The sequence below is a fragment of the Bacillus rossius genome, assembly GCF_032445375.1.
Source record: "Bacillus rossius redtenbacheri isolate Brsri chromosome 4 unlocalized genomic scaffold, Brsri_v3 Brsri_v3_scf4_2, whole genome shotgun sequence".
NCBI lineage: Eukaryota > Metazoa > Arthropoda > Insecta > Phasmatodea > Bacillidae > Bacillus > Bacillus rossius.
Window position 1 is genome coordinate 25,822,019 of NW_026962011.1, and position 144,179 is coordinate 25,966,197.

Consider the following 144,179-nt stretch of genomic DNA (forward strand, 5'->3'; position numbering starts at 1 on the left):
ATTTGTTTTTGTATTTGTTTGATTTAGGTACACATCTACAAAGAATCTATCTTCCTCTCTCTTATTCTCTATCCTTCTGTCTGTCTATGTATGTATATATCTATATCTCTCTATCTTTCGATATCTTTATATATACTTGTCTTCATCTCTCTCTATCTATATCTATATCTCCCTCTATCTCTCTATCTCTCTCCTTTACATTCCTTTATATAAATGTATGTCTCTAAAGTCTCTATATGTCACTCTAAAAATGAAAATATTAAAATTATATGTGTTTACCTCTCTATATATAATCTACCTTTTTTTTACATGTCACAGTTGTGGCATAGTTATATAAAAAAACGAGCGTATTCGAATGCAACGTTGTGTCAAAATTTCAAAGGTGAATAAATTTTGGAGAATTGAATTTTGAACGAACGAACATGTACATTTTTATTTGTACGGATGGAGCTAACCTAACCAAACTGACCATTCTCACGGAATCAACAGATTTGTAATACATGCACCTAACCTCAAGACTCGTTAAAATGGTAAACGTTTGGTAAAAACTATTTTTTTTTCTTCAGAATTACCAATACTTTAACCAGTGACCATAAAATTTAAAAAAAAAAAAAATAAAAAAAAAATACGGTGCATAACGGCGTGGATGGAATTTGGAATTGGAATCCTCGACGTGTTGATTTTAGGAAGGGAAGAGAAGGAAAAAAGAAGGAGAGGAGAGAGATGAAACAGGAGACGCACGGACATGGCCTCACACTTCACTCTTGACCCGCCGCGAGGCATCACCGCCTGGTCTCACCTCCATCTCGACAAGACGTGGAGGGCCCTCCGCCCTCCTGATCACGCACACGGCGCGCGGAACCGCAGGGAAAACAAGCGCGATTTGAAAACTACCTCAAGTCGTCCGAGCGGAGTCGTGCGTTGACGTCCACAAAAAAAAAGTAGATTTGTTTCTGGTTTAAGTTTTTTGACGTGACAACGTCTAATAAATAGATGAACGCCGGCTGCACGCACGAAAAAGGATGACTCATTGTCCCGTTACGCTTTGTCCCGTTACGCTCATTGTACGATTGCGCCGCATCTATCTCTCTTCCACTCGATTGGAACAACCATCGATTTGACTTTTTCGAGGCACATTAAACTTGAAACACTCCCATTCGTTTCCTACTTTTCCTATCATCGTCCTACCCTTAACAGAGTAACACCGATTGGAAGAAGTTAAATAGCAAACATGTATAAGAGATATAGTTAAAATAATCTCTTAGTTAAAGCAATAAACATATTTGAATTAATGAGTGCAAGTAAAAGTAAATTTATCAATTAAATTGTAGATTTCATTTCACTCCTTGTTTGTATCCATACATAATAGTGATAATTCAATAAAAATGATTCAATTTTATTCATAAAAGTGTGCAATCATTTAATAAATGTTTTGTTATGACGTTGTCAGGTCCAACTATCGTCCATAAACCGACTTTACAGACAACCAATTTTTTAAACTGTGTTTTCATAACAGTGAATGTGGATAAAATGCGAGTTTTCAGAGTCATTTTTAGGCATGGAACGACCGATACAGATTTTTGAAAGCACTTAAGGCACTTGCATTAAAACTCAATCTTTATTTCTCCACCGTAAAATGTTACTGTCACTCTCTCTCGAATTTCATAGTTTTCTGTGCACGACGAGAAGACTGCGCGCCATTTAAGAGGAGACACCGCGCTAGAAGCACCAGCGAGCGTCGCGCATATCATCCCGCCTCACCAACACATATAGGCCTACATCCCCAGACGCTTACTAGGCACCAGTGCCAAAAAATAAATACTTATATTTTCTAACGCTTTGCCTTACTAACTCGGTGGAGTCTAAGAAACTGTAATACGTTTTTATATTTCTATATTTTTGTAAAAAAAAATAACATTAGTTAGTGCAAAAATAAAAGCGTTTACTAATTTAATATTCCATCGTTTCATTCGATAGTATTCAAGAATGTTAAGATACACGTAGTTATTTCAATGGAAAAATTGTCTGGTCGTTGTCATCCACCCGAGTTCGTCTGTGCTATAATATTGTTCTTTTTGACTGATTCCTTCCACAGAATTCCCCATCTGTGTTTGTATTTAACATCGGCTGATTTAGCTTGTTTTCTGTCTATTTGTGTATTCATTCTTCGGCATTTCTCTTTGTTATACAGTGTAAAAGAGCAATGGCGTATGTCGAAATTAAAGTTTTTAGTCAATTTAGAGTATATTTTTACCTCAGATAGTTTCTAATACCAAAGAAATTAGTTAATGAACTTTTATTTGCTTTTTTCGGTAGTTTTTTATCTTGCTGTCAAATTGAACACAGATTTACAATTTATCTCGTCCCTTTAAATTTATCTTGTTCGGAGTTTTTGACATAGCCTACTTTAAATTAAGTAATTTCTTGCTGCTGACTTAATAGCTAAAACATTTACCAAAGCGGGGCCGTTATTAATGATCTTTATCGCGGCAGTTTGAACCTCCAAATAAATCTTGCAGGCTTGTTGGTTCGGTTCAATTTTATATTCATTTTTCTTAACTAACTAAAAAACTAAGAGTACTTGTAGGAGGGGTCCGGTTTAGGAAGGAACCTAGGTGCGTCTCAGTTCGAAGCCTATATGCCTAGTCATTCTGTAATGAGCCACGCAGGTAGATTGTCGCATACATCTGTGCTTTTTTCGGGGATTGGCCAGCCATGGCAGCGATTTGCGCTATGATAACTCCTTAACACTAATAAATTATACTAATACTAACTCCTAATACCTTAAAACTATGCTAAGTAAGGCCCAGGTAAAACCTGTACAGACACAGATAAAAACCCTGGGCACAGACATGCGGGGTGCTGTGGGCATTCATTAATAGTGTAAGAGATTACAGGATACAGAGGATGGATGAATCGATGGACAAAGTAGAAAATAGTCCGCCATTAAGGGGACTGGGAACTTGGACGCTAAGAACGCTTTCATATTTTGTATCCCTTTCTGGATTTACGACCAGGGGCGCTCGCATCCCTGGCGGTGAGTGGCTGCACTGACCACTCACTCCGCCGCCAGTCAGATCCTAGAACTAGATACGTGATGAACTAATTTCTTTGATATGGACAGCTTACAGCTGAGGCGTTTGTGTACATTGGTTAAAAAATAAACTAAAACTAAATTTTTTATAATGTTTGTTGTTGTAAGTTTAATAATTTTTCCTTTAAGGTTATTACTTTGTAACTACGGCTTAGATACTGACATGCACTACTACAATTGCTACTATAGTGATAAAAGTTATATAGAAGTCGGCATATATAAGTCACAGGCGAATGGGGAAACAAGGGTCCATATTTAATTTGTAAGTGTTTTTATGTGTAATCCAAAATCCCATGTCTTTCAGAAACACAACCGGCACTGGAGGTGAGGCCTGCCAGGCGGGCTGTGCCCATCGGACATAAGGAGTCAGCCCTGACACAACAGGCAGAGAACCCCCGGGGGACGACCATAAACTTGCGTGCTTTCGAACCTTTTTCAATTAGCAAATTTGATAATTCAAAGGTGCTTGCAGCTCTCGGAAATGAACAAGTCATCATCAAGGTTTTCTCACCAGTCAGCTACGGCCGAGCGGTCTGCTCTGGGTGGCACCGGAGGTGCATTCGCTGGAGCGAATCCCAACTCGGTCCGCGGAACCAGCAAAACCCCCGGCCGGCGCCACCCAGTCCCCACCCAGTCCCCACCCAGTCCCCACCCAGTCCCCACCCAGTCACCGCCCAGTCACCCAGGCACGGGCGCGCTGGGTCCGCGGAACGAGCAATTTGTCCAGTTAGGACGCGAGCGACCGCGAATTGCTCGCCGCCTCAAGCGCCGGCGGCCGGCCGAGAGATTCCTGAAAAAAGCTATGAATCACGCTCCTGAAAAAAGCTATGATTCACGCTCTTGGAAAAAGTGATGAATCACGCTCCTGGAAAAAGCGACGAATCACGCTCCTGGAAAAAGTGATGAATCACACTCCTGAAAAAAAGCTATGTATCACATTCCTGGAAAAAAAGGCAACGATTCGCGCTCCTGGGGAAAGCGATTATTCACGCTCCTGAAAAAAAAACGAAGATTCACACTCCTGGAGAAAAAAATCAGTTTTTCTCACTGGTGTAGAGCGGCGATGGCCAACTTCACTCTTTTCGTCGGCAAGATATAATTTTTTGAAACCAACCCAAGGGCCTGACACATATGAATCAATATTCAATTTATGACAAAAAAATTTTTAATTTACTATTTTTCTGTATGATATCCAATAAACACAGTACGTGACATTTGGAAAAAAAAAATGTTAATAGTATTTAGAGAAAAATTTTGTCCGTGGAGTCTACGAGCGACAGAAGTGAAGCATCTTGCTTATTAGGTATAGATAGAGATATATCATTTTTATTTTTTTCACTGAACAAGAGATAATAATTGAGAACAGTAAGGATGCATTTATGATCCGAGATTAAAACAACCCCTTTTCTCTTCCTGGACTCTAGCATCGTTAACTAGCACTTTTTGGCACTTTATTTTGGCGGTTTATTCTCACGTTGCCTTTGATAATACCTCTTATCTGTTTCTAGGCATGATGTTAGAAACGATCTCTTGCTGAATAAAATGAAAGCACAGAATAAAACACTCCGATCGAACATAAATTACACTTATGAAGTCTATCTCATAGTCTATAAGTTATTTTGACATTGAAAATCAGTTTTCACATATCTAAAATAAATTGCGCTTATAAAGATAAACTCTTAAGTCTATAGTCTCTTTTTACTTTTTCAATTACACTATTTACATAAAAATGAATGATACTTACAAAGTTTACTGTACAAATCAGTAACTCTTTTCCTCACGAATAAATAAAATGTAGATACTTTAAATTAAAATAAAAAATAAATATGGTAGCGTCAATCGTCAGCCGTTAAGAAAACTGAGGAGTATATAAACACAAGCAGCGTTACCATAATTCCGTAGCATCACTGCTGCGTTACTTCTACCTCTCCCCTGCCGTCTGCTCTTCCGGCCGTTACCACTAGCATATACATAGCATGCTATGCAACGTACCAATCCCCAAACCCCCTTTTACCGTCTTCCCACTAGACCGCTAGCACATGCGTTGGAGTGGCGTCGCCGCTGACGCACTCTCCTCCTCTACCGGTTCCCCCACCACTTACCTAACTATTCCACTAGTGCGATTGGATTTTCGTAATACTCGAAAAATTGTAGTCCCCTAAGCAAAGAAGTTTCACTTTAGAAAATGAAAAAGAAAAAAAAACTTCAAATACATATTGGCATGAATCAATATAAAATTTACGCAAATAATGTTACTTTTTTCAATGTGTCTGTGAGAATATTATGATTTCCGAAAAGTGTCTGCTGTAAACAATTAAGGCTATACACGATAATTCCTGATAATATTGATTCGTGCGGGCCGCTAGTTGCTTATCATTGGCGTAGATGATTTCATGGTGCAGAAACATTTCACGTTGTTAAAACCTTTAACCTTAAGACAAATTGTCCCCGAATCAATATTTTATTTTTAAAACTTGTTACCAAAATACTACTTCTTTTTACCTGTGAAAAAATTAAGGGCAAAACTTATATTAAACTAATGGCTTATCCAGAAAAGCATGTATTTTTGTTCCATGAATTAGGTTGAAGATCTAATTCAAGCTTATACTTATTCTGTATAGCGTAGATGTGTTAGAAAATTTACAATACTTTACTTGTTCATTACAATAAATTATTCCGTCAACTGATATTTTAAAGAGTACACTTGTAAAACGTTAAAACATGTGAGATAGCTTTGAGATAGACAAGAGTTTCGTCACGTGAGGATAGTAAAAGTACTTAAAATTAAACAATGCTAACAAATCCATGCATGAAACGGGTCTCGGTACCATACGACCAATGGATTATTTACAGTTTTTGTTGGTTTCATAATCAATTTCTATTCGTCCTAAATATTGTTGGGCAGCTTTTATTGTGAGTTGTAGCTGTCACAAAGGGAAAGACAACTCAAGAGAAAATAAAGATTAACTCTCATATTAATGTAAAAAAGAATAAATTGTAATTTTGTTTTGAAACGAATTTTTGTAACAGTTTGACACGAGTAACTAAAAAAAAATGAACTTATTCGTAATATTTTCAATGAAAACATTTTTAAAAATAAATTACGATACAAAAATAAAGCCCAATTTTTAAAACAATGTGCAGGAACTAAAAAAAAATTAGATACAATAAACATGTCTTTTAAGTATTATAAAAAACTAGCCGTGTGCCCGAAGAAGTATTTAATCCTCATTTTTGATGAATTACCAAAAACGCTAATACAGCTGACTTGTATTTATAAACGGAAGCCTTAAAACTAATTTACATAATTATATATTCTAAAATTACAAACTTCCATACAAACTTCCATCCCCTATTTAACCCCCATAGGAAATGAATTGTCAAAAAATCCTTTCTTCGTGCTCACTAACGCTATATAACGAATACTATACCAAAATTCATTAATCTAGACCCGCTGGTTTAAGCTGCGCATTTTCTGTCAGTTTTAAAGTTTTGCTAAGCAGATATGATTGTGATTACGATGTTTACGTATTGAAATTATTTCTCACAGCTCATCCATCGGAAGGTTGGTATATTTCACAATTTCTGTTCCTCCACTCGTCACCAGAAACAATTGATGTGTCCCTCTAATAAAATTTAAATAATGAATGATCAGTGATTAAAAACAAAAAAGCAGTGTTTCAAGTGGGCGCTGCGAGTCAACGAGTCACGGCGACGTCCCTCCCAGCTCGAGCAGTCGGCAATTAAGGGTGTCGACGATAGCGCGCGTCGAAAAGCGTCTGTTAATTAAAGGCTTGACCGCTCACGCCCCCCCCCCCCCCCCCCACTTCAGCTAGCACCACTTCCCCCCTTCTCCCCTTCTCCAATAAGCCACGACTCTCCCCAGCCAAAGCCAACCTAACGCTTGTCCTCTTCAGAGGCGCTCTTGCGGAATAATTTATTTTTTTTTTCGCGCAGTTCACGTGACAGCCCCGCCCCTTTTTATGCAACGGTCGAAAAGGGTTTTTGGGCTTTGGAGGGGATGAGGGCGGGTGTTTGACCTTTACAAAATCATGTGACCCTCTCCCCAAATCTCTCTCTCCTCCTGCCCGCTAAGCCATGCGCCGGTCCCCCCCCCCCCCCCCCGCCATATTTTTTTTCTAGTCTTTTTATTTTCGGGCCGGGCGCGGTGCTCGGTAGACCGGCAAATCGCCGTAGGAGGACCGATTAACGCGCAGGACCTGTCGCTTGTGACGAGGACCTTCAGCACGGCCAAAAAAAAAAGGGGGGGGTTTAAATCCCACGGGCCATAAGACCTCTTCCCAGTGCCAATAAATTAAGGTCCGTGTCACACTACGTGTTTCTACCGCTGCGTCTTAAAACTTGTACAGCGTTTTTTTTTTCTTCTTTCGGCGAAATGTCCTTTAGACCGCTTTTCTTGGCGTACGCAAAGCAGGCCTCTCAAGAACTCCCAAACGAAATTTTCATTTCCCGTTACATAAATTACTATTTACTACACGTTAATTGAAAATCAAACTAAGGATGTATCAAGAAGAAATCACCGGTTAGAAACTGGGAACCACGCGATGGGAGAAATGTAACACGCTGTTTGAATTGGCAGTCGCCGCGTCAGAAGCAGTGCTCTACGGCGACTACACCTAGTTTAGCCGAAGTGAACGAAGGCTGACAAGAGAGCAGACTGACACCCAGTTCAGAGTGAACTCGTGTACTGGAGTGGACCCGAAGTTCAATCAACAGGAACCGAAGATGGAACGAGTGAAATCGTTCCTATAGAGGATTAAAGTCGTGGAGATAAAAATTAATGGGATGATTGTGCGTTATATTTGCCATGTTAATAATTGAAGTAAACATGAGAACGATCTCCAACCATCCCTCCACAAAATTAAAATCTCCTTTTTGTTTGAATTAATCTTAGCGCTATATCCTTAGAGAATAGTTGTTAACATCTTTGTTTAACAATAGTCTACTAACTTCATGATTGTCATGTCTACGATTCGTCTTAGCGAGTTTGTTTCAAACTATTTAACTATTTTTTACAGTTAATTTTGTTAACCATTTGCTGACCAGAGTGACCATGGAAACAGACACACACTCCATAGACTCTACCACACACACTCCATAGACTCTACCACACACACTCCATAGGCTCTACCACACACACTCCATAGACTCTACCACACACACTCCATAGACTCTACCACACACACTCCATAGACTCTACCACACACACTCCATAGACTCTACCTCCGCGGTTTAATAAAAATCTTCGTCAGACTCGAGTGTATAATATCGGCCAATAAAGAATGCATATTGCTTAGTTAAATCTACTGGTATGCACCTGTACCACAGAACGACTGATTCATAGTTTCATTAAAATTTAAATTTTTTTCTAAAAAAAAAAATGCGCAACACAAACAAAATTTATTCTCGCAAAAATATTAAGGTTATTTTTACATCAAAATTATTTACGCGTTTCATTATCATGAACTGCAACACTGCAAGTAGTTGAATCTAGAAAAACAAAACTGAATTCATTCCTTTTTCAGTTTCATGCAGGCTGTATTGAGCACTTAATCCCGCTTTTTTTGTACAGAACTAGATTATATACCTTTATTTTTGTTTTTCTACAGTCCGAAAATGTATATAACAAAATGGAAATCATGAATTTACACAGTAATCCAGTTTAAAAGTTCACTCTTGATGTGGTAAAAAGTCAACGTTTCTTTAATATGAATATTCATATTCCATACGTCATTTTTTCACACTGCGAAATACTCAGTTAAAATAAATTGTATCGTAAAAGATTTAAGGAATAATATTTTATATCGTTTACTGATATACATAAAACAATGATTGTAAAACTTTTAACTACACAAATCAATGCGGGTTGTATCCATAAGCAAAGGTGAAAGATTCAAAGAGTCCCATTGTAGCTACTCCCAGACAGGAATTCAGCTTTCGATTACATGAAGAACAGGGGCCCGCGGAGAATTTCCAACATAAATTGTGATAACCAGAAACCAAATATTATCTGAACTGCTTATCTCCATTCAAGCAGGTTAGTCCTGCAACTCTTTTTCATTCTTATTCACGTAGTTTAAATCTTGTGTTTTGAAAGTATTTCTAAAAAATGTTCAAATTTGTTATCTAACGTCTGAGATAAAAACTCATCTAGAAAGTGAACTATCGCACCCGTAACGCGCAATCACGTGGTGAAAAAAAAAATTACATATAACTTACGGTGGGATTTTAATGAAAAAAACTCTTTTAGAATTTGTTTTTAATGTGAACTTTGTTTGAAAATCTGCTTAGCAGGCTAAATATTATGAAATCACAAATTCGAAACATACTGTATGTGAAGGAAAATCACCCAGCAATAAAAAAAAATTCCGATAAGCATTTCATACTATTATAGCGTATTATAGAGATACGCATATAAAATAAAACATATTTGAACGCTTTTACAAATAAATGAACGTTAAACATTTTAGTGTTACCCAATGGCTGTCTGATGCCAGCCATGATTTTTACTGTCAGCAGTATATGTTTCCCGGCAGGGAAATTAGCTAACTAATGTCAGTGACATCGACATATTATCTCTCTCAAGCAGAAAAACATATACATGGTATAATTATATTAGAATGTTTGACCCACGGGGTAGGTTTAGAGAGAGATATAGCACCGGAAGAGTGCTATCTTGATTTCAATAGCTGAGTTCAACAGTAACCATTTTATATCGTTTAGTATGTATTAAAAATTATGCATTATTTAAGAATAGCATACAATTTAATTAAATACCTTAAGATTATAATTTCTGTATGCTAAAAATTCTTCTTTATGTGATTTTTCTGGAGTTTTGTATTTAATCCTTCTTTTTCTACGACCACATCTGCTGTCAATAAACCCTTTTTTATGTGTTTGAAATTTTATTTGTGTGTGATTTCTGTCTTTTTCTCTCTGTCTCTGCATCTTTTTAAAAAAATATCATAGTATATAAATTTTTGAACTCAATATGACGTCTTTCATACAACATTGTTTTTTTAAGCCTATTATTGCTCAGTACTGGATATGAAGTCAACTAGCGCTGTGCACACACCCTCAAGACTTGCAAATGAACCAGCTGCACAGGGGAATGATTTTCCCACAAGACCCCGTTGTTAATTAATTATACTTGCGCTGCCTCGGGACGATTCAAATTAACCAATCCGCAACTCGGAAGTACGCCACGTTTGGAGCAGAATCGGAACGTGATGCCAGGTTCATGAATCGGAACTCCACTCTCCGATTCAGAACAATACTTTGAAGTACAGCAATGTTCCGTGCATCTGCAGCTATTAGGCATAGTAACATTGCCGCAAGTTCTAGCGTCATCAACCAGAGATTTTTGAAGAAAAAAATAAACATATGGTAATTTTTTTTTTGAAATGAATGATTCTTCTAGGCACTTCAATACAATAACCTATATTTAGAAGTCACTGCTGAATTACAACTGAATAAATATTACACTTTGAAATTTTAAATTTAATGTTATCATTAATATTTTTTTCTAATCTTTTCTTAGGTAAATATTACTGTAACGTTGAAAAAAAATAAAAAGATAAAGTTTCTAAAAAAATTAAATAACATAACTGAAATGAATAAAAATTGGTTGTCTGTAAAGTCGGGTTACGGACGATAGTTTAACGTGACAACGTCATAATAAAACATTGATGAAATGATTGCACACTTTTATGAATAAAATTGAATCATATTTATTGAATTATCAGTATTTTGTATGGATACAAAGAAGGAGTGAAATGAAATCTACAATTTAATTGATAAATTTACTTATATTTGCACTCATTAATTCAAATATGTTTATTACTTTAACAAAGAGATTATTTTAACTATAACATTTATACATGTTTGCTATTTAACTTCTTCCAATCTGTGTTATTCTGTTAAGGATAGGACGATGATAGGAAAAGTAGGAAACGAATGGGAGTGTTTCAAGTTTAAATTGCCTCGAAAAAGTCAAATCGATGGTTGTTCCAATCGAATGGAAGAGAGATAGATGCTGCGCAAGCGTACAATGAGCCTAACGGGACAATGTGCGTAACGGGACAATGAGTCATCCTTTTTCGTGCGTGCAGCCGGCGTCCATCGATTTATTAGACGTTGTCACGTCAAAAAAATCTTAAAAATTTTTACGATACAAACACACCAAGTGAAATTATTTCTAACTGTAACCCAACTGGTTTCAGAGTATTATGTGCGATTTGAAAAATTAAATTAATTGTAGTAATCAATATAGCTTCATTTTTGACGTGACAAAGTCTAATAAATCGATGAACGCCGGCTGCACGCACAAAAAAATGTCCCGTAACACACATTGTCCCACTACGATGTGTACCGTTACGCTCATTGTACGCTTGCGCTGCATCTCTCTTCCACTCGATTGGAACAACCATCGATTTGACTTTTCAATCATGTTTTCGTCGTTTGAATTATTAATATTGTGTAATTTAACGATCGTCCAACGATTTTCAGCACAATCGGTACGGTTTTTCAAAATAATGTTGAATTTTCAAATACGTTTTTGTACGAACAATGGTGTTTTCAAGTTACACATAATAATTCAAATTACACCCGGGATCTTTTGCACAATGTTTTAAAAAATATTGTAACACATTATAAATAAGTTTGGTGTATTTGGGATGCGTATTTGTTATAAAATCGTATTATAAAAACGAAATAATATTATTCCCCTACAGTGCTGTAATCTACGGTGACGGACGCGAACCAAACGAATCGCGCGATCTAGCCACTTCCGCGCCAACCAGGCACTCGTTAATACATATTTTCCTTTGTTTATTGTTTATTATTAATGAATTATAAATAAAATTTCGTGCCCGGGGCCACAATTGCATATCATTTTGAGCACTGGAAGACATAAAAACGTAAAATATTCTCGACGAATTTTCATCTGTGGTTTTCTTTGCTTATTACAACAACAATTTCGGCAATAAAGGTTAATTATTATTCTGGCATTTTAAAAATCTGATTACTAGTATAATTTCAAGTAGTTATTCTTTATTTATTCAAATAAAAATTATTAAATTTTATTCATAAAAGTATGTTATCATTTCATCAATGTTTTTTAATGACGTTGTCACGTTGAACTATCGTCCGTAAACCGACTTTGCAGACAACCAATTTTTTTTTTTATTTGAGTGACGCAGTTGTTGGAATATTGCATGCCTTTCATCCCAGGAAAGCACGCGAGAGCCCAAACAATTCGCACGAGGTGACGTCGCGGGCACCGCGCCCCTGGCAAGCACGAGACCCCTTGCCGCGGAACTCTCGGGAGGGTTAAGGGCGGGGGGATGGGTTGGGGGGGGGGCGCGTTTTAATCCCAGCGTCGCGACGCCGCCCGTCCGCGATATTGGACGTATTTCACCCGCGCGTCGCGGCACTTTCTCCCTCGCCGTGCCGTGTCAGGAAGTTCATCACCCCACTACCCCCAACCATCCAACATCCCGGCAAACCAAACTTCTGCTTCTGATTATTTTTGCCTTCATGTCTCGTCGTCAGCACGGTCGGCACACTGTGAACAAAGCACATTCTTCGAAAAAAAAAAGGGGGGGGGGGGGGTTCGTTATATTGCTGCAAGCACGACAAAGCTAATTTTTTTTTTTTAAAACACACACCTCCTGAAAAAAATATCTCGTGGGGTTACTGGAAATAAAGTTGGTCCATAAAAGAATGTCCCAGCTATAAATTTTAATAGTATCAACTGTAAGCGTTGTAAGATTCTGGTTCAAGGACACATCAAGGAGTAACCCGAACAGTATGAGCATATGCGCGAGTGCTGATTCGTTTGTTTTCTCGCTTGTGGCGCCCCCTACGCAAAATGGCGATTAGTAGATGGTAAACCTGTGAACTTTATTTGGCAACAGGATGGAGCCCCTCCCCATTGGAATCTCTTTGTACGAGAGTGGTTGAACGTCTAAGTCCCTGACTGTTGATGGTTGAGACGACAGACCTCTTTATCGCTGGCATCCACCTTCACCTGACATAACGCCATGAGATTTTTTTACCTTTGGGGCTTTATAAAATATCGTGTCAACGTTCCCGCACGACCTAATGATCTGCCAGAGTTGAGACACAGAATTGAAGAGGCTATTGCTCCCATTACTCCGGACGTGTTAGCCAATGTTTGGGTAGAATTGGACTTCAGTTTGTATGTTTGCCGTATAACTAAAGGTGAACATATTGAAAATTTGTAAGATAAACTACGTTATTTTACCTTCAATTTGATGTATGATTTGTGGTAAACTGTCTAAATTAATCTTTTATAATATACCATTGTAACAAAGAAAGTCTTTAACGGACAACCTTTAGTTGGTGAGTCCAATTTTTATTTCTGAGATATATGTTTTTGTTTTGTAATAACCAAGACGAAGAGAATGGTTGCTGTGTCCAGAAGAAGTCAGGAAGTGTAAAGCAAATTTCTCATGGATGTTTCAGACATCAAAATAAACTGTTGGCAAGTACGACTTTTGCCTCATCGTTGAAGACAAAATACTACATCTACTTGAACTACTGTATATTACTAACTTTCTCCAGAACCCCACGAGTTGCGTTGAAAACTATTGAATCATTTGAACATGAAAATATTTTACCATCAAGTAGCTTGGCTTCTGGGTTGTAGCCGCGTCCAAGGCGAGTAAATCACCGACGTTTCGATTGACATTGCAGTCGCCATCATCAGGGACTAGTTACCCTGATGATGGCGACTCTACCCTGATTGGAACTCTACTATTATGATGGCGATTGCAAAGCCGACCGAAATGTCGGTGATATATTCGCCTTGCACGCGGATACAACCCAGAAGCCAAGCTACTTCAGACAATGGCCGCGAATGCCTGCGATCTTTTATTATTTTACTCTCAATAATTAATCCTTGCAACGATCCCAAAAAATGTGAACGGGAATCAACAATTATATTCATCTGATATTTTAAAAAATATATTTTCGTTACTCGTTTCAAAAAAATACTTTCGTTGTAATACGTTCTATGCTTTTCACAGGGGGGACGCGAACAAATACAACCACCACAGAGTAAGGAAGAACAAGGAAGAGACTAGCAATGGGATTGTGTAAGGAACGATACTAGAATAAGCCAGGAGTAGTCTCGCGGAGTAGCGAGAAAATAGAAATCATTATGTATGGTCCGGGACTCGAACCCAGTGACCTCCAGGATACAAGTCCCGTTCTTATGTAGTTGCGCCACATGGCGGTTGATATTCGCCACTGGAAATAAAAATTATATACCTTCCTTCGGAAAGGAATATTCGTGAGTTGCGGTGCTTCCACTACATAGCCTTATCCAGCTTAGCTCATTGTGCGCAGAAAACAATTTTCGTCCTTTGGAAATCAGTTGCCAAGACATAGTTCGTAATACTACAAGAAAGATAATGTAACACATAACAATAGTTATTTTTGCATGTATGACATACGTTTTCGCGTGATAATACTATTTCTTACGAAAATTAGCGCGTAATTTAATATTTTAATCGATTTTTCAACCACGTCAAAAAAGAAATGAATATATATACAACAATAAGACTTAATGTTGTTTAATTATGCTTATTAAATGTGCGGAGTTAGTACTGGGAAGCTATTCAGGGAACGGTTTACAAATAACTTTCACAATTGTGGAGGTACTGGGACAACACAAAGTATAAATGTCCGGGTAAGAATCCGAACCCAGTATTAATGCGAACACTATTTAGGTAGTGATAACAGTAGTTTTCAAGTAAACTTAAAAACATATAAATATACTGTAGTGTTTTACATCGATGTTTGTGTTTCCGTTTGCAAAACGAATTTCCAGTGTGAGAAGACATTTATTACGTTTCGATCCCTGGTCTAGAGTGTGGATCACGATAGATGAGAGGTTGAATTACTTTCATCCCACCGTGTGATACGTCACCAGGATTTCTCGCGAGCGAGAAGGAAGTGGAATAATAGCCATTATCCAATGGATTATCCGCGTGGTGCTGCTTCATTCTCGCATCATCACCTCGCTTCGCCTCTAATGACCGCGAAGCCCATTCGTTCATTCATTAATTCATTCATTCGTTTCACAATGAAAACACTAAGAGTACTGTTGTAGTTGCCACCCTTTGCGATAGGGATGGGATTTGGAGAGATTTTAGAAAGGAGCTACACGTATGAATTCTAGAATCAGTCGGCAGTTTCTACGACAGGTCACAAAAGATGTACTCCAAACAAGCGAAATATTCCCACGACATAATCTCAATCGAAGAAACTCTTAACTTACCAGCTAGACATAGAGATGTTCGTCGAGATCACACTAAGGCAAATTTCGCCGTCTCTTAATTAGTCCAAAAAACCCTGATCGAATAGAAGCAAGTCCAACATAGTTCAAGTATTCCATCAAATGGATCCACCAGTGCTGATATTCTAATCCTGAGCTATGGGGAAGTCTAGTACAAGTCGAACGAATAGTATATCCAAAGGACGAAATCGAATAAAGCAGTTTCAACAATAACAACAACAACAACAACAACAACAAAGTGATAAAGGTAAAATGAATCGACGATCCCAATACTGAGAAAAATCCAATCAAAAATGTCAAAATGTTTAAAAAAAAATCCAATGACGATACATATACATTGTATACATAATATTTGCTAGCAGTATTATCTTCCTACATTTATTAAATGAAGGTTGCAACGCTATTCTAGTACGTAAATATAACACGCCAATCAATATGAATTTTGGAGAGGGAACCTGTTTAATAGTAAGTTGATATTGACAAATTGGTTTACTTGTTGTAGAACTCTCAGGTAAGCAGTTTACGCAAAAATCTCACATAAGTATCAAACGTCAACTTTCAATTGCCTGTCAAGCACGCAACACGCAATATACCTGACACGTCAAGCTAACGTTGCACCAATGTAGACGATGGTACAATTAACATTCAACAATATGTACTTCTTTTCGTGGTAATAAGTTGAATTTACATTCCAACGCAAATTTTTCTGATGATTCAGATCCGTGCATACCTTTATGATTATGAAGATAACTGATTATTTTAGTTATAAAAGAGTTAAATTTTTATTATAATTTTAACTAAACAAAAGTTATAACTAATTCATTACTAAAATTTTTTTAATGAGCTCACTGTTGCGAGCTTTTAAAAAAAATTATTCTAAAGGCTATTTACTGAAGAAAAAAAAAAGTACGTATTAACCGATTAATGTTTTGAAACAATATATGAGCTAGAACGTTTCCAAAATTTCATCGAAAATGTTAAGTAATAATAAAAATGTGACTGGGTAAGTTACCAGAAATGTTCACATCGCAACATACAAACTTTCACAGTTATATATATGTAAATCAGAACGAAACGAGCGTACGTCACAATTGTGCAACAGATATGAGAGAAAAAAACAGCCTTGTTAATGATATTGTTTTCTGCATCAAACTCCATATACGTGTGGCGGTGATAAGACAATTATTATTAATAAATTTCAAATAGGGGACTTTTTACCAACTACCACAGGGACATAACCATGTAACTGGATTTACGTTTGTCTGGCTCAACCGTAGCTTTTTCATTAGAGTCTTGCACTTTTGTTAAGTGCTTTAGAAATTTTTTGAGAGTAACGATGTTATAGTTCGATGGGAAACGAACTTTCAAGACATAATCTACAAAAATAAATTTTGTTTAAGTTTGTTTCGCCCTGAGGTACAAATATTCATGAAAGAGTCTTCATTAGTGTTCCTTGCAATGTTGAATAACTTTTATTAACCACGATGTCGTCTTTGTGTACCACCATGCTGGTACAGCGTGTGTATTCATATTGCCTACTTAACTGCAATCCAATTTTGACGCATGAATCTTCATGAAAACGGCTAACGTAAGAGTGTTTGGACACGAGAATCTTTATTTTTTAAGGTTATGCACATGTTACTAATATTTCTACACTTAAAATTGATACAGCTTAGTTTTATAAAAATTACATGCGAAAATAGGTTCGATATCGAAGAAGAATGAAACTATCAATAATGTGTTCACTTGTGTAACATTACTGGATTACTTGCTTAGCTGCAATCTGTTTTCGATATTTCATTTTTTAAGTTGTTTCCAATTTTATTTTAAAATATTCATAACTCACTTTAGGTAAAAAAGATGTATACGCGTATTTCTTAAGGAATACAAGAACAATACAGGCTTTTAGAAAAGGCAACATACATGTATACTTGAGATAGGGAAATTACACGCATTCATTTAGTTGCAATCTAAAACGAAAACTTTAACACTCTCGCACTGTGCTAATGATTGAACCGCAGTTATATGGATACGCCCCTCTACGACCACGAACCGACGATGCTCAGCTAGGAGAGAAGTAAGCGAATCAGGTAGTGCCAATTAACAAGGATAAAAATGTTCTCGCTAGCACATAAAATAATGGGAAAGCAAACATGAATTAAGAACGCTTATGACATTGAATTTTACCCTGAGGCCAGACGAATCCACAAAACTTCCTGGTCTCTATGCATAATTCTATCAAGTTATACCTTAAAAATATGTACTAGAGTTAACTTTATGTTTGTCATTTGCACTGCCCACTGTTGTTTCCATAATGTTTCTACTTTAGTTTGCTTGAAGTTTAATTGCGTAAATGTTTTTAAGTTAAACGACCCTATGCCACCACCGTGATATAATAATTTTCTCGCCAGTTCGGGTGTGCTCGACATTTTGCAGATGGAAAATTCTAACCCACGCTGTGACTTAGCCTGTAACTTGGCGAACAAGAACGTGTCTCGCAGGGGCATATTTACGTCTCCTGTAATCACGCACGTTAGCTCTGCCTCAGGTGGCAACAAACGCGATGAAGTCTGCATAAACGTGCAAAAAAATGTGTTGGATGGACACAGTCGTGTAATCTCACACTCGTGTTCTGGCGATGTCAAAACTGCTGCAGATTGTTTTCTTTTCTTGCTGAGAGAAACTGGAGCAGTTGGCACGTGACTAACCTCATGAAGATATTTCGTTGGTGTATGGAGAGATTCACTTTCAGGGGTTGAAGTTGTTGAAACAAATGTGGAAGATCCTGATGGGGTTGTATTTGAGGCTCGAAATGTTGATGGAATGGCAACTGAAAGTGCTGTAGAATGATTTGTGAAAGCTGATGAAACATGGCTGCTAGAAGTAAATGGCGTGTTGATAGTTGTCAATGTGGAAACAGATGCATCAGATATTGCATAAAAGTGCTCTGTTACAATGTCGGGATTAAGGGGATGTATTCCTGTTGCTTTGAACCCCGAAACTGCATTACCATCTGATGATGCCTTCTCCCAGGCTTTGCCAATAATATATCCAGCCTGATATCTAGTGATATTTCTGTCCTTATGATGTTGCATCCACACTTTGGCCTCGTTGTTGTAATAGACCTTAAGCGAACCAAAAAATGAACGATCCAGTGGCTGGAGAGCCTGTGTTGTGTGACTAGGCAAACATACTATGATAACATCATTCTTGTCAGCCAGAATCAACATGTCGAATGCGTTGTAATGTGATGCATGGCCATCAAAAATCAAAACAGTCTTACCAGGAGGTTTCCGGGGTAGGAAATGCTCCTCAAAACATTTGAAAAAAAATTCTGTGGTTATGAACGATGACTTTGGGTTCATGTAAACATCTGATCCATGAGGGAGTCCATCTACGAATTATTTTTTCTTATTCACTCCTTTCATCAAAAGAACTGGTGGTAGAAATACTCCTTATGAATTGCAACATGCAATTACAGTTATGTTTTCGCCTCTCTCACGACAAGTCAAAATGTGGACATCCTTGGCACCTTTCATTGTCAAAACCTTCCCTGGTTTGTTTGTCAACTGGATACCACTTTCATCCATGTTGAAAATATTTTGAGGCTTATCCTTCAAATTTTGACTAACCATGACTTCTTTCCATAGAATATTAAGTCATATAAAAAAAGTGGCATCCCTCCCTAGGCGTGATTTTATATAGCCGATGTGGCATCTCTCCCCATGAAAAGCTGTGGCATCTCTCCCAAATTCTAAGGAAAGATGCCATACTACACCAAAGTGTGTTAACAGTGATGATATATCAAAATATACTACCATAGTATGTTCCAACAACGGAACAAACACATACAACTATAATATTGAGATATATTTTGATTTTTGTTTAATAAATGCAAAATAACAGATATAAAATATTTCAAAGCTAGAAACAATACTTATGAGTGAATAAACGCCAGCGCAGTTCTTACTCGTTCACACAAGCGCCTCTGCGAGAGGATTACTGTGCCATCTGTCGGAATACTATGGAAGCAATGACCGCACCATCTAGTAAGTGAACTGAGAACTACGCTGAGTGTGGCATCACTTCCGCTGTGGCGTCTATCCCGCATTTACCCTAATGTTGTAATAGAAGTATTGATATTTAATGTTGTAACCGAAATCTTGCAAATAATGGAGATACAAACGTTTCGTTCATCACCACCTTTCAGGCATTGTCACAAATTAAATTCATCCTTATGTGGCGAAAATGATAAAAGCGCTGCTCATAAATACTTGGCACACCAGCTTTGCAACAAGCATTGTAAATGCAAATATACGTAGCACGGTCAATGGATTACCGATGCAAGATCAGCCTGACAATTGCAGGCTTCCCTGTTTCGCCTGATGCCGGGCTCAGGGTGTCCACAAGGGAAAAATATTTCGTACCAACTTAGGCGAGAAAAAAGTACTAAATTATAATTTTTTATGGTTTTTAACAATTTAGGAAGTTATTATGACATTGCAATGCTCGAACTTAAATATCACACCACACGCACATACATTCCATAGTTTTTAAAAATAATAACGCTTAATAATAGAACATATTGGAGTTACTGTAATATTATTATATTAAATAAAAAAAAGTACTATTTAGATCTGAGCGTAAATGTACTAGACCACTAAAAAACACTTATAAAAGTACTAGATCTAGTACGAAAGTTTTAACTGTGGACACCCTAGCCGGACTCCCTGTTTTTTTCCCCGCTATGCGCCCGAGCTGCAGTGAGCGCCGAGGTGGGTGTACGAGGGTGGTTGGGGAGGTGCTAATTTTTGCTCGCGGCGTAAGTGGTCGTCATCAGCACATTAGCAGCGCCTCCCTGCGGCAGATAAGGGCGGCCTGCACTCCAGGGGCACGCCCAAGCCTGCGATAAGGCAGCGCTGGTCAAGGCCACCGCGGGGCGGCCGTCACGGGAGCCGGGCCGCGTTCCGTTACTCGCACGAAGCCACTCACTACCTGTCGTTCCGTAACCCCGCGTGCACGCGTGGAACGTCTGCCGTTCACTCGTCCGGCCGTTTTGCTGAAATTCACTCTAAAATACTTCAATACGTTATAATAATCTCGAAAGTTAACTGAATGTAAACATGATCAATTAGACGTGCACAGGCCCCGATTTTAGGCAGCTGGCGCTCTCGGCAGATTTTCCAGTTACCCCCCCCCCCCCTCTCCACCCCAAACTAAATAAAAATTTTACAAATACAATGTTATTTATTATAATTTTTAAAACAACACATTATGCAATCAAATACTAAGGTTTTTCCAAAGATATAGGCTGTTTGTCTGATTTATTATATAAATTTAATAAATGGTTGTTGCAATCAATTTATAATTTATTTTAAGGCATAATATTTTAAAGCGCACTGCAGTAGTTAGTATAAACTAAAATTACCTCTGGACATGTATTTTTGAAAATAAAATTCTTATCGTACGTCCCTTATACTCGTCGGTCCTATATTTTTCGGAGCTCAAATTTTCCCGCTCTTTAAAACCTGGTGCTCTGGGCAAATACCCGGTAAGCCAATTTGTATATCGGACCTGGATATAGGTACACCACAACTCACCAAGAAGACATCTGACTATTTATCATCTCGCTAACACTGAAAATATTTGGTCGCTCCCACCAAAATTCCACGCCTTATGACGTCATTATGCATAGTGTTATCCGAAAGAAGAATGCGTCACATTTGCATTGCTGTTCTTTATTTAGGTACGGAACTACAGGCTCTGTGCATATGGTTCCCTTGTGAAAATGGTGTCCACGACTTTGCTCGCGGGCAACTTATAATGAGATTTTGGTTCTCGTCAAGTATACTTGACAAGAGGACAACATTGCAAAATGACATAACTCATAATTTTAAAAAAAATTATTTGAAAACGTTATTTGAATGATTCTTTTGACGGTGAAAAATAAATTTACAATGACTTAATATTACATTTCCTAATGAGTGAAATTTCGAAAACAATTTTAAGCTATGTTTTCTGTTTTTAAATGCTTATTAAAACACAATATTCTAAATTCTTCCTAATAAGCATTTATGTAATTATATTTTGGTATAAACAATGTATTACTTTTTAACTCATTTGCATAAATACATATGAAAATATAAAACACTTATTGATAAATTTTTCTGTATATATTTCATTTGCAAATTTTTACTATCCGCATTTGTGTTCAAATAAAAAATAATAAAAAACATATTATGTATCTAATTAATACCAGTATTTGCACTCAGTTTTTAACCTAACGCTTATATTTTTATTATTTTCTAAAAAAAACTCATTCCCTTTCAACATTTTTGCGGTAGAATTAAAAAAAAATTTAAAAACAATCATAATAGGTTTTTACTGTTGTATGTTATCCAAAGTTAGTTTTGTACCACCTGCTCCGGTAGATTCTGTGATTTAAATTTTTTCTATAAAAAAAAACCTTTCCATGTTTAAACCATTTAGGCGTGGTATTTATGAACATTTAAAAAAAAAAAAGATTGGTAGCTTTTGTTTGTTTACAATAATAAATTCTTAAAAATATAAAATCCGCTTGATCAACTTAGTAGATATATATTTGCTTGGTAAAATCTTATTTAATTTTTTCCTGTACTTAAGGAGCGAGATTGCGTGATTATTTATAATATATCCTATGAAATATCTAGCAAAAGGCCTTACTAACAACAAAATATTTTAGTTGAAATCCATCCAGTAGTTTTCTTAAGGCCCTGTCACACTGTCAAATATATTGTATCCAATAAATTGGACAACAAAATTTGAAGGGTGATTTTGGATGAAATACGTCTTCAAATATATTGTATTCAATATTATTTGACGAGCAATGTAAAATATATTTGAAGTCATTTCACACTATCAATTTTCTTTGAGTGAGCTCGTTTTACCAAACATTCTGTAGAGAACTGTAAATGACAGAATTTAGAATCAAAAACAAATTTTGGGTCAAGGAACGCGGGCTTTTTTAAGTAGGTTATATTCCATTTTAGGTATATTGTGATCGTACACAGTTTAAAATTTACGTTTTCCAGGTGTTTGCAATGCCTGCATTAAGAGCATCAAAGTGTTTCAAAAGCTGTAGCTGTAATTGCAATTGTAACAAGTCTCAGTAAACTAGAAGAGAAATCTAAGAAAAGGAAACGCAGATGGTGGACGAGACAGTGGATACTTTCCCGGCAAACAAATGGTGTTTTACCCCTTTTTGTCATGAACTTCGATACGAAGAGGCCGATTCATTTCCGAACTATGTAATAATGGATTCTGAAAGTTTTGATCTTCTTCTTTCAATTGTGGAGTCTCGCATTGCAAAGAAGGATACTCATTTGTGCCAGTCTATACCAGCAAAGCAGAGGCTGGCAGTTACATTAAGATTTTTGGCGACAGGGGAATAATTTAAGTCCCTTATGTTCTCTACAAGTATTCCACACAACACCATCTCAAAATTTTTACCTGAAATTTGTAGTGCAATTTATAGTGCTCTTCAAAAACAATATTTAAAGGTATGTTTAGTAAGAATAAAACATATAATTAAATGTAAATCTGCAAGTAGGGATATCCCTTTTCATTCCCGCTTATTTTCTCACCCAACTAGCTGCTGTTGTATGGACACTTTCACTTGTATTTCATCAAAATTGTTCCTATACTTTAAAGTGAATGTGTTAATTTTTGCTGTGTTTAGAAATTGGCAATTTTGTTTTATTTTGAATTAAGTGAATTTACTGTTACAAACCTCAACCTGAGCCTTTAAGCTAACTTCACCTCAGTCACATTATCTCTTTAAAATAATTTTTTAACGAGATATTAGACCAGGTATGCTTGTTTCGTACAGCCTGGGAAGTATAGGCTTACTGACAAGGATCTGCTACACAAATATTTACATTCACGAAAAATGGTATTACTTTCAAAACTTAAATAATAATAATTGAACACGTAGGCAGAATTTTAATATTTCTAGGACTTTCTTGCAAATCACCAGAGCTACTTGCTTACTCAGAGATGCTGCTTTAACATAAGTCAGTACCATCTATTGTCAGGAAACTATGAGTCTATATTCCAGAAAATTCCAGACAATACTTACAGAGTAGCAGCTATTGTGAAATAAGGAGAACAATGAGTTAGAAGAAAGATTGATTGGGTAAGCCAAAATAATTTTAGTTACATTAAGTCTCTGAATTATTTTAAATTTTATTTTAGGTGTTATTAATTTGGATTTGTAGGTAAAAGTTCCGAAATGCATATCCTAGTTTTGATACCTCATTCCTGATGGCACATTTTGTACGCAATGCTTGCTGTTTTAATTTAGTGTATCAACAATACCTGAACATAAGCAAAACTGGTATAGCAATCAAATAATGATCGTAAGTTGAATAGAAGATGTTTTCTGGTTTAAGGACCATAATATTCCAAAACTACAGTACCTAACTTCTTTTAGTCAAATATATTAACCTGCACTTCCGTACATACAGATTCAATTGGAGGAAAATATACAATAACAATTACATATTCCAGCAGGAAATAAAATAGTATTAATTCAATTACTGCATTTATTTCCCATTCGCCATTGCTGATATTTAAACTATTACACTTCGGAAACGGAAACAAAAGCGGCCGCTTTATTTTAGATAACTCTGATTGGCTGATCCCATCCAACATCCAACATATTTTAGAACCAGTCCTATACGTAAAATATTTGAAGGAAACTCTAGACATCCAATCTCTCAAATAAACATGGCTGCGATAGTGACGTTTAACGTGACGTCACAACCCTCAAAGATATTGGATCCAACATATTGGAAGGTGTTGGAAGCTAAAATTTGACAGTGTGACAGGGCCTTTAGTGACACTAGGACAAACTGACAAAAAAAATTAACCATATTACATTTGAGTTCCAAATAATGTAAACAGCCGTTTACATTTAGGCTATAGGTTTTCTTTTAATAAATCTATATGAACATACTTGTTACGGTTAATATTTTTATTATTAGCATAAATATTAAATATGTATAAATATATTATTTCTTGAAAAATATGGTGGTTTTATCCGCGTTTATGCTGGTTTTGGAAATCCAATCCAGAAGAAGATGAACATAGCGTGACTAGCACAGACTAAGGGAAGTAAATAGTATTTGTTGGTTCCCCCGGGTCCAGGGTTTAAGGTGCGGTGTCAGTAGTGTAGGCCGCCATCTTTGATTTTAACTTCTGGGCGGTCATCTTGGATGAACTTGATATATGCCAAAAATGACTCAAAATTTGCCAAATATTGCCCAAAATTCTCAAAAATCCACCAAAATTTTCAGTTTTTGGGGGGGGGGGGGAAATCCGACAAATAAATCTCAAAAAAATTTAAAAAAAAAATTAAAATTTTCCTATTTTGAGGGAAAATTAGATGGCGGCTAATACGTCATAATCCAAGATAGCGGTCTCCAACAAACGAAAACAAGATGGTGGACGTGACGTCATACTGGCTGGCAATATATACCTTGGCATTATTTGCGGGAGGTCAGTCTGTCGGTGGCCTCCATAAAGGAAAGATTTCCCTACTTTTTTGTTTTGCTCTCACCAGGTTCGAACCGAGGACTTCAAATGTAAGTGCGTTCTTTAATTGATTTTTTTATTAAAAACGTATTTATATAATTTTTTATTAATTAAAATTTTTTTCCGATTTTCTATCATAAAAATAGATTTTCAAGAAGGCGGCCGTAACGGAAGTTGAAACGGTTGCATAACAATTCAAAAAGCGACCATGGCGTCCTAATTGTCAAGGTGATTACCTAAGAGTCTTATCGCGTCTTGCTCTTAGAACTCTTGAGCCTCTTTTAGGACATTTAGTTTTTCTAAGGCAAAAGTCTTTTGAGATTTTTCGAATTACATATTTTTTAATTTTTTTGCGGTTTTTTTTCAAATGTTTGGCAAATGTTCAGTCATTTTTGGCAAATCTTGAAGGTCAAGGATCAAAGGTCAAGGTCATCCAAGATGGACACCGTGTCGTCATAAGCAAAGATGACGGCCGACACCGATACCGCACCTTAAACCCTTAGTACCTGGTGAACTAACCTATACTAATGAGGTGATTGTGTGATTGTTTGTCTTCGTCACCTGCAAAGAGTTTACATGCAAAATATGAGTCCTGAATTCGGGCAGGGAATTTTTTTCACACGAGTTGAAAAAAAATAATCCCAATTCGGTTGTCTGAGTTGGAACTGGAACAATGTGAGTGAGTCTTTCAGTTCTCGCCAGCGATATGTAACATCTAACCTCGGTAACGAGCTAATTCATGTGTTCTCGTGTTGCAAATACACTTATAATACAAAATTTGGACGTGAAATTTAAACTTACAATTCTTTAAAATAATTCCGAACATAATAAATACATAGGTAAAATTGTGTTTTCAAACTACATTTATTGACGCGGTTCACAAAGTAGTTTCCGCAACTGCCACTAGAATTCGTTGCCGCACCAAATACGTCGACTATCGAATCATTCGATTTTGCGTAGCGAAAAATTTAAATTATTATAATGGAATGGCTCCGATAAAAGCGAGACCTAATTTAAAAAAAAAAGGAATTTTATTAAAAATACTGCACATCTTGTTTAAATTCATTAAACACTTAATGCTTTAAATATTCCGTTTGTAGATGTGAGTTTTTCCACAGATTGCAGAAATTACTCCTACCAAATGCTGCTGTAAATCGAGATGAAGGATGTTATCCATAAAATAAATGATGGTCACGGAACGGTAATGGATGCCGGACTGTGCGATGTGGAATAACTGTTGGGGCGTCGTGGCGCTGACGGGAGCTTAATCGGGATTGTCGCCTCGTCCCATCGAGCGGCTAATGATCTATTCCCGCCCGGCGGACTGCGAAGACAGGATTAGCAAGAGGTTTGCGACGGCGGAGGATTGGCAGGGGTGGGGGGGTTCGCGTAGGCAGGGGTGAGGCGAGGAGAGTCTATCCGGGGAACATGCCCCCCTTCTTAACCCCCATTCACTCCCACTCCTCGACGACCTGGTCGCATCATGCCCGATGGGCACTGTCATGTCCGCCAGACTATTCCGGGCATTCACCCGCGAGTGCTGTTGACACCCGCCTCCCCTCTGCAAGCATAGGAGTAGTCGGGGGGGGGGGGGGAGGTTCAATGAACATGCTGGTCATTACGCGGGTAGGCGAGGCTTTAAAGGGATGTTTTGGGCACGTGGTCGCAAAGCATAACCCACGTCTTAAAATTCGTTCGAGGTGTGAAACCTCATTACAGCCGAGGCCATGTCGTCATTGGAGAGTAACGAAAAGTGGCCTATCGATAAGCATGTAGGATGTAGATCTAAGCGTTGCAGAAATTTGTACTCAAAGGAGAGAGGGCATCGCTATTAGACGGCTCGTTTCTTCCAGTTGCATTTCCATGTAGCCGGGTGTGGCGAGACCCATTAGTTACGCATACGTCAATTTTACATTGCGCACATTATCCTGAAGCCCCTTAACATTGCTAGAAACTAAATTTTCAGGGTTATATATATATATGTATACATCCTGTAAAAGTACTTTGCCAGCAATAACACTAAAACCCACTCTAAACGAAAATTTACGTAAGATATTATAGCTGTTAACTCACTTACCGAATATACAGATGGCAGCAGCGCCGTTAGCAGGCTGACGTAGAACTACATTGAAAAAACGTTTGATTTCACCAAAAGTGTGTTGCTTGCGACAAAACTGACACATTTATGCATTTCAACACATGTACCTATATGCATATGCATATGTATACATATATATTAAATGCCCAAAATTCTGTTAATTAGTCACTGTACGAAACATATGAGATATAAAAAATTTTGCAAAAAATTGCAATATTAATACGTGTCTGCCCCTCCGGATAAGTTTAAGATATTATATTTGGCACTTCAGAAAGAGTGAGGATCAACGGAGTGGTTTCGCGAGACAAAGGGAAGGTGAGGTCGGCGCCGGTCAGTCCGGTGTTCGAACCAGAGTCCCACGGGACGAGAGTGTGGCGTCTTTCCTCTGCGCCATCTCTCTCCCGGTCTCGCGTCACTCTCAGTGGTACCTCCCGTCAGCTGACGCCACAGATGCCCATCGCAATCCAAGGCCACACAATCTTTTCATTTAAATAAAAAAAAATCGTTGGCTCTCGGAGCTCCGTCTCACAGGACATGAATATTTTATTATTTTTCGCATCAAAATTTGTCGCTAAATTATCAATAAACGTTATTTTCGTACTATGAAACTTTGCACGATGATTACTTTGGTGATATTAAACAACTAGGTATTTATGTATGTATGTATGTATGTATGTATGTATATATATATATATATAACCTGAAGAATACGTGGGTTCATTTCGTGATAGGCTTAAAATCGAAATCATTTTACCTCTGTAGAGTTTTTTCTATTGATCACTGTTTGTGGGAATGAATCTAGGCCAATGAGAAACCCTCAACCAAAAAAAAAAAAAAAGAGTCAGATCACGGACTACCAAGTTAAGACGTCTCTCAAATCTACTGCTGATGAACACCTGACATTTACGCAAGTATGTATGGGATTGTGAAGTCTATCCGCAAGGTACTTGAAACAGTGATATTTTCAGGTCTCTACTCATTGAATATCTGTAAAAAAAAAAAAAAAACATTATGACCGAACAAAAAACTCAGGAGATAGCCTTCAAATAATAGTTATAAGAAGAAAAGTAAACAACGAACTAGGAGATAACAGAGATAACATTGATGAAACATATTTACAAGTATCACAAACTATAAGGGTGGCAGTGAACTAGACAATGAATGCTTGGGTAGGTGAGAGAGGCTTAATGGAAACAGAAGGAATGAGTCCCCTTTTTCAAATGCTAGAGCGGAAGCTTATGGACACTGCACAGACACGAATTTTCGGTTGAAGACACAAAATTCTTCACCCACAGCCCTTTACATGGACAAATATAATGTGCGTTGGAGGTGAAATACGGCTACTAGTACAGCTCAGGATACTGTCATAAACTACAGATAATATTGTTTCTGTTACTGGAGTCTGATTACCTCTGCCGTGTAAACTATCACAGAGTTTTCTGCAACTATGCGTCTGCTCTTAATGTTTTTTTTTGTGGAACAGAAAAAAATGATGTATGTATCATTTATCGATACCTCCCATTAGTTCTTATGATTCTGATGGTATGTCCATTCACTTATAGTACCATGTAGTTTGACAAGTCGGCTGTTGTAAATCACATTGTTATTTTTGCGTATCATATGTTCCAGGATACTATTTTTATCCCTAAGCTTTTACCGGCTTTAGTTAAGGTTGTAAATTTTTGGGTGTAACTTTCCGTTTTCCTCCTTACAGAATAAAAGTTTTTGGAACATATTCTTCACAGCACGACAACATGAATCATTGGCCAACAAAAACATTCGAGCAGGCTTCGAGAGAAAAATCGCTCTGCAATTGGCTCATATTTTCCTTACTGAGTTCTCGGATCCAATCGCCGGAAACTTGCGCACTCTCTCCCGCTAGAGCTAGGCTGGATGTATTAAAGGCATCTTCTATTCTCTTACCTCCTCGCGCGAGAGTTTAATCATGTACAGCCATTATCTTTCAATCTACGGAATCTGCGAGGTGAAACGGTAAAGTTATACCATCGCGAACAGATTGTATTAGAATGTTCATTAAACCCGGCGCTTTTGTACCCGTTCACATAAACTACGGTCGATTGTGTAACCACTTTTTTATTTTGTTCCATTGAGGAGGTGCCGTCTAATATCAAGCGGTCCTGTTGGTTATGGTGCAGTTATATTTTTAAGATATTGATGATACAAAAATTTGAATAATTAGTTGTGTTTTATGTGTAAATACGTCACTACATATGGAATTACAATTGAAAATCATTACCGATTGATTACTGATCTTAATAATAAACAAAAATACGTAAAAGGATATATTTACTGGTGTTTTGAGTAAAGTACATAAACGGAATGGTGACCAAACGTCCCTAACGTGTTGGGAATACGTTTAAAGCCCAAAATTTCCCATTTCACAATAAGGTTTGATAGTATGCAGTTCTTTCATCTTATGTTGTGAAATTTGGTGACTAATTTTATAAATAAATGGCAAAAATTTTAATGGATTTAAGTTCGGAATCATCTTCAGGCAGTAACTAAATCCTGTGTTTTAAAATCTAAACAATATGATAACGCATTTAAAAGAAAGATTTAGTTATTAACTTGTAATAACAAATATTATAATTTAGCATAAATACACACCATCGAAGGTGCTGCCCATAAAGTATGTGTATCTATGCAAAGGAAAAAAAATTCACAAACTATTTATGACGTTAGGGAAATTAGTAATGAATTTATTGTATTGTATCCTTGTGCGTTTCCAGTGTGCGGATTCGCATAATCAACTCTTCAGTTCGTCGCTACCTGTACAATCACCACAAACAAACTGCTTCTGCTTACAACACGATTTTCCTGACTAAGAAAATACCTAACCGATAATTGCGGGGATACGAAATCCTGCTAAATCCTGACCTTCCCCTTACCTAATCCCCGCTATTTCCCTATCTCCTTCCTTCCAGAGTTCACTTTGGTGGTGTCAGAAACAAAGGTCATTCCCACCCAGTCTAAAGATGACACAATGACAATGAATAAGAGGAATTCATATTTTGGAGACACTTCCTCGTCTTTGCAGTGATCGTCATACAAATATTGACATACTAAACACAGTTTTGCCCAAGAACCAGGGAAAAAATATTCCAGCCAAGTGTAATACAGAAAAAAAAAGTATATTTTAAAATGTTTTTTTATTGAAATTATGAGCGGCCTATAGTAACACAGCTACTCACGACCTTTAAGCAAATCACACGTTGTTTGAACCTGAAAGCTCTTATTTTGATTTAGGAAAATATTAACTGCAAAGTCCAGTGTCAGGAGATGTGGCCATTTGACGGCTTACAAACAATGCATGGAGTGAGCCCGGAACTTACCACCCAGGAGTCACAAGTCAGGTATGCTGGCCCCTAGAACACCGAGGTCAGATCAGTAATTTACATGTAAAATTAAACAACCATAAACAATTTTTTTCCGTGTTAGAAAACATTACAGAACAAAGGATTTTTCAATAAATGCCATACTTTAAACAATAGATAAAAGTGCCGAAGCTCAAATTTAGCGACTATGGCTTGAGGCAAGTAAATTTTTTTATCGAAACAAAATATCGCGTGGTTCTAAGTAATCCATTTGGAGTTATAAAATCCGAAATTCAAATGTTTTGTTGAGGGTATAACCTGAGCTCGTTTCTGGTCCGAGATAGAGAGTTGTCATTGTTAAAGTTCCATCTGAAAGTTAGTAGATGTGTGAAGTAGACTCTCTACTGCGAGCCTGTTACTCGTGGTGGTGTTCCAGCCGACAGGTAATATGGCGTTAGAGGTTGTCCGGCCCGTCCGGAAGCCGTGTCCAGGCCCGGACGGGGCTCATAAGGCGCCCGTATTGTCCACACGAGGCAGGACGACTCTTCTTGGGTGACGCGCGCAGATGGCCTTCTGGCGAGGGCCATATTGTCTTCGCCGTCTTGCGCGGGATGTTCATCTAACCCCCCCCCCCCCCCCCAACCATCGGTTCATCGAGGCAGAGACCGAGAAGGCAGAGCAATCCACGACGGCAGAACAATTGTCGGCGGAGACCAGGAAGGGGCGAAACATAAAAAAAAAAAAAAAGGTTCCATCAGATGAAACAGAGACCAGACCTGTAGGATCTCCCGCCGTACACCGGCACGACTTTAATCAATTCGCGAGTGTTTTTCTCAGTTTCTTCCCACGAAAAGTCCTCTCTTGATCCAGTTTGTAATTTGATTTGGGGTGAAGTCCAATCCAAAACAAAAAAAAAGGGAAAACTTTCAAAGAGTGCTAAAGTAGCTAACTTAGGAATTTGGGAAGCAACTTTGGGAAGGTAGTGCGCCATACTATAAGGTAAAGTGCCCAAATCCCATCCCCGCTCCTAAATCCGTCCCCTACGCTATCTTACAAGGAAGGTGCTGCCACCTGTCCCAGAGGCTACGAAACACTTCGGAACGATCCAGTAGAGAGTCGACAACGAGAAAATCCGGACGTTCTGTTCGTCGCCGCCATATATTTGCATTATAACTTTGAGGCGAGACTTGAACATATTTGTATTTAACTTCACAACCATATTGTGATGCTTCCAGGTATGTTTTATCTTATTGTTTTGTTTATTGCATGTAAAATACAGTCTGAACTTTGTGTAGCAGCTTTCCGGTTACCGTTATTTAAAAAGGTGTGACAGGAATGGCGGCTGTGTTTATGTTTGCGATATTCCTAAATTCGCCCCCCGTGTAAATCCTAAATCCGTCCCGGGGACGGATTTAGGAACCCAACGACTCAGGGATCCTTAAATCCGTCCCTTACATCCATGTTAATTTTAAGTCTAATTTTGGTAGGTAGAAACCTTGCACACATACGTACCTATTTAAAATTGTTTAATAAACAACATTTAATAGCATTGCGCAAAATATCTTGAAGCTATATTTGTACACGCAATAGATTGAAACAGTTTGATCTATAAACGAATGTATTTTGTTTATACGGAAATAAAATTATGTTTTATAATAATATACATAATTAATGTCACACTGATATAAATAACTAGCTTCTAGTGCAATAAAATTAATCAACGATATTGAAATAATGTAATTAATGTTGTTATTGTTTCTGTAACTCCACAGATGGCTCCCCGAAAATCTTGGAACTCTGCTGCCATGGTGACAGCCATCATTGCTGTGAGAAACAAAGATATGGGGTATAAAGCGGCTGCCAAATTATTCAACGTTCCTAGGGCTACCCTGAAGGACTACGTGAAGTCTCCTCATACACCAGAAGAATGTGTAAGTACAAAATTTGGAAGAAAACCTGTTTTTTCTTCAGAGCATGAGAATAGTCTCGTGGAATACTGTCTGGACATGGACCACCATTACTATGGTCTTACTATCTCAGATTTGAGACGAATGACCTACCAGTTGGCTGTTAAGAACAACCTTCCAAATCCCTTTTCAAGGGAAACAAAGGCTGCTGGTAAAAAGTGGGTCCGACTATTTTTTAAGTGTCATCCTGAACTTACTCTGAGGAGGCCACAGAACCTCTCAATAGCTAGAGCCAAAGGTTTCACTAAAGATAACGTTCACAAGTTCTTTTCACTTCTGAAGGTCGAACTTGAAAGAATTAACTTTGATCCATCGAAAATCTTCAATGTGGACGAAACTGGGATCAGTGTGGTACAGCACAAGGCATCCAGAGTGGTTACCAGTAAGGGACAAAAACAAGTGCACAGACTGTCATCAGCAGAGCGTGGGGCAACAATTACAGTCATAACCTGTATGTCAGCTGCCGGCCACTACATCCCCCCTCTTCTAATATTTCCGCAGAAAAGGTGGCAGGTTGAACTGCTCGATGGTGCCCCTCCAGGCTTGATTGGTGGAACCTCAGAATCAGGTTGGGTTACTGGACCTTTGTTCCTGATGTGGTTTGAGCATTTCATATCCATAGTTAAGCCTACAAAAGAGGCGCCTAGAGTGCTCATACTGGATGGGCACTATTCCCACACCAGGAATGTTGAGGTCATAGACCGGGCAAGGGAAGTCGGGGTGTCAATTTTTTGCCTCCCACCCCACTCAACAGACAAAATGCAGCCGTTGGATGTGGCGTTCATGTTCCCACTGAAAACTCTGTACGCAAAGGCCATTGAACAATGGTTGGCTAATAACCCCAACAGAATTGTGAGGAAACTCCAAGTTTCCTCTTTGTTTTGTGAAGCCTATCTTCGAGCTGCTACACTCGAAACTGCGGCTAATGGGTTCCGAGCTACTGGAATTCATCCATTTAACCCTGATGTCTTTCAAGAGCATCATTTTGCTGCTAAAGCAATGGAGGTTGTGGAGGAATCAGTCAATGATGAAACTGAAATTGGGATTGCACCTACTGGTCCACCCCAAGTGATCAGGCCAAGAGACATCAGAGAGGTTCCCATCTGCCAGAGCTGGCACATCTTTCTTGGTTACAGGATCTCCCCACAAGACAGCACTAACAGCCTCCTTGGAGAAACGTAAGAACCGTGAAAAGCGTCAGACAAAAGGACCAGCACCACAAACCAAAAAAACAGCTCAACATGGGATCTACATGTCAGCCAGTGCCAGGAGCATCCTCTAAGCTTACAAAACCACGCAGGAAGCAAACAAGGCGATGTGATGTGAGTTCCAGTGACACCGAGGACGAAACACACGTTCCTCTTGTATCGACCGATGATGAAGACAGTTCTGATGAAGGTGATGTGTCATGCCCTATTTGTGGAAAAAACTTTTCGCAGGACAAGCGAGGAGAAAAATGGGTTAAGTGCACCAAATGCTTCCAATGGTGTCATGAAATGTGTTCTTCCTCCCCAGGAAACAAAAATTTTGTATGCGTTTTTTGTTTGGATGGATAATTTTACATGCCTAACTGTGTGCAAATAGGTATATTTACGTTTATTATGAAAAACTATTATTATTTCACAACATTTTGTATTGTTAATGTGTTAATATAAACATTTGTGGTTTCGGAAGTTATAAATGTAATTTTCCATAGTTAGCTACTGCAAATAAGACTTAAATCGAATATGGAATAAGGGGGACGGAATTAGAGCACCACTTTTGAAATCTCTACAAACACATTTTAATGATGTTTATTGTCTCTGTGTCGCAAAAGGTTCATTCCATGCAGTTACGATATCAGCATACATTGCCATTGAGTTGAGTTGTTTACAGGATTTTTTTCTATATTTTTATCCCTAACCACATCGTCACAATTACAAGTTTCCCTTAGGGGGACGATAAATGGGCACCTTACCTTAATACTAAATAACTGAATATGCTGGTCATTTTTATGCCCATTTCGGTATTCTTGCAAAACAATTTTTTGTACGAATTTTTGCCAACTTTTGGTAGTTAGCTCTCTACTTTAATATTAATAGTATATAAAATAAAAAATATATACCAGCCTAAAGACTCTCGGATTGATAACATTAACCAAAAATAAAAAAATATGTAGGATTTAAGACTAGATTAAAAAAATAATAAAACTAAATCAAATTAATTCTTGAAAATGAAATAAATAATATATTAAAGCAAAATAAACCAAAATAAATTAAAATGGTAATTAAATTTATAAACAAAACTTCAAATTCTATAGTTCTCAGCACACTTCAGCCCCAGAAATGCTTAAACCGGCCTAGAACCTTATGTGTGACCTATATAACTTGTACTTATTTGAATGTGTTATATTTTCAGTCGAAATTCATACTTCTCCTTTATTACTTCTTTCCATGCGTATTCTTAAAATTTTTAACAAGGTCGATACAAACATCGATTCGATGACTCTTTATTCTAAATCTGAATTAAAAAAACTTCTAACTTCCATCAAAAGTAACACGATTTTTACAATTTTACAGTCAAATTGCATGTAAGTATTTAAAGTTTTTCTCATATGTTTATATTAAGATCTGAAGACAACACAATTGTTCCTCTTTTTCTGAGCTGGTTTATAAAGACATAGGACATGAAGCCACTTTTTGATATCATGGAAATAAAAAAAAGCTTCCGAATGCCAAAGGAAGCCAACATGGAGGGAAATAAAAACCAAAGTTTAAAGTTTCTTAATTGAATAAATGTTTTATATTTTTATATTATTTTTTATTTTCTGATTTTTTTATCGTGTGATATTAATTTTTTAATTCTTAAATGCAGACATCATACAAAGGTGCATGTATTTTTTGCGAAAAAATCTAATCGCTCAATCGAATGCATTAAGGTGTGGCTGCGCTAGCGATTGATTCCTTGTAATTGGCTTCCGTCTGCAAGAGAAGTCATTGGCCTGTTTGGCCGGGACATTCAGGATGAGTTTGCTTCCGCACTGGAAGGCTGTGATTGGTTTTACTGATAGTAGTTACGTGCCTAAAAGAAACCCAGCCAATCACGAAACACACAGACGATGCTAAAACTGTTTTTTAACACATGGTTGGTCTGAAAATCTTTTCGCGAAAAATACATGGCCCTAATCATACATTATAATACATTTTCAATCATAGTTTGTTTTGATAATGTAATAAAAGTGTAGTAGTAGTAGTAGTAATATGTCCAGAAACAGGGTTCCAGGTGTTGAGCCGGTGGTGTCATTCAACATCTTGGATTGTGACGTCACGGCCGCCATCTTTGATAACCTAAATCTTACCCTTTGAACATGACCTCAAAGATTTGCCTAAATTTCCTCAAAATTTGCCAAAATTCGCCAAATCCGCCAAATCCGCCAAATTTCCAGTTTTTATAAAATATTTCGCCAAAAAATCTCCAAAAATAAAAACAAATTCCCTATTTGAAGGGAAAAATTCCTGTTTTTGACGGAAAATTTCCCGTTTTAATCCTCAAAAATACTAGTGTCTTGATAAGACCGCAAAGCTGTTTAAAATACGCATCTACAAGCCGCCCGCAGCCTCCGATGTCATGTCCTCGACAATTAGGACATCACGGCTGCCATTTTTATGCTAAAAAACTGGGTAAAATTTCAAAATTAATAAAATTTTAATTAATAAAATTTAAAAAAAAAAAACTTTCCACCATTTTGAAAATCGTCAGCCTCTAGGTTAATAAATACAGATTACAAGATGGTGGCTAAGATGGCTAACAATATGGCGTATGCCATGGAAATAAATAATTACTACTCTAGTGGGTAAAAATTAAACTAGCATGGTGGTAGCACACTCTAGCAGAAGAAAACAATATGTCTAATCCAAGATGGCGGCCCCCAGTAGACGAAAACGAGATGGCGGACGTGATGTAATACTGGCTGACGCAATATATACATTGGAGTTATTGGTGGGAGGTCAGTATGTCAGTGATCTTCGTGGGGGTATGATCCGTCGCCATTTTTTTTGCGCATACCATATTCGAACTGAAGGCTCCATGACATGTTTTTTAAATTATTATTTTTAATTAGTATTAAATTAATATTTTTTATAATTTTTGAAATAATAATTACGGATTTTAAAGATGGCGGAGGTGTTTCAAAATGGCGGTATTTTTTTAAATTTAATTAATTATAGTTATTTATTAATTTGAAATTATTCCAATATTTTCTAGCATAAAAAAAGGATTTTCCAGATGGCGGCTGTTACGAAAATTGTAACGGTTATGTAACAATTCAAAATGGCGGGCATGACATTCTAATGGTCGAGGTCAACAGCAAGGCGGCTTAGAGGGCTTAGAGGGCTTTAAGCCTCTTTGCGAACTTTTTAAGCTACCGGCATTATTGAGGACTAAACCGGGACATTTTCCCTCAAACAGGAGTTTTCCCCTCGAAATAGGGAAATTTTAATTTTTCCCATAATTAAAAATGTTTTGGTGTTTTTTTTTAATCGTGAAATTTTGGTGGATTTAGAGGATTTTGGCGGATTATAGCGGATTTTGGCGAATTATGGGAAAAATTTGAAAAATGTTTCCGATTTTTGGCATATTTTGAAGGTCAATATCCCAGGTCAAGGTCAAGGTGATCTTAGAACTGGCGGCAGTGTCGTCACAATCCATATGGCGACCGACCCCAACGACACCACACCTGGAACCCTGTTTCCGGACATAGATTTATATACTACTTATAGTCATTCCAAAAATTAATTTAATACTTAACGCTAATGACTTCACAGAAGAAACAGTTTTTAACAGAAAGTCACTTTTAACTTTATGAACTGACTTTAATTATATACTATACTTTCACGAAGACAAATTATGGAAATCAAAAATACTATAAATTATCGAAGAATAATTATGGATATCAAACTTACTATACTTTAACTAATTCAAATTATGGATATAAAATATACTTTAATTTAAGTAAAACAGATTATGGGAATGAAATATGCTCTACTTTATCGAAGACTAATTATGGAAATCAAAAAATGATGGTAATTTTTAAATTGCCTTAAAACTGTTGCATCCAAGACGACGTCTTTCTGTTTTTTTTTTTTTATGAACCTCGTTCTAAAGGAACGCCCCCGCCCCACTGAACGGGGCATTTAATTAAGGAGGCGGCGAGGACGATGTCCGGCCCCAGCCACGGGACTTTCTGCCTTGTGGGGGCGGCGGTGCGGCGGGGACGCTGATGTAATATAAACAGCAGGTGGGCGGATTCTAGGTCGGCCGTAAGTCATCCCAGGGCTTAATACCGCCGCACGCAGCGCGGCGCGTCTCTGGAAGACGTCACCCCCCCCCCCCTCGTCACACCTCTTCCTAACGAGGGTTGAAAGGGGCGCTCGGTGAAACATGGGCTAGGCATTTTACGTGTGCTTTCTCACAGAGATTTGTCCAGCCCGAAATAACACCCCCTTAAGCCACGGCTTATTCTGCCTCGTTAGGTCATTTGCATATCTCTCTACGTTCATTATTTACAGAAATTTCTGCGGTCTTTTCACTAAATAAGCACCATCTCCTATTTGTAAATTAAAAAAAAAAAAAGACACACAAATATTTTTTTTTTGTCGCCACGTTCAACGTGCTCACTCTCTGAAAGATAATTTTGGTTTGTGTTTCTACCGTTTTTCAAAATGTTTCTTCGTAAAAATCTGGAGTGCTCAAGAAAACACGTAAAATCCAGCATGAAGGGTGAGGACGAGATTTAAAAGTGGGTCCGTAAATTTACTTACAGCGTGCTTTTTTACTCCGTGAAACTGAAACTAAACTGAAAACATTTTTTTGTCTGGTTTCTGTTCCTTGCACTATTAATCAACAATATATTTAAAAATTATAAATTGCGTTTTATAAATAATTCTTCAAAAATCCAGGAGGATAACATAGAGCATTTATTGTATAATTTAGATCAATTCGATCACGATGGTTTCCGTTTGAATGAAAACGCGAGGATGAAAACTTTTCTTCACTGATAACCTTCACTAGTGAAGCGTGCGCAAGACACAAAAGTGAAGATGCGCCTATTCAGAGAGCTTATGTCGACCTTATGTAGGTTTTAACCGAACTTCACGTAGACATATGGGTCATAACAAGTTCAGACAGTCGTAAGAAGAATATAATTAATCTTCATTTAGTTATTACTTTTCCGACTTAAGCATGAATTTTGTAAGTTAAAATATATATAGTTTTCTATGTATGTGCACACGTTTGAGAAATCGCGTCCACTTAAACGAGTTAAAATGGCTATAGATTTACTTCCAGTTTAAATTTGTTTCGTGTTACCTGTCTTTGACACATAATCATGTAATTCCAAATAACAATTACTATTTACATGATTTCAAGTGATATAAATAGGGTCTTAAGTCTCGTGTCTATAAGAGGATTAAGAATTGTGATCCACCATCTTGAATTATAACGTTATGGTGACTATCGTTGATGACCTTGACATTTGACCTCGACGTTGGCCCCGGTTACCAATTGAATTACTTTACTTTGAACCCAGCCACTATTTTTAATACCGCCATATTGGATTATAACATCACGTTTGCCATTTTTTTTTGGAGAACTTTCCGCCTTCTGGATTTTGTCATCTTGGATTCTATAACCTTTCACCAATTTGTTTTCCCCCATCTTGGACTCTAGAACTTTCAGCAATTTTGAATAATGACATCACGTCCGCCATTTGGTTTTCTAGAACTTCCTGACATTTGGGATTTTACCAGTTTGAAATAAGGCGTCATTGAAAAGATTATCCATAATTCATATTTAATAAATCACCCAGTGAAGGAAAACATGGCGATGGGTCCTTTCTACATGCATAATGTGCCCCGCCACATAAATAAAGGAATAATTATAAAACCAATCAGTATTACATCACGACTGCCATCTTATACAACCTATTTTGTTTTAGATTGCTGGAGTTCGATGCGGCTATACTGGTTCAATATTTATCCGCTAGAGTGAAGTAGGTAGTACTTATTGCCAGATAGTCAGCTGTCTTAGCATCCGCCCTCTTGTCTGCCATTTTGGCTGCCATATTTAAAATCTGTAATTATTTAACTAAGAATTCTGTAGAAATTCCCAAAAATAATTTTAAAAATTAACTATTAATAAAAAAAATTTATTCGAATAGTTTTGCTCCTTTATCGATGCAAAAAAAGGTCAGTTTAGATTCTATTTTTTTGATTAAACATCACCTTGATTTACTCTTTATAATAAAAATTAAGTTAAATAAAATACACATATTATAAACTTAATTTATGTAGTAAATACTTAACTGATACAAGTTAAAACAAGCAAATTATTAAATACGTTAGTTGTTACCAGTTAGTTATTGTTGACATTTCTCCAGAGCAAAATTATTTATTTGAACGAATTTCAAAAGCGAAACAAAAAATAATGGTGCATTAAAAATAAATTAATTTAAGTATAATTGTTTTATAAGACACGGCAACATTAAAATACAGGTATATATTTTGTCGTGTGAGAAATAAAACAGTATTTGATCTTAAACTCTGTTAACATTGAAATATATAGTAATATTTAATTATTGTTTTGAATTTCATGGTGTTTCCTTTGGTCAATATTTTTTAAATCTTTTATTTCCCCGGATGTAATAAATAAGTAAATATTAGGCTCAATGCATAGAAGACATTCAGGATGAGATAATTCTCACTAGCTTTGCTTGACACATGTAGGCATGGTCTCTGCCTACGTTATAACAAACAGTAGATGAGGCAGTGGGCTCGTTTGCACAGCTTTTGACGAGTGTGCGTTGGCCGTTTGTTGACAGTTGCAAAGCGAACTCGTGTTTGCTCGCAACCATTGTTTTCTGACATACGCAGCAACCGTTAATACTCAACACCGCGATGTTAAGTCACTTATAATGGGTAATGGGTATCTTCTATTTGATACTGAAATGTTACTACGCCTTCGTATAGTACTAACATGCACATTTCACTGGCTTGTGGCCGGCAGGGCCACATTTTTACTTGTAATTTATTTTTGTTGCTGGTCTCTAGTTTTATATGGTTTTTATTTCACGTATTTTTACGCCTTTTTTAATTAATGTTAATTTATCTGTAAATTTTTTTTAAATTATATTTGTTTCTGTTAATTAGTAATACGCCGTTTGGTAGCTATCGATTATGAGTTTAAGAACATCGATTGTGTTTCACGTAAATACCACTTGGCGAGCGCCCGGCGGTTGGCTGATGACGTCAGACTTTCGGCTTGCCGGGAGTGAAAATCAGCTGGGGCCGCGTGGTGTGTGTGGCGAGCGACCGTCGAGGACAGAGCCATGTGACGGCGCGGACTGGTGTGCCGGACGGCAACGGGCGACGAAGAGTATGGGGATGGAGGCTCCACGCTGGGTGACAGGGCAATGGTTTGCCCTGTGATACTGAACTTATCAAGGTAAAGAGAGGCCGCAATTTTGATTTTTACCCTCGTGGTGCTGCACTGGTTTTTGGCAAACCTAGTGAACTGTGTATTTTCCCATACTAAATTTTATTTGGACGGAACTTTTATTAGCCTGTTTGGTGAGGAGGCCCATTCGTTTCACACGTTGTTCCAGTGTGGGATTTTTTAAAAAGGTCGCCCGTTTGCCTGTAGTTGTAATAAAAGTATAAGTTTGGAAGAAACGAACTTTTTGCAATTTGTTTTTGAGACTTTGTCTTCGGAATTTGCATACTTAAAGTTGGCTTTAGCTAATATAATCAGCTTGTGCGGTATTATTAAAAGTATGCGATCTGTATTGGACTACATGCGCAGCCTGATGTTGGTTGGTGCGGCCATTCTACGTTTTTATGAAATCATTGGCAAGTTAATAAAGAAGTAAGACTTTGTTTGAAGCAGATGATAAATACTTCTGTGGTAACATAGTTATGTTACGTGAAGAGTTTTTGCTACATTTCCCTTAAAAATAAGATAATTTTTTTTTGATCATCGTTCACGCCTTTGTGAATTCGTACCTATGGCCCGGCGTGGCATTAGACTCTGGAGTTGGTGAGGAAGGTCAGGAAGCCAGCGCACGCCTAGGATATTAACTTTGTTTTTTTTGGCAAGTCTTTAGCAACGAACATCAGAAGAAAGACTAAACTGTTGATTGAGAGTTTAAGAACTTTATTTAAATAAATTTTTTGTACTTCAGTTTTATTATTGTAGAATTTTTATATATTTGTATTGATTGTCTTGTTTGATTTTTGGTATTAGGGCAGTCAGTAAATTTTGATATTTTATAGTGGCCACGCCTCACGCCCTTATATATTTTTATACTTGTTGTTATCAGTATTTATATTTTTATGATGTTTTAAAGGTTATTGTTAGTATCGCAAATGGGGATAAGATGCTGCCATTATTAGCGTCAGCTTTTGTAACTAAGCTTGTATGGTTATGTATAGTAAATACTATTTTTGCAAATTTCTATTTTTTAATAACATACGTCCAAAGTCTTGCCTCTTGTTTGTTTAATGGTTACTCTGCTATTATATCCTTGGAAGTTTTTGGCCTGACCCCTGGGCAGTGTTGTGGGGAATTTATATTGTTTAGCTTTTTATGCCTGGTTTTAATATTTATTTTTTCCCTTCGCGCCCAGAGTGAGTCGGGGACGCAACCCCTCTTCCAATTAAGGAGGAAGACGGGTAACAGGCTTTACATTGGTTATCAATTAATGGCGTTATTGAGTGATATATATGATTTTAAAAAAATATGTTCTATTATTTGACATATCTTAATATAAGTATAGTTAAAAAGTGGAGATAAATACTTAGTTCGTGATTATTTATTTTTAAAAGAAATTGTTTTTTCCTGATGTAGAGAAAAGATTTCAGTTTTATAAACGTCGCCAACAATTTTTTTAGGGTAGTTTAATGTGTACGTCTGTACTGTGGTCGTCGTTGTGTCCAGAATATATGTTTGTTACATCGCTGTGTTCGCCTGTGTGTCTCTGTGTTGTCGTTGCATTGTTCTCATAATCGGTTTAGTTGTTTAGTTGTACAGTACACTCCCGATTATCCGCGAAATTAAGTGGCAGGGCCACCGCGGATAGTGAAAATCGCGGATGATCCGCAAAAGAGCCGAAAATGGAAAACAAGAAAGGAACCATAAATTTCAACTTAAAATTTTAAAATTTTATGTTCAGTAAAAGTTACAATTAACAGTAAAAAAATTTAAATTATGCTAAAATTTTAGTATTTTACTAAATAATTAAAAATACAATACATTTCAGTAATGTAAACATAAAAGTGCTCGGTACTTGCTTCGTAACAAGGATACAGTACTGTGCGTACTCAGAGACTTCGTTAGACACTGCTTGAGTTCCCAGAAGGCCTGTGGCGTTTTACTGTATGCTGCACACAATACACTCGTCAGTAGAGTTAAAATTTTCTCACTTGTAATAAAATACAGATTTACATATGAGCTGTATTTTTTCAGTAGCATGCGCGGATAATAGGGAGTTTACTGTACTTGGGTTCGTCTGTGTATCACTGAGTTTTCCAATAACGTTTTTAGTTGTTGTTTGCTGTTCTTGTTGCTACCGTCTCGTCGTTGTCAGGCCACTGTGTTCATCTGTGTTGTGATATTGTTCTGACTTTTTCCTTCCGCGGAATTTTCTGTGCTATCTATGTTTTAAACTTTTGACATCGGCTGATTTAGTCTCGTCTTTTTGTGTTCTTGCATATTCATAATTTCTTTGTCCGTTATTGAGGTTTTCTATGGCATAGTACTGTGTAACCAGCCATAGCGTAAAAAAATCGATCTTTCTAATGGAAAGAAACATTTAAAGAACGAAGTAAAATTTAATGTTAATGGATTTCTCATTAAATAGATTTAAACGTAAATTTCGTGCTGAATTTGCTGGAAATCTAAGCCATATCGAAGTTGGGTAGCCTCTGAGTTAGGTCATGAACAGCAGGCAAGAACTTACCTACCATTGTGTTACTCTACGCTCCTTCTTTTTCTTGGCATTACACTTCTTCTCAGCGATAATTGTTAAAGTTCTGGATGCACTACTAGCTAGGTATCCACATGGTGACGAATATAAAGGTTAGTATACGACATAACTCCTAGATCGCCCATGTGGTCCACGCAATTAAAATGATTATTTGCGTTTTAATAACTATGGGTGGTTAAATATATATATTCTCGGTGAAGTTTAATTTTTTTCCATTATTACGTGACATACAATTGTTAGAGCATAACTCATGAACGGCTGAAATATCATGTTAGGGGCTCCACATTCGTCTTTACTACTCATGGTTTTGTACAAATAAATGTCATCAGTACGAGTGATATCTTTGAAGTATTAATCACACGTGAGATATCCCGTTTCTAACCACCATTCTCCCCCCCTCCCCCCAATGGCAAGAAACAGGAGCCAGGTAGTACGTGCGAACTCCCCGTATGTACATCCAATACGCATAAATAACAGCAGGCGAAATCGTTGTAGTGGGAATGTCGTGGAGCGCATGCCATTTCTGAGCCTTGATTGCTATGCACCACGACAGAGCAGTCGTGGAACGTGACGTTAGTGTTGTTGACCCACCAGTTGTCATCATCAGTACAACAGCTGACAGGAGCTGACGCTGTCATCGCAGTAGCGGAGCACGTGATGCGACATAAAATATATTGCATTATTTTTAACATGTGGTTGTTACCTGCACGACCAAAATAATAAACGATTAAATATATAAAATATGTCTAAACATTTCATATGTGCCACACACAACCTATTAATTTTTTTTTAAAAATAGAACAGAAATTTCATGTTAAGTTACAGATTTTTATAACTTTGTAAATGGACGTGAAAACAACTGTATAACTACATAAATTGTGTGTGCAGTAACACTGGGTTCATATTCTTACCCGGGCATTTATGCTTTTATTGTCCCAGTACTTCTAAATTTTAAATATATTTGTAAACCGTTCCCTGAATAACTTCCATTATTAACTGCGTACTTTAGTAAGCATAATAAACCAACCAAAGTCCAATGATAAAATATTCAATTATATTTTACTTAGTTAAAAAAAATTTGCATTAGTAAAACATCAATTAAAGATAATAAATTATGCGCCGATTTCCGTAAGGAATACTCAGTATTAACTCGAAAAACAAATTTTATATATGCAAACATAACCATAGCCATGTGTTGTACCATGTTACAATATATTTTTGTAGGATTAGTAACTATTTCTTAGCAACTATTTTCCAAAAGAATCTTTTTTAAAAGTACATAATTTTCTTTTCCTTTTTACAACAGCCATCAATGTTTATATCTTTTTTTTTTTAATCGACATGTTCGAGTGAAATATTTGTTGTCCAAAATTACGTCTATTCGTTAAAGTTACTGTACGTGAACACGTATACATCTAGCTCACATAACCTCAAACGTTATACATATAAAAAAATTTCCAACGACCTGTCTAACCACGATTATTCAAAAATAAACATTTTCAAACGCATTTCAGAAACGTGCCGCAGCCGAGATGGAAATGAAAAAAAAAAAAAATATTACTCATAGAATTTTTGTCACGCTAACGCCGCAGATTTGTGGAACGTGAGTGGCTAGAGAATTGTTTTACTCAAGTCGCATCCGTAGTAACGCGATTGTTGATTGGATCAGGGCCAGTGGGAGGAGCGCAAGCATTGCATACCGAATCCCATCGATCGCAGGGACAGAAATATATCGTCGGTACGTGACGCCACGGGAAGAAAAGAGAGTACAATCATGTAAATTTTTCATTAAATTCCGATATTTGGTCGAGTTCGATGACGTCTCATCGGTGGTCGTGGCTTTGCGTGAGTACAAATGCCTTTATCGCACCGAACAAAGACGCTCTTCACCTGCGTTACTCTTCGCAAGCTTCTTAGTCCTCGAGGATTCGAACATTTACCTAATAAAAAAAAGTGGGTGCGTGTACTAATGTAGGGGCGTTTAAAGTTATACTTCCTTGGCGTGATAAAAAAAAAATTAAATTTTGCATGCAAATAATTAATGGAAATAAAATAATAAAAAGGACAGGAGTGATATAAAAAGGTTATAAAATCAAATTAAAAAAATTAAAATGAGTACTCAGTATTCAATGTTAATATAAATACTTGTATAAAATTATTTTTTATTTAGTAATATAATCGAGCTTAATTCTATTTAGTTACGTAATTCAATTAATCCGTTAAATCATTATTATTATTATTCAAATTTATTAATTGTAATAATACATTACATAAAATGTGAAAAATTATCATTTATAATGCAAATAAATTATACTTACGGGAACACGACCTCATATGTATAGGTAAATACATTTAAAGAAACCTAAAAATGTCTATATACACGTTTTCAATAATTTATTTTAACAAAAAATATTGTTTTTAATAAACGAACTAGTATTCAATATTAATCACTAAAGTTTATGATTTAAAAGCACATATGTAATTTTTATTTGTATCTAGCATTTTCTATCCTGTCAATTTTTGTTGCATGGTGCGCGCTCATGGTAAAAATTCGCTTTCATCATCGCTAAATAAGTAGTCTATAACTTCAAAACATTCTTGTTAAGAAAATTTGAAAGAGAATGTGTTTATGAGTTTGCAAGAAAAATATAATATATCTCTTTTTTAAAAAAGTGACGTAAGTCAACTGGAACACATTAATTTAATGGCATTTTAGTTTCTACAGGTAGATTAGGCCAAGTTCATTTGTATATTGAACGTGTTCTTCTGCAGTAAGGTTTGATTGTGTTAAAGTATCTCACAGAAAGTATTTCATATTTCAAAATAACATTTTCAAAACTGTGTTACCTCAATTTTACAATACATTTGCCAAGTCATAACTTGGAACAGGTTAAGTTTTCGATAACTTTTTCAATAAATTATCTGATTGTAATGTTTATATAACTGTAACATAACGTTTCTAATTTAAGATGTCGTGACGTTTGTGTAACAAAACTTAATCCTGAAATACGTTTGCTATTATAGAACTATAAGTGTAAGAAATCAAAATTTTCACCAGAATTTCATTACAGAAAATAATGTGAAAAATCGGCCTGTGACTAAAAATAAAATTATATTTCAAATATATGAACATAGGTCATACTTGAATAAATGTGATTCCTTTTGGCTCATTAATTTTTTTTTATAATTATACAGATTAAAATAAACATTGATACAAAGAAACTGTCATTAAAACTTGAATTTTTATTATAATTAGTTGTTCAATATTATTTTAAAATAAATGCAGTCTTTTTTTTGCAATATTCCTTTTTGTCTATGTGATTTACAAGTAAAACAAAATTTACTTTAAAAATGTTAGTACAATAATTTTTTATTTAACATTCTGTTTGGAATAAAAAAAATACTTTTCAAAATCTACGCTGATCGTTGGCTGCAAGTCAATAGTGATATGATTTTTTTTTAACTTTTGTTAAGTATAATACTTAAAAGTGCTACAATACTCTCCAGCTTGTCGGTTGTCAAAATATTGCATTTAATCTTCTAGTATTAAAATTTCTTAGTTTTGTTTTTAGAAAAACTCCCCTCAAATAAATAACGCTATATATATATATATATATATATATATATATATATATATATATATATATAAGAATCTTGATTTCCCATGTTACGTATTTTGTAACACGATTTTATTTCTTTAGGGACTAAAAGACCGTCAGGGTACGACAAAATAAATATTTTAGCTAAGCAAGTAACAAGTATATTCTATAGACACACCAGTATATATATATATATATATATATATATATATATATATATATACACACACACACACACACACACACCAGTCTACTCTGCAGTATCCCATTTGTACCATCAACTATTATACACACCAGCGTGTATAAATTACTATCTTGTGCCGAGCAATTTCTCCACTTCTTCCAATGTACTTTGGCAAACCCTTAACCTTTAACATTTCATTCATTCTTTTGTCGTCAACACGAACACTCTCCGGTGCGCCTGGAAAATTTACATGCCCCTCTTGTTATTTTCGAGGGCCTTGCCATTCAGCAAGAAGTCATTTTCTAATTTCCCTCCTTATTTCTGTCCCGTTTTTTTTCTCAACCCCCCCCCCCCCTCCCCAGATCCATCATTGCCTCGCTGTCCCACCGAACCTCACTCCCTTCGTCCCTATTTTCCACTTGGCAAAACCCTCTCTCTTTCCTCCTCGTCCCTTTACAACTCTCGCTTCCTTCCCCAACCCCCCTTCCCCCCTCACAAACCGCTTCACGGCAGCCAGTGTCTCCCGGTCTTTTAATGGCATTGTCTATATATAACAATGGTGTTATTCACAGCGATTTTATTTCATCTTAGCGGGAATGTGAGCGCTTCTTCCGAAAAGACTTGGCAAAAAAAAAAAACGAAGCGCAAAAAAATGCAGCCATTTATGAAAGATGGCTCGATATCTTTTCTATTATGTTTGTGTGTACAACCACCAGAGGGAAACTTTCTTACTCTCTAAAATATTATTTTTTCTTTCTTTTTCAACAGGCAGAAAATATCGAAGAACTCCGATGAACTCGACGAGTCGTAATAATGAGTATGTTACATGTAAACTCTTCTTTAACATAATTCCGTAGATTTTATTCTACGTTTTTAAAACGCGGAGGACTCTGGGGACGCATTTGAACGTTCTTTTTTCTTATTATTAATTTTCATGCCGTGGCACAGGCTGACTTGCAAGCGCGAATAGAAGAAAATATTTTCATTAAAAATCACAAAAACGAACTCTAAAGACATCCCTGTTAGTGAACCTGTGCGATATCACACAATGCTTCACGTCAGAAATTATTAATGTACGCGGTTCGTTTACAGAGGGCGTAATTGTCTCACAAGATTTCAGATAATTATAAATACTGGAAAACCTTTTGTTGTTTAGAATGTGTATTATGATAAGATATGTTAATCAAGTCGTCCATCATTCTACTTGTTAGTTGACCTTCTAACAAACAACGATATTTTCATCCATTATATATGTCTTTATGTACACATGCAAAAAAGTAGAAATAAACATGGGAAGAAATTCTCTTTGGTTTTTTTTATTCTAGACAAAAAGGGAAACTTTTAGATCCAAGTTTGTTTAGGGTTTCGAGATTGCTTCACACGATAAAAAAAAGATACCGTAAAATGATTGATGTATGTAGTTCATAAAAAATTTTATAAGCGTTCAAGTTAAAAAAAAATATTTTTTATGGCAGTTAAAGCCAAATTTTATATCCATGAAAAATTCGAATCAAATCCCTGGTATTTCAGCATAAAATATATTTAAAATTTTACAGATTTTATCCCTTGTTTATAGAGTTAAAAAAATATATAACTATTTTAACCACCATTTGTTTATATTATAAACAAAAAAGTACTTAAAAGCTTAATTTTGGTTTAAAACTTTTGTTGCAATATTTGAAGCCTATCATTCTTCAACGAATTCGTAAAATTTTCCTGGCAATGGTCTAAACTTTTGTTAGTTATATACAAGTAAAATAAGTTCATAAAGCTTCTTTAACTTTAAGTATATTTTAATAATTGCAAAACATGTAAATTTATATATTACAGATTTTTTTTCTCAGAAACATTGTATTGAATGTTCATTTCTGCCCCCTTGATGCGCTATAGCCATAGAATATCGTATGCATAGCGTGTTACCTACTTGCCAGGAAATTTTAAAAATTAAACTAACATCAGAATCAAAGTTCATATACAACAAAACAGATTATCTGATATTTTCCTAATGAAATTCGCTTTTAAATTTAATTTAACATGTTTGTAGATTATTATTAAATATCTGTTACATGTATACGTTATGGCCACCGCCTTTTTTCTAATAACAATATATTAACAGTTGTATAATTTCTGTTTTAATAATAATAAATCGTCATTTTGTTACTCAGTCTAGTCACTACAATAATTTTTACTATATTTTACAGGGAATAATAATTATTTAGTCTTATTTTCGTAATGTATCACTTGTCATTCGTGATTGGTATTATCTGGAAACACCGTATGTACTTAGCTGACATACTCATCCAGTCTTTTCGGTTTATGACCAAGTTGCTGACAAGACGCTAATTTCAATAAATAAATAAACAAACAATTCCATTATTTTATTTTCCAGTGCACCTCGAAATCTTTAGAGATGATAGACCTCTTTATAGATTTATTTTTGTAATAATACTGTTTTATCTTTAGCATCTAAAGTTGTAACTGGAATATGGTCTTTTCCTATTATTTTTTTTGTTACTTACACGCCATGACATGATATAATGAAGACCTTTCGTAAATAGTGATACACATCCAATTTTATTCATATTAACATGCAGAGTGTTTAATATGAATAAGTGGTGAGCATTCTTTGGTTGAAATACTTGAAATATTGAAGTCCATGGGTTCTTGAAAGATATTGACATATTTCTTTGACATTACTTATAAAAACATGAAAGTTTGGATAGCTTAAATTTTATTAACAAATGGAGTTTTACTTATATTTTAATAATGCCTACCAAATAACGGTTATGCTTAAGTTCGTGAGCTAACCACGTGGAGAGTAAACTCAAAGAACTAGTTAATTTTCAAGCTGTTTGTTAATTGGCTATTGGCTCCTGCGAAAGTTATGTTCTTGATTAGTTTACCAGGTATCACTGTGTGGTGAGTGAATCGTTGTTTGTTACTTGCAGTCGAAGTGACGTTTCCCGTAAACTGCAAGTTTACGGGACAAGCGTGCACTTGGCGAAGCCTTAACTGTCTTAAAATAATGGCCAACATGCAATCCCACAAATTTCCTCGTCCACAATATTACAAGTGAATTGTTGTGTTCAAGTTTGAAACATCGTCATTTCTCTTACCAGTATTTTTTTCTTTTGTAAATGGAACAGACATATTCATGAAAACTTTCAGAAATTTGTAAATTTGTACTTTTACATGAACTGTATCGCTACGAAATAGTTTTCGCAGTAATACTGGGTTCAGATTCTTTGTGTTGTCCCAAAATCTCCAAGAGTTATTTGATAACCGTTTCCTGAATAGCTTTTCAATATTAACTGCGCACATTAATAATCATAATAAAAGATATGGTCGAATATATTTTTAAAATATTTATTATCTTTTTCGTGGTTTAAACAAATTATGCTTTTATGAAACATCAATTTAAATATTAAATTATGCTCCGATTTTCGTAAGAAATACTCAGTATTATCTCAAAACAAGTATTTCATATTTACAAAAATAATCATATTGTGCATATGTATAATATATTTCTTGTAGTATTACGAACTATTTCTTGGCCACTGGTTTCCCAAAGAATATTTTGTAAAATGACAGAATATATTTACTCGACATAGGCATCAAGGCAATGTGCGTATGATAGTGCAGACCACTAACGATGTCTGCGCGGTATTCAAGGCCTGATATCGCACGGCTTATTATCTCGAAGGACTATCGTGAACATGTTTTTACGAGCATAGTTGGTCACATGGCCGAAGTCACATATTTTCTTAGCTCTCTGAACGTCTGAATTCAATGCAGTTACTGTCCGAAACTTTCGTTGCTTATACTTGTTGGCAGTATTAAAAAAAATTCTACTCTTTAATTTTAACCACTTTATTTAGTGCATTATGAAGCCTAAAGAAGTTTATTATTTGATGATGTTGTCATACATTTGTTGAGGTAAATAAATTTACATGTATCTTTATCCATTGCCATTGTTAACAGTGTTGTATTTGTTGAGAGTTTCACAAATTTTTGACTGTGTTTGCATGGTTTAATATGTATTCGTTGTCGACAGCACGGACATTATTGACTGTGTTGTCATTGTTTATAAATTGTTGACTGTGTTGTCATTGTTAACAGTTTTGCAAATTGATGTTACTGTTGGCATTGTTAAATGTGTATCCATTGTTGACAGTACTGCCATTACGAAAATTTCCTGGCCTTGTTCATAAACTTTTATTTATTACACACGAGTAAAAGGAATCTCTAAATGTAATTACGTTTATGAGATGTAAAACTTAAAATTATGTAATTGCGTAATTTTTTCAGGAACATAGTTTTAACTAGCCACTTTTCATTAAATTATTTTAAAAACACGCGTGCTTGTTACAAAAAATGTAAACAATTGCTAGACCTAGGTATTAAATGTAGGTACGCAGCAAGTAAGGCAGCGTGGTGGCTGATTAAGGAGGGATCAGGGAAGGAGATGGTGGCCTCAGTGCAAAGGGAAGAAAGGGGGACTGGCTGCTCTGACGTCCTATCTGAACCCTACTCCATCAGCCCTTAGCTGAAGTGGCTAAATGTTAAAGTCGTAATTATTTCCCTTTAAACAATATTAATTAATAATTATCTGCAGATGATATTTAGAAAAAAAACACCATGAAAGTAATTTGAAAGTGTAAGGAATTGTAAATTATATTTATGGTTGTAATTTTCCATTATGATTTTTAATAATCCGTAATTTTTCGTGACTGATGGCTTGGATATCCGCTTCTGCCCTTCACATTTGCTTCCTCCCCTCTATTTTTCCTTCTTTGTTTTTGTTGTTTTTACATTTGATTTTTATGTTTGCGGATGATCTTGGGCTCTGTATGTTGGCTGACGTTTGGAATACAACGCAAGCCACGTAATCTTCCACTTTAGGATTTTGAATTTTATAAAATCTTTCTCAAAGTTTTTTTATAATGAATTTAAGTTTTTTTTTTTATTGTGACTGATGATTGAGGCTATGCATTGATATGCCATTAGCAGAGACCTGCAAAATTCGCGGATTCATTTCGTGATATGCTACAATTCAAATAATTATACCTTAGCGCTGCTTCTGCAATTGGTTCACTGTTAATCTGGAGCAATGAGGGCCAATTAGAGACCCTCACTCAAAGAAGTGTCGAATCACAGACACTCAGTCGAGACGACTCACAAGTCATCAGCCAATGAACAGGTGGCATTTGCCCGAGTGTGTAGAGTGTAGTAGAGTCTATCCTGGAGGTCACTGAATCCGCGAATTTTGAAGGTCTCTAGCCATTACAAACTTAATTTTTTTTTTCCTTTTACGATACGTGTAAAACGTGATCGAGTGGTCGGCTCGTGCGGAGAAGACGAGAATCAAGGATCGCCTCGTGCGGGTGAGGGTACACACCGCGCGAATGCAACTGATCTGCATGCGTGCCGCTTCCGTCGGCCGGTGAGCACCGGGGAACGGGCCGAGGCGAGCGAGCAACTCGATAACGCGCTGTACCAGACAGCCGCCCCTAGGGCGGGGGAAGGGGTAGTGCCGACCACTGAGGGGCGGGGATCATGAAGGAAAGAGAGATGGACAGAGGAGGTAGAGACAGTGTGAGTAGCTGAGTAGCTGAACAAAACCTACGGCCCGTAGAGAGTAAAGACGAGATTTTATGGTTTTTATTTTTAGAAAAATTTAGTTTTTGAAGCAAAAGAGTTCGTTGTCAAGGAATTTTATTTTTATGTTGTCTAAATTCATAAAAAAATGTGTATCATTCAAAAAATATGAAATTAATTTTTTTCTTTAATATCTACTTGTTTGATTGAAATAGTCTCATTTTGTATTATGTTTTTGTTTACAAAAATTGTATTATCAAAATTCGCTACAAAATTATAGCATTTGGCTGAAATATAACACAAATGAGCTAAATATGATCAAGAACCTCTGGTGAGAAACCCTTCAATCAGTTACTTTGCTGTTTTCTTTGCAAGGAAAATAACAAAACCTAAACGAAAATATAGCAATGAAAATTGATTTAATATGTTTTTTTTTTTACTAGAGGTGCAATTTAAGTAACAGACATTGTTTCTCGTGTGAAATAAAAAAAAATATAATAAAAATGTGCAATTATGTTTGCATATGTATTCAGATAAACTGCAAGTAGGCCTAGATAAATATGTCCAACTAAAAAATTATTTAAATATAATTGCTTTCTGAATAAAATCTTTTCAATTGTACACTGAAAAATTATAAAATGAATAAATATAATTTAATTTTTTTCCAATTTCGATTTTAATGCTCTCTTGTTTTTCTAGGGTCCTTCCTGAAGTTCTTTTTACTATATATGTAAACATTTAAAAGATTGTTTATTACAACCAATTATTTTGTGTTTTGTATTAATTATACATTTGTTTCGCTTTATTTTTCTAACAGTAAGGCAATATTCATAAATGAATTTTTCGTTTGATGTAGCTAAGTGGTGCGTCACGATCAATAAATATCAGTTTCTATGTTCCACAGGAAAGTCAACACGACAAATAACGCTTGTTCTCACACTTAATGTTGGTTATTTCATTTAGTTGTAATAAGTATTAGTATATGAGTACCATTACTGCAAACTTATGTCGGGTAGCTATCTCGTATTTCATTTTTCTTTCCACACTGTGTCACTATTGTAATCTAATAGCTAATAATGTCACTGAAACATTCCCTACAATGATGAGTTGCGTGCCATAGTACAGCTTCAAAATTACGTCTAGGAAGTATCTGGTGGCAACACTTGAGACTACAGTAAAATAAATTTCAAGATAACTATCTTAATGAATTCGCAGGATAATTATTTATAAACAATAATGGCACCAAAAAAAAACAATATAACATGTTGAACCTAGCCTTCAACTTCTATATTCTATTATAAGAAATGTTTTCATTTAAATGCGTAACTGAAAGAATGCAATATGGGTCCAGGACCGAGAATGAACTGGGGGTACTATCATAACTAAGAAACACACAACTTAGAATCGCATAACTTAGAAACACACAACAGGAAATTTGATTAATTGGGCTGTTCTAAGTGGAGTGTTTCCAAGTTACGACAGATATAAGTTGTGTGTTTCTAAGGTATGATGTTTCTAATTTATGTGGTTCGGAGTTGTGTGTTTCGAAGTTAGCCTATGTGTTTCCAGGTTATAACAGTTCTAAATTGCGTGTTTCAAAGTTATGATAGTTCAAGTAATTATGTTTTTAAGTCATGAGGTTCGACGTTGTGTATTTCTGAATCAAGACACCTTTAAGTACTTTTTTTTCTTCATATAAATGCGTAATTGAAAGAATGCAATACGGAGGTTGGGAGCCGAAAATGAACTGAAGGTGCTGTAATAACTTATAAACACACAACTTAGAAACAAATAACATAGAAAAACACAATATTTTTTTAACTATGCCTATTCTAAGTTCTGTGGATTGAAGTTATTACAGTTCTAAGTTAGGAGTTTCTAAGTTAATGGGGGTTCAGCGTTGTGACAGTTCTAAGTTGTGTGTTTCTAGGTGACAGTTCTAAGTTGTGTGTTTCTAGGTGACAGTTCTGAGTTGTGTGTTTCTAGGTGACAGTTCTGAGTTGTGTGTTTCTAGGTGACAGTTCTAAGTTGTGTGTTTCTAGGTGCCAGTTCTAAGTTGTGTGTATCTAAGTTATGACCTTTCAAACTCACGACAGTTCTAAGGTATGTGGAATTGTTTCGATGATTGCGAGTTCTGACTTGTGAGTGGCGGGAGAGAACAGCGAGCCGGCCAGCAGTGGTCGAGGGGGGTGAAGGAGGGAGGGGTGCTGCGGCCCATCGCCACAGCCCAGGACGGGACGTGGAGCGATAACGAGCGAGGAGCACCGCTGGCGAGGTGTGTGCTATCGATTGGCTCTCGCCGCGGGGGTTGACAAGAGCTTCGCCGCGGGGGAAGTTTGTGCTGGCAGAGACAAGTGTTGAGGGGGGAGGTCATAAACACCTCCACCCCCTTCCGGCGCCCTGGGGGATAACAGCGTAGGGGAGAGGCGAGAACGCTGAACTGCCGATCACGCTCGATTCCGCCGCGTGGCCATGTCACGCCTAATTTTACTACGAAAAACACTGCGCAAATTGTTCTACCGCTAATCCATTTCTTCGCCACGTATCTGCCAAAAGGTATACATGTTTACTTTATGAACAGAAATAAGGCAGTAGCTCATAACTGAAATTTTCTGTTGACTAAGTCATGCGTAACGATCAATAAAATATCATTTTCTTACATTTAATACAGGGGTGAAGTACACAACGTAAACTTATATAGCAGCAAATTCGATTTATTTTTCAGTAAAATTTCTAACTAAAACGATGCGACATGGTTTTTAGGTAGGTGGAGTTGAGTCTGAATGTCAGTGCGCTCCTGCACCATCATCAGATCAAGAAACCGAGCACTTGTCGTTGTAACTACTTAAAGATCAACCATCAACCCCTTTCCCTCCTTCAATATCGGCATATACTAGACTTTTTAAGAACCTCGCCTACCCGGGCACACAAACGGTGTGCATAGCTTCAGAAGTATCCGGGGAATTTAAAATCTGCTCAAGACATCCGAGTGGTGTCTGTTTATGAAGAGCTTTCAAGAATACTCTGAGAGTGGATGAGTGTTGGTGTTTCCGTGTTTCGTTTTAAAACTTTGTTTTTTAGAATAGTGAAAATGGGTAACGTTTTTCAAAATAATTTTTAGGCATGAAAATGCTGGTAATGACTCTTGAAAGCACTCAAAGGACTGTCATTACACTTTTGTCTTCATTTCTCCGCCGTATAATGTTGCGTTGGCCACTCATGTCTCATAGTTTCCCTACGCACGACAGTTCAGAGCATTGTGCTTAGAGGCGATAACATGCGAGAAGCACCAGCGAGCGTTGCACTAATCAACCAGCCTCGCCAACGCAAATACACACCTGGCTAGGTGGGCCCCTTAAGGTGTTTGAAATGTTATGTACTACAAGTCTCGTCACTGTTAACATAATGTCCAGTGGTGATGGCGGGTCGATGGGACCCAAGGTTGGTTACGACCTCCAGTCATCACCCCGACGACGGGACACAGGCATAGACGAGATGATTGTACAATGGCTACTGTTGCCTTCCGCTGTATGGTTGCGAAGGCACAACAAAAGCTACCTAGTCATTAAAACCAGAAAACAAGCTTTCCATAAGGAAAAAAAATCCCCAACCCAGCAGGGAATTGAACGCTGGAGTATCGCCCTAACAAAATTTTCATACTTAGTCAAGGTTGCCTATAGTGCTTGTCAGTAATACGTCACAAATGCGACAGCTCTCAAAAGTAGTGCCCATTGTCAATGTATCTTTTTGCCGCTGTAGTTCTATCAGCAGTTTCTTTCTTTAATGTGATTTTGATTTTATCTTTAAAGTTTATAATTTTATTAAAAACCTTGATTTTTTGTTTTATATAGGTACAGCATATTCTTTTTGGCAGAATTGCTTTTTTGAACTTACGCCCTTTTAAATTTTTATATTATATTCTTTTTTTGTGGTCACTTAACATCTTGCTCCTAAAACTATTTGTAAATAGCCAAGATGCACTTAATATATATATATATATATATATATATATATATAAACCTGCTTCTTGGTCTATGTTAGCTGTAGTCAACTGGACTGGTCTCCAACCGGCTTCAATTTCTAGGAAAAATTGTTTTCACGTAGGAATAAAACATAAATATTTGTAGGTTTACCCATAGAGAACTCGTATTACGTGTACTTAAAAAGAAAAGTCTTTTTAATCCGGACTTTCGGACCATCTAGACCATATTAACGTGTGTCTATTGCAGTACCAAGGAAATTTTTTTTTCTGTACTTTTGCAAAAGATTCCTTTATAAAAGCAGTTGCCAAGAGATAGAGTGTTATATTCCTTTAAATATATTGTTTAACTTTGTATAACACATGACTATCTATGGTTAGTTTTGCATATTATAAATTAGTTTTACGAGCTAATACTGAGCATTACATACGAAAATGGGTGCTTTTCTGAATAATTTAATTGAAGTTTCATTTAAGCATAATTTTTTTAAACCATGCAAATTATAATCAAATATTCAAAAATTTTAATTTATTTTGTTGTATCGTGCTTATTATGTGTGCATTTAAAACTGGAAAGCTATTAAGGGAACGGTTTACAATTAAACTTTTAACTATTTGGAGATACTGCGTAAAACACAAAGCATAAATGTCCGGGTAAAAATCTGAACTCAGTATTACTGCGAACACTATTTTGTAGTGATACATTTGTTTTCATTTAAATGTACAAAATTAAAAACATCTGTAGTTTTACACAAATATTTCTGTTCCATAAAAAAAAAAACCTTTTGAAAATCAGACTGTCTTTAAATTTCATTTTTTTCTACAACTAACAACATTAAATATTCTGTATTATTAAGGTTTTTAACACCCATGAATGGCTAGATTTACTATTTGACAATAAAATAACATTTTACTTACGCTCCAAAACAAATGAAATAGTTTTGGATTCCGTCATCTTAAATTTTAAATTTTTTGTTACAGTGTTGATTTTTAAATTTTTATTCCAAATGAATTGCATCACAAAACACTAGATGTAATAAGGCGTATTATAGGCGTATTGAACTTACCCATTATTCTATGCGAGAATCTGCAAAAATTTCAAAACGGCACGTCTAAGAACGAACTCCAACAAGAATGCAAGTCTAAATATAATTTTCTGTCTAAACAAAACAAAAAATGGTTGATACGGAAAATGTACTGCATTCCGGCTAAATCTAGGAGATTGTGTTCTGTGAGGAGAGGCCAAACTGCCGTGGTGGTGCAGGGCTCGTTGAAGCCGGCGGACGGGCTTTGTTAATTTACTAGGAGGTTGTAAGGCCCCTAAGGCGCCCGTTGAAGAATGATGAATATAACAAATACTTTAATTTTATAAACATGATTTTTTTAAAAAAATTCAATTCCTTTTAATGCTGTACAAATGAAAATAATTTCTGATATTTATTTATGAAATTATAAAAAAATTGAAAATATATATATACTAGCTGTAGTACCCGGCTTTGCCCGGGCTGAAAACCGGGTAATATATTGTCCGCGAGTTACAGCAAAATGGATAGCGATATGTCCAGTGTGTTGGACATTAAGAAATGACACATAATTACTGTTTGTGTATCTGCGACCAATGATTTTCTGTTTACCCATGGCGATCGGTTGAAAGGTTTAGAAGTTGATGCGCTACAGCGCCATCTAGCGGCGAGTTACAAAAAAATGGATAGCATAAAAACCTTCTTCATGATAAAAACACTTCGATGTGCCAACTTTCATGGCGATCGGTCAAACGGTGTAAGAGTTTATCGACGTCATACATGCCAACATCCAATTATATATATTCTTATATTTCGAAATTTTGGGGCTTTCACTTTTGCGGAAAGTGGATGTTCAGGACCTCGAATGGTTTAGAACACTCCATCTCGAAATAAATTATATTTGAAATTCCTGAAATTTTCGAGATTTTGGGGCTTTGTCCCCAGAGGGGGAGGGGTGATTTTGAGGACCCTGAATGGCAGGGAAACACTAAAAATCGAAAGAGAATTATTTTTGAAATTTTCTAAATTTTGGGGCTTTGACCCCTGAGAAAGGGGGAGGGGGTGATGTTGAGGACCCCGAATGGCTAATAAACACTCCAAATCGAAAGAGAATAGGTTTTAGAAATTTGGGAAATTTTTTTATTATTGGGTCTTTGACTCCTTGTGGGGAGAGGGTAGTTTGAGGACCCCGAATGGCTCGGGAACACTCCAAATAGTAAAAAAGTATACTTAAATTTAAGAAATTTTTCAAATTTTTCGTAATTTTGGGGTTTTGCACTCCCCCCCTCCCTCAAAATTGGGTGGGAAGTCGACTTTGGGTAAAAGTTCCACCATGCCCCAGACACTTTAGTTCGTAATGACTTAATTTTAATACAATTTCCTCCAATTTTTCGAAATTTTGTGGCTTTCACTTTTGTGGACGGGGAGGGGGTGGAGGATCAGGACCTGGAATGTTTCGGAACACTCCATCTCGAAAGAAATTATATTTGAAATTCCTAAAATTATCGAAATTTTGGGGCTTTTTCCCAGAGGGGGGCGGGGGGTTCGAGGACCCTGAATGGCTCGAAAACACTTAAAATCGAAAGAGAAAGATTTTTAAAAATTTTTAAACTTTCCAAATTTAGGGGCTTTAACCACCTGGGGGGGGGGGGACCCCGAATGGCACGGAAACACTCCAAGTCGAAAGAGATATAAAGGAATTTAAGAATGTAGGCATTTACTATACTCCTATCTACCATAATAACAATATTGACAAATATAAAAACTTATTACCTACCTATGAATAATGATTTTTTTCTGCAATTTAAATTGTAATATACAAAAACGGAATTGAAAATTGAAACAAATATGGCGACACTACAAACTGTCAATATCTTAATATTTTTCTTACTCTCTACTTAGTTCCTTACAATAGAAAAACGTAACGTAATGGCTTGAAAGCTATTGCTCGGCAGGCATAGAGGAATGACACCAACAGTTTGTATATCTATGACACACATTACATAAAATTAAATATATTTTTTTAACCCGTTTAAAGATTATTTTTTTTAGACAAAAGATAGCCTATGTCCATCCCCAGGATATAATCTATCTCTTTGCCAAATTTCATTACGATCCGTTCAGCCGTTCAGCCGGGAAAAGGTAACAAACAGACAGACAGACAGAGTTACTTTGGCATTTATAATATTAGTATTGATATATATATATATATATATATATATATATATATATATATATATATATATATATATAGGTAACAAACAGACAGACAGACAGGGTTACTTTCGCATTTATAATATTAGTATTGATATATATATATATATATATATATATATCAATACTAATATTATAAATGCGAAAGTAACTCTGTCTGTCTGTCTGTTTGTTACCTTTTCCCGGCTGAACGGCTGAACGGATCGTAATGAAATTTGGCAAAGAGATAGATTATATCCTGGGGATGGACATAGGCTATCTTTTGTCTAAAAAAAATAATCTTTAAACGGGTTAAAAAAATATATTTAATTTTATGTAATGTGTGTCATAGATATACAAACTGTTGGTGTCATTCCTCTATGCCTGCCGAGCAATAGCTTTCAAGCCATTACGTTACGTTTTTCTATTGTAAGGAACTAAGTAGAGAGTAAGAAAAATATTAAGATATTGACAGTTTGTAGTGTCGCCATATTTGTTTCAATTTTCAATTCCGTTTTTGTATATTACAATTTAAATTGCAGAAAAAAATCATTATTCATAGGTAGGTAATAAGTTTTTATATTTGTCAATATTGTTATTATGGTAGATAGGAGTATAGTAAATGCCTACATTCTTAAATTCCTTTATATCTCTTTCGACTTGGAGTGTTTCCGTGCCATTCGGGGTCCCCCCCCCCCCCCCAGGTGGTTAAAGCCCCTAAATTTGGAAAGTTTAAAAATTTTTAAAAATCTTTCTCTTTCGATTTTAAGTGTTTTCGAGCCATTCAGGGTCCTCGAACCCCCCGCCCCCCTCTGGGAAAAAGCCCCAAAATTTCGATAATTTTAGGAATTTCAAATATAATTTCTTTCGAGATGGAGTGTTCCGAAACATTCCAGGTCCTGATCCTCCACCCCCTCCCCGTCCACAAAAGTGAAAGCCACAAAATTTCGAAAAATTGGAGGAAATTGTATTAAAATTAAGTCATTACGAACTAAAGTGTCTGGGGCATGGTGGAACTTTTACCCAAAGTCGACTTCCCACCCAATTTTGAGGGAGGGGGGGAGTGCAAAACCCCAAAATTACGAAAAATTTGAAAAATTTCTTAAATTTAAGTATACTTTTTTACTATTTGGAGTGTTCCCGAGCCATTCGGGGTCCTCAAACTACCCTCCCCCCACAAGGAGTCAAAGACCCAATAATAAAAAAATTTCCCAAATTTCTAAAACCTATTCTCTTTCGATTTGGAGTGTTTATTAGCCATTCGGGGTCCTCAACATCACCCCCTCCCCCTTTCTCAGGGGTCAAAGCCCCAAAATTTAGAAAATTTCAAAAATAATTCTCTTTCGATTTTTAGTGTTTCCCTGCCATTCAGGGTCCTCAAAATCACCCCTCCCCCTCTGGGGACAAAGCCCCAAAATCTCGAAAATTTCAGGAATTTCAAATATAATTTATTTCGAGATGGAGTGTTCTAAACCATTCGAGGTCCTGAACATCCACTTTCCGCAAAAGTGAAAGCCCCAAAATTTCGAAATATAAGAATATATATAATTGGATGTTGGCATGTATGACGTCGATAAACTCTTACACCGTTTGACCGATCGCCATGAAAGTTGGCACATCGAAGTGTTTTTATCATGAAGAAGGTTTTTATGCTATCCATTTTTTTGTAACTCGCCGCTAGATGGCGCTGTAGCGCATCAACTTCTAAACCTTTCAACCGATCGCCATGGGTAAACAGAAAATCATTGGTCGCAGATACACAAACAGTAATTATGTGTCATTTCTTAATGTCCAACACACTGGACATATCGCTATCCATTTTGCTGTAACTCGCGGACAATATATTACCCGGTTTTCAGCCCGGGCAAAGCCGGGTACTGCAGCTAGTATATATATATTTTCAATTTTTTTTATAATTTCATAAATAAATATCAGAAATTATTTTCATTTGTACAGTATTAAAAGGAATTGAATTTTTTTTAAAAAAATCATGTTTATAAAATTAAAGTATTTGTTTTATTCATCATTCTTCAACGGGCGCCTTAGGGGCCTTAAAACCTCCTAGTAAATTAACAAAGCCCGTCCGCCGGCTTCAACGAGCCCTGCACCACCACGGCAGTTTGGCCTCTCCTCACAGAACACAATCTCCTAGATTTAGCCGGAATGCAGTACATTTTCCGTATCAACCATTTTTTGTTTTGTTTAGACAGAAAATTATATTTAGACTTGCATTCTTGTTGGAGTTCGTTCTTAGACGTGCCGTTTTGAAATTTTTGCAGATTCTCGCATAGAATAATGGGTAAGTTCAATACGCCTATAATACGCCTTATTACATCTAGTGTTTTGTGATGCAATTCATTTGGAATAAAAATTTAAAAATCAACACTGTAACAAAAAATTTAAAATTTAAGATGACGGAATCCAAAACTATTTCATTTGTTTTGTAGCGTAAGTAAAATGTTATTTTATTGTCAAATAGTAAATCTAGCCATTCATGGGTGTTAAAAGCCTTAATAATACAGAATATTTAATGTTGTTAGTTGTAGAAAAAAATGAAATTTAAAGACAGTCTGATTTTCAAAAGGTTTTTTTTTATGGAACAGAAATATTTGTGTAAAACTACAGATGTTTTTAATTGTGTACATTTAAATGAAAACAAATGTATCACTACAAAATAGTGTTCGCAGTAATACTGAGTTCAGATTTTTACCCGGACATTTATGCTTTGTGTTTTACGCAGTATCTCCAAATAGTTAAAAGTTTAATTGTAAACCGTTCCCTTAATAGCTTTCCAGTTTTAAATGCACACATAATAAGCACGATACAACAAAATAAATTAAAATTTTTGAATATTTGATTATAATTTGCATGGTTTAAAAAAATTATGCTTAAATGAAACTTCAATTAAATTATTCAGAAAAGCACCCATTTTCGTATGTAATGCTCAGTATTAGCTCGTAAAACTAATTTATAATATGCAAAACTAACCATAGATAGTCATGTGTTATACAAAGTTAAACAATATATTTAAAGGAATATAACACTCTATCTCTTGGCAACTGCTTTTATAAAGGAATCTTTTGCAAAAGTACAGAAAAAAAAAATTCCTTGGTACTGCAATAGACACACGTTAATATGGTCTAGATGGTCCGAAAGTCCGGATTAAAAAGACTTTTCTTTTTAAGTACACGTAATACGAGTTCTCTATGGGTAAACCTACAAATATTTATGTTTTATTCCTACGTGAAAACAATTTTTCCTAGAAATTGAAGCCGGTTGGAGACCAGTCCAGTTGACTACAGCTAACATAGACCAAGAAGCAGGGTTTTTTTTTTTTTTACATTAAAACCCAACGACAGTGGGAAGCTGGTTTGCAAAGCAAAAATATAAAACTTTAGAAAATATCATCACGATGAAAATATCATTACGATGAAAATTAATTTTTGTTTTAATACTACTACGTAGATATAATTTTTTAACCAATGAACTGGTGTAGAATCAACCAAGTCCTTCCCGAATAAGCTTCGTGCGCGGACGAGCGGGGCGCGGGTTCGCGGGACTCCACTGTACCTCCCGTCCTCCTGCTACACCTGTTCCCCGGGGGCCGGAGACGAATCAAGACCTGGATGAACTACGTCACGTCGGCTCTGACGCACGGCCCGGGAACAGGAATAATGTGAGTCACGTGGGCCGGCGCCCAATCGGGGAGCAGATCGATGCCCGGTAGAAAGTGATCAACCTCGCGTCTGGCCTTCCTTTCAATCGGCCCTCTGCCGTGCCCGCGGTCTTCGCCGAGATAGCGACGTCGCCTCTCTGGAAGTTACGAAGATCGTTTGGAAAATAAACGTCACGTCCCTTTACAGAAAATAAAAATTGGTTGTCTGTAAAGTCGGTTTATGGACGATAGTTTAACGTGACAACGTCATAACAAAACATTGATGAAATGATTGCATACTTTTATGAATAAAATTGAATCATTTTTATTGAATTACTAGCTGACCCGGCAAACGTTGTTTTGCCATATAAATTATTTCTAGGGAATTTCTAGCTGCAGTTCCCGGAGTTGCCCGGGCTAAACACAGGGCGAAGGGTACCTTTTTCGAAATCAGATGTATTTAGTAAATTGTCTTCTTAATTTGAATGTCAAGTGTGCAAAATAATTTATATCACTTTCAGATCCCGACAGACGTTATTCTTCCAGTGTATAGTTATTTACCTGTATATATCTAAAAATTGGTGGTCTGTATGTAGTCTAGACTCTATAAAGCACTATAGAAAAAAGCTGAAAAATAAGAGATTACTAATATTGAAAAGATTCCATTATCTAGCTAATGCTCGGCATGCATTGCAATGCCTCATTCAGTTTTGTTTTGTAATATGTTTGAAGTAGTTAGACATATACAAATCATATATCCATCTCTCTAAACATATATTTATCTCTATCTACATATTTATATATCTATGTATCTCTCTATCACTATTTATCTCTTTATATCTACATATTTACATATATACCTCACACTATCTCTATCTCTTCTATATATAAATCTCTATATAGCTCTATACATCTATGTATCTCTTTATCTAACCCATTTCATTCTCTATACCTCGCTCTATCTCAACTTATCTCTGTCTCTCTCTCTATCTCACTATATATATCACTCTATCTCTGTCTCTCTTTTATATTTAAATAAATTGTCTCATGCGTGCGTACTTAAACAACAAAAACAGACGAAGTGCCGCTATATAATATGAAAAAAAAAATACATTTTTTGAAACGATTTGTGCTCCAACTATTGCAAAATAGTTATAGCATCTCAGAAACCTTCACGGGCATGCGCATAACAACAAACCAAAATTTCATAGCAATCGGATGCATAGTATAGGAATGCATACGGCACAAACAAACGAAAATTAAAGACATGACAAACGCATCAAACGATGATGCGTTTAAAATTCAAGGCAACTAACTCTATCTATTGACGAAGTTAAGAACTAAACTGTTATGAGCACCTTTATTTTGCTAGCCGCTGCGAGCTCCACTAAGCGGGCTGGTCTCACCAAGGAGAAAAATATGAATTTGCCAGACCTACTTATGTGTATGATTGTGTGGCAGACAGAGAAATGACACTCACTCACTATTTGTATATCTATGACCTATGATTTTTTCTGTTATAAAATGAAATTATCACTTTTTCACCCCTTTAGGGATGGAATTTCATATTAATATGTGGTCTATGTGTTAATCCAGGTAATGAGCTCGCTGTAGGCGGGGAAAGTTGATCAAGTGTTAATTGATCAGCTATCGAACGGGGTTGAAAAATATAAAATTCTATTAAAAATTAGGGGTTGGTGATAGAAGGGTGAAAATTTAGGGTTGTATGCATATTTTTATGCCACATTATAAAATAATAAAATAATAAAATTTTGTCCAAAAAATAAAAAAAAATTTAGGGGTGGACTACCCCTAACATTTAGGGGGATGAAAAATAGATGTTGGCCGATTCTCATAGATACCGGATAAGCACAAAAAATTTCATCAAAATCGGTCAAGCCGTTTCGGAGGAGTATGGCAACGAAAACTGTGACACGAGAATTTTATATATTAGATCACTATTTTGTATGGATACAAAGGAGTGAAATGAAATGTACAGTTTAATTAATAAATATACATTTATTTGCATTCATTATTCAAATATATTTATTACTTTTGAAATGTTACGTGCGTCGTATTTATTTTTGCAAGTACAAAAAAAAATTCGCACCTACCGGGATTCGAACCGACATCCTTACTGTTAAATGATAGCGCCGCTGATCGCTCACCCACGAGGCCATATTCAACAATTAATAGTTTCAGATGTTATATATACATTTATAAAAATTTCGTTCACGGTAGGGGAATAATATTATTTCGTTTTTATAACTCGATTTTATAACAAATACGCATCCCAAATACACCAAACATATTTATAATGTGTTACAATATTTTTTAAAACATTGTGCAAAAGATCCCGGTTGTAATTTGCATTATTATGTGTAAATGTAAAACACCATTGTTGGTTCAAAACGTATTTGAATATTCAACATTACTTTTAAATAACCGTACCGATTGTGCTGAAAATCGGTGGACAATCGTTAAATTACATAATATAAATAATTCAAACGATGAAAATATGATTGAAAAGTCAAATCGATGGTCGTTCCAATCGAGTGGAAGAGAGATGCCACGCATGCATAGGCCCTACAATGAGCATGAAGAGAGATGCCACGCATGCGTACAATGAGCAAATAGGACACATCCGTAGTGGGACATCCGTAGGGGGACACTTTTTCGTGCGTGCAGCCGGCGTTCATCGATTTATTAGACGTTGTCACGTCAAAATGTGTTCGTTACAAAAATATTGGTGATTTTCTTTCACTGAACTGCAAATTGGTGGGCAGTCGCCACGGGAAACAAACCGCAAGATAATTTCAACAATAAGCTAGACCGCAAATACACTTATTTTATGATGCAATTAATTATATTTTCAGACATTTATTATAAAATATGGTTCGAATATCAGACCTCGAGACGTCGAGAATTAAAAATTTTCTATCTGGTTTAAAATACCATTAAAAATTAAAATATGTACGATGTTTGTGAAATAGTCAAAACAAAGTAAAAATGTCCATCCACGCACTGACCGAGCACGAAATATTTACCAGGTATAAGTCTTACGTTAAGAATATTATATTCCAGTCAAGGTTAATATATTTAAACACTAAACGACACCTCAGGCACCTAATCCTGCTCTAGAAAATACATATTTTTACACTAAATAGTACCTTTATATTGATGTTATGATATGTATACAAACTCACTTCCTCCTGATATAACATTCTTAATAATAAAAGAAGCATATCTAAAATGATACCCTGTGTACACCACCATTACCTAAAGAAGCATAATTGAAACTGAAATTTAATAAATACCTTAAAATTATACTTCACGTGTGATTTCCTATCAATTCAAACGAGCGTAGTTTTACATTCCAAAAGTAATCCTGAACGTACACAATCTAAAAAATATTTATTTACCGGCTCAGTTGATGTGATGTAACCTCACATGACAAGTTTCGAAAAACACGCAAGCGATGGATACACCACTAACTGTTCGAACGCATAAGTAATTAATTCCATTCGGTTTTGCCTGCCACATCGCGGATGAAATCGCAACACGTTGTGACGACGACCAGCAGTGACAAATGACACGTGGTAGCATATCGGGGAATATGCTAAGTGGGAATTAGCGACATGAGTGAGACACGCCTGTCCTTTTAACAGGAAACTGGGCACGAAACGTGCTAAACTTCGGGACTTCCAGTTCGATTGGTCCTCGTTTCAATGACGTATACGTTGAGACAGGAAAAAAATTCTCTAGTTCAGTGACCTCTAGTAGAAATTCCCAACCTTCTTCATACTCGGGTAAAAGTAAAATGCTACCTGCTCATTGGCTGCTGACTTGTGAACTGTTTCCACTGGGTTACCTGTGATTTGTTACTTCTCTGGCTGAGAGTTTGTCTTTTAGCATTGCCTCATAGTCCTCCAGATTAGCTATGAGCCAATAGCACAAGCATGACAAAGGTATAGTTAATGGAATTTCAACGTATCTCGAAACGAATCAGCGAATTTTTCCGGTATTTACGTATAACTGATGAAAAACTGCACTGCATTCGTCTAGGTATATCTGACGTATATATATTTTCTCGAGCAACACAACCAATAGATAAGAGGCATATATGTGTTGTGTGTTAAAACACTTTAGATTCGTGATTGGTTGATTTTCTTGAAAGCTTAAAGGCTTAAAGGCGAGGAGGGAGAGCCATAGCATGGCTGGGACTGCGGTAAGGTGTTTGGGAGCAGGTTAAATTACTGGGAATACTTTAGGATTAACATTTGTTTTTAATACTGACGTGTTAAAGAGAAAAAGCATGACAGACTATGTTTGTTTTTACGTTTACAAGTTTCACTTCATTAATGACATAAATAGTTAGACAATTTTAATATTGACATTAATAAATGACAAAGAAAATACACGATGAATATTGAGGTGGACGAGCCATCTCTCAAGGCCAAGAAAAATGCAAGCGACACCTGCTTAACAGTGCGTGGACCCTAATCGGACCATCAAAAGGGACGTTATGTCCAGACAAGACAAACGCCTCAAATACGGAAAAGTTACATCGAATGAGACTTCAAAGACAAAAAAATACGCGAACAACAACATAATGTGCGCCAGGAAGTTACATACTATTACAAAATTACTGAAATTATTTTACGTGCTTTACGTACGTTTTACGTACGTCGACGCCTCAGGGGAGAACAATTACAACAAGTTAAGTTCATTAAGTAAATTCGGTTAAGCCAAACATAATTTTCTAGGTGGCGGCCGAAAGGGAATTTAAACAATACAACCTATTATTTTACGTTACATTAGGGCAAGGGCCACCACCTCACTCGCAAACAAGAATAACACTTACATTATTTCCCCCGAGGTCGCTCTCGCACGTCGTTACAATATAAAGTTTAACAGACTACATGCCACAACTGACAACGTAGCCACTCAAGCTAATGGACAAGCCCAGACGAGACGAGTGAATCAGGCTAACAAGAACGAATAACAACCTAACAGCGGCTTTTGTTAAATCTGTGCGGCACAGCGCGCATGCGCCAACCCCAGGAGGGGAGGCGAGGAGAAATCAAACACACACTAGGATTGTGAAGGAGGAGGGGGGAGGTGCGCCGACGCCCGCACAGACGCGCGAAGTTGGTGGTAGCGGACCCGACCGCTACATTCTTTCAGCTGCATCCCCCCTTGTTTGCACGCCATCCACATCCATTCTGTGCAGAAACAGACGCCAGATAAGGAAATGGATTTGCTTGCAGGCGGCGGCCAATCATAGCGGAGAAACTGCTGCGCTGGCGCGAGTATACCTTTGGACGTGAATACGTCTTTCAAATTGCTTCCATGGTGGGAGGCAATTGAAAAAACGAATGATAACAAAATAGGAGGCTACAGTTTGGTGTTGCAGCTACATATCTATAATCTCTATCCAAAATTTAATTACACCACTGGATAGCTAAAGGATCAACGAATTCGTTACGCTAAGTGAGGACTGAGACGCATCGCGCGCGTTGGAGGGGGAAGCTCCGCCATTTTGAAGTCATTTTGTTGCGTTTCTAGAGTTCCATTTAGTATAAATTTTGACTCGGAGAAGCTACGACGTTCGTTTTAGTTTCAATCGTCACCTCTCGTCAAAATATATCGATTACATATATAAAACATTAGTGTCAAATAGAGTAAATATATATGGTGTTAAAATAAAAAAAAATAAAAATACATAATGTCGGCCTAACGAGACTTCTTAGTGTTCAAACATGATTATAACCTAAATAAAATAGTCTATTTTATATTTTGTAGAGAAAATATTACCTGTTACGTACACGTATTCACGTACAATGCACGGCCGTGTCCATGACACAGCCACATCCCATTTGTTTACATTCTAGTGAGTTTTTTGGGTTATTTTCGCGTTTCATTTGTCACTGATGGTCGTCGCCATGATGTGTTGCGAATAAATCCACGATGTGCAGGCAAAGCCGAACGGAATTAATTACGGGTTTATGATGATGCCAACTACTGCTAGACGTTTACGGTTTAAGGCCGTTGACTGGTTGCCAAGAACTCCAGTAAAATATGAAAAATTGCCTATCTAAATGCACGGATGTATGAAAAGTAGCATCTTCTGAATTTTCAGGCGAATTTGGCCGTTCAATCCACCTTTGTCCCTCCAGGGTAATGACACACCTTGTCGACCCTCGTCAACACAGCTGGGTGCTTCACTAATGGGGATTATCGTAATCCCTTGTTTGAAAAGAGGAAAGGAAGCATCTCATGCTGCTTGTCCTGGGGCGAGTCGAGGTGTTATGGGGAGCTCAGGAAAAACAATTTGTGAATTCAATAATTTAATTCAATAAGTTATAGATATCAAAATGCTACACAGAATTTAAAAATAAATACTTTGATATTGGGAACTCTGCAAAGTGGTACATATAATTAAGTTTTCACAGTGCCATATGTGTTTATTTTCTCTTGCTTGTTTGATATACATCTCCGTTGAACATGCCTGTAAAAGGCGTCGTACACATTCTATGTGCGACATCATTTGAAACTAGAAGGTCTTTTCAAAATAACACCGAAAGTTCGCGCAGCGACATTTAGGCCCTACATAGTCTGCCTGCCGATGTTGCAGTAAAAGAAATCATAAATAGTATTGGAAGGCAACGCATACGTGTATTAATTTATGTAGGGCCTATATCTACGCGTATCTACAATTCACCTTCGATATTTCTAGAATTACTGAGTATGTCTCCGTGTATATCTCTGACAAAAACAAGTTATTGTTTGAACGCAGAATCAAGGCTTGATCCCTGTGCGTAGTCGGGAAGCTTTCAGTCACGTGGAGTACACATTTGTATTCTACTTATAAATGCATCACAGTTGCTTATAATAAAAGCGTCGTTTTTAAGGCACGCTAATTGAACTTTTTAATTAGCAGTTTTTTCGTTTATGCCAAACCAAAATAAAATTGCCTACATTAAAAGTTTATTAAATTAGTTGTGTTTTTCTTTCGGTAGCCATTCAATTTATATGCATAATGTAGTTGCCTCGAGTAAGATATACCTACGTTTTTTTGCTTTGTGGCATAATTAATTCCATATGTCTTACTAAGTTGTGTGATATCCACTTTATCAGTTTTTATGCCACGCAGGTGGTATGGATTTATCACCTAATTTCCTGTCTGGTTTTTTAGCATCGTTCGCATTTGACCAATCATACTGCAGTTCTCTATCTAAGGCGCTTCCGTGATCACTATAATACTGTACTTGTACTTTTAAAAAAATGCAATACATGTCAAATTTCCAGCGTCTGTGAGATTAAAAGTAATTAATGTGGCATTAAAGTATGTCAATACTAAATTACCACATATAATTATGTAATATTTGGTGTAATACACAACAAGAAATTATTGAAAAAAAATTTGAATTTTATTTGACTTTAATTGTAAATATGTCGCACGACTGTGGTATTACAGTTGTTTATAGGTGCCGCAATGTAACTTCAACGTTTTTGTTAGATCTACTTTGATGCGTATTTTGCATCTTCCGATTGAAAGCATTTTCTTGTGGTAGTCACATGGCATTTCCTGCATGGCAATACTATTGTTAACGTTTGGCGGAATTATACATCATTAGCCTGAAAAAATATCTAAACCAGAAGCAGATATACCACAAAGGCTGAAATTTCCACGTGGTATGTAAAGCGTGAGTGAATATTCCACCACTGGATTTTTATAAGTTATTACTGGTGAAATAATCGTTTGTGTTAATAAATATTCAAACACTTCCCCTATTTGTTTAGTCCGTAGGCTGACTTTGTAGAGGGAATGAGGATGACTTAGTAATCAAACAACAACCTGACATTAAACACTCCCACCACGCTCATGCATGTCGCACGAGAAACTCGAACCCATGACCCCACCCTCCGCAAGCTGGCGAGTCTTCTACAGCGAAACGTATTTCACCACTGTAATGATCCTTCTGACACTAGCAGAGATGACTAAAAGATCCTTAATTTTCTGTACCTGAACCAAACTCTACTTCGTACAAACTCCCACCAAACGTCAATTTAGATGAGCACGTACGTACTGTGCTGTAAATGTTATATTATTTACTATATTTTTTCATAACTGGTCATCCAGATATTTTTCGTAAGCCTAACTGTAAATAATAAGCGTGTGTAAGTGTCGTTTAAGAATAAAAGTAAAGATCAGTACTTAACTAGTCCCCAAATATATATACTTGAATAGTTGATGTCGTTTACGTTTTATTGCACATTATAGGCAATTAACTTCCGAAATTTCGATTTGAATTTGAAGTGAAGACATTGAACAATGAAGCCTTCCTTTAATCCACAGTCAAGTTAATGACAACGTAGTTGGTTTGGTTACATCTTGTTGTATATGTGTACTTGAACGTGGGGAAGGATACAAATGGGCAGAGACGCACTAACTTTCTTGAAGACTTACGACGAGCGAGCTACATATCAATATCCTACTATTAAAACGGCATTGTTCGTGTTATAATTTGCTATTTGAATTTGGAAAAACATTGTTTTCTAACTTTACGTGACAAATGAGACTTCTGTTAATCCAATAATGAGTGTATTAAATTAGTGAAAATACACTAATTAAGTGAGGATTTTTTTTGTCTCGTGAAAAACAGTTTTAAATATTTAATACAATAATTTATTCAGAAATGAGCTGACCTAAAATTTTATACGGACGGAATTGCGATTATGCAATAGCACGGTTAATTTTAAAAAAATAATAATAAATATGGGCAACTGTGTTATCATTGTATGGTTCAGGAGAGTAAAAAAAATAATTTGCAAGCTGAATAAAGTGTACAGTATACAGCATACATATAATCTTTGCAATATTATTTTAACCTTTTATCATGATTATAATTACACAAATATATAAATAAATATAATTATGTAATTCTATTAAATTTGCATTTATACTGATATTGTAGATACACACATTTATTATACGAGCATACTTCAAAACTGTTTCGAAGGTCATCATAATGAGCAAGAAATTTCTTCGCTAGTAAATTTCCCTTTCGGTGAAATTCTTATGCCTTCGAAACAAAATTAAATATGCCAACGAATTACAGAGTGTAATAAAGTAATTTTTAATAATTTTTTCATTAATTTTTCTGTTAAAAAAAATTACTGTTCATTCCTGCAAGAAACATAAATCCTTTCTCTTACCACAGGCATAATCTGAAACACTTGCACGACCTAAGACAAATCTTTGTACCTAGTAATCGTTATTCCGAAGTCGGCAAAGTCTGAAGAAATCTACTTATAATTTATAAAAGCAAATAAATTATTTTTTTTATATGTGATTTAGAAGTCATTACGTTATTGTGTAGTTATTATTAATTCAGCAACAAGCCACAAAAACATGTTGAAAATTGATTTTCACAAAATTTTTTTTTACAGAAGCTGATCAGAGAATGTGCGATGTAAAAAGGAGTGTGAGAGAGAAACACGCAGGCTTTTAAATTGCGTTATTAGTTACTTTATCGGTTGATAACCTTTTTTAGGCATTCAAAAACAAACATACCTACAATATCTACAATAGGCCTACATATCTGTACATAAAGTACACGCATATAAGCTACACATTACCTCCCAAATCACATCAATTACTTTTTGTTCTTGTTTTATGTTTGTCAAGCTGCAGTTTCTTCTTTGCATCTTGAATGTATGGCTTATCTTTAATGCTCAGCCCTCGAGCTCTCCGCGAATCTATTATTTCAGGCAGAAGACACTCCTTGTAAAATGTCTGAAGTTTTGGAAGCATTTTACTGAACCAAAATTCTCTACTTATTCTGACTTCGTCGATCAGTAAACCTGTAAAATAATCCATATTTTTAATATGAAGATGAATTGTGTTATGAGTGCAACTGAAACATACACGGGACTTGCAATTCATCAGAATAATGGCTGTTAATTGTGATTAACCAAAAGAATTCAAATATAATAATTTCATCTATATATTGGCCTACTATAAATTGGGTAAGCACTATTATTTTTAGATTAAGAAATATAAATTAAAGTTTAAGTGAGTTGTTTTATTATTTCTATGGCGTATGTCCAAAAGACTTCACTGAATCAAGATTTACCATTGCATCAAACATTCAAAGAACGTATTATTTGTATAGTTTAATAACTTTTGTCTGATTAGATATTCACTTATTTTAATAATAATAATGTTTGTGATTAGTTTCGTGAAGTAAATGCAACATTAATTCAAATATAACTCGCATATAAATTATATAACTAAAACTTGTTCTATGTCCTCACATATATATTATGCTAATGTATGTATATAATGTAGGCATGTGTGTATTCAGTAGCGTAAACTTATATTGCCGAAATAAAGAACGATGCGACGCACATATGGTCCCGGTCCTACATTTTACTGTACACTATAATTCTACACTCTTCGCAATGCTGCAAAATATTTACAGCAATGTAAGTTATCGTATATTAATATATATATTTATAATATACAGACAACTGGAGCAATGAAACATATACGTTTAATGTTTAATTCCGTATTGGTATACTTTTTTCCTCCTTTTTTTAAATATGAACGCAACTGAGCGTAATAAATAATTACGTAGTTTTCTGGCTGATTTACCAACAATACTTGCTTTGCGCAATTAAGGTGAAATCATTCAAACATTGCAAAATAGTTTTCTCACTGACCCTACAATAACAGTTATGTATATGTTGTCAGATAACACGCAGGCCCAATGTACTAACGGTTTGTAAGCAATTTTTTTATTTGTATGTATGCTCACTCGCCGAGATTGCACACGTAATCACACTTAATCTGCTAAATATAATAAATATTTCATTTCCAAATAAGTATACGAATTCGTTAGAGGTATTTTAATGAATACTACTTACTATATTTAAGTTTGGAAAAAATATCCTACTTTATCGGTCCCTAGTTAAAAGATATGACTATATAATTTGTTTTCAGATATTTAACATTTTGTTTACCATATATATTATTAATGATACATGTTTTCAATCCATTTTAAGTCCGCGATGTGTAAATAAAGCAGTTAACGAATGTTATGCTGAAGTTGTAATAACTTTGGCTATTCATTATAACTGGTTTATAATCAGTGTCACACAAATTGCACACATAGTAAATTACATAAATTTATTTGCATCGTCAGTAACATGGTAATATACACTTATAATTTGGTGGCCCACACTGAGGTGATATGGTATACCAGTTCGCGAAATCTGTTTTAGGGTCTAGGATTCAAACTGAGTCAAGTCAACTTGTCAAGAACGAAGGGGGGAAAATATACCAGAGTTTCGATGCTGTGGTGAGTCACGACCTACAAACTGTAAACAGCTCCAGGAAGGGATTAGTACCACCCCCCTTCCTCCAGGCACCAAGGCAGCTACCTGACAGCTTGCCTCCCTTCCTGCCCCTCACCAAGCTAGCCATCGCTCATCTGAGATATTTGCCCCTGCCAAATTATTTCAATACAACAAATATAATATTATAGCTTTCCTATTACAGATAGAGACATGCGGTCTGAAACTTTTTTGATTTAAATAATTTGCAGAATATGCCTTAATATTCATTTTATATATAAAACGGGCAGCCTGTTTAAAATAGAGTATTGAAAAATGAACAAGTCATTTAAAAACTATGTGAAAATGTTATTAAAAAATTGGGTATTAACGCAAGTGTATATCTGCATTATCTGCGTTTTGGTTTTTATTTCACCTTTTTATATTATTTAGTGCCTACATAAAATGTAATTTAGTTAACATTGATTTTCCTATACTGGCAAGATGCCAGCGCCCGACCATCCAACAGCCTTAAGTGGATAGTTGAAGAGATTTCCTAGCTAGTGTTGTGTTTGTGTATGTGAGACAGAAATTACACTGATGCAGTATCGCCTAAGCGGACTGAATGGAAAGGCATTGAGCAACTATTTAAAGCTTGGCTTCACCTGCTATCTCGATACAATGCTTCTTCAAGCTATTATTTATTATTTTATCTAATTTTGTTCTGACATATGTTCTACTACATAAACAATGCATGTTGTGTTCTGTAGCATATGTTGTCCTCACATAAATGCGATATGTAGTCAAGAATATAATTTGTCAGCAAAATTTTTGCCTGACTAATTACGTCGTATAATCACTCGCGTGCAGTTAATTTTCTATGTTTTCACAACTTTGTGACTCACAAAGAATTCCTCCTATAATTTCATCTCACTAATATTTATACATAAACAAAGCAAATAGCGAAAAAAAATTATTAAATGCAATCTTAAGTAAGAATTATCGATTAATGCTCCATTGCAATTTTTGATGTGTAACTTCTTAGCTGTCGGTATACGGCATTTGGTAGGATTAATTTCGTAAATGGAACGAAAATGTGTAACTACGGTGCTGCCAACCAAAGTTCACAAAGACAAAGGGAAACTTTATAGTATTAACTGTTTAATAAATTCTAACAAGATGGGTTGTGTTTTAATTTAAAAAAACTGTGTTAAAATCAGGTCCAAATCTAGGGTTTAGTATTTTCTTCAAGAGGGTTTTTTTTTTTCGTTTTATCGGAGCCGTTTTATCATAAAGTTCAAACTTTCAATCTGCAATTTAAATGATTCAGTAGCCGACGTAGCTGCTCCTGCAGTGAATTCTAGCGGCGTGTGTTGAAATACGTCAAGATATGTAGTTGAAAATACAATTTTCCTACATTATCGCATGATTTTAAAGAAATCTACCTTAAATTTCATGTCTGAGATTCTAATTATAAGTGTATTGGAACATTAGAACACATATAATTTTTTTCGTTAACGTGGTTAGTTGTTACACATCTGAGGCGAGTACTGAAATAATCGCTCACTTTTTTTTTTATTTATCATCTTGCGTGCTTTTCAAAAACAAAAACAAAAAAGAAGCAACTCAGATATCATAAGCAGAAATTTTTAAATCGATCCTGTCCTTCTTCTTCTGATGGTTTGCTCGCAGGTTAGAGTCTAGGTAGACGGGAAGGCACCAACCAAAGAGATCGTATATGCTTTCATGGCTAGAGCCGTTAGCTAACCTCTTATCTTTTGGTTTGAGGCCAAGTCTGTGAAAACGTTGATGCACCTGAACGTTTTTTTTTTCTTTTTAGAATGTTCTGCTGCAACCATCTGGTTGCTAACAGTCCTTGCAGATGCTGCAACCAGTATTGCCGAAACATCGAGCACATAATCGTTTTCACAGACGAGGCCTCAAGAAAAAATCTAAGATGCAGTTAAACAAATAGTTATTAGGGTCGTCATTGTTGCTTAGGACCCTCTTATCACTATTGATTTGTAGATTCTAAATATGAAACTGTGAAATGGAAATTATTGGTTACACTGAAGAATTTTGAGTCTTTTACCGGTAAAAAATGAGAATAAAAGGTCAAAGTCTCCGAAGTCAAAAATTGTGGTCTGTCATTGACCTGCGCCTCACACGTGCGCTCGAAGCATGCACTCGGAGCGCTGCAATAATACTACTATTGTGCACCTAATGCTAATAATTTCATTACGTAGCAATATTTGTGACAAATAATCGACTTCACTCGGCCACTATGAATACGTTTCTCAGTCTCCTATTTAAAATTAGCACGCAAGCAAAAGAGGTGGGTTAATTTTTTTTTATGTAATAATTTTACCTACATGACTAAGTAATTAAAGAGGCCAATTTTAGTCGGAAGTTTAAAGTGTTTTGTCAGGGTCAATTTTTTTAAATAGAAACCCTACCAATATTTTGTAGTGACAGGAAAATAATTTTGCAGTTTTCACATATTGGATTCTTAGTGACAGAATTATTCTGCTGTTACAAATTAATGGTTTTATTTAAATAAAAGACTTGTTTGCTGTCACCAGAAAATTTAGTGAAAAAATATTATGAAGCGGCAACTAAACGTTTTTTTTTCCTCACTGGGTATGTAAAATTAATACTGCATTATTTTATCTGGATAAATATATAATGTGGCAATTCTCATGGGTAAATTTTATTATATAAGTAATTATTTTTCTGAGGAAAAATGAGTGTGTAACTGAGAAATAATGATTAAAGAGAGATATGAAAAGGAAGAAACTGATTATATTTGTGCTGATGGACACATAAATACGCCTTACATATTGTCTGGGAGAAAAAAAAATTGTGAACATAATTTGTCTTCAAGCAACGGATTCCAGTTTTATTTTTTATCACGTAAAGAGATTTAAGTTTCGTGATGAGTTTCCTAAAACCCGTAAATTAGGTAGACCTTTCTGCACGTTGCGCTTCACTTACTACATGAAAAACTTTCGCAGCTATACGGAAAAAAATTAAAAAGTAATATTTGCTCTTGGAAACTTTCGCACCTTTCGCAGGTTACTGCCTACTTCTTCCAAATCATAAATATATGGATTTCAAAAACAAACTTCTATTTAACTATATCATTCTTTTCCAAACCAATTATTGTCCGATGACTTTTTTATTTTACCAAAATTACGTCGTTGAATTATTCAGTCAGAAAATGCTTTTCTAAAGAAGTTAAAATAAATAAGTGTGAAATGAATCAAAATTTTCAAATGTATTTTTTTTAATTTATAGGCAATCCTCATCCTTATATGAAGTATCTTACAATAGACAACATGCAGATGTGATGGATTCAACTGAAACAAATTTTTTTTTTCCTTTGGAACAAAATGTACGACGTTAGTTGCATTAAGACCATAATTAAAAGTTATTTATACTTGAAATTAATATTTGCGTGACAGAGAAAAGCTTTATCAGTTTACGCCATAACTCAGACAAAGTCAAGCTAGACGTTTATTTCGTAAGCATCGCTATTGTTAAGTGCCAGTTAAGAGCATAACTAAAGACAAACATGCATTTTAAAACAATGTGACTATAAATCGTACTAACCAAATCGTTGTTTTGTGAACGATGTGATTGAAATTAGGAAGCTAATTTTACTATGTGACGAGTTAAGTGAGCATTATCTTTCCTTAAAAAGGTTACTAATTTCTGTGAAGCTTAAGTTCGGTTTTCAATGTTTCAAACGACATGTTGCAATATTTCCTGCTAGTGGAATTCGGTAGTACCTACACGTGATCATAGATTTAGAAATTGCTTGCAGTTCTTTTTCAAACCATTACTATTCCTGGTCCTTTTAAAAAGAGTCGATGAATGATCGTGAATTAAAATAATGACGTCACACAGGCAAAAGGCCTGGGCAGTTTAAAAGCCGATTTATCATTTCATCATATAATTTTTTTCCAAACAAAAATTTTCAACAATTTATTTTTCAGAGAATTCCATTAATTAAATAATGTTTTGAAAACAGCCGTCAGAAAAAAAGACTTCTTTATTCGTGCAAATTCTTTGTAGGGCCATTGATTTGATCGAAGTTAAAATAATGCCTCAATTTGGTAATTTAGTAACCGCTTGAGGTTAGAAATTATTCTCGTCATTAGAAATAAATACTGGTTTGATAGTAGTAGAGTAAATTATATTTTCAATCAAAACTAATAAGTTATTCTTATTGGAGAAAGGTGTGCTATGTATCATTAAAAATACTGTGTGAAAGTTCTTCATTGTTTCGTAAAAACATAAAATGTCAGTCGGTACATAATTATTCCAAATGAGAGAGTGGCAATGTAAATTAACGCATAAATTTATTGTTTATAAAACAACATTACAGTGAGAAAAGGCATAACTTTCTTTATACTAAAAGAATCTTTCTATATAATTTTCTCGGAAGTAACTTAATTTTGGTTATTGTTTGCATTACATAGAAGCTCACAAATACTTATGGGAATTCTTTTCTACTTGCGAATCTAGTTTTGCGAACTTCTCACTGACGAAATTGGCTATTATTGATAATTAAAACCTTATATTATTCGTGGAACGTGTATTTGTCGTCACGATGATTATATATTTAAAGAACGTGCTTGCGTGGCACAAAGGGTCAAACTATGGCAGTAGAAACAGCTACAGAAGATATTGTACATACACTGCTTGCGACTAAGATTCTTAAACATCTTGCTGCTCAATGATCGAATGCAATACGCAATATCTTCATAGGTACAAAGAAATAATTAATTTAGATTCCGTTCAGGATTGAAAAGGTATTCAGGCAGATACTCAGCTCACATGAAATCTAACTACGACCAGAAAGGAGTTCTGTGACACGATCTTACAATATTGTTTATCCGCGTTGCTATTTAAAACAAGGGGCCGTGGTGATTGAGTGCTAGCCATCTTTGCGCCGTGGGATCCAAGCCATATTTCGGTGAGAGGAGTTATTGGTTCGAGTCCCCGGTAACTCATAGGAGTGAATTGGCATCGTCTGAGTCAGTAAAACTGTAGAAACGAACTGTTGACCTATCGATTCCAAGTCAGTTGGAGGAAAGATATATAGATTGTTGTAAAGAAATAATGGTCAACAAAGCCAAGCATTTTAACTTATCGAATATTAATCCTTCTTTGAAAACCACATTGTTCTACCACGTCTAAAAATAAAAGGGAACAAATAATATCACTCCTAAAAAATTATTTAAAATAAATAATTTTATGGCAGCACACAGTTCTAGATAAGCACATGCGCGAGTACAGCTTTGTCGTTTTCTCGCTTGCAGCGCCACCTACGCAAGATGAGCGCAAAGTGTTTTGTGTTATGCAATTTGCTAAGAGTGAGTCTGTAATTTTAGCCCTCCCCATTGGAATTTGTTTGTACGAGAGTGGTTGAACGTCGAAATCCGTGATCGTTGGACTGGTCAAGAAGATAGAGCTCTTTATTCGCTGGCCTCTGCGTTCACCTGACATAAAGCCACGTGAGTTGTTCCTTTGGGGTTTTATAAAATATCGTGTCTTTGCTCCGCCACTATACCTATTTTTTTTCCCCCAGAGTTTGAGACACAGAATTGAAGAAGCTAATTATTGCTTCCGTTACTCCGGACTTGTTATCCAAAGCGTGGGAAGAACTGGGCTTTAGGTTTGATGTGTGCACATATTGAAAAGTGCACATATAGAACATTTGTAAGGAAAACTAAGTTAGTTTAACTTCCATTTAAATAGTCCATATAAAACGGTTATAATGTACTATTGAAACTGGGACATTTTTCTTAAATTAAGACGGCCGTCAAACAGCGAAGAGACATCGCTGGAGCGAGTGTAACGTATTGCAGTCTAATGAGTGTTTAGCTGTCGTGCAGGAGTTGGATATCGACGGTGAAGGAGGGGGTGCAAAGAAGACCTTCTTTGCCTGCTTGCGCTTAGCAGTGGAGGGGAAAGCCAGTGGCCAACCGAACGAGTTCTCGACAGTCACGTGTGCCTGCACGATCGCCGTAGGTAATCGAGATTGACAGCCAGCGGTCTCGTTGCTGGTGGGGTGGGGGGTGGAAGGAGGGGAGAGAACACGATGACGTCTTTCCCCGCGGAGGCCCTCCCGTGCCCACGGCGGAAACTCGCCGTTCGCTCTCGCGGAAAATAATAATCGGAGTCTCCAACGTCTCTGGGGGCGGAAATAAATATTTATTTTCTCGCCGCGCCGCTCCCCCATCGATCCTGGCGAACGGAAACAGCGCGGCTGAAAATAATAAAACCTTTACGGGCGTCTTTACGCGAGCGTGCCTACGCACGAGGCCCGCGGCAGGTCGGCAGGATTATGCACGAGCTGTCGACCAATCAGTTTGCCTCCCACTGAAAGACGTCATGAAATTATTATGTAGTGAAGCTGTCTTTTTTTTTTTTTTTTCCTTGCGAGAGTATTCCTGAAAAAATAAACCGTTCTATAAATAGGTGGTTCTACGTCAGGAATAGATATAGACCCTATGTTAATTTTAAAAGACGTATTTTTTATAGAAACGTTTTTAATTGTAGATTCAAAAAAAAAAACTTTTGCTATTCAACTCCTGTCCAACTAATTAAATATTGTAGTTAAAAAAAGCAGTCGAACCATGTATATCTCTTTTCATATAACAAATACTAGTTCACTTTAAAGATTTAGGTCAAAATAACTTTTTTTTAATATTTATTTATGAACGATATTTTCCCTCTCCTGGTGTTTTCCTATCAGTTTGCGCAATATATCAGTTAGTTCGATATTTATATTCCAATAGTTTTTATTTTTATAGGCACAGAAATTTAGTGCTGTGCTTGAAAAATGTTTTCTTACATTTGCATGAGTACCTTTAAGTGAGAGGTGCGCAATTTTGTGATCCAACATGTCCTACTTTGAACCCCCAAAAAATGTGATGCTTTTTTTATCACTTAAAAGACCCCGTCCAAATAACGTTTAAATTACAAAATTAGAAGAAATGTGGCTTTCAATTTTTCAAAAAAGCATGTCTGCGCCAGTGGCATTTTTCTGTGTCGTCATAACTCTCCAACATTATTTGACCAATATTATTGGAAGGATTCGGAAGTGAAATTTCAATTGCGTGACAGGAATTTTATCGCTTGTGTTGACATTATGTTGCAAAGATACTACACGGGAGATATTTCAAGTCCGATGTGTAGGTACGGAGATAGTAGACTGGTAGTTTAGAGCCATCATGATCAAGCCCTGGTCATAACCCAGAACATGTGACCTTCAACCTTTCTGTGTACGTAACCGTGAAGAGAGGAAACCTAGCTTCACTCCTCCATGACTTAATGAGTTCTTTGGTTTCTACTCGAAAACTTTAAGGTGTTTTAAATCCACTGAATTTTCGCTCTTTTACTTGGTCATATAAAAAAAATATCAAAAGAACGGGACTTGGTTTTTGATGTTCTCGCGCGTCGAAAAAACAAACTTAATTCATCGCGCATGAACAGTGATAACGTGCGGGGGAAAAAAAACTGAATTCATTTTTACCGGCGCGGTCGGTAAAAACGCAAGTCGGGTTGTAAAAACCTCTGTTATTACCGCAGGACTAGGAGGGGGAAGGTTGTAGAGCTGGTCGGGACGTTCATATCTCTAACAACGGCGACACTTTTTTACTCGCCTGCGGCACTCGCGCGTTCGTCGCGCGGATAGAAAGTAATATAAACGGGAGAGGAGAGATGTTCCCCTATAGGCTTTCCTCGCGGTCCCGTTTTTCAACCCACGGTGGTTTTTTTTTTTTTTTTTTTTTTTTTTTTCGAGAATACGTCATGACGACCCCTTCCAGCGACACTAAAAGTGCAAATGGACTCGTACGCGACGTCGATAAAACCGGTATATGTCCCTTCCGCGCACCTCGTAAATGCCCCATCCGCATTGGTCCCAGAGCCGCATCATCGCGCGGTGATTCGTTACGTACCCGCGAGACACGCGTGCCGCTACGTTTTTTTTTTTTTCGAGGTCAACTGCGGGCTCGATCAATCGATTTTATTTCCCCCTCCAGCCTACAGGTTATAATCCCTCAACTACATGCGTGAAACTTGATGTAAGTTTTTGGACATACGCTATTGCTAAGCACTTTTTCTGTAGAAGAAAACTAAAAAATAAAATAAATAAATAAAAATACACAAAAGACAAAAAAAACACTTTTTTATTTTTTTTATTTTATTTTTTTAGTTTTCTTCTACAGAAAAGGTTCTTAGCAATGGCGTATCTATGTCCAAAAACTTACATCAAGTCATGCACTCCCATTGCACAAATCTTTCAAAGATAATAGGCTACAAGCCTGAAAACAAAACTGGAAGCTTAATGTTCACTAAGCCCAAGTCAAGGCCCGTCTAATATTGCAACGTCCTAAATCGTGTCCGACGTACACTGACCGCTGATTGGTCGGCGTGACCCTCTGACGCCATGGGTGGTGTAGGCAGTGGTCTAAATCTCCCTGGTCAAAATACATTGGTAAACATGAACTTTTTGTCGCGATCTGTGTTTTTTTGGTAGCATATAAGAAGAATAACACTCGTGATATTTGCTGTTTCCTGTTCCCGTTTCAAAAAAAAAAGGTAAACAGGAAAGAACTGATGGGTGTGGTAGGAAGCCCAGAAGACCGAGACAAAATATCGATCAGTTTGCGACTGGCGCTTCCCAAATGCCGAAAACATGAATTCATTTTTGCAGTGTGTTTGGAATTAATTTATTAAGATTTTTTTTATGCCTTACAGAATAAATATTACTTAACTCCCATACAATTCACAAGCTAAATGAATATCTAAAACTTAGCTGCGCACTCGTTTACAATGCATGAAAACAATAAAAAAAAACAATCGGAAAACAATCATTTTGATGCTATATATTTAATAATCTCTAGTGACTACTTTAGAAATCGGACATCCAAATTGTAGATATGGCAGTTTTCCGTGTGAAAATGTGACGTCATTCACATTAGGATAAGGACACGGACCGCTCACAGGTTTGGACTGTTGTATACGAGCCTTCAGACGCACGAATAACGAATAACCCGTGATCGTGCAACTTCGGATTTAGGTTAGGTTTGTCGCATACCTAAATAAAATTCTCGTTTAATTTTTCTCGACTAGGTGATACTAAGTTCAATAATTAAAGATAGAAGGTTAGCTTAGTTTCAAATAATCAAATTAGTAAAAATTATATTACATCTTGAAGAGAAACTTCTTTGGGCGCGATGAGAGTAAAATTTCAAGACCAAATTTAATGCAATGATTTCGTGAAACATTGTTTTGAAATGTTTCTGTCACGAAAAGGACAGAGAATAGGTACTTGGCCAAAGATATATAAAGAAAGCATAATGCTATATTCATTAATGGGTTCGTTTTGGCTCTCCTCTTTGTGGGATGATTTGGCCCCAGACAAAAAAAAAAGAACGGAGAAAAATAGATGAACGAAATAATAAGACAGAGAGTGCACGCATGCGCTTGTTTCAGAAAATAGATATACTTAGGTACCCTATACAGTCAGCTATGAGTGCCTTGAATTTTATATTTGCTACCAGCGTGCTCACCTTCCTCTTTGTTCAACCAGCAGCGTAGAGAGCGTTGTTGAGACAGTCCTAACATTTTTGTTATAAACAGCGCTACCTGTTATCAATTTCATATTTGTATTAGGGAATTGGCGTGTTCCACTGGCATATTTGGATGAATATATTACAAGTAGAGTTTTTCTTTATGGTGTTCGTATTTAAAATATATAATATAATTACTTAATATATATTTTAATATATATTATAAGTTTATAAATATAACTAATATAATCTAAAATATATTATGTATTATATTTATTGTTGATTTTATCATTATTTATTGATCAATAATTGATTATATCCGGAGCAGTTATATTGAAGTGAGTAATAATTTGGTTAAACAATGTTTATTAATTTATTTTTATTTTAATCAAATTAATAATTAATACAAACATCTTAATAAAAATAAAGTTAACATCTAAGCTCTCGGTATACGCCATTTAGTGGGAGTAATTTCGTGAATGGAACGGAAATGTGTAACCACAGTGCTGCCATCTGTGGCGGATAGCACGAACCAGAGTTCACGATGTCAAAGGGCAACTTTATAGCATTAACTATTTAATTAATTTTAACACGATTAGCAGTATCGTAATAAAATTATTAGTCGAAAATCAGGCGTAAAGCCGGGGTTTTGTATTTTTTAAAGTCTTTTTGGGGTTTATAAGAGCCGTTTCATAATATACTTAGTTTAAAATTTTGGTCTGCAAATCGAATGACTCGATCGTCGAATTAACTGCTTTGGTAGCGAATCCTGCGGCGGGTGCGGAAACTACGTGTGATTTGCGTCATTAAACGTAGTTGAAAATGCAATTTGCGAACATCCATCACACTCGAACTTGTTTTAAAATAATTTTTCGATAAATTCCGTGTCCGAGATAAGTGTAGGTATTTGCGACGTGTGCACACGTGAATTGTTATCGTTGCGAATGTTTGTTGTCACTCACCTCTGGCCAGCGTTGAAAGACTGTAATGCAGTATGAGCTCCGGGCCACTCGGCTAGAGACGCCTTCGTGAGGGAATTATTTAGTGCGGTGACAGGTCTCTGTGGTACGGACCCGTTCTGCATTAAAATGAAAAAATATATATATACGCGAAGATCAACTCAGCTAATGTTACAAAGAGATTATTTTAGAAGGATTCGTAATCCTAAGTGAAAAATGCGAAAAATGCCTGCCCCTACTCTTGGTGCATCCACACGGCATTCAACAATGAATATATGTATAATCGGAACTGTCTATTTCAGATGTAGAGAAACGACCTGAACTCTATAATTGTGCAATAGAAAGTTAAAGTGAAATAAATTTGAAAACTAAGTTGTGGGTAGATGTATGTAAAAAAAAAGTGTTATCACCAACTAAGATGACCTGTGTGTAGAAGAGAAGAAAGAGAAGGGCAGAAAGTTTTTTTTTATCAAAAGTCACTGACTTACCAGTTCATGCACCCATTGCTGTCCTTTTGTTTGTTTTTTCTTTTCTTTTGGCTCATGCGTTCCAAAAGAGGAGCACAGGAAGGCGTGCTAACTCTACGAAATCCATCTTAATGCTGCGACAAAAGTGACGCTCGTGTGCAAATCAAGCGACTGTCGCCTGAAGCCGCGACTTTCCGTCGCTCAGTCGCTGCGACTAAAAGTCGCCCTTGTGAAAGTACCCTTACAGCCCGACATGCCTCATACACAGAAGCGTCAGGAATGTGATTCCAACAGTCCATGTTTTTATGCCGGTTTTCACACGTACGTCATTAATACAAATTTTGACACATGTGATTCATGTATTTAATAACATAAATATAGTAAAGATCGCAGGCTTTCGCGCCCATTGTCTGGAGTTGCTTGGTTTCTGGGTTGTAGCGACGTCATAACAAAACCTCATAGCTAAATAGACAAGAAGAATCTTGAGGTTATCCTTTGACGCACAGTGTAATCTAGCAATGGCGTGTGTCCATGAAATGTTTTAAATCAATCTTCCACTTTACAAGAATAATTTTTAAATAAATTGTCTTCACTATTAAAATAATTTTCTAAAATTAACAGTTTTTTTTTTAAATTTTCAACATGTTTTAAAAATAAAAATTTATTTATATAAGTAATATCAGTATTTCAATTCTGTTCTAACCAAAACTCCAGCCGGAGCACACATCTGAACAAGCGCAACAGCATCAGAGAGAGAGAACATGCCACTGAATGCAAGCAATAAATAAAAAAAATGGGAAGTTCAGTAACATTCAAGTCCAAGCACGTTTGTTCCACCCGGTTTTATTTCCCGTAATCTGGCTAAACGTTTTCCATCGTCGTTATTCTCGCGTGGGGAAAAAAAAAAAAAAAAAAAAAAAAGAGGTTCAATGGGTGTCTTCGACATAGAAATAAAAAATAAAATAAAACATGTAGTGATATTTATCTTCCCGAGACCAGTATTTCACGGTCGTTAACTTCCTCTCCCGCGATCCCCTGACCCGTTCAGATTTTTTTTTTAAAGTAAATAAACAGGAGTGGCAACTGTGAACGAGGCCCGAAAGTAATTTCCCGAAAGCGCCAGCCGCGTGCGATCAGCGCCGCGGTGGTTAACTGCCCCGCGAGGATGTGATCGTGACGCACGAGGGGGTCAGAGTTGGACCTTTGAATATATATATACTGTATAGAAGTCGCGAGTGGATAGGATTTACTCTACGTCTTTCAGAAGCGTATGATGAGCAGCTTGGGAACTTCGCCGCTGCAGTGCGCTGCCGTAACGCCCTGTATCGTCTTTGGTTGTTATTTACACGTTAGAGCGCAGCACTGTCGCCCGCTGTCATTCCCCCGCACCCCCCCATCCATCATTCACTGAAGCTCAAGGGTCGTTCAACGGGAGGGTGGGGAAGGGGTGTTTGAAGAGTTCGACACTTGTCCGCTAGGGACCGCCACAAGTCGCTGCCCCAGAGATGGTGGCGATTGCGGCGGTGAATTAACCAACTACCTCTAAACCGTATTAGAAATTTTAACCTGGGCTGGCGACTTCTATACAGTATATATATTCAAAGGTCGGACTAACAACCGCCCACCCACCCCCCCGCCACAACTCTCCGGCCGATGGAACCACGCACGCCTCGCACCCCCATCGACTCTCGCGCCGCCTGGAGGGACCCGGGGCGCACCGCGACAGTGACTTACTTGATCGTGCAGCCGTCGATGTCACCGCGTCTCCGGTCCGCCGCCGGCGCATCGATCCAGCGGCGGCGGGGCCGGAGGTAACGATCCGACACCAATAACAGGGCTGTTTGCTGGCACGCGCCGCCTGCGCCGGAAAACACCAACCCTTATTGAGCTCGTAAAATTTATATATATATATATAATCTTCTGCTGCTGCTGCCTCAAAAAAAAAAAACATACATATTGACACAGCAAAAGTTCGATGTCACCGCAAAAAAAATAGTTTGTGAGGTGTACATGTACGAAATAATTGCGTGACGGTCACGCTTTTTTTTTTTTGTTCAATGTGACGTGTTGTGTGGAACAAAGAGTTATGTGATAAACCACTCTGCGGAAATCATGTTGAAGTTGTTTCGTCCTATTTATTTTAATTTTATTTTATTCACTTCAGTGGATCAGGAGACTTAAGTCAACACACACAAACACACACATACATATATATATATATTTATATTTATATTTACGTGCGTGTGTAGGAGTGTTTGTGTGTTTGTGGTGTCTGACTATATGTATTAAAATTTAATACTTAATGTTATTTCTTAAATATATGCGTCGAAATTGCTAAAAGTGGAGTGGAGAACTATTCGTTATATTCACAACGAGCTGTAACGAAATTAATAACATTTGTAATTTGACCTAACTATAAACTTTGTAACACATTATAAAAATATTTATTAATTTATTAAGTAACATATTTTTTTCTGTTTACGTGACACTTATATTACACTTAGTAACAGTTCTAGCGCCTGCTGTAGTTTTTTTTTTTTTATACATTTTTGATGATGTCGGTTTCAAATATTTAGGACATATTTTCTTCCACCTTATTTCTTGTTATGTTTTAATTGCTTAATTTTTCACCACGCACGGAGATTTTTAAAGTCTCACGTCAATATAACTTTTGATACTCAACGAAAGCATTATACAACAACATGGAAGTACATCGCAAGCAGTAGACTTCTAAAAAATGTTCTTCAAAGCACCACGTTACTCCAGGAACTTTGACCAGAGTGACGTGTTCTTGCAGTGTGATAGGCCTACACAGCAGCCAATCGGAGACCACGAGCATTTTTGAATCTTAGTTAGCACAATACAAGTACAGCGAATACATTTGTAAACAAACGGCCACCATATTTGTATGTGTAGTACAGTAATTCCCCCACCCTTTTTACGCTATTTCATTGGCGACGAAAAAATAGAAGTCGATAAACGTTGTGCCAATATAGGTAAATTGCGGCGGGAAATCATTGGAAATCTGCAGAGAATTTTAAACAGGTACAATCAATTCGTTCACTTATTCAAAACAACATTCGATCGAATGGTATCTGATGAGTACAAAATAGTTTTTCAAGGTGAAGAAAACGAGCGTTGAGTCAACTCCCATTAATTGCCGTTGTAATTGTGGACAGTGAGTACACGTTCTGACGATGCGCTTCAATATCCGTTAATTTTTATACAAGGAGAAGACGGATATCATTTCAATTTGAATCATATAAAACCAAATAAAGGTGTAAAAATAAATAAAAAGATCACTTGAAAATAATTTTATGCATATCGCATAATGGTCAGAGACAACGATGAATACAATCATATTACTTAGCAATGGTGTATGTCCAAAAACTTACATCAAGTCATGCACTCCCATTGCACAAATATTTTAAAGATAACATATTACTAATTCCTGTAAATTATGTCAACAGTATTTAGTTGATAGGTACTCAAAAATAGAGGCAGAACTAATTATGTTCTTACGACAGAAGCAAACTAAATTGCGGACAGAAGAGTATATCCATTTGAAAGAGGCATTCATGAATGACGGTAACGTGAATAACATTGGAAGACTGGTAATTTTACCATCAACTTACATTGGAAGTACCCAAGACACATGCACGAGTACACACAAGATGCTATGACCTATGTAAGAAATTATGCGGTCGTCCTGATTTATTCCTATCATTTACTTGCAATTCGTCATGGACGGAGATCAAAGAAAATGTGATGTATGATCAAGTTCCCATGGACCGCCAATGACATAATAGCTCGAGCTCTTCAACAGAAATAAATGAAATTCATGATTGTCATCGAAAAGTATCACATTTTTGTAACCGTAAGATGCTGGGTGTACTCAATTGAATTGCAGAATCGGGGATTATCTTATTCACACAATTTAATTTGGTCACATGAAAATTTACAAATAAAATTGATCAAATAATTCGAGCTGAATTCCTGAATCCGGAAGGGGATCCAGAATAGATATAATTGTAAAAAACATAATTCATGGTCCATGTGGAATATTAAATATGAATTCACCATGCACGAATGAAGGCATGAAACACAGACAGGAGAAGATGGATATCCTATGCACACAAGGCGATCCCTGGAAAATGGTGGTTTCATTTCCAAAATATGAGTGCGAGGTAATTTTATAGAAGTAGATAATTAATGTGTGGTGTCATACAATCCACTTCTCACAAGAAAAAATTTAAGCACATATAAATGTGGAGTACTGCAAATCAGTGAAATCAATTAAATATGTGTGCAAATGTGTTAACAATCGCAGTGATGTGGCTGTGTTCGCAATAACCAGAGAAAATAGAGAACAACATTTGAAAGAAGAAATACTCCAGTATCAAATAGTAACGAAGCAGCTTGGCGAATATTCGGTTTCCCAATACACGATCGAGATCCAGCAGTTGTCCATTTCGGCAGTGCATTTAGGAAATGGACAGCGAGTATATTTTTACAAGAGAAACTGCAAAAAGAGCGGCCAGTGAACCACCTGTAAAAAGGACATTAAACAGGAATTTTAGAACTTGTAAAAAGCGGTCCATTGGTATGCGTCGATGTACCATCGTATCACGCCTGGAATGCAACAAGACGAATCTTTCAAACGAGGAAAAAACAAGGAACTCCAGTTCAAGTTCAAGAAGGAATCTTTAAAACGGATTTAATATCACTTTTTTTTTATTAGTCAGTCTTGTTTTTCCTGCAACTGACAAATGAAATGAAAAAGGATATGTCCATGATTTCCTCGACCTTACCACCGCGACCTCATTGCATCAAAGTTTCATATGTATATTTTAATTTTTTTTTTTGTGTTCCCGAGAAAACGCGAAACGGACATCTGAACGAAATCTGTTTTGGTTTCCGGGGATCGGAAAAGGCCCGCGCCCACCAAACGTGTCCCGGGTTGTCTGCCGGGATCTCTCGGGGGTCGCGCGCGGCACCCTGGGGCGAGGATTGCGCGGTTCTTCGGAAACATCCGCGGCTTCGCTGAAGCGGCGAGCCGCCAGGGACCGCCGCAGTCGCTCCCAGAGAGTTCCTTTCTGTCGGCGGGAAGAAGGAGGTGTGTGTGGGTGGCTGGGTCGAAGGAGCCAGGACCTCTGTGATCCTTCTCCGTCCAACCCCGCGCCACACGCGAAGCTCAGCATTCTCGCTCTCTCTCTCTTCCCCCTTCCCTCCTACCCAGAGCATTTGGAAACCCACCGGTCGCATCTTCTTTCGTCTCTTCACGAACCCACCAGTCGCGACCAGGGAAGGCGGAGCAGAACCTGCACAGAAAAGAAGAAAAAGTCTGTTCTTTTTTTTTTTTTACAAAGATTCCTTTTTTTGGAAACAGAAATTGTTTGTTAATACTACAAGAAAGATATTGTTATACTTTGTACAACCATATTACTATGGTTATCTTTGCATTTATGAAACACGGTTGTTTCTTTTCGTGACAATAGTGAGTATTTCTTACGAAATTAGCAAAATTGTTGCATAGTTTTATATTTTAATTTATGTTTCATTTGAGCACGATATTTTTTTTTAAACCATGTATATCCAATGTTTTATAATGCTTATTAATGTGCGCAGTTAATACTGGAAAGCCATTCAGGGAATTGTTTACAAATAACTTTTAAGTACTGGAAGTACTGGGACAAAGCAAAGCATAAATTTCAGGGTAACAATCCAAACCCAGTATTACTGCGAACACTATTTTGTAGTGCTACAGTTTTTTTTAATGTAAATGTACAAATTTCCAAATATCCGTAGGTTACAAGAATATTGCTGTTTCATTTACAAAAACAAATTTATATTTTAGGGTGCGCTACATCTAACTTAGTTATATACTAGTGGTCAAAGTAATCTCAGCTCACGATCAAACAATGGTCTTAGCCAAAGATTTGGCATAATTACAATGCAGGGGCTGCTGGCCAATCAGAGGCCTCTTCTCATCTGGCCCCAACCAATCACAGAGGCCCAGCTCCGACTGACCAAACCAACAAGCCAACCAGGACGAGTACACGTCACAGAGCCTAAAAATTTTCAGCCTAAAATTAGGCTGGATGTATTTTAGGCTGAGTGACTGTAGGCTGAGTGACTATAGGCTATGTTACTTTAGGCTGGATGTATTTTAGGCTGAATGACTTTAGGCTGTACGACTTTAGGCTGAGTGACTTTAGGCTGAACGATTTTAGGCTGTGTGACTGTAGGCTGAGTTATTTTAGGCTGAATGACTTTAGGCTGTACGACTTTAGGCTGAGTGACTTTAGGCTGAGCGACTTTATGCTGAATGACTTTAGGCAGAACGAAATTCTGATCTTGGCTGTTAATTTATGTGAGCGGTTGTATTTTTAGGCTGAACGATTTTAGGCTGAATAAATTTAGGCTGAGTGACGGTTCTGATACGCAATGGCATAAAAGTTTAAGTTTTGTGCGCTTCGCATCTCATGTAGTAACATATTTTATTCCTAGGTGGCAGCACTGATACGATATATCGTAGAGGACGGTAGTGTCAGATTTCACCTGAAGATGGTGCCATGAGCACTACATTTTCGACCTTTTCATTCAGCGGCAATAACAGCTAAAGCCACAGAAATTAAACTTAAATGTATAATGAATTGGCAAGGCGAACACAACAAATAAGCTGCAAATACTAAAAAGAATAATAGTAGTAATACGTTGAGAATTGCCATAGCGTTATGAAAATGTAATAATAATATACAAAACATTTCACTTAATTGGTAGAGGTCGATTCTAAATGAATGTGTGCATTAATTACAAAAATAATCTATAACCTATTTTTAATAAATAAAAAAAAACATTTTGGCAGGTCAGTTATTTGTAGACTCAGTGCTATTTTGTGCCAAAAAATTAAAACCATACTGAACGGCTTGAAATTGTGTTAACCGACACATTTAGAATAAATTGTGGACGTTATATCCACCACGCTACCATTTGACACTGGCGTCCTTTTCTTTCTTAATATGTTTTGTATGTGTACCTATAATTCAAAGTTTTGTAATTATTCTATCACATGTTTAACAACAATTTTTCTTGAAGAATTGCACTAATAAGTTTTAGGGTTCGCATTGGTATATTGTAGGAAGATGTAACTTTCTTGCGACGCGATATGTGTGTCATATTACAATAATATTAAATTCTTTTGAATAATTGTGAAGTGTGTGCATTTTGCATGGTTTTTTGCAGTTCAAGTTCAACAATGTCAGAAAATTTGTTATCTGTGAGATTTTTTGAGTACACGTCACTGAGCGTCAGCCTAAGAACTACAACTTAAGACGGTACAATAATCACTGCAATACGAAATAATTAGCAACTAGACACATTTAATAATAAATTTAATAAGTCTTGTGGCAAGAAAATTCAATAACAATGTTCTTGTCACCATATCACATAATGTGAAAATAAAATAATGAAAGACTTTACGTCCAAGGAATGAACATTGGCTATCATAAACCACACATATAACAGACACAATTACCATTAAAATTGCATAGCTTTGTAGAGCTTTACAATAAATTCTTCACTAGGACTTTTACTTTTGTGAATAGTACTTGAATTATTCCCTGGGTAAATCAGTAAATAGATCAACTGAAATTCATTTCTCGGTACCTCTGGGCTAGTACATTTTAAGATATATTCGATTATACGTCAAGCACGAATTCAAGAATACCATTAACGTTTGAACGATAACGTGAATTAAACTCACATATTTTAGTACAAAATACACATCCGAAAAGTATGGGTCGACAATTTGACTAAACGAATTTTTCATGACTCCCTCGTAGGCTTCTCTTGTGGTGACGCTTGACATCGTGCACTAAAGAAACTATTTAAAACTGAATTTTAAACCAATTAACACTGTACTTTTACCTCAAACTGTAGAAAACTTGTTTACTGCCAAAACTATGCTGATAATAGAAGATTAAGGGCCGAATTTATAAACGACATTCGAATGACTGCCGGCAAGCCGCCGGCTGTCACCCACCCAGTGGCTTACCGGCGGCAATCCACCCTTTCCTAGTTATAAACATCTGCCATTTGACCGCCCGGAGAATGAGAGTTGGATGGCTCTTCACCTTGAAATGTGGCAACGTTGCTGTGATTTTTATGTTTGAAATACTTCCGAACCACACTTTTTCGATATTTTGGAAAACGCCTTCGAAAATCATTTGCATTTAGCTTGTTATTGTTTTTGACTGTGAGCTAGGTGGCTCGAAAGTCGGAAAATAGTTTTAAGGTTATAAAATGTAAATACTAGAGTATGTGTTAAACATACTGTCATTTTGAAGAAATAATGCTATTTACTTGAATATAAATAAGCGCGACGTGACGGAATACAAGAAACTTGAGGCAATTTGAATTAAAAAATTTAAACATGTAAAAAGGTTAGGGTGCATTAGGATTTGTCATATTTCTACAAATTGCTTTCGTCCTATTATATATGTCCTAAAAAAATTTAATTCAACAACACATATACAATAAAATTGTAGTTTGGATATTAAAATATTATGGTACACAGTCAAATGACTTACTCAACTCACGCATATTTGCTTGGATAAAGTTGTTAGTGTTAAATGAATTTAAAACCATGTTGGCTAGAGATCTAACAGCAGTTGTAACTTTACCTGTTCTAAAACAAAATTGATTTTCTGATCTTTAAGATGGGGAGGGAAAATCAAAAAACTACTACCCTGCGTTTTTTTTTCCAGCAAAAACCAAGCATAGTGGCAATGTCAGTTCAGAGTGTATCAGAAAATATGATCCATAGGCCACTCACAGTACAAAGCTCTGTTAACTCTGAACGTGCCATTAGCACAAACAACTACACAACTTAGGTCAACTACTCCATAAAGAATTGTAGTTCAACTTATGGTTGCATGTTGGAAATCTTGCACAGTAGACCTAAAATTAAAACAAAAAAAACGTGCTTTCTATCATCTGTAGCACCAAAACTAAGCAATAATGTCAGTAGGTAGTGTACATAATAACCTAGTTACAGTAACGGGGTAGGATGGTTTAGGAGAGGATTGGATCCTCCCAATAAAGTGTGATTCATTAACCTTTCCTAATAATTCTTCTTGTACCATTTTTGTTTTGTCCTACTGAGCGAAAGTGGCATTTGGAAAATGATGGTTTTTATATTAGTCATGTATTTAATCACATGGTTGTTGTTTTCGAGTTTTGCAAACACTACTGATTTGCAAAACACCACCAAGAAAACATCACATCCATTGTACAATTACTTGCTCGTTACCACAATTATATTAATCGCAGTTTGACTGTCTCCAAGTTGGGTTAGCCACTCTATAATTGTACTCTGTAATTAAATCATCTGATCATGTGTTATACCTATCATATATGTATAACTTCTATGACTAGTCTGTATATAATTACTATTATTTCATGAATAAATTTTAGTTGCTATAGGTAATAGGACAACTATTATTATTATTTTTGTACGGGCGCCACACTTTAATATTACTATATTACTCATAAATATTTCCACTGCTATAAGTGGTTTTTCAATTGCGGCTTATTCCCAATGTTACCCATTTCAAATATTAATAAAACTGAAAATTATCACTTTTATTTATTAAAATTATGAATAAGTGTAAACACAATAACATTAAAGCTTAGTTTGACACACATAAGGTGATTAACACTGGGAAACAAGGTTGCTTACACATAACTCATATAAAATAAAATATAAGTTATCTACATAGTTATGTTGGGCACAACCGAAAGCAAAAGTTCATTTATGGTAAATAATAATACTTAAAGTGAATTAAAAATCAACTAACTCAGTTCCCTCGGATCACACAAGAATCTTTAAGTCGAGACTACTGGGTGAAAGTTAAGATAATTATGTTGTGCCATGACGAAAACCAGAGGCATTAACAGGAACAATCAGTTACTAGGCCGAAACAGTTCATATAAGTGGTTCGCGGAACACAAAACTTCAGGCCTAAATACATTAAACTTTCGTACATTATATTTCCATAGATAAAGGTAGCCCCGGTAATTAAATATTACCTTAACATTCGCCCCGGCTCAGGGGCGCAACAGCTCACTTATTCAGTGAAATATCTGCTGAAAATATAGCTGAATTCCGCGTCGGAAATGCCCGACGCGGCCACACACACCAGCCACAAAAATGGCACACAAAACCTTCCTCTTCATTATTCTCTCCAAAATTATATCGTCAAAATTCCAACAATGCCTAAATTTTCCATTTTAAAGGTCCGCCGATCCATAGACCAATCATCTTCTCTTAATCACGTATATTTTTCAAACATTAGAAAATTTTGTCAAAACATAGAGACATTGCTACTGCTCTGAGCAATAAACAAAACAAACTCTAGAGATTATTACAATTGAAAGACATATAAATTTGACATAAATAAAATTACGTGAATTAAAGTAAACAAACACTGAAAAATATAAATAAACAATTTAAACTAAAGTTTCAGTGTTCTGTGATACTTAGTATTATCACACCATGTTATATGGTTTTGTGAAAGTAGGATTAACATCTTCTTTTAAAGATTGCACTCTGATGTTAGGTTTTGTTTACAAATACCGATACACACATATTTACAAACTGTACGACTATTTAAATTTATCACATAGCAGTAATCAAACGGGTCTGCCATGTCCCAAAAGTATCTTTTTCGTACCAGCAATTATTCCGTTTACTCGATTTGTTTGTATAAGCTGAAAAAATTTTGCATATGCCACCTAACCTCATCAGATATGTTGCCATTTTCACAAATAGAGATGTCGGATGTCCGCTGGAGGACCGCTGGCAGAGCGCCAGACCTCATCCACCCTGGAGTGGAGGTCGGTTGTTCGCCGGCGGTCAACCGACCTCCGGAAGAGGACTACAATCTACGAAACCATCGATTGCGCTGGAGGGCGGTTGGTTTGGTTGTCATTCGAATGACGTTTATAATTACGGCCCTAAGTTTCTAAACTATTAATTAGGAAGAATTGAGACATGACTACGCCTCAGTCACGTCTTCATCGGACAAGGTTCGAATCAGCACCACGGAATTTTTGCTAACAAAGCCAAAATCTCATTTAAACTGTGCACCAAAGATATAAAAATATAGGTGACACTCAGTAAGGAAATATTTCACAAAGCAGTAATAATTCAACTGGCATAGTAATATGAGAATGTTCTAGCATAGAGAAAAACAAATAAAATATTAAATGAAATAAATAGCGTTATTTTAAAGAAATAAATCAATTAATAATTCTTAAAATAAACAAACAAAAATATGTTAATATTGGTCAGTGGGTAATTAGGCTATAAGTAAATAAACAAAATCTTAAACAGATAATTTTAACTAGACAAATATCAATATTACTAAACCGGATAAATAAACAACTTCTGTGAATTGATTCTTTCACAATAATTTAATTGAGTAGCATAAGTTTTAACACTACATATAGCACTTGAAGTGCATGATTATATGCCATTTGTGGTACATACAGAGATAGTCGAATAAGATTGTATCAAATCAAGATTTCCAAACTGACATGTTTTCCCCCGGAAAATTAACATATTATGGCAAAGATGATGAACATATAAATCTTTTTTTTAAGTGTTGGTTTATGAAACTATAGCGTTTGCACATTAAGTAGAGTACTAATCAGTTATGAAGAAGCTGTTCACGCAAAAATAAGAAATTTCATCTCCAAAGGTATGGGAGTTGGATGAAATATGTTTTCAATAACTGGTTCAATATTTTTGACGCGTTATCGATACGTGATTTAAACTTAAATTGGTCACTCCAAATAATGTCATAAGATCAGTTAGTTTTATGAGTTTTTTTTTTTTTTTTTCGAAATTCAACGTATTAGGAAGTGAAACTACTAGTCATTTTAATCTACGGTCTGAAGTTCGCACCGATTAAACGTGGGGCATTTAAAATCAAATTTTAAGATAATATTCCAAGGCAAAACATTATTACAAATTGCTACGAATATTTAACGCCAGCAAAGCCGTGGGTGGACGTGCACGCGCAGGTAGTATTCTAAAATAGGAACCGAGTTTATCTAAGTTCCCATGCAGCAAACTACAGTTGTCCGTTTGCACGTTTACTGCTGGCAATGCTGGGTAGCTTCTGGCTATGATAAATAATGGCTCTGCTAGCTTGTTAGCTATGGCCGACTTTCGAAAATACAACACTCGAAATTTCATTTATGACCCATTGGTAGAACTCAGATCGCTGTGGCTGTGAGCTGCTGCATCGGTGATGGCCCACATGCTACGCATTATGTTATAAGTGGTCCAATATTTTTTTTGTGTGTACTCATGAATATATATTTACTTACCCTGCCTAATTTTTTTATTAGCTCTCCAATGTAGTAAAATCATTTTAACCGATTACACAGCTGCAGGCCTAAATCAGGTTCGTGTTGAACTTGAACTTGAGTTACGTGGCCAGCACACTCGTGTGAATATTGTTCATTGAACTTGTTCAAGGTTGCTTTAATTTAAATTTAGTGTACGTGCATATTACAAAGTTCTATCATCTCACATGATACTACCAAACATGTATGAAATGGGGAGGGTACCCGAGGGCAGGTATTGTACACCGAATGCAGATTTCTGTCTGGGAGCCCGGACGCAACTACGTGCCTTGAAGGATGATATTAAATTAGGCCGTACAGCGGAGAGTTGACGGAAACAGAATATTCTCTAGAAAACTAGCCCGCCAATGGCAACGTCCACCACGGTTCCCACTTGCGAAAAATCGGGGGCTGACTCCACCGGAGATTGAACGTGAATCGCCTTTGTGGGTGTCAAGTGGTCTGACCACACTGACACTACTATCACCACTCACAAAATACTATTACGATGCTATGTATGAATGCAAAGTAAGATTATATTTATTTTAACTACAAAGCTATGTACAAAATGGGAATGCCCACAACTACATCTATAAACTAATCGCAAACTTTTTTTTTAAATTATTGTTCACTGTTAGCATGCCTGCATATTAATTTCAGGACTGGAGGTTCGAATATTGGCACTGCTTTGAAAGTTTGAAACAGAAACAAATGGTAAGCACAACAAATAGAAAAGTAATTCAAATAGAGGCAAATATGTTGCGGGCATAGTATAGCATTGTTAAAGTTACCAAGTTCGTTTGCAAACTTAACAGAATCAGATGGTAGGCACAACAAGTAGGAGAGTATTTTAAAATGAAGCAAACGTGTTGCGGGCATTATATAGTACTGTTAAGGTTACCCAGTTTGATTTTAAACTTTTAACAGAATCAGATGGTAGTCACAACAAGTAGGATAGTATTTTAAACCGAAGCAAGCTTGTTGCGGGTACGATATAGTACTGTTAAGGTTACCCAGCTAGTTTACAAACTTTTAACAAAATCAGATAGTTTCTAGAACCAAGTTATTGTAACTGTAACGGAAAGTGATTGGTGCTGCTAGCGAAACAGTTTGTTGGCTCAGCAGTAACATGTTTAGTAATTTTTACAATACTTCGAGACAGTATTTTTAATCATTTATACATTTGTAACAACAAAAATGTCTGTTCTGTCTACAGAGAATATAGTTCCTCCAACAGAAAACGCGTTACAAGATTTGGATTGTTCTTCAAACGATAGTTATTGTAATGAAGTAGGAAACAATATGTTAATATTACTAAAGTCTTGTTGCAGGTACCATTTAAACGGATTACAGAACAGTTTTGTTGATATCTCAGTGACTATTTTTCTCAGTGGATATTTACAGACATTTTTACTGTGAGACAGTTTAGTGAAAAAAAACTTTCGGGTTCTATTTTATGTTTTTTCTCTCCTAGCGGATTTTTAAATTATCTACGTCTCATTTGCACCATAATAGTAGACATTTGTTTCAAGTATGCAGTTTCAATTTTATAATAGATGGTCTAGCCATTTTGACAAAATAATATAAATGCATATGAAGGAGAGCAAGTGTATAATACAAAAGTAAGTTCAATTCGTAGCTTTCGCTTCCTATTTTCAGAGACTAGGGATCAGTGACATCGTCGTACAGGTAAAGCGAACCATACGCTACTGAAGTCGTCTGCACGAGGTATTCCAGTGCACAGCAATTTCGGAGCTAAACAACTCGTTCCTATGCAGTTGCTATGGTAAAATAGTACTGTGCTTCGTTGAAAGACGTTTTCGTAGACTTTTTTTCATTTACCTTTATCGCAAAAAAAATTTTGTTATATGATAACTTATTAGAAGAAGGCTATACGTAAAATTACTCAAAAATATCGTGGGTATTTGCTGTTTTGGGTAACGCATAAACATCTCCACTTTGCTTATATTACGAATTGACCACAGTTAAGGAAGATGGTTTTGTGAATATTATATTTTATATTTCTAAGATCGTAGTAGCATCTGTCTCTTACCTTCCCCCCGCAAATAACAAGGAAAAAATTATCATCATAGAAAGGTAGGTTATGAGCCTCATTACTGCTGTCAATCAATGCATTTCGTACAACAGTGTGCACACAGCAGACGTGAATTATTAACAACTATGAAGTCAAAGTATTATAAATTACATTTTACAGCTACCGTTCATTACTTCAATGGCTGTTATTGTTATAATGTTTGAAGTGCCGAACAGCATTAAAGTTTACAAGAAACGATTTTATTACTAGAAAATTAATTTTAATTTATAAAGTTTGATTAGCTACGCAGATATGAACGCAACGAGAAAACTTACAATGTAATATCTAATTAGGCCTTATGACGATACATTTCGCGAAAAGTCGCATTGTCATATTCCATCCAGCATTTTCCCCCAGATTCGACTCGAAGGTTACATTTGTAGGGTCATCACATTCAGCTTGTAAAGTTTCATGAACAGTAAAGTTGTAAACGTAATTTTACCGAAACATTTATAACATAATGGCTATTGTAGACATGATTACAATATATTTCGTGAAGCCCCATATTAAAATGTAATTCACAATTTCCCTTAGATTGGCCCTTAAATATTCCTGTGAAATACCTTGCCCTATACAAACATATAATTGGTTTCTATCGGCTCAGGAGACAAAAAAATTGTATTGTAATACTATATATTAGGATAGTCAATTGTGTGGTGATTACCTAGTATTTTCTTTGAGCTATTTTCTCAAAACGAGAGCTACGTATAAGCACACTGACATAATTGTTTGTTCAAAGTTTCTCTTCGGCAGTCACAAACAACAATTGTCTGTATGCAAGTTTGTTTTCCACGATAATAATAATAATTTGTTTTTAAGGGAGCCGCTTGGCATGAAGACAAATACTCATTGCAACGTAATTGAAAACACGTTTTGCTAGACAGAACTATTTCACGTGCCTACATTTTGTTTACCTACAAAAAGAAAACTCACTCAAGACGAGGGCAGAATGTAACTTTGAAGACGACACGCATGCTAGAAATATCATTTTGGAGCGCTGCAACATAGTCAAACAGGGCTTCTTCACACTGAAGTATATTTCATAAATACCAACCGGGCACAAACAAAACTTAGATTGAAGTATGCGTTAAATTTTGCTACAAATTTTTCACCAATAACATTTTACGTTAACGACTGAATGTCCCATTACAAAATGTGTCGGTCATTCCGCATACACGCCAGTTGGGAGCATTGATAACACTCAAAAGTGCTAGTGCACTCGGTACTCATAGCCGGATCAATCTTATCGCCCCATCTATTGCGAGCCTCGGAGCCCCATCCAGGCGGCTGCCTTTAAAGTGAACAGTATATATGTCTAGTGGACGTTTAGTAATTTTAAATTCATGTTGCCCTTGCTTTCAGTAGCCCTACTTTTTCCATCCATCTATAATAAAATATATAAATGAAAACGTGAAAAAAAAATCAAACACAATGTTTAATTGAGTAGGTTTAAGAAAACTGTATTTAACTCATATTTCCATATTGAGGTTCATTAGTCAGGTAGTTGATAGCTTACATTTTCTATAGTTGATAGACGAGATAGAAATAATAATATGCAATTTCGGTAGACATTAATGCACAATGTTCATCAATAACAACTTGTCATGCGATTGGTATGCAAAGCGAAACATTGTGCACGTTTCCCTAGGAATATTATGATTTCAGCGAAGCATTAAAAAGTAACTTAACCTTGTTTCTTCCAACTAAATATGGCGTACAAAAACCAAATGCAACAAATATCTGGTCCCATTACCATTAAGAAGGTTTTGTTTACATCCAGTACTGTGGATGCTAGGCCACTCAAACGGATATAACATCAGCTTCAGCATCGTTTTTTCTTTGCTGGTCTCTCCCTTCCCCACAGTTAATCATATTTAAGTTTCCCGCACCCCTTCTCAAAACTAGTGGTACACGAGCTATTGCCTGTCTGTAGCATGAAACAGGTTGGGGAAATTCCAGTGTCACTAATGTGTTCCTAAATGCCTTATCCTTTCCGGTCCAAATCACCTGCTAATCCCCCCCCCCCCAACCAAAGAACTTATACTGTCGTCTTCCTACCTGAAATTTTCAGATGAGTGAGACAACACGACACCACTAGAGTGGCGGGTTGCATTTGATATATTTGGAATTTCAGGGGATACATTACTTCCGTTGGAGCTTACGATTTTGATACAGTAAGAGTCACATATTTTATTTTAGATGAATGTATATTCAGATAGGTATTTCGTAATATTGTATTATTATATGTTTTATACAAATTTTTTTGGTTCCAGAAAAAAGTGAAAATTTCTCAAATTCTGGCTCAAGCACACGAATAACTTATTATTTTTAAAAATTTTAAAATATATCTCTCAATAGTATGCATAATGAACTTGTAAACTACCAAAAATGACTAAATTACATCGATCGGCTACTGAAATAATACCTACAAGAAATGAGTGCCTGTTATGAGAAAACTATAAGTTTTAGTGAAAATCGGTTTTGCAGAGAAACTTGTACGTATGAGGCCAATATAAAGACAAAATAATATGATATAAATGAATTTGGGCCTAACACCCTTAATAATCCTGACAACTTACCATTCGGAAAAGTATCCGCTGAGTCCGTGCAGTTGACTCATTTACTCGTCACTATATGGCAGATGTAAATCTTAGCTGTATGCGAGTGGATGCGGATGCTGATGACGTCCTCGCCAATACCATATTTCCCCCCTGACACGAACAAGCGCCAAACAACATTACATATTTCTCAATATCGCTGGTAAAAATGCTCCAATGTGAGTGTTGCTGGAGACGGCCAGTGATTGTATCATAATTAAAACACATCCGCATTGACTGGCTGCGACGCCTGACGTAATGGCTAGCAGTCGTAATCAGGTGAACTGTATTAAGGCGGGTGGCCTGTGCGTTGGCTGAAAGCGTGTCCCAGATATCCTGGTTACCGCGGTCAGCTATTTAAACTTGAGATATTCTCACTATATTTGCGAACACAGTGCGTAGCTCTGTACCTAGGAAGCCCGGATAATGTGATGGCTTGTCTGGTATCGTATGAAATATGCAAAAAGTGCTCTTTTTTTTAAATATAAAAGTAAACCAATAATAAATTATATCAAATAAAGTGTATGACCTATAGTAATTTGTTTAGCTCGCCGAATGTACTACTTCTTATACTCTAGAATATAGTTAAGGAAGGGATTTTGATCGTATTGAGCAGAACATACTTATAGTTTGTATTGCGATATATATTGTATGAATTACTTACAAATTATTTCAACAAATAAAGAAAAACATACAAATAATTACATTTTCCGAATATTCTTGTCCGTTTGAGTGTATTTGTTTCTGTTTTAATACCTCAGCAGTATAGCAAATGCATAGTTCGATATATATAGACCATATATTTGTATATATATTTAATTAAAGGAAACAATAACCACAAAATAAGATTGTCGAATGAATATTGATCTCAAGTGGTTTCACATAACATATTGTTCGTCTGGATCTGAAAAGCAGCCCATTAATATTACCTTTCCAAGTGGTTGATATAATTAGATGAAATCGGAAATCAGCGTACACTAAAAATGCCAATAAATCTAGGCTTTTTAAGATGATTTCAACCAAATACTACTCGTATCACCAGAAATTCCCAAATGTTGTGACACTATAGTTACTTATTGCTGTCATGTGATTATTTAATACATGGACATAGTAAAAAAAACAAACCCTTACTTTATTTAAATTACTTTAAACTTTCACTCGGCTGATGCCAAGGCATCATTACATACGACGGTCAGATACACATTGAAACTATCATCATTTAAAACACACACCGTGTTTGAATTATTATTTTTGTAGACTAGTACATTCATATTTAGAAGCGTTCAATTGGGAAGTCACAGGCCTATATCGTCATTTGTTCAGCGATGGTTGCGATGTGGTCATTAACTTAATTCTGAAATACACAAAAAATCGTACAGCATTTTTGCCGCCACCGTTTTCGAAAAAATTAATGCATTTTGTTCGCGTCGTGAATTGTCCATACTTTTGTAATTTAAATGATAGAAACAAGCTTTTTCGGTGTTTTAATATTCACATATTGTTTTAAAATATATTTTCATTTCAAATTAAAAATTTAACTATTATAAGTTTTTATTAATTTTTTTAAATGTTTTTGTAGGTTTTGCGTGCTTTCCGGCATTCTGGAGCGTTCAATACTCCACAGCTTTGGTTCAAATAATGGAGATTTTGTGCTCCACAAGTCGTTCAAAATCGTTGCACTTGCCAACATCCATCGCAAAGCAGACATGAAAAAGGTTATGTAGGGTGATGTTCTGATTACAAACTAGCTGCAAAGTTATCTTTTTAATTAAGTTTTCATGAACAAACTGTTCTAAAAATGTGAAATCTGAAATTTAAAAATGGGCTATGTCTATAGAAATAATAACTGAACAATTACAATCGGCTTATGCATTTAACAACATATGCATAATAAACAAACTTGACGAAGAACGGTTTATACAGTAAGTATTGCTTATTTGTTTATGAATACTTGAGAAATAAGTACTTATGTCTTATAGTGACTATGAAATCACAATAAGTTGTACTTCAACAAGTATTACTTCATGAAGTATTACTTTAAAGCATTCGAATAAGTAATACTTATTTATTGTACTGTGAAATGAAAACAACGCAGTTCACTATGAATTCCGCCCTAACTGTCCTAGGCGCGAATCCCGGTTATTGAAATGCGTTGCAATCGGACATTGCAGTTCTTTCTTGAATCAGGTAAACAAAATTGCTTCCTCCCGCCACCCTCTCGTTTCTCGGAAAATCCACAGCTATGGCAAGCGTTAACCTTTCTTTCCCTTCCTTTGTTAACATTCCTCAGAGAGCGAAGCCAAGATTAGCCTTGACTTCTTTCTATCCATCCCCTGGCATCATTTCGCATTATTTGATGGCAAGAGTGCTATTTCCTTATTTCGTGTTCTCGCATTCTGAATTGGGACAATGCGATATCTAAGCAATGTTAGTATGTATTTAAAACACATGATACGCGCAAAAAATGTATGCACAAATTAAAATAAATTACAACTGCAATGCTTTGTTGCATTGAAATATTGTGATGTCTCAGCACCATTTTTAACATATCCACCGTTTGCAATAATCACGTTCTACAAATATAAACAATATAGCGGATGGCAGAGAGTACGAGAGAGTGCAGCAAGTATATAGCATCGCTTTCTCTGGTACTCTCGCTCTTTCGCACTCTCTCAGCGCATTATCGAGACGGCCAGAGTGCTCTGTACGATGAATAAATGTCGTAGAAACCTGAGCACGACAGAGCACTCTAAACCAATTGAGACACGACCTGACACACGCCCTAATATATGCAATTTGCTTGCTCACTAAATAATTGACAAAATATCCGGTCATTATCAAGTTGTTATATAGTCATTAATATAATATTGTTTATCGTACTACCAAGCAATGTTATATTTATATGCACTTTTCATATTATCACATTTAGAAAACGCAGATTTTTTTTTACATGTATAACCCCCAGTCTTTTCGTTCTAACAGCTGCAGCTTTTTGTGGAAAAAAAAATTGTTGACATGTTTACCACGTGATTTCTCATACTATGCAGCCCTGCCATATTCAGTAATTTATTTGGTTTGTTGTTAGTTAACAAATTTCGGTTCAACGTAGCTGGAAGTATGTTAGCTCTACTATGTACTGGCCGTGCATGCTACCCTTGATAGCAACCCAGAGGTATGTGAGTCAGGCACCGGCCTAGCGTGGTAGATAACCTGCAGAAAACGAAGAAACGTAATACATCAACGTAACAATTTATTTACAGTAGCCTATGTGACGAGAGGCCGCGGTTGGTTACAGGATACTGCGCTCATCTTCTGGCACGTTTTGTTGTTGACTGCCTTACATTAACGTTTTATATATATCAATGATCAACGAATACTACACTAAAATAGTCTTGATTTTGCTTTGCTTAGCTGTTATCACCATCAAACAACTGTACTCCATCCCATACTTTTACGTTTCCGAAATCTTGTAGAATTATATAGGCTGTAATATATATTAATCTTGAAGAAATTATATATATACATAAATAAATTAATCCTTTACAGACAAATGCGTACTGTGATATGCTGTAAACGTAAAAAAATACTACACCCATTGTCAGTGGCCTGCGCGTAGACGTGCGAGGCACTCAGTACGGATGTATAGCGTTTGTGCGCCTGAAGGTCTCGAATATGCTAAATAATTCTAGCCGGTTGCTTTCAAAACAGTAAGAAAATACTTATGTTACTCCCCTACCACTTCGTTTTCTCCATAAATAATGTTTAGTAGTACATTCTTGACCTGTTAGTGAAACGGTTTTCGGTTTTATATTTGTGTGATTTTACCAACGTCTGTATCATTTCGACGGCGCGACTTTAACAACATCTTAAATTTTTATTATAATTTTTAAAATTTATGTTTCTTTTAATAAGCAATTATACATTAAATGTTGGCACATTGCATTTGCTTTCATCTATCAATAACGGTATCTTCTATTTTTACATAAATACTGCCAACAGTATACACATGAAGCCACCACCTACCGTGCTTTTATGAACACGATGGCATGGCACTTGCCATCAGAATTATAAATAATCAGACAGTTTTGTAGGAGCAGAAAATTTATAGTGTGTTAACTTGGTTTGACAAGCAATAACGATGTCACAAATCTATGCTTGTACTGTACAAATGAAACGATATTCTATACTTCAAAAAGCTTAAAAAAATTGCCATAACTCTGACTTAATTTGCAGTTCAACAGAATTCTGTCAAAAAATCGTTTTATATTCACTATGATAGTAATAATGGGAGCAGAGATAAACATAACAGTTACAATGATATAATTGCACACAAACCATGTTCTAATGAGAAAAACAATATTTATTGATTTCGTTTAATATATTGATTTATTTTGCTGTTTGCTACAAAACACGTGGACAATAAGTTACATGAACGACAAAAGAGTTACCACGAATTCAATTGTATCCTGTATCTTAGCAACAATTACTCACTTTTTTAAATTGATACCTTCTGAATAACGATTTTTTTTCTCTCGTGATGTATTTCAAGGCCATCTTTTTATTTACTTCGTATTTATATGCAAAGTGATGTGGTAATTTATCCAGTTCCTAGACAGTATCATTATATATACACGCAGAATAAAAATTTAAACAGTCACATAATTTTCCTTGGGCTTTAAAAAAAAACTAAAGGTTTACTAGGAATTCCCCCGGCCAAGCTGTTAGGTAGAATTTCTGCTGTATTGACTAGCTGTCAAAGGGAGGAATGGCCGGGGACCCAGACGTTACTCCCGACTTTTACTGGCTTTAAGCATGGCAACATGGTAGGTCGCGAAATAAGTTGTATATCTCATCGCACCCTTTACATTGCCAACACGCCCCAGCGGATTTTTCCGAAGATGGCAGGTACCTAACGCCGTTAATGTTTCAAAAATGCCGAAAAACCAATAGCGTCACATACACATGCCATCACAAATAGGAAATAACAAGTATCCATCATACATTATTAATGGCAGGGATTCGGAAAGTTGCAAATCATTCGAAATACTAATCCCGGACTTCACAGCTCTATAACTGGCGTAATTGGTGCCATAACAAAATTTAAGTATGGTACACAAAGCATAGAGGTAATATACATGTGGATGATATCAAGACAACTTTTTATCAAAATGTTAACATATTTGTGTCGTAGTAAAAAATATTTAACATAAAAAAAATTACGTAAATAGGATAATAATGAAAATCGAGAAATTTGAAAATTTTACATGTTGCATTACGTTCATAAAAATAAATATTTCAGAGCGTACGATCCAAGTCATGGTTTCGTTTAAGTAATGCTATTAATAGCGATATAAATACAACATATTTTTACAATAAAAACCCCAATATAAAGTGTCAAAAAATCCGCAATTATACAAATGAAAACTTACTCGAAAAACTGAGAAACAGATTTGTGATATGTAAGCGATTAATCAGTGCTTACAATAAGAAGTTTATATTAAATGCATTTGCAGGCAACACATTCTTTGTTCTACTGTTCATTTTTGATGTTCTTCATTAAGAGATTCTGTTAAGAGAAGAAAAACAAAGAAATTTCACTTCTATGCGGTCCTTCGTTTGCCATATTAAAAAGGAACACAGTCTGTCGCCCAATGTACTCACTTGCTATCATGTCGGAATTTTTATATGTAGGCTACGATAAGTATAATAGTAATGCCTAAAAGATAACAGTACGACAAATAATATTGTTTTAAAAATTTAGTGTACAGTCGTACTAAAATAGAACTATGGCCTATACCATAAAAAATCGTCCACGTACCAAAGTTTTCGTACAGTATATACGCTGTCATACTCTTTAATTTGTTACCGAATTTGTGATAAACTTTAATATTTGTTAGTGTGTTACGATTATGTTTATAATTCCTTTATAATAAAATTTAATATTAACACGTTCTTTTATTGAGTCACCCCTATATTATTATGTATGTGTAAAAACGTGGAAAAATTTCACAAATAAATTGTGCAAAGCTTGTGTTCACAGTTCGATATTGACTGCTTCCAACGTTATTATTTTAGGTTTAAGAAAATATAGCTGCTAAATACAAATGTTTAGTGATTTTTATATATGGTATATTATTCTGAAGTGTCTCCTGTCATTTTTCTTCGGCTCGAATTTAATCCTATTTCATGCATGCAAACATATGAGCACATGCTGCTTATCATCATTCTGTGGGTTCCCCAATCCCTTAAGCCCACCCCACACGATGCCCATTTTCTGCTATAACATCTGTTATACCCATGGGTATAAAAATTTTCATAAAAATTTGTATAGCAGAACCGCAGAAAGATTTCTTAACTCCATACACACGATACCTAGAATGCTAACAGAAAACCAGCCAACGCAGTTGCCGACCAAAGCAAACATATCGGGGGAGGATAAACCTGTCGTAGTCAACTTATCAAAATACTGAAAAAAAAGTGAAAGTTACACCTGTTTGTGTTAAAAATTATGTAACTTGCGGAAATATTATTTGATATTTTATCTTATATTTTTCATTTGCAAATAAATAACAAAATTGGTTTAGTATTTAAAAACAAATTAAGAGCAATTTTGGAATTACAAATACATTTTTAAGTTGTAGGTCAATTTCAAAATCTAAAAATATATAAATTTAAATGATACAAGGGACATTGGGTTTACTAAATGTAGTTTATGTACGGTTTAAATTCTAATATTAATTTAATTATACAGTTAATCAAGCTAGTTTCATTGTAATAGTAAAAGAATGCTACCGATTCATATATGTTATATATAAGATTTATTGATTACTTATATTTAACTATATAATTAGAGGAATTGTAACTAATATTTTTTGTAACCCAGTGAGACAAATAAACACGCACATACCGCGTAATAAATTTAAATCTTCCGTGAAGAAAAACATTTTGCATGTTTTTTTTTTTTACCCTCACAGGTGTGTCGCTATGAATTATCAGTTTATTCATTATTAATTTATGGACAATCGTTTCTTAATAAACGTTGGCGTTTTAATTATAAAATTAACTTTTGGTTTAAATTATTTGTGAACATGTGATTTTACTTTACTTTTTTAAAAGTAAAAATAAATCTAGGTACGTAGTACTATGAATAAAATCAATGGACTGAGACACCTAAATGTAGTTAATAATATTATATCATAAATTAATTCTAATAATTCATATTTGCAGAAAGCACAGTATGTACAATTTAATTATCTGTTATTTAAAAAAAAAATGGATTGATGAGGATTCGAACAACATTCAAAATCACCCTTCTACCGCTGCCGTCGTGCCCTTCGCCACTACGCTACCGCAAATTCTACGAACGTGTTAGAAGATAAAGGGTAATACAAACTGCAACGTATTTTTATAACGTATTTTAAAATTTCCGATTACTTCTTTCTGTGGCAATTTCAGCTTAACAAATATATTCCATAGTAGTTTTACTATTATAAAGTTTCATTTGGCATACCATTACATTTGTTACGTCCCTTAATGTTGACAATACAGACTATATACAGGGTTATATTGCAACACGTGGGTCCGCCATCTTGACGGCTCCAGCTCGTGGGTATAGCAGAAAAATAGAACACGTTCTATTACGGTTTTGGCTAAGACTTCTGTTATGAAAACTTTTATACCCAGAGCCAGACTCCTTGGAAGGGTGCTGAAATGTTACCCACACGGGAGCAGGCGCGCTAGCATAAAAATTACATGAAAACTGCTAAGGAAATGGGTGTCGTGTGGGGCAGGCTTTACCAGATGTCAGACATTTTGCTTTGCATCTCGAGAGTTAGGTTTCGAGAATAGTTCCAACACTGCTTCCTAGATAGCACTACAATCACTGAGCGATTGTAAAAAATATCACGGTTTTACAGCAGTCTGATACTTAAAACATAAGACTTAAACATTTTAGGCTGAACAACTTTAGGCTGAACGACGTTAGGCTGAGTGACTTTAGGCTGAGTGACTTTATGCTGAACGAATTTAGGCTGAGTGACTTTAGGCTGAGCGACTTTATGCTGAATAATTTTAGGCTCTACGACTTTAGGCTGAATGATTTTAGGCTAAGTGACTTTAGGCTGAACGATTTTAGGCTGTGTGACTTTAGGCTGAATGATTTTAGGCTGAATGACTTTAGGCTGAATGACTTTAGGCTGAATGACTTTAGGCTGAGTGATTTTAGGCTTAATGACTTTAGGCTGTGTGACTTTAGGCTGAATAGTGTTTCAGAGAGGGTATTAGGCTGAACGATTTTAGGCTAAGTGGTGGTAGTCCACCAGGACAAACGAAGGCTCTGTTTGGCATAAAGATGCAGCCAATACGCAAACACTCCCCTCTCAGGTGAGAGTATTTAAAGGGCTTACCTAGTCAGATGTGTTTTTCGAACACAAGTGTCGGCCTGATTCACATGGACATGCAAATTGGTCTCGCTACCCATTAAAGGTCTGCGATAAATCGAAAAATATTCCATATTCGTGTAAAAATTTGGTACCTATTCGATATTCATGAAAAAATTTATATTTGCTTTATTAATTCAATTTTTTTAAATTACTTGTTGCCAATAGATAGGTCTACACTATTTTGGACAAATTAACCAAAAGAAAACGGAAAATAATGTAACATGCATGAAACTAAGATTTTTTTTTGTAGAGAAACTCTGATTTGTACTGAAAATATTCAAATGTTTTTGAATATTTAACAAAATAAATGATTATGATTGAAAATTATTAATTAGATTTTTTAATGTATGTACCTAGATCTACAAATCAATTATCAATCTTAATATTTACTGTTTTTAAGAAAATGCTTTGCCAGCCTTTTTTTTATTCCCCTTTTTTACAACTATTTGAAATTGTTCCAAGTTTATTACTCTCTGTTTAATGTTACTTATTTTGGATATTTTTTTCTTGGACTCCCGTAAAGTGTGAAAAAAATGTTCACTGTAAGTATTCAACCATTAACGCCGGAAAATGTCATTGCAGGACTGCCACAAAGGTTACGTTATGTAAGGTTAGCACACAAATTCATTCAGTTGTTTTTAATTTTGCTCCGGTGGCCCCACTTCCCCGCAAAATCATTTTTCGGCGTTGTGGTAATTCGGCGTTGTGGTACACAGCAGTTTTCTAGCTGTCGGCGTTGTGGTCAATTTTGACATTCGGCGTTATGGTATTCGGCGTTATTGTACGTTCGGCGTTGTGGTAATTCGGCGTTGTGGTAACAACCCGTTGATGAATATAAGCTAGAATAGACCTACATACCTATACCAAATTATAAAGTGATCATGAAGTTCAGCAATTAACTATTAACGCTATTTGAGATATTAAACTAGCTTATTTAGATAGCCACGTTGTGATATTAAAGATTAGCACCAACAAATTTACTAAATAATTTTTTTTTATTCAAGTTATTTTTTTTTCTGAAAACTACATTCTGGTTCACTCCCTCCCCCTCTCATCAACAACTTTAATTTTGTTACTATAATAGTGTCGAAACCTTCCAACTCTTCCTTCCCAGACCTCCCACTGATTTAACAGCTCATCATCGCCTGTCTTGCTGCCCACTGGTTTTTTTTTTCCTCCCTCCCTTCCCTTCGTAAGAATACCACCCGAAAAGGCAGAGCAGAAAAACGTTTCCCCACGATGAATCCTCTTGAAGGCCCGTCTACAATTGCCATGTTCTAAACTGTGTCCGAAGGACACTGATCACTGATTGGCTCACGTGACCTTCTGACGTCATGCGTGGAGTGTGCGATGGTCCGAATACATTGGTCCACTTTAACTTTTTGTCCCGATCCCTTGGGAGCATAGAACAACAACATAACACTCACGATATTTAAGTTTCCGGTTCCCGTTTGAAAAAAAAAATCATGAAAACAATAAACAAAACTATATATATATATATATATATATATATATATATATATATAAACTTTTACTGCGCTCTGGTGACTAAATTATAATTCAATATATTCGGACATCAGACATCACAATTGTAGACTGTGCAGTTTTCCGTGCGACAATGTGACGTCCTTCACATTAGGATAAGGAAACGGACCTCCCACAGGTTCGGACTGTTGTAAACGGGCCTTAAGTCACATTTTAGCACGGAAAACAGCCCGGTCTACAATTGTGATGTCAGAGATCCAAATCTATTAAATATAGAGAGCCAAAATAGAAGATTTCGATATTTTTATTATTTTTTTTTCATACAGTGTGAAAGAACACGCAGCTGAGTTATGAATAGCCACTTAACTTGTGAAAGTTGTGGGAGTTCAATAATATTTATTTATCCTGTAAGGTAGAAGTACATGCTAACCAATTAATTCGTGTGAAAAGCGCCGTTTGCAACTGACAGCTCAGATCAATAGTTTGTCTCCGTATTCTGTGCTTCCGACCACACGGTCTGTTATTTTCTGTTTACCTCTTTGACCACATGACCGAAAATAGCAAATATCACGAGGGCACATATTGGGGCAAAAGGTTCAAGTGGACCAATGTGTTCGGACCAGGGAAATTCGAACCATCGCCCAACACCACCCATGACGTCAGAGCGTCATGTAGGCCAGTCAGTTATCAGTGTCCGTCAGACACATTTTGGGACAATGTAATTTTAGACAGCGTTAAGGGTCCCGTCTACCCGGGCACATATACGGTGCGCATAACTTCAGGAAAAAAAAAACTACTTAAGATATCCGGGTGGTGTCTGTTTACTAAAACCATTTAAGAGTTCGTCGAAGGCCGAAAAAAAAATTTTGAATTCGGATTTAAGTTATTAAAATGTATTTTTAGAAGAGTTAAAATGGCTAAAAGGCGTGTTTTCAGAGTAATTTTTTAGGCATAAATCAACCGGTACAGATTCTTGAAAGCACTTAAGTGACTTTCATTACACCTTTACCTTCATTTATAGGATATATAATGTTACGGTCATTGCTCAGATTTCACAATATTGTCCCACGGATGACGAGAAGACTGCGCGCCAGTGCAGAGAAGACACCGCGCTAGAAGCACCAGCGAGAGTCGCGCCTATCATCCCGCCTCACCAACACAGGTACTCCCCTGACCAGACGGGCTCCACGCCGGCTACTCTTCATCACCCGTTCGGGCGAGTTGGTTCACGTGGGGTATCATGCAAGGAGTGGGGGAGGGGAGGTGGCTCGGTGGTCTGGCGAACCGGCGGTGGTGACGATGACGCTTTATCCCCCACTCCTCCTCTCTTTGCCCCCTCCCCTACCGTACTCACCACCATCACCCCCCCAGCCCCCACCACCCCTCTCCCGACAAGCCCGGTCACAAGCGACGCGAGGCGCAGTTTCTCCGGTACCTGGCGTTCGTCGCCATGACTACGGGCAGGGCTGCGCTGCCCAAGTCTGCGCCGTCCGGAGGGAACACCACACCCCTCCCCAACCCCCAACCCTCCCCCCCCTTCACCGAGAAGGTGGTGAAGGGGAATCATCGATTTCTACCCGCGGCAGGATCTGCGCGCGCGTGACAAGGGAGGCAGTCGTCGCCCTGTGTCTGTGTCTGTGTCTGTGTTTTGAGCGTGAGCTCGCACAGCGGCGTGACACGCTTCGCGTGTCCGTGTGTTTATTTTTAGTCCTCTTCCCCTCCCCTATTTTTACCCTTACAAGCTACCCCCTTTCCCCCCCTCCAATCGAAAAAATCTCGACCACCCTCTCCTCCCTTGCTGAGGCGCCGGCTATCACAGAGGCTTGTCGCTCGCGCGCGGTATTTCAATTCGGACCGGGCACAAAAGCGCGAGCGGCGCCGGTGCGTCAAAGGGACTGACCGGGTGTCGTCGAGTCTGGGAGGGGAGGCAGCAGCCGGATCGCGATATGCCTGAAGCTGTCAGGCTTTTACCGGGCTGTAGTGCTCTGCTTCTCAAACACCACAGTTCAAACAAGAATAACGACCGCAGTGGATTCGTTTTAAGGAAATTGATCCGCGCTACGTTTCTTTTTTTTTTTTTTTTAAACGAAGCAATAATTTTTGTTTATTAACTAAAGAAAATTCCGACAGAAAAAAATTACTATTATAGAAAACAAATACAAACAATAAAAATATTTAAAAAAAAAAATTGTTATGACCTATGTGGGGGGGGGGGGGGAACTGGATTCGTAAGGGATAGCCCAATTAAGTTTTATTGCAGTTTTATTAATTACTAATGTTTACATTACTAATAAATAATATTACTTTAAAATGTCTGGTCTCCAATCACTGGCAAAATCCATTCCAAATGGACGTCTACGTATCGAAAGGAATGCGTGTACCAAATTTCAAGTCCGTGGGTCTGATGGTTTTATGAATTCGTGATGAGTGAATCGTTTAGTATTATTTCGCTTCGTACCTACTTTACCAAACTTTTTACCCTTTTAGGAATGTAATTTAAGAAAAAAAATCCCCTTAACACTGTATATTATGGTACTCAGGAAATATTTCTTTCCTCCGAATTTAAAATCTCAAATTCCACCGGTTCAAGCTGTGCGTTGTCAGTTAGTCAGTGAGTGTTTTATTACGTAACATATAGACTGGTAGGCAGCCAGAGGCCATGACGTCACAATGGCCGTCAACTGCCGCTGCATGACTGCTCGGGTCTGGTGGGGGACTGACGGGAGACTGGCGGGAGACTTGATGGGAGACTTGATGGGAGACTTGATGGGAGACTTGGTGGGAGACTTGATGGGAGACTTGGTGGGAGACTTGGTGGGAGACAAGGTGGGAGACTTGGTGGGAGACAAGGTGGGAGACAAGGTGGGAGACTTGGTGGGAGACTTGGTGGGAGACTTGGTGGGAGACTTGGTGGGAGACTTGGTGGGAGACTTGGTGGGAGATTTGGTGGGAGACTTGGTGGGAGACTTGGTGGGAGACTTGGTGGGAGACCGGTGGGAGACCGGTGGGAGACCGGTGGGAGACCGGTGGGAGACCGGTGGGAGACTGGTGGGAGACTGGATGGGAGACTTTATGGGAGACTTTATGGGAGACTTGGTGGGAGATTTGGTGGGAGACTTGGTGGGAGACTTGGTGGGAGACCGGTGGGAGACCGGTGGGAGACCGGTGGGAGACCGGTGGGAGACCGGTGGGAGACTGGTGGGAGACTGGATGGGAGACTTTATGGGAGACTTTATGGGAGACTTGGTGGGAGATTTGGTGGGAGACTTGGTGGGAGACTTGGTGGGAGACTTGGTGGGAGACTTGGTGGGAGACTTGGTGGGAGATTTGGTGGGAGACTTGGTGGGAGACTTGGTGGGAGACTTGGTGGGAGACTTGGTGGGAGATTTGGTGGGAGACTTGGTGGGAGATTTGGTGGGAGACTTGGTGGGAGACTTGGTGGGAGACCGGTGGGAGACCGGTGGGAGACCGGTGGGAGACCGGTGGGAGACCGGTGGGAGACCGGTGGGAGACTGGATGGGAGACTTTATGGGAGACTTTATGGGAGACTTGGTGGGAGATTTGGTGGGAGACTTGGTGGGAGACTTGGTGGGAGATTTGGTGGGAGACTTGGTGGGAGACCGGTGGGAGACCGGTGGGAGACTGGATGGGAGACTTTATGGGAGACTTGGTGGGAGATTTGGTGGGAGACTTGGTGGGAGACTTGGTGGGAGATTTGGTGGGAGACTTGGTGGGAGACTTGGTGGGAGACCGGTGGGAGACCGGTGGGAGACCGGTGGGAGACCGGTGGGAGACTGGATGGGAGACTTGATGGGAGACTTGATGGCAGACTGATGGGAGACTGGTAGGGGACTGATGGCAGACTGATGGGAGACTGATGGGAGACTGGTGGGAAACGTTGGGGGACTGGCCGCCGACACGGTTTAACAAAATATCGGAGTACCTACGATGACATAGGAATCTCTGACCAATTAGAATTGGCGAAGCGCGATACACTTTATTGCTTTGCTTTCAAGCTGTTTCACTCTCCACGCCACTCGATGCCACTACTGTAACTAGTTTCACGCACTTAAAAACTTTGGTTCACTCCACACCGCTAGGTTCGCTGGCATCACTTTTTCTGCGCATCTCTTACCGATTTTCCGCATTGTCCTTATTACAATATTGGTTAAACTGTTTTACTTAAAGTGAAGTATAATTTTGCCTAGTAAGTTTTACATTTTTCTTATTCCATTTTAAATCTGCTATGCAAAGTAATAGGTAGTTGTTCTTCGGTGTGATGACGAAGGAAGAAGTAGGCGATGATGTAAGGTTAAAATATGTGACTGACAATTTGGACATATTTTAAGACGTCTAATAACATTCAGCTCGACAATTGTAGGAAAAATAGAGGGTAAGAATTGTATATAAATGTGTTTTCGAACATCCTACATGCATCAATGTCGGAAATAATGTAAAATGTACCTAATGTGCTAACTATAGACATATCTAGATTGTTTTCCCGCTTTAGTTAAGTCACGCATTGTGTTAGTGAAACATCATTGAAAAAATTCAGTGTTTTTCAAATTATGTTTAGCTTTACTACAGGTTAACTTACACGTTTCCTGTTTTTACAAAACCACATGGCGTGTGAACTTATTTTGTGAAAAATCATAAACCTTTATAAAACTTATGGTTAAGTGTATGGAATATATAATAGCAGACAGAATAACACCCTATCCATCACCAAGGGTAGATAACCATGGCGTGGCTCAGGCAAACTAGAGGAAGTGAATCTACGTTGGTTAAGCGCTGCCTTCCGCATATGAAGGTCAACCCTGGTATGGTTCCGGGAAGGATATTTTATTCAAGTGTAAAATACTCAAACCGGCCGGGAATTTAACCAGAGATTTTGTGCTCACCATACAGAATATTTCTACACTAAGCCAACTGTTTAAAATTATTAAAGCAAATATCGAATTATTTATCAAGATATAGATGTTTGATAACCTATAACGAATAACGCCGCAGAAAATGTGACACTCTGATAATCAAAACGGACTAACTGTTGTAAATTCACATCTCTCGAATGTAAAGATAAAAAAAGACACTGAGAATGCATTCTCATGCTAAAGGTTATCATGATCCTGAATGCAAGCTGTTCCTGCTTTAATATTAAAAAAATATTGTAATTGTTTTGTGTAATTTTCCTTGCGTTTTACTATTGTAATAATTTACCCGTGTTGGCGTGGTAGGTGTTAAATTAAATTAATTATGTACAAGTAAAAATGCCACCCATAGATCACACGGGGTTCCAACAGAATGTTTTAATGAAAAATATTCTTTTCAATTTTTGGCCCTGGTGGGTGTGTTCCAGATTTTTTTTTTTTCATTGTATTCCAAAGAGCTAAGTTTAATTAATCCCTTTGGTTCGTTCAATTCTCCAAAGGACTATAAATGACTCTCAGTTAATTAAATGTAACAGAACATTTTAATTATAGAGAGATGCTCGTTCATATCCCAACTGGTAGTCACACCCTGAATAATTCTTCGTGGCGTTTACTTTGAAGCAGTTAACTGTACGCTTATTTTTTTTTAAATATTAAGTTCGTGGTTAATTTTTATCGTCAACCAGGCTACCATGACTTTTATTGACATTAATTTGTTTAATTAATCTTTTTTCATTGATTTAAAATAAAATATTTTATTTTTTGAGGAAATTAGACGATGAAAATTTACACCCATAACTGTTAAAAAATACTGTAATTTCAACAAAATGTAGGTAGCAGCATAGTTTATATGTTAATATAGTTTTACACCTACAAACGTTGACGTGCTCAAATAAGATTACGCGTAAAAGTACAATTGTTGTGTTATGGTGTGTGTGTATATATATATATAATGAATATTTGTGTTTTTTTCTCCGTAATGTATAAATTTTCACATGCAAGCACGTGTATATTTATCACAATTGTCAGTTAATTTTACTGCAACATTGAGTAAAGTGGCATTAATAAATAGTGAACATTTTTATTTGTATCAATTCTAAAAGTGTTTAATTTTTTTGTAGCTTATAGTAGTTAACGGCCATTGCGAATTATAAAGGAAAATTTTAATTTTATCACCTTTAATCAATCAAGGTTATCTCATGATGACAATCTTAGTGAATAAACGGAGTATCGAACCTACTACCTTATGTCTGGCAGTCAAGCGCCTTTACCTCACTACCACCACGCACTCTAATAAATGTCGAGTTAAACTGTTAGAAATTGCAGTTAATTTACGGACTTTTCTACTAAGAATTTAACTCAAATAAACGAAGAGTTCTTCACAATTGCAAATAAATTATTCTTCGTAGAAACTACGACGCATTTTGACTTCCCCGCTGTATATTTCGTTCTAAACAAAGTTTAAAACAAGTGGCTAAAATAAGAGTGATCTTGCTGTAGGCTTAACAAACTTTTGAATGTTTTGCTAATAATCCAAGAATTTTTTTTTGTTCATTGTTTAATGTATGTAAACTCAATGTCCGTAAATGTACGAAGATAGCCGTAAATTTACTAACGTATCTAGATAAATTGTATCCAGCTTTGTTCATCAATAGAAGATTAAAATTGTTAACAGCTTAGTGAGAATATTATATCGTTATCTAATTCAAATTAAAACGGCCTTTGTCAGTAAGTATAAATTGCAAAATGCATTGTACCCTCTGCAGTTCCATGGTACGTCAAACTGAACGAAATTATTCAATCGCCGTAAATTTTGTGGGTGTAAAAAAACCATTTCATTGAATGTAGTTGGGAGTTACACCTAGAGGTTTTCAACTTATTTTTACGTGATGAACTTGCAGTTGAAGTTCAGAACTTGGGGTTTCGGTGGCTGGCTTGTTGAGATGGTTTTTTCAGGAGACGCCGACAGAACGGCGAGGCTGTTGGCAGGTAGCAGTCGAAGGTATCACCCCACGCATATTTTTTTCCCTCGTGCCGAAGATTGGGGGGGAGCCTGTCTGGTGTCTAGCTTCTGTCTGCTCGAAGCGCGGGCAGGTCGCCGGGTGTCGTCTAATCAAACTACCAGTCAAATCTAATCAGCCGCCGGTAATTAGCTGCGCCAGCGGATCATTTAAAGTTCGTTAACAGTATTCATCGGTGGACACTGCGCGCTGCGTCAACCCTGGGACCGCGATGAAAGAGAAACAGGGCGTGGATCAGTTTCTCTCTCTCTCTCTCCATCCCTTTCTCTCTTCCCCTTCCTTCTCTATTTCTCTCTCTCTCTACTGCTCTTTCTCCATAGCATGCCCGTTCTCCGGTGCTGTAATAGGGTAGGCACAAGAAGTAGAGTAGAAATTGAAGTTACACACATGTTCGTTTCGTTCTGGTATTGCTTTGTAACTCTCTTACTGTTGATTACAGATGATTTAATGTATTCTTCTCCTACCACATGGTACATTCAATTATAAAATTAAATACGAGTTTATCTAGTCGTGAATTATGTTCTGAGCTCTCAGCAATGCTCCACCATATGTAATTAAACCAGATATTTAGAAAATATAAAAAAATAAAACAACCTGAAAATTTTTATATAGAATCGTAACAGCTTAATAGAGTTTAAAGAGCAGCATTTATCAGTATCTACCACAGATGCCCAGAAATAAATAAACACAGTTTACTCCTGGAGAAGACATGTTTGCACTTGTGTTTGGTTAGACCCGAATGGATGAAGGGACCAGTAACTTTTTTTTTTATTTCCTTTAAAGTAGAATGGCTGAAGTTTCTTTAAGGAAATTATTTGAATCGGAATTAGTGGGTTCACTAAACTCAATCTATGCAACTCGACAAAAATTCCCTGTAGTTTACTAAAGTTTTTTTGTTCAGTAAACGGGATCTTCTCTCATGGCAAATTTGTGATAATTCATTCGTCAGCCGATAAATTACAAATGATAAAGTTATTTCTCATAGATCCAGGAATTGTATTCTTAATTTTTTGTTGAAAGCTTTATTTTGTAGGAAAATGGCCTATTTGTATGGTTTTCTACCAATACAATTAACTTGTCGAAAATTCCGTTACAATTCTAGGAAAATACAATTATTTTACAGTTTACATATATGGTACGTTGAATCAACTATGATCTAGTGGCACGAGCATTTTGAAATCAGATAAATTTAATTAATACTGAAAACGTTTGATGCTGTATTTTAAATAAAATATGCAAGCAATAACAGTAAAACAATTATCACTCTTGTGAAGTTAAAATGCACTGATTTGAAGTTGTTTCTGTTGCTTCGTTCTAAGTAAATTTATTTAAGTTGTATTTGCTACCAGATCAGAGAACGACGGCTAACTTTGTGTGCAGAGAAACCCTAAACCAATAGTAAATTTTTAATGAAAATAAACATTCAACCGTTAAATATACCGTTTGTTTCGGAAGATTATACGAATTTATCGCGGGTTTCACCGCGGGATCTCTACTAGTAGATAAAATTGTTCGTACATGAGAAAAAAGTTTGAGCATTTTTTTAAATATATTTAATAAATACACGTGTAGAGCTCAAAATCAAGTACTTTACTTTAATTTCTAGCTTGGAATTCAAAAAGTATAGTGTTCATTGAGATCACGATACTGCAGGCCTCAAAGTGAACTAAAAGAAAATAACAAGCAATTAAATGTGACTGAATCATATCTACTACTTTTCTAACAATGTATTCGTTGCGTTAACTTAAAAAAATATATATCTGCACAATTGCCTACGATTCGTATCAGTTAGTTAGTTAAGTGGTCGATTACATTGCAAACATTACGACGTAACAGATAACGGAACATCGCAAGGTCTCAGCTGGGTAGGGGTGGGAGGAGAGGGGGTGAATTACTAGTAAATTTATAACTAGCAAAAACAAAACAAAAACAGTCCGGACGAGACTGAAGTACTTCTCACAGCCGCGTCAATGCTAAACTTTAAAACGGCCGCCGCAACGGCTATAAACACGGCGCTTCGCTATTGCATCCTCTCTCTGTCTCTCTCTCTCTCACACACAAACACCCCTTCCCCCTTCGAACAGGATCGCTGTTAAAAAGCCAGGCCGCTGTGCTTCCCAGCTTACTCCCGCACTTAGCCCATCGCACGGTGTATTTTTTTTCCCCACCGGCGGCCTCATGCCTAATTCATGGCCGGGGATCTCAATAATGCAAGAGGCAAGCCCTCCCAGCCATGCTTGACGGCGAGGTTGAACCGAAGGGGGAGAAGGGAGGGGGGGGGGGAGTGAAAAGAGGAACAGCGCAGGGAGAAACGATGAAAAGTGTTTGCACACGCACATCCCACGGGCCTGCACCCCATGTCTTTACCCCAAGGCCGGGTTATCCCTAATGGAATACCAGGGATTATGTCTTGCGCCGCGAGCTTTAAAGGGAACCGCGTCAGAGATATAGTTTCAATCTACCTTTACACATTTCACTTTGTTTTAAAGAGCCAACCCCACTTGGGGTTACATCTGATGAACTCAAATGTTAAATTTTATTTTATCAATACACAATTACACAATAACTGAACTTCGATTTATTTTGAAAAAAAAAAAAAAATATTTTTTTTTATGTTCTTTGAATGATCCTTACAATGGGGAAAAACTAATTAAATCATTATCATACGCCTTTACACATGTCGTATGTTCAGAATAATGATTTTAATAAAACAAATACTTATAATTTTATTTCTTTTTAACAGAGCCTTTAAAATAGTTATTTTTAAATCAACCTATTCAATCTCACGCAAATTACATGAGCACAAATAACAGAGGTTAGTCATTTAACAGATTTTTATTTGTCAAAAATATTTGTGGGCACATCATAAAGGAAAAAAAAAAAATATTTGGGAGCGTTCATGAGTTGCTGGAACAAAATAAATCTAGAACTATAGTAAAAAAGACAGTAGCCTCGAAAGTTGCTAAGTAATCACTTACTAACGAATAATGACTCGAGCCATCTGATACACCTTTAAAAACTTAAACCTCTATCACACTAAGTCAAAATAAGGCGCTGACAAGCGATTTCAAAAGAGCAATCAATGTATCATCGAAATCCTTTAAGCCAAGTAAATAATGTTTCTAAAATATGCTTTCAATATGTAGGTACATAACGCTCGCTCTGCAGAGGAGGGATAAATGCCAGTGAATGTAGTTTCCGTTTATCGCTTCAGCTGTCGCCGTGCACAGCTATAGATAAAACTGGATCCCTGTTACGTGGAATAGGGGTCGTTAAGAGGCCGCCCGTGCAAGTCTTTTAAACTCGCGTTCGATACGCGACGTGGACATCCGTAGTTCTTTTGACGTGACAACTTCTAATGAATAGATGAACGCCGGCTGCACGCACGAAAAAGTGTCCCGTTACGCTCATTGTACGCTTGCGCCGCATCTATCGCTCTTCCACTCGATTGGAACAACCATCGATTTGACTTTTTCGAGGCACATTAAACTTGAAACACCGCCGTTCGTTTCCTACTTTTCCTATCATCGTCCTATCCTTAACAGAATAACACAGATTGGAAGAATTTAAATAGTAAACATGTATAAAAGTTTTAGTTAAAATAATCTCTTCGTTAAAGTAATAAACATGTTTGAATTAATGAGTGCAAATAAAAGTAAATTTATCAATTAAATTGTAGATTTCATTTCACTCCTTCTTTGTATCCATACAAAATAGTGATATTTCAATAAAAATGATTATATTCTATTCATAAAAGTATGCAATCATTTCATCAATTTCTTTTTCATGACGTCACGTTAAACTATTGTCCGTAAACCGACTTTACAGGCAACCAATTTTTTTATTATCATAATTATTATTTCTAATCCACCGGCAGCTTTCAGGATGGCGGAGTTATCTTTAAATCGGCCTGTCCCACGGGCAGATGGAAGAAGAATCTCCGAGAGACGTTGGAGGAGGAAGAACAAATTGCCGGGAGACACCCCCTCCCCCGAACCACCGCTCACCCTGGGTGATTGATAACACTGCCACGTCGCTCCTCCAGCAGAGTCCGCGCCCATCAGGACAGACAGTTGCTAACATCATCCTGCCCCGACCACACGACACTCGGCGGGTCTTCATTTGTCTCCCGCCACGCGCTCAATGGCCTCCTCGCAGGCCCGCCAACCTTTGCACATTTGTAATCGCGGCTGTGATTCCAACGGGTGCAGAACCCATCCCCCTTTTTCCTCCCCCCCCCCCCCCCTCTGCTCCTTCCCGAGGCGGCATTGTCACCGTCCATGAATCCATCCTCGATCTTATTCTTCTTCGCAGCTCCTTCCATCCGCCGAGCATCGCGCAAACAGCAGCAGGTGTTCCCTTTTGTGCACCGTGCGACGTAACTGTCTTCGTTGAAGGGGGGGGGGGGGGGCAGGACGAAGCGTTAGACACATCGTCGTTGTTGTCGCCAGTTCAGACTTCAATGCGTATCTGGGTCGCCGCGATTTACTTCGAATTTGACCTCGACCCGACCTTTAATCCTATTTCAAATAAATACAATGTCACTTTCAAAGTAGGTAAACAATTAATTTACTTTGAATTTTCGATGAGTAGTTTTTTTTTAATAAAAACAAAGGCGTTAAAATAATACAAATCTTACACTCCAATTTAGGGTTTTGGCAATCACCAGCAAAATAAAATTGTATTATTTAATTTATCTACTTCAAACAAATAATATTCGAAATCATTTAAATTTAATTGCAAAAACAACTATATTTCTTTAAACAACACGGATTCACCGAATGGTATATATTGAAAAATTTTAGTTTTCAAATATAAAATGAAGTATAAAAAATGTTTACGCGACATTGATATATTATTTAATAGACCGTAACATTTAGATAATATCTACGGCTTCTGTTGCGACTTTCAGCAGTGATAAATAAAATATTTTTTTTTCCTATTTTGGTTAAAATTCAGAAACTATTCAAATTTATTATTAATAGAAAAAAATTAATTTATATTAAAATTTACTCTAGTTTAAAAAGCGACAAACAGAGTAATATATACCATGGGAAATTAATGATCACTAAAGACAATTTGTCACAAATTTACCTCAATAAATTCTACAAACATAATACATTTTAAGTATTTGCATAGATATAATAATATCACATGGTTTCAATGTAACTATTGATCCGAGAAGCTTAAAACAAAGTATTTCTTGGAGCTATTATCTACATCTTTTGTTTTCAAAACCATGCTAACGAAATCGATAGAGTTAAGAGACACACTTGTATTTGCTCTTCGCACGTAAAAAAGTCGAAAGAGAAAAAATTTCAATGGGAACATTAGTGTTTGGGGTTCAAATAATTGGTGTAGAAACTTGTCTTCCATTATTTTACAAATTTTTGATAACCATATGCGTATTTGTTTCGTTTATCTTTAAAGTGGGACTTTTTCTATCGAAACATTTTTTAAATTTAAATATAATACGGTCCATCAGCTTATATGGTGACTATCACATCTATTTATGTTTTATGTGCAACACCTGATATTACAGACTTTTTTTTACAAAACAGTGGCTTGCGGGCCGTATTAATGACCGAGCCATATAAGTACATTTTCCTTAAATCAGCATCAAAGCAGACACGCAGATGTTAAAAATTTTTAACCATTTGATACTTATCTAGGAATAATGCCACGAAAATTTTAAGATACTTAAATCTTCATCCAAGCACTAATCTACAGTCATTACTGGGCCTAAAACCAAACGAGCCTAAGTGAAAATTGAACAACATGAGACTCAAAAACCCGCCCTTTCAATGATTGCACTGTTCCCTCATGCCAGCAAGAAGGACCTTCAGTTACATTTATTATAAATGGGGGAGTTTTTTTTTTACAGTTACGGGTACATTACTTTGTCACGGGACTTACATGTGTTTGGCTCAACTAAAGCTTGAGACTTATGCTCGTATAACTCATGCTTACTGGTTTATAAAACAGGTTTAAGTGAGTTATTGTTGGATATAAAACTAACTTTTAAAACATAATTTGCAATAAATAAAATCCGTCAAATTTTGACTAAGGTTTGTTTGGAGCTGAGTTATAGGTATCAACGTCTGATTAACAGAAATTATACTGATAACAGTGTACACTGCATCTCTGTTATCGTCGAAGCTTCATTGATTATTTTATTATTTACGCTCCCTTGAATAGTAATTTCCTAACTGCAAAAAAAAAAAAAAATAGGTTAGTCAGTAATATTGCGGTGGTGTGGAAGAAATATTGAAAATGTGAAACATGAATATCCCAAAGTGACACATAGTATTCTACAAAAATTATGAAGTAGATATGAAAATTAGGTGTTTCAACTACTTCGGTGGCAAATAGGAAGCCAATAGCTAGAAATGCAAACAGTGGCATGAAAAGAGAAAATTATTTGAAAATCAGTGGCACAGTAATTTTGTATGTTAAAATGTTACAAATTTAATTTAGATTACTTAATATTAAGCTTTGAGCTGCTTTTTCGTACAATATATTGAAAATTCCTTAATTTAATCGTTACAAATTAATAATAAATTTGTAGCAATAACTGTATCATTAGTTGTTTTAATTTTACAAATAAAAAATACTTGTTACATAATCCAAACCAAAAAAAAAAAACTAAAATATAAAAGTATTGTACCTACCCAACTGAAATCTCCGTTACTGTATTGACTAACGCAGGTATTTATACTTTATATTTTCAATAAAAATATATTAGCAAAATGCAACATTTTATATGAAGAACACATTTCTATTGAATGCATTAAATATTAAACATTAAATGTGATTTATTTTTATTTACAATATTTTATTTTAAATAACGTTTATTTTGCTAAAAAATATATATTTTAAAAAAGAATAGAAAATTAATAAACCAGTAAGGCTATTTTACGTGTAATATGTAAACAAGCATATTCTAGTAGGATTTAAAAACGCAGATAAAGTACACTAGAAATTGAAAACAACAACTATTTGTGTAAAGAAATAATCATGAAATGAATGGTTTCAGTTTTATTTACGGTACGGTTTATGCAGATGTGACAGAAGCACCACACAATGTGAGGCAACATTGGCGATAAGGACACATGGAGTCATTCCGCAGGTTCCAGGTCACAATGTTGATTCAGGATAATTAACTTTATGCTGGTAGGTTTATTTAGGGTCCGACGTGAAAGTGAAATTCAAAATACAATTACGCCCGGGTTGGTACAGGGGCGAACAACGCTGAAGTCAGCGGACAGTTATTTAACCGCTATGTAGCCTATACCACCAAAGCCTGCCCTTTGCCCTTATCCACTATCCCAAATGGCGTCCACTGGAAGCAACAAAGGTGGCTGAAATGTGTCCTTTGCACTGTAACTATTTTGTTGGATTCATGTTAAATTACAAATGTATGCAATTTTTACATTTACATGAAAACAACTGTATCGCTACATAATAGTGTTCACAGTAATACCGTGTCCGGATTCTTACCCGGGAATTTATGCATTTTTTTTTTCAGTACCTTTAATACTTAAAGTTATTTGCAAACATTTCTCTGGACAGCTTTTTAATATTAACTGCACACATTAGTAAACATAATAACACAAAATATTTTCAATTAATTAATATATATTTTTTTCCATTGTTTCAACAATCATACTTGAATTAAACATGATTTATAATATAAAATTATGCGCCAATTTTCTTAAATTGACTTATTCAGTATTATTATTAGTATTATTCAGAATTCGGTATTCTATCTCTAAAAACCTATTTCATACATGCGAAAATAACTAGAGCCATTTGTTGTACAAAGTTTCACTATGATTTTCTTGTATTATTACAAAGAATTTATTGGCAACTGGATTCCAAATAAATCTTTTGTAATTAAAGATTTTTTTTTGTGTGTGTGCCAAGGTGACACAGAACCAATCTGAGGCTTACAAGGATCAAAATAAATAGAGCGCTTCTGGGCTAATGCGTAGGCTGTAAACAAAATTTTAGTATTTTTATAAGGATTGTCCTTCGAAACTCATTTGCCAACGATATCACTTGCTAAACTGCAAGGCAGAGCTTGCACCATTTGCAATTGTTATTGTTGGCAACAAAGTTTCCAAGGATTTTCCTAGTGAAAGTACAAAAAAAAATCTTGTCAATGTAACACGCTAACATATAATTTTCCTTTTAAATTCTTGACATTTACATTGCATGGTATTCTGTTGTGTGACAGCTTTGAAGCACAGGTAAATGTTTAAAACTAACTTTTATACAGCTGGTTTTTTAAGTCCTATGAATACCAACGTTAAAAAGTTAAATTTTATTTTTACTGTAAATAAACAGCCATTAAAACAATATTATGAAATTTATACAGCTTATGTGATAAAATTATTTCTATTGACTGTAGTAGAAACTCAAAGTAAAATTAAAAATTAAACATTATTAATTTTGTCAAGTCCAAATTTTTACACACAATATTTTTTGCATAAATTCTTCTAATTTCAATTAAATAAAAACGATGATATTATTCTACTTAGATTTGTAAATCAATGTAAAATAAAACAATTGAGCAAGTTTTGGACCGCTATCTTTGACAGTCTTCCTGATAAAGGAACATAGTGGAATAAAATATGTCATTCTAGAAATTGAAGACAAAATGTTAACCACTGAAAAATAAGTGTTTTCTGGCGCAGATAATATTAAAATTAAACTTTTTAGCTTTATACATAAATAATTTGCCATTTAATCATAAGAAACTTAACATTTCAACACGAAATGTTTTCAAAATTGGCAAAAAATTATTATTCTTATTTACCGGTCAAACATATGGAGGTGAAGAATGAATTATTGTTTTGTTAACTCAGGTAATATGATAAAATTAAAAATTAAAAAGTAGTATAGGATAGCCGGTTCTGCGGCAGGATGCAGGATGTGGATTGTGATTGTCGGTCCGCCATCTTGGATTGTTTCGTCACGGTGGCCATCTTGGATGAGCGTAACAGGACACAGCGTAACGGAACACAACGTAACGGGACAAGTAGATCACGGCAGCCATCTTGGATCCGCTATCTTGTATCCACCATTTTGGATGACGTCATTTATTTTTCTAGAAAATTCCGACATTGTGTTGTCCGACATTTTGAATGATGACGTCACCGTTGTAATCATCGTTATGGTCGCCATCTTGAAATTTAGACGCCATCTTGAAAATCCGCAATTTTTATGTTAGAAAATCGGGTAAAATTTTAAAAATCATTAAAAAAATTAAATAATCGAATTAAATAAAAATCTTAAAAACCACTGTTGCAGTTATCGTTACGGTCGCCATCTTGGATTATATAAATGTTGCATATTTCGTTACACCCGCCATCTTGGATGAGTACCATGTCATTCTTACACTTTACGTTACGACCGCCATATTGGATCCTATTAATGTTGCAATTATCGTTATGGTCGCCATCTTGAAATTTAGACGCATTCTTGGAAATCTTTATTTATTATCCGATTTTAATGAAAAAAATTCCTAAATTCATTAAAAATTAAATTAATAGAATTCTGATTATATCGATTCCCGTCCTTTTTTCAAAACCGGTGAGGGCAAAAAATAAAAAATAAAACAATCAGATCCTTCCTCCACAGAAGCCACCTACAGACTGACCTACCTCCACAAATAACAAGGTATTTACCATCAGCTGATATGACGTCATGTCCGTCATCTTGTCTTCATCCGCTGGAGACCACCAACCTGTTTTCGTCCGTTAGAGTGTGCCGATACCATGTTAGTATAATTTTCTGGGCACCATACCATTGTCCTCAACTGTTGGCATTAAACTTTGTCATTGACCTTGAACTTTGACCTTGACCTTGAACTTTGACCTTGACCTTGAACTTTGACCTTGTCCTTGAACTTTGACCTGTCCTTGAACTTTGACCTTGAACTTTGACTTTGACCTTGAAATTTGACCTTGACCTTAAAATTTTACCGTGACCTTGATCTTTGACTTTTAACCTTGGAGAACATCATGGATCCGTCATTGTATGTTCAGTACATGCTACCAGGAGCTACCACATGCTAGCGGTCATTGCCACCATCATGTTTTCGTCTGCTGGAGGACAACATCTTGTGTGTACTTGTCTTTCCTTCATGCTAGTTTTATTATAACCTGCTACAGTGCAATAATCATTTATTATTACTGAGGTGCCCGCCATCTTGAAATTTGGTCGCCATCTTGAAATCTTGTTATTATTTAGCTAGAAATGCGGGGAAAATTCCAAAAGTCTCCGAAAAAAATCAATTATTAATTTACAAATTGAATCGATGGATTCCTGTCCACGGATCGATTCCTGACCAGTGAAAGTTTTAACTAATTATTAAATAAATTTTATATTCGGTTTTCCATTACCTTTCGTGGTGTTTATTAATCATTCACTCTACGAAAAACAACTCAAGTCAATATACCTGACCAACGAATTAATACAGTGCCGATTAGCCTATTATGAAAGACTAATTTTTCAATAATCTGAATAACCTATAAGCCATACATGTACAAAGCCACACATATAGATCAATTGCCTTCAGTCCATGAGACCGAGTCATGTCATTATCAGACGTATAGGCTAGTCGTTTCAGGACCGCATGTCCTTCGTCGTTAGCTAATTAAATTCAATTAATCCATCGTGACATTTTTATACATTCTAAAGGACCAAGTAACCTTGAAAAATATTTTAGTAACACCAAGAGGTTTTAAACTAGTAAATATTCAATCACTACATTTTGTACTACGCGCAATCAACAAAAAGGAAGCACCGACAAAGAAAAGGCAGCAAAATCAACGAAAAGGAAGCACATTTGTAAGCACCGTCAACGAAAAGGCAGCACATTAGGAAGCAACGACAAAGAAAAGGCAGCACATTAGGAAGCACCGACAAAGAAAAGGCAGCACCACCAACGAAAAGGAAGCACATTTGGAAGCACCGAAAAAGAAAAGGCAGCACCGCCATCGAAAAGGAAGAACATTTGGAAGCACCGACAACGAAAAGGCAGCACCGGCATCGAAAAGGAAGCACATTTGGAAGCACCGTCAACGAAAAGGCAGCACCGACAACGAAAAGGCAGCACCAGCATCGAAAAGGAAGCACATTTGGAAGCACCTACAACGAAAAGGCAGCACCGCCAACGAAAAGGCAGCACATTTGGAAGCACCGACAACGAAAAGGCAGCACCGCCAACGAAAAGGCAGCACATTTGGAAGCACCGACAACGAAAAGGCAGCACCGGCATCGAAAAAGGCACCACATTTGGAAGCACCGTCAACGAAAAGGCAGCACATTTGGAAGCACCGACAAAGAAAAGGCAGCACCGTCAACGAAAAGGCAGCGCATTTGAAAGCACCGTCAACGAAAAGGCAGCACATTTGAAAGCACCGTCAACGAAAAGGCAGCACATTTGGAAGCACCGACAACGAAAAGGTAGCACATTTTGGAAGCACCGTCATCGAAAAGGCAGCACCATCAATGAAAAGCCAGCACATTTGGTAGCACCGACAACGAAAAGTCAGTACCGACAAAGAAAAGGCAGCTCATTTGGAAGCACCGACAACGAAAAGGCAGCACCGCCAACGAAAAGGCAGCACATTTGGAAGCACCGACAACGAAAAGGAAGCAACATCAACGAAAAGGCCGCACCATCAACGAAAAGGAAGCACATTTGGAAGCTCTAGTTACGAGACGTTAGTCTTAGTTAGAAATCTGAATACAAGAAAAATAAAACATTAAATTTTTATAATTGCAATTATTTATTTCTTTACATTATACAAATACAAGTAAAACAAGCCATTAATGAATGTAGCCAACTTTTCTCAGTTCTTTGAGTATAAATGATATTTCTTTGATGCACGAATATTTTCCTGCACAAAGCGAGTCATGTAGAAGTCTTAGCCGGTCAACCAATATGTTTGGATCGTTCCATGAAGTGTAATCAGTCTCTTCTACCACCATCTTACTTGTTTGATTATTATAAATATTATTTTCTCTGGTGTCTTCCGTTTTAACACCATCCTCAGGGTAACTTTCATTATCGAGATAGTAATCATCACAAGCTTGATCCGATTTATTTAATATATCACGATGTTTCCATCGTTTCGGTCTCAGGACACCACCACAGTCTTCGATCTTGCCTGCTTTAGTTGCTTCATCACAGTCTATACCTTTGTCAACAGCCGCAGAGTCGCTGTAGCAATCACCGTAGAAGGCATCATCTTCACCCAGATTACCGTAAGAATTCGATGTCGATGATGTCGAAGCGTCTTCATCGTCTTCATGCTTCCTTTTAAGGAGTCCATCATTTTTACAAAGTAGGAAAGGTCTACTTGAATTCGGCTGGAATGTATTCTCACTTTTCACGTTAAAGATTCTTCCATTGTCTTCATTCTTCCATAAATCTTAATCGTCCTTCAATTTAAGTTCTTTGTCGAGATCGGAAGAGCCGCGATGATAATCTCTTCCAAGACAAGGAAAATTATTGTCGTAATGCAGATCACTCTTCCTTAGTCTAGTAGAGCCATCGTTGTCCTCTAGCTTGTACACAGGCTTGGCGTTACAAGTTCTGTCATGTCTTTTTAAGCTCTCTCTCCGCGTAAACGACTTGCTACATCGAACACAACTTATCATATTACGTAGTGAATTTTTATCACAGTCATTCTTCTCGTGTTGTCTTCCATTCTTTCTCAAGATAAATTCTTTGCTGCAAAACTTACACCTGTGTCCTTTCGATACAGCAACATTCACCGAATCAGGATTCATATTAGTTACTGAGACTATGGTCAGATGCAAACTGAATTAAATAAATTAGATACATTACTTAAATATAATTTTTAATATTTCATCTACAAGAATTAAGTTACCTCATACAAAAGAATTTGTTACATGTGGTATCGATTATTAGCATGAGATGTCGCCACGTGTTGTATTGAGTCATAATTTATTTAGTTGTTTTATGTGGTATGCGGGAAGCTCACTAACGATCGCAAAACAAGGATGGCTTCGCTAGACATCAAGGAGAAGGAAGTTCGTCTTGCATGTTAGTGCTCCACGGATGTCTAATGACATATTATTTGACTGAGTAATGGTTGCTTAATTTTTATTTCCACCTGGTAAAAAAAAAAATTGCAAGTGCTGATTTAGTAACAGATATTCTCGAATTAAATGTAACTCTAAATAACACGTCATGACTCATTAGGTAAAAAATCCGTCATACAGAGAGCGGTTTCTCATAATAGACAGAAGCACTTGAAGAAACCACAGGAATAATCAGGAGTACACGGAGAAATCCATCATAATATTGACAAAAACAATAGGGAGCACACGGAGAAAAACGTTTTCACGTTTCTTTGTTATAATATAAATACAGAAACAATATTTAATAATAAAATAAATTAATAAAAAAAATTAAATTGAAAGCATAAATAATCAGGAGCACACGGAGAAAACCATCATAATATTGACATGTATAATCAGATGAACTCGGAGAAAACCACCACACGTTTTCTTTGATATCATAAAATTACAGGGAAAAAAAATATTTAATAAAAATAAATTTAAAAAAACTTAAAATGAAAAAAAAATCACAAAAATACATAAATAGATTCTGCTAGCTTGTGAACTTCTCATTGTGTCACAAAGATAGAGTTCTAGTACAAGCCAGAATTTTATGTATTTTTGTGATTTTTTTTAAATTTATTTTTATTAAATATTTTTTTCCCTGTAATTTTATCATATCAAAGAAAACGTGTGGTGGTTTTCTCCGATTGCATCTGATTATCCATGTCAATATTATGATGGTTTTCTCCGTGTGCTCCTGATTATTCCTGCTTTCAATTTAAAAATTTTTATTAATTTATTTTATTATTAAATATTGTTTCTGTATTTATATGATAACAAAGAAACGTGAAAAGGTTTTTCTCCGTGTGCTCCCTATTATTTTTGTCAATATTATGATGGATTTCTCCGTGTACTCCTGATTATTCCTGTGGTTTCTTCAAGTGCTTCTGTCTATTATGAGAAACCGCTCTCTGTATGACGGATTTTTTACCTAATGAGTCATGACGTGTTATTTAGAGTTACATTTAATTCGAGAATATCTGTTACTAAATCAGCACTTGCAATTTTTTTTTTACCAGGTGGAAATAAAAATTAAGCAACCATTACTCAGTCAAATAATATGTCATTAGACATCCGTGGAGCACTAACATGCAAGACGAACTTCCTTCTCCTTGATGTCTAGCGAAGCCATCCTTGTTTTGCGATCGTTAGTGAGCTTCCCGCATACCACATAAAACAACTAAATAAATTATGACTCAACACAACACGTGGCGACATCTCATGCTAATAATCGAGACCACATGTAACAATTTCTTTTGTATGAGGTAACTTAATTCTTGCAGATGAAATATTAAAAATTATATTTAAGTAATGTATCTAATTTATTTAATTCAGTTTGCATCTGACCATAGTCTCAGTAACTAATATGAATCCTGATTCGGTGACTGTTGCTGTATCGAAAGGACACAGGTGTAAGTTTTGCAGCAAAGAATTTATCTTGAGAAAGAATGGAAGACAACACGAGAAGAATGACTGTGATAAAAATCCACTACGTAATATGATAAGTTGTGTTCGATGTAGCAAGTCGTTTACGCGGAGAGAGAGCTTAAAAAGACATGACAGAACTTGTAACGCCAAGCCTGTGTACAAGCTAGAGAACAACGATGGCTCTACTAGGCTAAGGAAGAGTGATCTGCATTACGACAATAATTTTCCTTGTCTTGGAAGAGATTATCATCGCGGCTCTTCCGATCTCGACAAAGAACTTAAATTGAAGGACGATTAAGATTTATGGAAGAATGAAGACAATGGAAGAATCTTTAACGTGAAAAGTGAGAATACATTCCAGCCGAATTCAAGTAGATCTTTCCTACTTTGTAAAAATGATGGACTCCTAAAAAGGAAGCATGAAGACGATGAAGACGCTTCGACATCATCGACATCGAATTCTTACGGTAATCTGGGTGAAGATGATGCCTTCTACGGTGATTGCTACAGCGACTCTGCGGCTGTTGACAAAGGTATAGACTGTGATGAAGCAACTAAAGCAGGCAAGATCGAAGACTGTGGTGGTGTCCTGAGACCGAAACGATGGAAACATCGTGATATATTAAATAAATCGGATCAAGCTTGTGATGATTACTATCTCGATAATGAAAGTTACCCTGAGGATGGTGTTAAAACGGAAGACACCAGAGAAAATAATATTTATAATAATCAAACAAGTAAGATGGTGGTAGAAGAGACTGATTACACTTCATGGAACGATCCAAACATATTGGTTGACCGGCTAAGACTTCTACATGACTCGCTTTGTGCAGGAAAATATTCGTGCATCAAAGAAATATCATTCATACTCAAAGAACTGAGGAAAGCTGGCTACATACAATAATGGCTTGTTTTACTTGTATTTGTATAATGTAAAGAAATAAATAATTGCAATAATACAAATTTAATGTTTTATTTTTCTTGTATTCAGATTTCTAACTAAGACTAAGTTCTCGTAACTTGAGCTTCCAAATGTGCTTCCTTTTCGTTGATGGTGCGGCCTTTTCGTTGATGGTGCTTCCTTTTCATTTTCGGTGCTTCCAAATATGCTGCCTTTTCGTTGGCGGTGCTGCCATATCGTTGTCGGTGCTTCCAAATGAGCTGCCTTTTCTTTGTCGGTGCTGACTTTTCGTTGTCGGTGCTACCAAATGTGCTGGATTTTCATTGATGATGCTGCCTTTTCGATGACGGTGCTTCCAAAATGTGCTACCTTTTCGTTGTCGGTGCTTCCAAATGTGCTGCCTTTTCGTTGACGGTGCTTTCAAATGTGCTGCCTTTTCGTTGACGGTTCTTTCAAATGCGCTGCCTTTTCGTTGACGGTGCTGCCTTTTCTTTGTCGGTGCTTCCAAATGTGCTGCCTTTTCGTTGTCGGTGCTGCCTTTTCGTTGACGGTGCTTCCAAATATGCTTCCTTTTCGATGCCGGTGCTGCCTTTTCGTTGTCGGTGCTTCCAAATGTGCTTCCTTTTCGATGGCGGTGCTGCCTTTTCGTTGTCGGTGCTTCCAAATGTGCTTCCTTTTGGTTGGTGGTGCTGCCTTTTCTTTGTCGGTGCTTCATAATGTGCTGCCTTTTCTTTGTCGGTGCTTTCTAATGTGCTGCCTTTTCGTTGACGGTGCTTCCAAATGTGCTTCCTTCTCGTTGGTGGTGCTGTCTTTTCTTTGTCGGTGCTTCCTAATGTGCTGCCTTTTCGTTGACGGTGCTTCCAAATGTTCTACCTTTTCGTTGATGGTGCTGTCTTTTCTTTGTCGGTGCTTCCTTTTTGTTGATTTCGCGTAGTACAAAATGTAGTGATTGAATATTTCCTAGTTTAAAACCTCTTGGTGTTACTAAAATATTTTTCAAGGTTACTTGGTCCTTTAGAATGTATAAAAATGTCACGATGGATTAATTGAATATAATTAGGTAACGACGAAGGACATGCGGTCCTGAAACGACTAGCCTATACGTATGATAATGACATGACTCGGTCTCATGGACTGAAGGCAATTGATCTATATGTGTGGCTTTGTACATGAACGGCTTATAGGTTATTCAGATTATTGAAAAATTAGTCTTTCATAATAGGCTAATCGGCACTGTATTAATTCGTTGGTCAGGTATATTGACTTGAGTTGTTTTTCGTAGAGTGAATGATTAATAAACACCACGAAAGGTAATGGAAAACAGAATATAAAATTTATTTAATAATTAGTTAAAACTTTCACTGGTCAGGAATCGATCCGTGGACAGGAATCCATCGATTCAATTTGTAAATTAATAATTGATTTTTTTCGGAGACTTTTGGAATTTTCCCCGCATTTCTAGCTAAATAATTACAAGATTTCAAGATGGCGACCAAATTTCAAGATGGCGGGCACCTCAGTAATAATAAATGATTATTGCACTGTAGCAGGTTATAATAAAACTAGCATGAAGGAAAGACAAGTACACACAAGATGTTGTCCTCCAGCAGACGAAAACATGATGGTGGCAATGACCGCTAGCATGTGGTAGCTCCTGGTAGCATGTACTGAACATACAATGACGGATCCATGATGTTCATCAAGGTTAAAAGTCAAAGATCAAGGTCACGGTAAAATTTTAAGGTCAAGGTCAAATTTCAAGGTCAAAGTCAAAGTTCAAGGTCAAAGTTCAAGGACAGGTCAAAGTTCAAGGACAAGGTCAAAGTTCAAGGTCAAGGTCAAAGTTCAAGGTCAAGGTCAAAGTTCAAGGTCAATGACAAAGTTTAATGCCAACAGTTGAGGACAATGGTATGGTGCCCAGAAAATTATACTAACATGGTATCGGCACACTCTAACGGACGAAAACAGGTTGGTGGTCTCCAGCGGATGAAGACAAGATGACGGACATGACGTCATATCAGCTGATGGTAAATACCTTGTTATTGGTGGAGGTAGGTCAGTCTGTAGGTGGCTTCTGTGGAGGAAGGATCTGATTGTTTTATTTTTTATTTTTTGCCCTCACCGGTTTTGAAAAAAGGACGGGAATCGATATAATCAGAATTCTATTAATTTAATTTTTAATGAATTTAGGAATTTTTTTCATTAAAATCGGATAATAAATAAAGATTTCCAAGAATGCATCTAAATTTCAAGATGGCGACCATAACGATAATTGCAACATTAATAGGATCCAATATGGCGGTCGTAACGTAAAGTGTAAGAATGACATGGTACTCATCCAAGATGGTGGGTGTAACGAAATATGCAACATTTATATAATCCAAGATGGCGACCGTAACGATAACTGCAACAGTGGTTTTTAAGATTTTTATTTAATTCGATTATTTAATTTTTTTAATGATTTTTAAAATTTTACCCGATTTTCTAACATAAAAATTGCGGATTTTCAAGATGGCGTCTAAATTTCAAGATGGCGACCATAACGATGATTACAACGGTGACGTCATCATTCAAAATGTCGGACAACACAATGTCGGAATTTTCTAGAAAAATAAATGACGTCATCCAAAATGGCGGATCCAAGATGGCGGATCCAAGATGGCGGATCCAATATGGCTGCCGTGATCTACTTGTCCCGTTACGTTGTGTCCCGTTACGCTGTGTCCCGTTACGCTGTGTCCCGTTACGCTCATCCGAGATGGCCGCCGTGATGTCAGAATCCATGATGGCGAACCGACAATCACAATCCACATCCTGCATCCTGCCGCAGAACCGGCTATCCTTTACTACTTTAAAAATCTCTAACTATCCTACAACAATAAATAATTCACTAATTTAATCAGAAACACTCTAACCAATGTACATGACATGTTTTCTTAACTGTCCAAATATCCACATTTTTACTTTTTTGGTGAACGAGCTTCTTTCGCCAATCAGAATCAATGAAAATGGATGCAAATATGGACAAAGTATGTTGAATCAAATTAAACAGTAAAAATTTTTCTGCGATGAACTCCGTACAGACTTAATTAAAAATAATTTCCTAGACTTGCGTCATTGCTGTTTTAACTGGTCGTCATAGAGAAACCTTCAAGAATAAAGAACAAAGATGAGCACATAAACATGCAGAGAGCAAGCAAAAAACAGCTGATGTAAAATGTAACATTTCTAGATAGAACATAAAATTCTGTGGAAGGAATTGAGAAAGGAAAAACTACACCAAAGACGAAAGCCGTAAGCTGACAATGACGAGACGTTTGCCACAAGAACAGTACAGAAAGGAAAACAACTCCCTCCAAAACAGTGGCACACAGACAAACCCAGAAACAATTTTAAAAATAATCAGACCAACACAATGACAACAATGAAAACAGCTCGGATGAACACAGTAAGATTCCTACGACCAAAAACTTGTCGAAGTTTCGGGAACTGAAGTCTGCTCCCTTCGTCAGATTAAAATATGGATTACCCGCGAAAATGTGTCTTTTAACTATTCCGATTTTTGAATTTTTTCTTTCCTTATTCGCTGTTTTGGGCCAAAGAAGCTCGTTCTGCATTTAACTCATCCAGTGAGGAAACACAAATATGTAATGCAAAACAGAACGTCATAAATTTGCCATAATTATGTAATGTCAAAAATATTTATTTCAATTATTAGTGACAGAATAGTTTACATCAGATTGCAGGCTATCATGACTTAAGTAAAATTAATGGAAAATCTTACTCTCTGCTTATGTTTTATGCGTCGCTCCAGCGACAGCTGTGGGGGGCGTTGTTAGCCCGTTTAACCTGTCGCCAGCCCCGACTGAGACCAATAGAATCGTTCGGTTCGTATGGGCTTTTAATGAGACCGCGTTCGTTGGCGATGCTTAATTACACGGACATGCATCGCTACCCTCTAATTTCCGTTTGAAACACGTATACCTTACACCTCTTCTGTATTTACGTCGTTGCGCTCTATTTACAAGGCGACACGGCGCAGAATAAGAAGATTTGTTTTAAGATTGCGGGGAGGGGTGTTTCCCCGAAACTTACTGAATGACGGCGTTTAAATATTTCAGCGACGTGACCGTCCAGAATAGCTGGTTGGTTCTCACAAGGAAAATTCTGCAAATAGAAAACAAACGAACTTGGAACTCTCTTTAAAAATAGCTTTCCACGACAGGTCACGGCATTTCTTGGTATTTGCCTACTTATTCCCGTTTGTTTCCACGTCGGGTCATGAGACAAGAGCACAGCCGTTAGCTTAGATTTTTGCTCCCTGTTCGACAAGTGCCGGCTTTATCAAAAACCATCACCGTATAAAATATATATATCAATATTTTATTATAAATATTTGCAATGGCTGAATATTGAATACAGTTCAACTCGCAGCTATGTTGCGGTTTTGCTTGCGTTTTCGGCGGTCATATTGGAAGTGAAGTGATACAAAAAACTTTTAAAGCTACAGACGTAATGTTCATAGAAGGCCACGATGTTTTTTTTCATTATAAACATGACGTTTTAGCTTGTTAAACTTTCGCACAGTGAAAGAAAATCACCCTTTTAAATCATATCAGTAGTATATAATAGGGGCTCCGAGATCTGGCGCCGGCGCGTGGAGCCGGAGCCGGTGTCCGCCATCTTGGATTGTGACGTCACGGCGACCATCTTGGAGGAGTGTAACGGGACATAGTGTAACGGGACAAGTTTGACCTTGACCTTTGACCCTCAAAATTCGCCAAAATTGGGCAAAAATTGCCCAAAATTCCACAAAATTCGTCAAAATTTACATTTATGTGAAAAAAATTCCGCCAAAAATTCTCAAAAAATTCCACAATTTAAAAATCAGGATTTCGAAAATCCTCAAAAGTCGTTTTGTCCTAGAAAGAACCCAAATTCCTAAAAGCGGCTTAAAACTCCTAAGAGCTAGCCGCTCTAAGCTGCAGAGGTCATGACCTTGAAAATTAGGATGCCATGTCAGCCATCTTGGATTGTGACGTCACCGTTGCAATTTCCGTTACGGCCGCCATCTTTAACTTTTTTATTTATTATCCGATTTTAATGAAATTTTTTTTAAAAATTATAAAAAAATTCAAATAGTACAAATTTAATAAATTATTTACAAAAAATCATACATAAACGACACGGAGTTCGGAGTCCGCGGTTCGAACCCGTCGAGGTCAAAAAAAAATTAAAAATGGCGACAGGCTCCTTCCTCAATGGTGACTTTTGGCAGACTGACTCCCACCACTTTTTTTCAAAGCATATATATCGTCACCTAGTATGACATCATGTCCGCCATCTTGTCTTCGTTGCTGGAGACCACCATCTTGTTTTCGGCCGCTAGAGTACGCTGACACCATGTTAGTTTAAATCTTACCCGCTAGAGTGCAGTAATCATTTATTATTGCTGTGACACCCGCCATCTTGTCATTCGGCCGCCATCTTGGAATCATGTAATAATGTAGCTAGAAATTCGGGAAAAGTTCCAAAATTCATTAAATAAATTTGTAATCTATATACTGATTGATTAGATCGAATAAGGTCCTTGGTTCGATCCCTGGCCGATACAAAACAACTTTAATTTTAAAAAAGTACCACTAATGTGTAAGGTTTGAGAAAATAAAAACACCGCAAGTTCTTTTAAAAAATACTTTTATTACATACATACTACACTACTACAAGTACAAAAAAAATACACAGACAAATTACTAAAGCCTTGTGGATTTCTCGATTGAAACAGTCTTCTTACTATACAGACTAAGTCCTTTACATGACTTTAAATGTCTATTCAGTTTATCAGGTCGACATATTGGTACACCACAATTTGCACACAAAGCAGAATTATCGACTTCATTAAAAGGACAGTGATATATTTCGTGTCGTTGTGCACTTTGAATATTTGCCAATGTTTTGTTACAAAATATACAGCTTGATTCCGATGAATGTACAGCCAGTCTATCACAATTCCTGAGGTGCCGTTTTAATCTTCCATATTGTACAAACTTGCTTAAACATCTGTTGCACTGATATTTAATGCGTTCAGAGTTATCACTACAATTGTGTATTACATAATCACGTAATTTCAAGTTTTTGATCTTCTCGCAGTACGTGCAGCCGGATGATGGAACACCGTTGGATGCACCTTCCTTCATCAATGCCACTGGAACTGTTGGCAACCATTGTAACACTGCTGACATGTTAACTTCTGAAGCAGTTGAGGTCTGCTCTGCAGAAGATGTTGCACGCGTCGAAATCTCCCGCTGTGCTGAGAGAGCAGGTGTAGCTGTAGACATCGTTGTCATCGGGCTCTGCACTGATGATGGTAAACCTTCGATCCAGGTTGGTGTTGATACTGGTAATGATGCCATCGAGTTCTCAAGAATAGATAGATACTGGTCCATTATGTTATACAAGTCTAACTATCCGAGCCGTTCATCACCGCAGCCAGAGACGGACTGAAGTCCATATCACCTGGGGTCTCACTTATATAGTCTCATTAGCCGGTACAACACATGAGTCAAATCAATAACCATGTTCATTATACGTCTCGGAGCATTTTTTATAATGACGATGTAAGCTATCGAGACGTGAAATTAGTTTATTGCACATTTTGCACTGAAACAGTATTCTTTGAGCATTATTCTGACAGCTGCTTCTTTCATGTCTGCGCGCATTTGAAGTGAAAGTAAATGATGCGTCACAATATTTGCATTGATGTGATGTATGCTCTTCATGAATTGAAGTCTGGAATGCAGATGGTGAAACTTCAGCTGATGATAGAACAGCACGTATCGTTGTCTCCTCTACAGCAGGTATCGGGATCTCCACCGCCGCCGTGGTCTCCTCTGCAGTCGGTATCGGGATCTCCGACTCCATCATCGTTGCTGCCATCGAGGTCCCAGCTGCTGTCGGTAAACATTCTATTCCGCTCGACATAACTAAATCTCACGAAACTTAATGGAGAGAGCACGTCCGTACTGCACCGCGACCAGAGGTGAACTGCGGGTCCAGTCGTCTGAACCTCGCTTATATACCCGTGGTCTACTGGTATACCTCATGAGTCAAAATAATGTCTGTATTTAAAATTATTTTTTTTTTCCTATTAGGTACCTAAAATTGTAGAAATAAAAAGCATACGAGTTCAAGTTTTACACATTTATTTATAAAAATTACACAAATACATATTAGGTTAAGGAATCAAGCATTTTCACAAGCAAAGTCTTTAATGCCGCACGAACTGACACGTCGACTCCGGTCCCAACTGGTTCGTTGACTCCAGTTCCAACTGGTTCGTTGACTCCGGTTCCAACTGGTTCGCAGGACACAGGATCAGGAACACAGGTTTCCAGCTGGTCATCTTCTGTGACGTTGACAACTCCGACAAGACATGGTCGATGACGTCTGTGACCACGTCTACGCCTGGGCTTTGGCTCAGTGCTAGTTGGGACAGATTCACTGCCTGAACTGCGACGACGAGACACACACCGTTTGGGCGTCTGCGTAGAAGCATCACAGGTCGCAACAGGTTGCAACACGCTCATGTTTGGTGTTGCACATGCAGACGAGGCGACTACCTCAGCGATGCTAGCAGGAAGGATTGTGTGTGGTCTCATGTGATAGACGGCACAGTTTCCAGGTTCGCAACAAGCTACCAGCTGCTGAGTCGGTTCGTAGGACACAGGAAAGTGCGCAAACCGCCAATGCTGAGCACCTCCATCACAGGTTTCTGTATATGTACGTAGATATCCGGAATCCCAGTAGCTGTACTCGACACTGCTGAAGTTAGGTCTTGCGCTCACGTACACGTTAGCAGGATGAAACGTAAACATCTTATTGCAGGTCGAACGTCAACTGAAGGCACGTACATAGGTACGACGTTTATATATGCAGACTCCTACTAACACTGTGTGTGCCATTTCTGCATTAGCTGCGAGTTTGTGCAGGCACAGACACGTTCAAACTTGTCACATGGCTGCATGTCGTATATTGCACTAAGCTTGCGCAGGGAAGGACAGCCATAGTCGGTCTGTATATCTACGATTTCAGCTGCTCCAACGTCGCACAGTTCTCGTAGCCATTTCTTCTGTTCAGGTCCGGCAACGTAGATTATTTCGTTTTGAACTAGTAAATCTCCAATAGTGTTTTTCACTTGGTGGTACGGAATTTTTCCTTCGTCCCACTCTAGTCCGTGATAATATTTACATAGCCATTCGTTCGACCGTTTACTTTTTTCGTCTAGTAGTTTCCACGGATACGGAGGTCGGAAGCTGCGGGTTCGAGTCTTGTCTCCAGAGGTGACGCTAATTTCCTTGAGCACGAATCCATTTTGGCTCTGGAAACCTTGCAGGTTGCAGTACATCTTGTCGCTAGCAATGCTCGGTCGTAACTAAATTATTATCGAAAACGAAACAGTATTTATGTCAGGATTTTCACAAGTTTGTCTCGACAATTGTACGAAGCAAGCCGATCGTGAAGTATCAGACAAAAAGCATAGGTGTTTGGTGGAATATTTCCGCTAGTCGTTATCTCGATCCTACAGTCGATGATGTTTGAATTTATTCGATCATCCTGTTTGGAAACGTCAAACACCATTAACGGTGCCTTGTTCTTGAAACTGTCGGGACTCAGTATCGGTGAC

General features: G+C 36.6%; 1 protein-coding gene across 1 annotated transcript; it reads right to left on the reverse strand.

Annotated features, from left to right (window-relative positions):
• Positions 1–751: 751 nt before the first annotated feature.
• Positions 752–120,472, reverse strand: LOC134541805 (DNA-directed RNA polymerase II subunit RPB1-like). Its single transcript, XM_063385497.1, has 5 exons — positions 120,468–120,472; positions 115,724–116,696; positions 90,965–91,115; positions 87,754–87,877; positions 752–836 (listed from the first exon to the last, which is right to left on the reverse strand). Exons 1-5 carry the CDS (start codon positions 120,470–120,472, stop codon positions 752–754), a joined length of 1,338 nt encoding a protein of 445 aa, XP_063241567.1.
• Positions 120,473–144,179: the final 23,707 nt, after the last annotated feature.

What these genes read in the sequence shown, in the direction of transcription:
- LOC134541805 (XM_063385497.1), bottom strand. An exon ending in GACAACCCGGGACACGTTTG is followed by an intron (nt 87,878 to 90,964) that starts GTGGGCGCGGGC and finishes TTTCCGGCGCAG; the next exon opens with GCGGCGCGTGCCAGCAAACA. An exon ending in ATCGACGGCTGCACGATCAA is followed by an intron (nt 837 to 87,753) that starts GTAAGTCACTGT and finishes GTGCGTGATCAG; the next exon opens with GAGGGCGGAGGGCCCTCCAC.